This window comes from Zootermopsis nevadensis, unplaced genomic scaffold, assembly GCF_977971745.1.
Source record: "Zootermopsis nevadensis isolate Lab colony 2312 unplaced genomic scaffold, Znev_1.0 Znev_ptg000057l, whole genome shotgun sequence".
Classification (NCBI taxonomy): domain Eukaryota; kingdom Metazoa; phylum Arthropoda; class Insecta; order Blattodea; family Termopsidae; genus Zootermopsis; species Zootermopsis nevadensis.
In genome coordinates this window covers 1,398,126-1,537,058 of record NW_028259188.1, presented here as the reverse complement: position 1 = coordinate 1,537,058, position 138,933 = coordinate 1,398,126, and the positions used below count along the sequence as shown (strand labels likewise).

Here is a 138,933-nt window from a genome sequence, read left to right as displayed (position 1 = left end):
GTAACAGGTCCTTATGTTTGAGATGAGGATCTTCACTGTACAAATGACATGTCAACAAAATATATAAATGCACCAATAATATGAAATCTATCTTTTGATAAAATTATCAGCAACAGAGGTGTTAGTCAATATATAGGTTGTCCAAGAAAGAGTGCACACAATTATAACATTTTTATTGAGAAAATAAACAGAGCTAGGAGCATTCAGTCTTCACGGCATGAAACAGCAACTCACAACATTTCCTGCAAGATAGAATAGAAGAGGTGCATGACCTGCAAGTTCGCCGGAATTAACATCGATGGATTTCTTCCTTTAGGGGCATACAAATGACCAGGTGTACTGCACACAAATCACTTGTTTGCAAGATGTGAAAAACTGCATCATCCATTATGTTGAAATTTGTGCCAACACTTTCCAGTCTTTTGAATACCAGATTTATATTGTGCGAGTAACAAAGAGAGCTCAAAGTTGAAGTACAGTGAAGTGGAAAAAAACTTCCTAATTTGCTGTTTCATGTGGTGAGAACTGTACTCCCCTAGTTCTGTTTATTTTCTCAATAAAAATGTTTAAAATGAGACCACTCATTCTCAGATTTCCAGCAAAAATGGCTCCAAGCTTACACACTAATCCAATAAATTATCACAGTTCATTGTTTCTAGTTAAGGATGCTACCTGTATACTGTCAGAGAATACATTTGAAGACAACTGGTGAACTGCATGATGCAGAAAAAATTAACTCTTAATAACTAATTCTTCATTACCGCAGTGTTCCACATACCGTGAACAGTATGTTTAATGCAGGACACAAGGGTCAGCAAGATTATTTGCACAGATGCTGGCAGGAATAACCGTCTTCAATGTGTGTATAAATGAATGGAAATCTTCTGCATGCCAAATAAAGCCTGTTTTATGGTTAACAAAAACGGTGAAGAATCTAGTCACTGTATACACTAACAGGAATAAAAACAACAATTTGAAATTGGATGTTCCTTCAAAACTAGACACATAATGGTAAAAACGATGTTTTTCAAAGGTTTGTAGAACTGTCACCATACCCAACAAAGATAATTTGCTGCAGTTTTATGACCTGTATATGCTACACAACTAACATTAAATGGCTTTAATGTCTTTCAGATTTCACAGATGCAGCACACAGCAGTGGTATGTCAAATCACATCTTTGTATATGGTGACACACATAAAATGTTAATGACTTCACATTTTAAAGTGTCTGTATATTAACCAAGAATCTAAAGCTTAAAGTTACCTGCCTACATGATTTGGGTCCAGAACAATTAAACATTTTCTAGGATAATTCATGCTAAAAAACATCCTTCTCACCCCTAATATTTGAACGATTAGTTGCTTGATTGGCTGGTTTAAAGTTGGTTCATCCCCAGATAATGTTCGGAACAATCAAGACATCAAATTATATTTAAAAACAAAAATTAAAAAACTTTAACCTAATTTTTGTACCATAATAGCACATTTTCTGTTTCAGACCATTAGTTATGTCACTATGAATTACTCACCAGAGCATTGCCGCGGACCATGTAAAGATGTGTCCTTCTCTTTACAACTCATTAGCGCGGTTAAACAGCCTTGCCACGAATTTAAGGTCTTGTATGGGTAATGACCATAATTTTTTTCTTTCTTTGTCAAACATTGCTATTGAATTCCTAGCCCAAGATAACTTGTAAATATCATAAAGGGTATGAAAGAAATATCGGAAATATTCTTGCAGTTGATGAACACATTTACCTGTTGTTGTTTTTGGGGGTTTATTTACTTTTACTAAGCCTGTGAAACTATTTCAATTGAACTAACTCACCTAACCTGCCACGAAGTTGGATTTTTACTTGTATTTACTTACTAGTAACACACACCATTTGAACTTACCACATGCAATTAGTCACCAAAGTGTAAAGATTTGTCCAGATTCATTGAAAGCATCAGGAAGAAACAGACATGCTTGATGAATAGTAGGAAGTTTTAAGGTTAAGAATCCACAACTCCTAACTTTGTATATTTAAAAAAAAACATGTATTCAACAGGAAAGCCACCTTAAATGCAAATTAAATTAAAACACTGAAATTTCGTCATTATAATACAATTGCAGAACAGAAGGGTAGGTCATGACAAAGAGATCTATGTTCCAATGCAACATTGTCGTGAAGATGCTGTGATAAAGCTCCTTGAAAGCTACTGAATAATACAGTAAAGCAACTATATACACCGACCCCCATATCTCAAAGTAGGAGCCTGGATAAAATTACGCTGGGCAAGAAAGGTAACTGGGATTCCATTCATGAAAACAGCAGGAATTCTTTTCACAGTATAAATCAGCTGGAGCATGAAGCTGATCACTCACTTCCATCCACTGCTGAGATAGGGTGCATTGAGTGTTACATCCCTTCTTCTAGACACCTTCAAACCATGATTCTTATGCAAAGAGACAATTTTACATTTACCTTTACCTAATGGAATGGGTTACCAATGCCAATTGGGTAAAAAGAAAAATATCATTGTCTGATAGAAAGGTTGATTCATAAGTTATTACATAAAATTTTATTTATCTCGTAGGCCAAATTTCTCCCAAGAAACTAAAACAAGATGGATGAAAAAAATTAGTTATTTCTGTTGTTGGGGCACTATTACTTGCACCAAATACAGCAAAACTAATATGTTAGTTGCTTTTGGAAATAACTTATCAGATAATTCAGAAAAATACTGAAATACAAAAACTTTGTCGAGGTCCTTTATTACTCATTACCATTACCTCGTGTGTAACTGAATCTACATCTGAAGTCGACGTGTCCTTCTGGTTAGTTATTCCGGAAGAAGGCGGCAAGGAAAGTGACACCAGGAAACATTCCTTTGTATTTGCTTCTCCAGGTTAGAAAGAGCAATGATTTTGGCATGTTTCCTCTGTTATAAATAGCAATTAATCAAAATGGTTTTATTATTCAAACTCATCTTTAGGACATTTTGGATTCTTCGACAAATTTGTGCCTTCAGTACAAAAGTTGATCAAAATCAGTCCATTGATTTTCAAGTCATAAAATGACAGCATGAGTCAACCTTGTACTCCATTTATCTCTGCAATTTCTGCTAATAATATTCTTGCATCAATGAATGTCTACTTGGCAATTTGTGTTCAACTTGCTGCATGAAAAACACTTTTGATCCTGTAAAATATCCATTATATCCCATTGGCTCGGGGCAGGCTACACCATTCACATTCCGGCACCTATAAACCTAGCCCCACACACCCTATTGGCATATTCATCGCCCTGATGACGGAAGCAGCATAACCTCTGAAACGTTGGTTAACATCGACCAGACTATACAGTGCAACAACCCAGAAGACAGAAATCTTCATACTCACCGCTGTGAAAACCTCAAATCTTACATATCCATTATAGTTGCTTAAGATGTCTGTAATTCTTCAGAAAAGAAAAAAGTTTGGAAACAGGCATGTTTTTTATACTGTTTCCCATATTCTGATTCTTATAGTTTTAAAACTGTGTTATTCAAGAATGATAAATTGTCTTCAAAGCCATTTCAAATTCAGTGGATCTATTATTTGAAGTTTCTAATGTGGTGTGGGTTTAGCTTTTGCTTTTGTGGTGATAGATGCCAACATTATTTCACAAAATCTTTTACTTGAATTGCTATGCTATTATGCTATCACAGGAAAACAATTTTAAAAGTTAAGATAATTGAAAAGATATCATGAATATAAATTAGGTACTTATTTTCATGATTTTATTGACTATGGCCTATAATGAATTCTTCTAGGGCTACCAGCCGTGTAAGGTAGTTTACTGGAGTAAACACCGACATTTCGAGAGTACAGAGCACCCTGAGCAGGGGGAGGATGAACCTTAAAAGGAACAGCTTTTGTATAATAACTTAAATATCGACCTTAACCAAGAGTGCCACATAATTCACTGTTACATTTGTAGTCTGATTGATACACTACATGAACATTGGATGATGGAGAGCTGCTTCATTCACTTTTGTGAAAAGCACTAAATATTTTCATGTTTTTATGAATCATTCACTTACAGAGGCAATAATGTTGTAAAAAAAAGTTCTGCCACTCTCATGGTTCTCTTTTATAAATCCAAATACATCAATAAATAATTTACTTACATTTCTCCTTAAAATCTTCCTGGACTTCTCCATTAGGTACTTTTGGCAGCAACTTTGGACATGTCACATAGCCCTCCTCTTCCAAAAAGATGAGTCCTTCCTGAGAAGACAACATTTATCCAGTCACTCAAGAAATTCCAAACATTTTATAGAACCTTAAGGTTCATTACCATGTTCACAAGGGCCTGCCACTGGCCCCAATCTTGAGCCAGATGAATCCAGTACATGCCATTCCATTCTCGTCTAGATCTTCTGGTTGTCTCTTTCCAGTTGGTTTGCCTACCAAAACCCCGTGTGTCTTTTAAATGGGGGCTACATGCCCTGCCCATCTCTTCTCATTGTGTAACTTTCTCCAGCCTCCTAGCATTTCATCTCACTGTTCTCAAACACCCTCAGTCCACGTTCCTCCATAAAAAACTATGGGCAAAATCAGGGTTTTGTATATTCTTAATTGTACAATTTTATATAGAGAAAAGGTTCTGAACTGAAAGGAATCTACTTTTAGGTTATGTTATGGTCCAACCATCAGTCCGCACTACCTCGGCTGAAAACGGAACAATGATCCAAGATGGCTTCCTGCAAAGTGGCCAACTTCGCAATATCAAATCACCGAAAAACCGTGCAGGCTGTAAAATGGTTCAACAGATGGCGTATCTATTTAGCTTTCAGGTAGCTGTGGTGGTCGTAGTAGTACTTAAATTGATTGATAGGTGTGTCAGTGTGTTTCCGTAGAGTCTAGAATTAATTTTATGGAACTCCCAAACTCTGGTGGTTGCTATGAGGCCATTAATACATAAGGCACAACGTAGATAATCATTTACGGTTTTTCGGTGATTTGATATTGCGAAGTTGGCCATTCTGCAGGAAGCTATCTTGGATCATTGTTCCCTTTCCAGCCGAGGTAGTGCGGACTGACGGTTGGACCATAACATAACCTAAAAGTAGATTCCTTTCAGTTCAGAACCTTTTCTCTATCTAAAATTGTACAATTAAGAATATACAAAACCCTGATTTTGCCCATAGTTTTTTATGGAGGAACGTGGACTGAGGGTCGTGACCTGCGTGCCTCTGTTTCACTCTCTTGAGTTTCGTCCTGAAACTTTTAGTGCAGACAGACAAAAAAAACGTCAAGTAGCCTGACCGCCCACAAAGCTGGAAACTTCTAAATTATTGCCCCTGTGGGACGTCGACCCTACCTCTGCCATCCACCTGGAGTCAATCAACAGCCACTTGGACGAAATTCGAAATGGGGTACCATCGGACTAATGCAGTGACATTAACTTAACGGAGCTCGGGTTCGATCCGGGTGCTCTTGACTGCTTGGGCTCTGGACTGCCATAATATCAATCGTAGTAGAAAATTGAAATCTCTCAACCAAGAGTGTTCATTCCCAAAGCTTGTTATAGGCTGTTTGCTAGGACATGAGCTATGGCCTTGAGATGTGCAGTGCATTTCCACCCCGAACAGTGGATGGGGTGAACTCAGAGCTCAGTTCCAAGGCAGAAGCGGCCGAGTTCACTTCGTGTGGTAAATTCCATTTTAAAAACATTGACCCATTTTTAATAGGCATTTCATATTCATCGCTGTTTCTACTCAGCACGAACAGAATGCAAAGCGTGGGCAGAGGTGTAAAGAAAATAGGGGGACGTAAAGTAATACACAGCCAAAGTAGAGAAATGGTGATAAGTGTTTACAGTTTTATGAAGAAAGAAGCGGACAGCGGCAATGTGATTAACGTTAATCAAATACAAAATCGTGTTTCTGAAGCTACTGGTGTGTCTATAAGTACTCTGAAACGCATTCTGAAAGAGTACGAACATAATAAACGAGTGGGAAAAGAATTCAGCACACCTCACAAGAAACGGCCAAGAAGGAAAATTAAAACAGATGTAGATGATTTTGACAAGTGTGTAATTCGAAGAACGATTAACGAATTTCACACTACACAAGGCGAGCGTCCTACTTTAAAATCGTTGTTGGCAGTAATTAAGAAAAAGATTAACTTCAGTGGCGGGAAGTGGGCTCTTTGGAAAATAATTAGAAATTTAGGCTTCAGGTGGAGGAAATCGGAAAGTAATAGGAAAGTTCTCATCGAAAAGGATGATATTCGTGCAGCAAGACTGTCTTATTTGAGAAATATAAGTCGTTACAGAAATGAGGGGCGACCTATTATCTAAATGGACGAAACGTACATTCACTCCTCACACACGAAAGGACATGCCTGGGGTGATGGTACAAATGCAGGTCTACTTGCACCCGTCTCCAAAGGACAGCGAGTCATCATCGTACACGCTGGCAATGAAAATGGCTTCATTCCAAATGCTTTGTTAATGTTTAAATCGGGGACAAAATCTGGAGATTATCATCATGATATGAATTTTGACAACTATGAAAGATGGCTCAAAACGAAGTTAATTCCAAACCTTCCACCAAATTCGGTATTAGTAGTGGACAATGCAGCTTACCATAACGTACAACTTAATCCGGCTCCAACTTCTTCATCTCGAAAAAGTGCTATGATCGACTGGCTTTCAGATCGTAGCATTCCTTTCAGTGACGGAATGTGTAAGCCCGAATTATATTCTCTAATTAAACTGCGTAAGCCACGATTCAAAACATTCAAAATTGACGCTCTACTGTCTGAACATGGCCACTCTGCCCTTCGCTTGCCGCCATATCATCCAGATCTGAATCCGATTGAACTGATATGGGGATTGGTCAAAGAATATGTCGCCAGAAAGAATGTCAGTTTCCGTCTAGATGATGCTATGAAACTAGCTGAGGAAAAGTTTAGTAGCATCACAAAGGAAGAATGGACCTCGAGGTGCAACAAATCCCGTCAGTGCGAACAGAATTACTTGCGGTTGGAACCTGTTCTTGACGACATTTCGGAACAAATTACAGTTAATTTACAAGATGGCAGTGATACCAACAGTTGTAGCAGTAGTGAGGAAAACGAGAGGGAGGAAGAAGATGCAGAAGAAGATGATGGGGAATTAAGTGGAATAGAAGCTTTGTAAAATGTTCGTCAGCCGCTGTAAGTAATTCAATCTGCACTGATATTTTTGTGTTCAGTAGTACAGAGAAATCTGTTCCCCTACTCGCCCCACTATCACTAGCAGACAGCGTCAGTACCCTCCCTTACGCGCATATCCACAGCTCATGTCTGAGCGAACGACTAATAACCTGGTTAGAAGGATTCTTTGAAACTAAAGCCTCTTGAAATTAACTGCCAATCTAAAACGCGTCCGTCCCGCGAATTTATCTGCCTTCAATTTATTGGGTGTCATGTCGCCACGGCGACAGACGCTGCGTGTGAACTTGGTTAATGACGAGGAGAGAGAAATGCTACACGTTGGTCCTCAAGGTTACTTCGTTTCTTTGCTACTACGATGTGCGATCGGAAAGTTTCAAGACTGCGCGTATAAAAACCCGTACACTTATCTCAGGTATTAAATTCATCCATCACCCTCGAAGTAGTTCCCCTGGGAGTGAACACAACGATCCCAGCGCCGCTGCCAAGCCTGGAAGCATCCCTGGAAATCTTTCTTTGTCAGCCTGTCAAGCACCATCTGCGATTCTGCCTGAAACTCTTGCCAAAGACTCGCCAAAACGACTACGGAAACCTATGAAATGCTAAAGCAAGCATTTGGGGAGTCCGCAAACTTTTGTGTGGCATTCACGTTTTAAAAATGGCCGAACCTCTGTCGATGATGACGAGCGTTCTGGACGACCATCTTCGAGCACAACGCCCGAAAATGTTACGAAGATTCGGCAGGCCATTCACGAAGATCGACATCGTACCATCAACGACTTGTGCGACATTGTTGGGATAGGCTATGGGACCTGTCAGCTGATTCTAAAGGACGGAAGCGGCCGTGAAAGTGGCGCAACCACAACTGGCTGCTGCATCATGACAACGCGCCAGCGCACACTGCCCTCAAAGTTCCGCAGTTTTTGGCCTCAAACACCATGGCCGTCATCCCGCACCCTCCTTAGCTCCGTGTGACTTCTTCCTCTTCCCAAAGATGAAAATTCAGCTAAAGGGAAGGAGATTTGAGACGATAGAAGAGATTCAGGCAGAATCGCAGATGGTGCTTGACAGGCTGACAAAGAAAGATTTCCAGGGATGCTTCCAGGCTTGGCAGCGGCGCTGGGATCGTTGTGTTCACTCCCAGGGGAACTACTTCGAGGGTGATGGATGAATTTAATACCTGAGATAAGTGTACGGGTTTTTATACGCGCAGTCTAGAAACTTTCCGATCGCACCTCGTATCACCGTATATTAGCCGTTTCGCCTGCCTTAAAGAATGCAGCACAACAGCGTATGCCGTAATGAGCCCGGGTTAGTTTATATAAAACGAAATACGTTTAACACAACGCGCTCTTACAAATCTACTACAAGTGTAGAACGTTGTCGTCATCACCACGTGTTGATACGTACACAGAAAGCTACTATTAATATGACACACGTGTTTATATTTTATGTTATATCTGCAACGTTAAGAGCGCACGTATTTATTTAAATACGCATTTATTGGTCAGAATGTAGTGGCACACGCTGTAAGATCTACCGAAATGTATCTAGCCCAATAAGGTAGTCATATAAACATATATGTATTAATTAAGTAGTGAATTTTCTGTTTGTAACAAAACACTAACGCCATTATTAACAAGATTTTGTGCTAGACCGTACCTCCTGAGAATGGAGTCAGTATGTTCATCAAAACGTTGGTATCTGCCTACAAGTCCACACGGCGTTACAACCCAGAAGGCCAACTTCAAATACCTCGACATCTGCATATTATGTTGGATTCTACTCAACTCCCTAAACGTCGTTTATGCTCAGTTATACCTCAAACAATGTTAATAATGTCCACCATTATGTTCGAATAATGAGTCACCAATCTCCGCAAATATTGAATTGTTCACGAAGATTATTTTTCTTAAAAGTGTGTTACTTCATTCTATCGATCACGCTATTTTCACGTTAGACCCAATTTCTTCCAAATTACATCCTGGAGACCTAATTTGGCGTTCCTTGCAGAGACGTGAAAATAATTCGCTGTGATGCTCTTCAAAAACTCACATTGTGACGCCATTCCACTTTGTAAACCGATGGCTGAGTCTGTATGAGGCAGTCGAAATACACATCCGCATCCTCTCGAATAGTGTCGGGTTTGAGGGATGAACCCACTGCAGACTCCCTATCGGAATATCTGAAACATAATCACTGTGCGTTACTTTGCAACAAGCTGCTAAAGCCGAAAGCTGCACGCAAATCTCCTGTGACCGTCAAGTTACGTTTTTAAGAAGTAGCAAGGACCTCTGAAACGTCAGTAAACATCCACCAGACTTCACGTCGCTACAACTTCACCTTGTTACGTTCTACAATAGCTGATCTTAATAAGAGATGCATATTTTTCGAAAATCTATTACCAAACAAAATTTCAGGATCGATTTTTTAATAATCAATAGTGTCTTGAAATTTCCGAGATAAATAAATGAAATTACAGTACCAGGTGTAAAGAAACTCTCGAGTTGGCAAATGAAACACGCAAAAGTAGACTGCAATTTACAGTGGAAAACTATTTTTGCTAATCGCCTTATAAAATTCCATCATTCTCGTGCAAAGTCTGTATATTGATTTTATTTTCCAACTTTCTAAGCTTTCTTAGATAAACCTCGTGAATTACAGCAAGGTTACAGAACCTATCCGGGCCGACGATTTGAGAATGCTTAACCACAGTGAAATACAAGCAACCGAAGTGACTTAAAAAGCAACCACCCGTTGATTTCACATGAGAAGCATACGCCCAACTGGTATACATAACTATAACTATACTTTCTCACTCCCTGTCACCTTCTTTGTTCTTGCGGCAAGAGATAGTTATTTCCCGAACTAGAGTCAGTGGGGAACAAGGATCGCCTCAGGGTTGACGTGGTAATTTTTTTTTATATAAATAAACACAGGAACAACAAATTTAATAACACCGAATAATTTTACTTTTGAAATTAAGGATAATCTTATACACTATTTTCCATAACTGGTACAAAAGTTTTGTACACAGGCTGAACGCCCGCTGTCGACTGTGTCCACTCGAGTACTGCCATCTGTTTTGACCTGACTTCCCAGATCCCTTGCTGGCGTGGGAACCTCCACACATGAATTGCAAGCGTGGGAATCTTCACCCATGATCGGCTGGCCAGTTCAAGTTTCAAATCAAACAGTTACAGGGGTTTTGGACTGGTATACATAACTGATACACAGTTAAATTATTTAGGAAACTAAGACATTCAGAAGAATTAACATGTGTACAAATAAATAAATAGACTAATTAATCTTTCAAATAAAATTGAAATTTTGGCTGTACTATGTTCCATTATATCTCGAGGATTATGCTAATTTAACCGAAACTTTGCTTATTTATGCCAAGAAACTAGGAGGAGATTCCTGTTCTGAATAATTGAGAAATGTGACAAACTCTACTTAATAATCACAATATGGAATTTCTTAATGTTCCTATGAGTTAGTTTCACCTATTGTAATAGAAAAACTTATTAAGTTATGATTATGTGAACTTCATCAGAGTGACACATGCATGAGAAGAAAGTTATAAGGGCATACTTAATCTCACTGAAATATATTACTTGAAATTCACAATATGAATACACTAAACCCTTCTAATGTACAAATATTCCTGTAGACTTAAAGATACAGAAATTAAAAATAACACATTCTTCTCACAAAATAATTAGCTTTCTCGTCATGTAAATTCAGTGAGTGAGTTAGATTTTTTGAAGTTCTCACAGCAACGAGTACTTACACGGCTGTCTTCTGGGCTGTAGTGCCATCCAGTCTGAAAGAAGTTTACTAATGTTTCAAAGATACTTGCTGCCTATATCACCATTGCCCTGATAATGGGTGAAGCAAGTCCTACGAAATGTTAGTACACTTCTACCAGACTACACAGTGCTACAACACAGAAAACAGTTCAGTGAATAATTTGATCGATCACATTAATTTTCATACATAAACACTCACGAAGGTCTCCTTCAGAGATGGAAATATTTCAACTCTCTGCAGTATAATTTTTGGTACTCTTGTTAACCTGGAATATCTCTCCATGTTCTGAAAGGAAACATACTGATTACATGAGGTGTTTAAAGATACAAAGTTTAATGGTAAAATTGATTTATTTCTAATAGGCATTCACCCTTCATTCAGACATACTGCAACTTCAATAACTTGACCCTAGACCATCACTTATCAGACTTCTTTAATAATACAACAGAGACTGACATGTCTAATGGATCGGGAAAAAAAGACATAATTTAATATTTATAATAATAATTATCAGAAAGATCATGCCTGAAAAGGAATTCTTAAAAGTTTACAAAATCACAATGAGAAGTGACAGAAAATATGATCTAAGGCGACCAAACTGCATAATACTAAGATTAGTAACATCACACACTCTAAAGGCACTTGCTCCTTACATTTTTGGGTCAAAACGTGGATACAGCTAAGAGATATTTCAGTTATTTGAAGGCTGTGCTAATGCACGTGCAGAAGTGGAAAAGTAAGAATGAACAATATGACTTCTTATCATCTGAAAACTTGTCAATCTAGAGGGAACAGGAAAAACTAACTTCATTACAAAACAGTAACATCATTATAAGTATTAAAAGCCATTAACTTTTTCCACCTTCTAGAATAATGTCCATGATATCAAAACTGACATACCTTTATCACAAACATTCATTAATAAAGTAATGTCTTAATTTTCTGGATATTGCTGATCAAAAATACCCCACTAATAACACTTTTCACAGTTATATTAATCTGATGCATGGTTAACATTAGTCTGGGAGATAAGTAATCAAAGCAGCCACAACTAATGTGCCTACACACAGCACTCACTTTCACAACACCCATCCCAACACAACTTAAAGGACATATCTGTGACTAGTTTTGCTAATTCTCTCTTCCTTTCAAATTTTATAACTACAATATTCTGTGCATTTTTTTTCTCCCCTATCTGTGATACATGACCCTGAAATGTTTATCACAGTAACATTTGATGAATTGAATAAAATAAGGTGATAGACAATGAATAATATCCAAATAAAATATTAGAATAATATAAAGTTCTACATTATGCAATTTGCTCCACTCTCCTGTTACCATCTGACATGTGCCAATGTATTCCTCAGGACTTTGTCCTCAAACACTCTGAAACTATGTGACATTTGAGGTTTTTACAGCAGTGAAAATGTCATCAAGAACGTGTTTAATCACCTGTGCCACTACACAGCATCATAACCTAAAAGCCCAAGTCAATACTATGAATCCAATTTTTTTCCCTTAGGGTGATATTCAAAGACACATTCACATAAAACAAGACATATAACAGTATTTTTATACTTTAACCCTTATGATTTTACACACATATCAGTATTATTTAACAATCTTAACTATGGTGTAGAAAGCTAAAACTTAACACAAAAGTTTACAAGTTATTATGCACCAGCTCAATCAGATGACAAATTACAAATGATGCAGACGAAACACATATTTGCAAATTTATATAAAAACTCCATCACAAATGGCAACATACAAACAGTAACGTTACACCAAATCATAGTCATAACACAAGACAAACAGAATTTATTTATATCCCATAGATCCTTCATAGGCCTAAGCTGGGGATGTAGAACATGTTACAGCACAAATACAATATTTGTTTCTAATACATTTATAAATTACATAGTTATGACAATGATTTAGTCAACTACAGTTTTACAGCAAAAATACACATGCTTACATATATTTATAATAGCTGAGAATTTTTGGTAAATTATTCAATGGAGTACAAGTGATAGGAGAATCTTTTAGTGCTTGCTTGCTTAAACTTCTTTATATTGCAATCTGGACTTTTTATAATGGGAGGAAGATTTCTGCATAGTTTAATTACAGTACAGTAAACTTCTTGCTGATATTTACTGAGATTAGTGTTTGGCACATGAAGGTTATAATTCTATCTTGTACTTACATTGCATAGCATAAAGATGCGTGTCTCCTATCAAACTTAGGAAACGTAAAAAATGGAATCCAGGAGAACAAATACAGTAATTTGGGCATTCATATGCTGTAATTAATACATTCTATGGTATTAAGATTATCACAAAAAAGTCAGGTTACCGCAGTATTCTTATTGAATGTCTGTCGTACTTGAAATGAAAACTATCAAACATTTAGAAACAGTAGAATTAACTTGTTCAGTTTCGAACAACACACAGAAAACCAAATTAATTTATTCACATTATCCTGATATCTCCAACTGTAATTCACGAATACATTGTACAACTGTGGAGTTGTGGCAATCGCGTCGATTAGAAATGACTGCTTTCGTCTACAGTGCACAGTGTACGAGTCACAGAAAATATTTCTATTCTATTGTACCTTCATACAAGCTGATCTGGATGAAAGATGAGCAAGGAATACTTTTTTGTATTACTTTCAATCCAACACAGCGCTAATGGTAGCGCCACACTGAACGCGTTACGCTTGGCGGGAAAGCGATTGTGACCAACGGAAACCTTGGGTATAGTACGCGACTGTAATCTTCGACTTGCAAGGAATACAGGACGTCCGAAGCGTTAAAGGCTGACGCTATCTTTCCTCCTTCACCCCACTTCAATCCTCGCATGATTACAGTCTTACACTTGTAAACAATATTACCACAATACAAGAAAGACTAATAATATCGAGAAGGGCCATCAGAGAACTGGCAAGAAAATTTGGACTAAGGGTTGTGGCTACGAGAGCCGGCACCATGCTGTGGTCACGGTCACGTCATATATAATTACCCTCTGGGGAAATTTTTGTCCGTAAGGTTTCGCGGTTGGGGTACATTATACACCTTCGTCTTTCGACCCGGCTCTCACCGAAAGTTATACACCCTTTGGGAAAATCCAACAGACAGCATAGAGTGTTAGTATTTTCTGTGGCAAGGTTAAATTAAGATTCAAAAGAAAAGAATTTTAATAACTATTTAAGAAGTTTAATAAACTTCTCCTTGGAAGTAAATTTGTACTTGCATCACTGTCTTACGTTTTGAACATATGAAGAAGGCATTGTTATAGGTTTTATCGCTGCGTTGTCTGGTAGAAGTTTACCAACGTTTCTGAGGTCCCTGTTGCCTCCATCATCAGGGCGATGAGAATATATGGATAAGTTATAAACATAAGGCACACAGATGACTTTTATATGCCAAATGCAAAGCTGTTGTTACCAGAAGTGTGCTTATCTAAAATATATAAATTCATGAATACAATTTATTTTAGATAAATATTCAACACTGCAAGGATTTAAGAGGATTGTGCTTGTTAGGATTAAGTAACCATTACTCTTCCATTTGGCATTAAAAGTTAAATTAATGTAACATTAATTTCAGTGTTTAAGGCAGCACTGAAAGATTATCTTTTTTGTCACTCCTTGCACACTAGAATTTATTTCAATTGAAACTTATGATATATGTGTGTGTGTGTGTGTAGTAAATAGTTGCTACGACTAAACAGTCATATTTGTACAAAGTGTTGGTATTAATATTAAGATGTTTTCCACATCCTTGGCTTGTACTATGAAGGATCTATGGAATATAAACATTGTACCATACTGTTGTATTCATATAAAATAAGCAAACAAACTATTAACAATATAAAAATGACACTAGTGCTATACACGTTTCAACCTCAAGAGGTCATCATCAGCGGCAACAGGGAAATTAATTAATTTAATCAAAATGCAAAGTTTTAAGATTGTTGTATTCATATCTTAATGGTGAAAACAACGGACTGCCATTCAGGTAGTGACTGTCTTAGGTCAGTTTTCGATCATTGCGTTTTATCATTGTTTCTATGAGGTACAATCACCTGTATTTATGCACTTTTTATCCCAATCTTCTATGCCTCTGAAATTTCTTTCATTTTGCCAATATTAAGCAAATAGGTTTTTACTCCATCGAAACAAATTCCAAGATAGAACATTCAATCAGGCTATGACTGTTTTGTTCCATTTCCTTTGTAATTTATTATTAATTATCATATCACTTGACACTATATAACCTGAGTAATTGAGTGTTGTTTAATAAACCCTAAAAATCAAATGACTACGTAATAGAAAGTGACCTTAAAAGAGAGTTTTTTGATTAGTGAAATTGGAACAGGGCAACAAATGGTGAAATCTTACATTCTCAAAGCAGTTAATATGAAATTGACTGTCATCAGAGATGTAGCACCTTGTAGTCTGCGATAAACTGACTGAGATTTTAGAGGTACTTACTGACTTGATAATCCAGGTGACAAGTAAACAAATACCCTAACACCACAAATAAAAAAGCAACCATAGACTGACCTTGACTGCTAAATGATGAACATGTGAGGGTGAGATCATTGTTTTGATCCCTACATGTTCCCAGGTCTTTTCAAGAATGTGTTAATCTCATTGTTTATCTGCATAGTTTCTTTTAAGGTTTGGATGGCTATGTTGGATAATTATTTGGTTGAAGTTTCTAGAGGCCAGTTTAACTCTCATAGATTTTCTGGAAAAGAACTGTATTCCATCTCATCAGTTTTACAATAACTTATATACTGTAATGGCTACATATTCCAAAATTTTAAAAAGAAGTAAAATCTATAGTGTTATGTTACTGAACAAAGCAATCAAATAGCAAAATATAATTTTTGTTCCAACTATATGTCTTCACAGTCAAGAAATGAACGATCCTGGAACATACTCTTATGCACTGCACACATGCATGAGGTGACATTTATTCAGAATCTCAGAGCAGAAAAATATTGTGATGATGACGACTACTACTTTGGCTCTATGTCAAGTAGTCTACACATAGATAAATTGGACAAAACAGTTGCTAAGACTCTAACTCTTCAAGTACGAGACACAAACTCAGTTCTGTCCCTAAATACTGTCTGTTCCCCAAACTCTTCACGACACAGCCCTCGGCTCGCAGCACCACACTGGACTGCTCAATGGCTCCTCAGCCATTCCAGACCACAAACTCAGCGCTCTTCACACACAGCCTCCGGCTCTCAAATTAATTTATTCACATTATCCTGACGGGTTGTCTACCGGCTGGAACTGGACCTCAAGGTTGTCGGCCAGGGCTTCTGCCTTCTCAGAGATTGAGAGAGCCAGTCCTCCCGGCACTAGCAAGGGGGGCGACGGAGTGGGGACTCGCATCACCCGCTTGGTCATCTTCCAAAGCGACTGGTCCTCGCAGTCCAAGGATTCCAGCGTGTCGGTCCACTGTTCGTTCATCTGCTCGTTGAGCCGATAGGTCACCGACCTCTGGAGTCGGTTGACCTGGGCCTTGAGAGCGGGGTCCCTCGTGACCTGCCACCGTCTCCTCAGCCGGTTCTTCAGGCGAATTTCATCCTGAGTACTAGTGGGCAGAAGCGGTCGCCTGTCAATGGGGGGTCAAAGCTTGGGAGTGGACACCGCTGTGGCACTGGTCAGCTCCTCGACGCACTTGTCGATTGCCTCCTCGTCGTTTACCACGGGATTCCCCGGGAGTCTGCTTTAGAGGCAAGCCTGGAATGCATCCCAGTCCATTCTCGCGAAGTCCGAGCGGTCAGGTAGGTTTTGAAAGGATGATCGGCATGTGGTGTCAATGAGGACGGGCAGGTGATCTGAGCTGAGCGTGGGGCAGACAGTCGGATGCACCGTTAGGACGAAGTCCTTGATGAGGACAATGTCAAGGACATCGGGGGTTCCATTGTGTGTATAGGGAGCCGTGGTTGGGGAGTTCGGCCCGTAGATCAAACAGAAGTTTCTGTTGGCATAATCCCGCAGGAATGAACCCCTCGCGGAGATCAACCTAGAATTCCAGTCTGTGTGCTTTGCGTTGAGGTAACTGGCTAATAGGAACGGGACACCCCCGCTCAGGCACTCGGTCAGGTCCGACTCAATCCAGGGCCGCGTGGGCGAGAGGTATGCCGCCATGAGCTTCACTTTCCTGGTTGCCAGCACCAGGTGAATTGCAGTTGTCTCCAGTTGCTGCAGACCTGAGACCGGCACAGGTTAATAATCAATGCCCCTGCGGACAATGATTGCCGTGCCTCCCTCCTGCGTCGGGCGGTCCGTCCGGTGGCAAACATAGTTCGCGAACCTCAAGGCCCGACCCGACGTGAGGTGAGTCTCGTTCAGGAGGCAAACGTCGACTCCGTGGTCACCGAGGAACTGTTCCAGCTCCAGCTTCCTGGCGCGAACACCGTCGGCGTTCCAGTAAGCCAGTCGCAAGGCCTTACCACTGTGTCTCCTAGGCCGTGCAGTCATACTCGGCTACGAAGAGGATAACGGTTTTGAGGACGGCTCGCGGATGGGCCTCCCCAGATGGAAGGGAAGGGGCGACGGAGAGAAGACGGCGTGTCAACTCGACGCAGGCCTGTGTAGGGAGGTTCTCCAGGAGATCTGAGATGCCCTGGAGCAGAGACTGACCCTTGGGTGGGGTGGGGCCAGTCTTCTTGGGAGCAGGTGCGGTCTTCTTGGGAGTGGGTGTGGCCCTCTTGGGAGCGGGTGCGGTGGGATTCGCCACCGGCACTACAGGATGAGCGGGCTTGGTATTGCCGTCCTTAGGGACAGTCTGCCGCTCAGTCCGTGCAATAGCGCCGGACGGCGTTGGGGCGGGGTTCTTCGTGCCTCAGCCTTGACGACGCGGCCACCACGGACCACGTGGTTCCAGCCAGGGCCCAGGTTCTCCTGTTCCGGAGAAGGCTTAGCTGGCACCAATGAGGGCGCTGGCAGGCGCGTGGAGACACCGTCCTTTCGGCCGCGTTCCCCTCTCGCACGCTTTGCAGCGGCCGCCTTCGCTTCCTTCCACTTACTGCAACCTCTGTAGTTTGCAGTGTGGTTGCCCCCGCAGTGATTAAACCCTAAATAAACACTGATTAACAGTTATTGTAATAGTAATTTAAAAATACTAGTCAGATTAAAGAGGAGCAGTATTAAACTGAATGATAAATAAACAGTGTGTGACAGTATGGATCTGACTTGACTGTCTGAGGATGTGGTTCAGGTTCTAGAAGGTGGGGATTTACGTGACTATTTGAGTGATTATCAGCATCTGAAGAAGTACTCCACTCTGTGGGATTAGCTAATTACGTTTTACATGGCAATGCATATCAAATATTGAGTCTTGCAATCACAGTGTCATTCAGCACTGTGAAAGCAGCAGAATTTCAGTTCTATCACACACAGATAAAAAAAAACTGTTTTACCACGTTCATAGCTGTGAAACGATATTGCTCATTGTCGGTGCCATTCCAGGCTGCAAGAAGTTTTTGTCAGCCACAAGCAACACTTCTGCATACTTGGTGTCTTCTTCAACAGATTTCTTGTCATTAAAATCTGCTTGCATAGCATCTGAGGGTCAACTTCCAAATCAGATTCTCTTCTTTGGCTGTACTCAGATTTTTAAGGATCTGACCACACACTTTCCCAGTCTGCTGAAGAAGAAGAAAAAAATCAGGATGTTTATTTGTAATTTTTATTAAACCAATGACTATTCTTAAAATTTCACTCTCATTGTCACCATAATCATCATAAATCAACCCTTTAAATGCAATGTTCGTCTAAATAGTATTTAAGAATTCAGTCCATACCAGGAAGAAAAACAGCCTTGTAAGGCAGTACTCTGTTTATGTATATCCACCCCTTTCTTTAATTAGTCAACTGTAAAAATTTTTACCACTCACCATCTTTAATCTAAAACATTTAACAGTTCAAAATTGATGGCTATACAACTTTGAAGTATAAGTTATCTTAACAATTCAATATGCATTTCTAAATTGCGGAATGAACCTTCAAACAGCATTCAAGGTTAACTTGCAAATTCTTTTTTCAAGAATCGCAATTTTGATGGCTTCACTTCACAACACACTCAATTTTCTTATTTAAAATTTCAATATGAAGTAAATTTGAAGGGATCATTTTTGTTTTTTGTACAGAAACCTACTATCAGAGAAAGAGACCTCTATGTGTCAAAGTCCAGAGAACCACATAAAGTAAGCCTACTTACTTCCCCATTAAATGCTGAAATATCATACTCCGCATTTAAGAAATATTATGCAAATTTAAAGCAACTTTCTGTAGTATAAGGTAAAACTCAAAGCATTACCGATTCATCGATCTCATTGGAGCAAATTCGCGTTAACGAAACATACGTGATTGCAGAGATGACTGTATTTATAATTTTTATTCAAAATCAGTGATGTAAGAATTACGATTTAGTATAAGAAGCAGTACGAGAAACATTGTAAAACGTTATAAATAATAGTAAAATATTTTTTTTTCACTTTTTGACTTTCTGGTTTCAAAATAGGCGTTATTCTGAATCGACGCAAATCGAGGACTACCTGTATTTTGCAATTATGTTTAATAACTTATGAAGGCTTTGTGTCTAGAACAAAACCACATAAATCCATATTAATTTTAAATTTAAGTTAATGAAATTCTGCCATTCATTTCATCATTGCATAAAACCATATACTTATATCTAAGTTATAAACAACCCTTACTTTCGTGCCACAGAAAGTCCTGATTTGATGATGAGGTCTGTACAAAGGGAATTTACTTTTACTGTTACAACCTTTGCATTTCTGTCTGGAAGTTTTTCATCAAAGTCCTCTTCATCCTCTAAATCAGAATATTCCTGTAATTAAAACTACACATGAAATTAAACTCTTCAGCATCTATACATATCAAAGATTCTCAACACATTAATGGCCACAGTCCATTTCAAAGTAATTCAAATGATAAAAGTCTTTACATTGATATGATAAACAGTCAATAAAATGGAGTGTCTTGCCTCCTACCAGCTAGACAAAATAGTTAACAACATAAAAGAGGTAAAACCCCTAAAGAAAGAGATCAGCATTGAGATCCATTGGTAGGTTTTAATTCTAGACTGTGAAAAGCAAGAAGTTCTAATGTTTCTAATATTGGATACATTTTAGTAACAAAAAGTGTGAGCTTGCAATGGTTTTGATTTATAACGTCTACCAGGTAAATAACAGCCTTTCATAAATAATATTGTTTTCAATACAAAGTCTTCCTCAGAACTGACAGAACTGTGATTACTTAATTATTACAGTGTTACTGGCGATATTTCTGATTCTGCATTGGAGGAATAATTCAATTAAATTTCCTTGATGAATTTCTTGGACAATGTTTCGAAAGTACCGAGTCAAATCGTGTAGAAAACAAATTTTGATAAGAATGAATACATTCATACGGTTTGTTATATTTGATTTATTTGCCTCCATTGGCTGAGTTCATTTATTCCCTGTCTATTTATTTCTCATTTCTAGGTTGGGTTTGTACACTTTACACAAACTGTACCACGCCAAAGCTTTCAGAGCACATTTCAAAAATGTGTCTGCATTTAATAACTTTGAATGTAGAATACAAATATAGTTTTTCCTAAGTGTTCTACAGAAGAGAGAATTGATATTTTAACCTGTACCAACGTATACACATACGAAATCCATGGCGAACAACATGATTAACGTCAGTTCATCATCAGTTTGACCAACATACTTGTTAAGAAAATGACTGGTTCAAACTAAACATGCATTCCAGTGTTACTTTCATGTTTCAACATGATAATCTGAAGCCAGTTCATAATAAATGCATTTTCAAGTGTTCTTTATGCTTTCGCAGAAGCTAGAAACACTTTATGGGCCGTCCACACCAGAGTCTCTACAAAGAATGGGTAATTTGAAAAGTTGGACTGGGTTCCACAGCATGCGGATTTTCCTTCGATTCAGAAAACAACTTTTAATAAATATTTTCGTAATTTGCATCACTGTGCCTTAAGTAAACATGCAATACAATTCACTGTGTGAAATATGGCATGTACATATAAAATTGCTAATGATTTCGATTTTTAGAAGAGCGTCACATTTCCATAGCAAACACGCAGCTTCCTCAAATAAATGCTCACTTAAATATACAAGTACAAGAAACTGAGTTCACAAATCATAACTGTAGCAAATAGTGACGTCATGACTAACAAGGCGAGGGAAATGGCGAAAAGAGAATCCACTACAGAGTCTGAAGGCAGGCTTAAATCCTGCTGTAATATAGGTGTTTTAATGAACATTCTATGGAAAATGCCCATTACACATACCATAACATCCAAAATGTGCTAAAATGCTGTGTGTTCCCATGGCCTGACACCCAGGAAAAGAAGCATTAAGAATTCTGCCTTTAATAACATCATACAATTTAAAACTTACACTTAATTTTAAAATAAAATATAAATGTAATCAGGCTTGAATTAATGTCCTTGTGTATATTTTGCATGCAAAAGTACATGTAAATTGTAATTTATGTGCACTTATGGAGAAGTTGACAAGCAAAGCACTGCTTGTTCATGTAACAAATAACAAAAACTAACCCAGCAGGGCATGTGCTTCCACTCAGCACGCTTTGATGCCAATCGGGTTCAAATAAATAGGTTCCTCTAAGTAAAATTTTCTGAAATAAAATCCCTTAGAATATTTGGGTGTGCATTCCTGTTAATACCTCAAGTATGCATCAATGTCATTGAGCCTGCTTAGAACAACTTTCATCTCTGTATTGATGTTTCAAGATGATAAGCAGGACACATATGTGAAATTTTAGTAACAGTTTAATTGAAGAAAAAATCTACCCAAAACATTCTGGAATTTTTTTGTTAAAATACAAAATAGCTTTCATGCTTACCTCTGCATAAGAATCTGGTATTTTGTTTCACCTTACCACGGACCGACGGAATCACAAAAATAATCCATGCAATACTCCTGAAATGACAGAAAAAAATATATGACACAGTTTCATGAATTGCTAGAAATGCTGAGACATTACAGTTCGCACAGGTACCAGGAAAGGAATTGGACCATTACAAAACACATTAATAATTCTAATAAAAAATTATTATATAACATAATTACATGATACATTATATAATGAAGACTTCATACATCTTAAAATATGAAAAAGTTATATAAAGATATGAACATAAAGTGGCAACGAAAGAGAAAAGTCCTTAAATGTGAACAAAATTGTTTTGTACTTAATTATTTCAAAATTTCTCTTATTCAAGAGCTCACACTGTCCAGTCAGCATTTAAGCATCAACCTGTCTCAAGCAGGGAGGCTAAATTTTTTCTCTGCAGTTTCAACAAGAATGGTGAGACTGCTAAACAGCCACTCCTTGTGCACACTCTTACATGTGTGGCACAAATAAAAATCTTCTTGTACTCTAAGGTACCTGTTTTCACAATACACTGACATAACATTCCTCTTTAAAAAAAAAGTCTGTAATCCTTGAGTCTGGGATGAGAGTTTGGTGGATATCTTAAATATCAAATGGTAACCATATTTATAAAATATGATGAATAAGTTTTTCCTTCCTCTGCCAACAAATTTAAAAGTTTTTTAATTTTGAAATTTAAGCTTTCTTTAAATTTTCCCATATTCTGATTCACTAAAATAATTACACCAATGGTCCTAACTAAGAAAGATAGCTTATTCTTGTACCAATTAAAAGCATCAACCGTAAGAAATTGTGAAGTACAATTTTAGGGTAGTCGCCAATCGCATAACGTCCATACCAAATTCCATCCAAATGCATCAGATGTTCTCAACTTCAATCATAAGGGCAGACAGTCATGACCAGCCCTACATGTGCTTATTTCAGGCTTCAGTAGTTTGCTAGCAGTGGGTCAGTTTGGGAATAGGCAGTGGCAGCCCACAGCAGCATTAGAAATTTTGAAATTGACTTACAACACGTATTCATAGTTTGCTTTAACCAGTGTTCAAAGTTTGCTGGTCAAAGGTCAAAAGAGACACATTACAGCACAACTTACGATGATCAATTCCTCTTTAAATTCAGCAGTGCATAGCCCCGACCAAGAGTTCTGGAAGACTCCTCTTCCTCCACATCCTGCAGAGGAGGAACTGACACAGGTAACCTGTTTTGGGTGCGAAAACTTGCCAGTATAGATGCTCTGCCAGAACAACGACTCGCCGTTACTGCAGATGGGGGACCTGCAACCATTACAGCTGCAACTCCCGACTGTTACAAAGAGAATCAAGCTCATAAAATGATAAATTACAGTCTTCAGTCCTGACATCTACAAATTCATAAAAGGGCACAGATGGAAGCCCACATTTACAACACACAACTAGAGATACCCAAAGCTAAATACTGTACAACCAAAAACATTCACAATGTAAAAAAGACAAAAATTTTACCAGCCACACATAATAATTATTCAGGGCAATTACAAGAGACACGGACATAATAGGGCCAAAGAGTTAACATAGTTATCACTTAAATTCTATAACAAACCCACCAACCAAAAACAACAATTCACCGTATAGTCACAAATTAATGAGTACATTTACAGCATATACAGACGTAAAAGCAAACTCACCAACCAACAACTGACCACAGTCACTTCTATTTCCAAGTAAGCACAGCTGCCTCATGAAGCCAACAGGCATTCAGCTAGTCAATAAATTCCCTGGCCTTTATGAAACCCCAAAAGTTCATTACCATACGCACAACAACCTGCCATTGATACCTAGCTTGAGCGAAATTCCTTTCTCTTCATGACTGATTTTAATATTATTCTCCCAGCTATGCTCAAGTCTTCCTGACGGATCTCTCCTTCAGGTTTTCCGACTACAATTATGAATGCATTTATCATCTGTATCCTGTGTGCGCTAAATACCTTGTCCAATTCATCCTCCTTAACTTGATCATTCTAAAATATCTGGTGAAGTGTACTAACTACGCTCTTATTATGCAGTTTTCTGAAGCCTCCTACTACCTTAAAACATTTTCCTCTGCACACTGCTGTCAAACATTAACAATCTGTGCTCTTCTAGTAATATGGTGCATGATAAACCTTTCTTTACGCTATGAACTGGCCCAAAAATTTAGAAGCCAGGCACTTTTTTGCCCTCCAGGTTTCATATTTTAAAAACTTACAAAAAGTTTTCAATATGCTACTAATGAATGGAATAAACTGCCTTTTCAGAGGCACAAAGAGCACCTCAAAGTCAGTCTGACTAGTCATAGCTATGCATGAGAAACTCAAACACAAATAAACTGATTTTGATTAAATCTGATACTGAGACTTTTACAAAAATGTATCAATCATTTTTAAACTACAGTAACATTATATTAACATTATACATCGTGTCCCATTCAAAACAGTCTTAACTACTACGCATGAACTCCTACATGCACAAAATGATAAAACCAATGGCAATTATAAATTCATGCAGCCATATCACGTTGGTGCAGCCGATGCACTACTTGAAATTGGTAAAAAGTAAAGCAAAGTTTGTCCCGCTATGCGCCATGTAGGCGCTTGGGGTGAGAGGAGGTATAGCTCCTCTCTTCCTTGACCTCGGCACTAGATGGGGGTGAGTGGTCAGCATCACGCCCCGGCCGGCTTTACCCCCAGGAAAGGACCCCGGTACCCACTGTAGAGGAGGCTGGGTGGGACCCAGAGCCGGTCTGGACGCAGAGGCTACAGGAAAAATCCTCTGCCCCCGTTGGGGATCGAACCCCGGTCGACCAGTCCGTAGCTAGTCACTATACCGACTGAGCTATCCCGGCTCATACTTGAAATTGGTACAGCCATAATTTCAGCTGTTCTGTCATTCAATGAACATTTGTAACATGCAAACACTACCCGAGTCCTTAAACTCTTTTTACTAGCTGGCATATTGTTGTTTTATTCAGTACTTCCCTACAGCAAACAATACTGATGCAGAGTAATACTCAACAGTAAACATACAATCTGCTCTGAATAAGCCATGTTTGAACGTGCACACTTATTGCAAACTGGTGTAAGCAGTGACCTAGCAACCAAAATGATCTTGACTTGGACATAGACATTTTGGGAGAGTCTATTACATGAGGGTGAACCTGCTTCTGATTAACTAATAAACAGTATTCCACAACCAATGTGCCACGAGTTTTTAAAACAATTTGTATATTCACTTTATAGACAAAAAGGGGCAATGTGTTAAATGAAATTATTAAATCTTAAACAATTATTATTTCTTTCATCAACTCTTTTCTCTCATCAGAAAGCAGCCCACTCCCCTGCTCTACCAATCTGCACCATCAAATTCCACTGCCACCTCACATAACACTTCCAAAAATACCCTGTCACCACACATTCACCCAGGAGATGGCAGCTGCAGTGTTTGCCAAACTATAACTGGATAACTATCAACATTTGACGCAGCCTATTATACCCAAGAGCCAATGTCACATACTGAACTCCAGCTGTGAAAACTTAAAAATAAAAAGTAATGTTGTTCCACTGTATGCCATGTAGGTGCTTGCGGGGAGAAGAGGTACAGCTCCTACTCATTCTTGACTTCAGCACTAGATGGTGTGAGTGGTCAGTATCATGGCTTGGCCGTGCTTTACCCCCGGGAAAGGACACTGATACCCACTGGATAGGAGGCTGGGTCGGCCCCAGAACCAGTCTGGACACAGAGGCTAAAGGAAAAATTCCTCTGCCCGTCGGGGATGAAAACCCCGGTCGTCCAATCCGTAGCCAGTCACTATAATGACTGAGCTATGCCAGACTCATGATGTGAAAATTTAAGGACAAGAAATTCAAATAGTATCTCAAAGTGAAGCTTTGGGCTACTGGCTGCAGCCTAAGGCAATAACTAGAATATCTAATCCCAGAACACCGGTAAAAATAAGCACAAAGTATTTCTCAAGCAATAAAATCTACTGAACTGGACCTCAGAGAGTAAACACATTGCTGATGTACTTTCCCACCTGACTCTTATCAGCTGCAACTCCTGGTCACTGCTGAGCATGGAAAGCCTCCAATATTGCCCCATGACCTCCACGTCCTGCCATAATTTGAACTGAGTGGAGAAAGATTTGATTCTGAAACAATACCAGAGCTACAGATATGGAGGAGTGTAAAAAGCAGATGGGAACTCCCACTTTAACATCAGTCTCACTCTCATGTGTTATACCCAGTTATCATATACAAGGATCTTGCAAGCTACTCAAGGCAGGAAAGCCTCTTCAACCAGTATGGGAAAATGCTATTATACAGGAGGAGGCAGAGGAAACGCATGTTTTTAAAATAACAATAACTCAGTTGATTTTCAAGTTAAAAAAACTTTAATTACACAAAAGAAAGGTTTTAAAATGCAGTTTTTGTTGAACTTTTTGAATTACTTTTGAAAAATAACGTCCGTCAAGTGACGCCCTTCCTTCTGTACGCACTCTTGCAGCCTCCTCAAAATTCTGCAATGCTCTTCCCAACATTTCTTCCCCCACAGTAGCGATTTCCTGGCAAATGGAATCTTTCAGTTCCTGGATGTTGCGTGCTTTGTTTCTGTAGACCTTTGATTTGAGGTAACCCCACAAAAAATAGTCACATACAGACAGGTCAGGGGAGCGAGGCGGCCACGGATTCACCACGTTTTATATAATTTTCAACAACAAACACCCGGTGCTCGCTGGTCCACGGTGCCATGGCTAATGAAACTGCATCATCTAAGATGTCTACTAGCAAGGGGCGGAAATCCCCCACCCTCCTCCTTGCCGAGTACTAGCCATTCGAAAAACATGCGTTTCCTCTGCTGCACCCTTTACTATTACTAAGAACTAGGTTAAGTTTTGGTTAGCTGTTTTGTGTGCTGGTAGTCTTAAAATAACCACTGCAATTGTGTAGACTCCAAACTTTCAGTCACAGAATCAAAATAAACAGTCATGGTACATTTGTTAATACATTTAACAATGCTGGAAAAGGCTACATAGCCTAAAATAAGGAATTGCTGGAAAATAAAGACATGAAAGAAAGAGATCGGAACTAGCAAACATTCAACACAAGCAGGCAGAGCAAAGACAAAAGCATGACACAGATAAATCCAAGCATGTTTTCTGCTTAATTATTATTATTTATTTCACTGCAAATGGGTTTTTACCCGGTGGCAGTGGTCCTACAATAAGACACAAAACATAAGACAACAAAAAACAATAAGAAACAACAGAACAATGAGACAGAACAAAACAATAAGACACAAAAAACATAAGACAACAAAAACAATAAGAAACAACAGAACAATGAGACAGAACAAAACATAAGACACCAAAAAACAATAAGAAACAACAGAACAATGAGACAGAACAAAACAATAAGACACAAAAAACATAAGACAACAAAAACAATAAGAAACAACAGAACAATGAGACACAACAAAACAGTAAGACACAACAAAACAATGAGACACAACAAAACAACACACCACACTCAAAATAAAACAACTCATAATATTACAAAACCATATAACCTAAAGTACATAACTTAAAAATTAATACCAACTAGACATAAGACAGTAACAGTAATGAATCACACAGTTCATCAGGACCTTCTCTTCACTTCACTACACTTATGAAGCCTTCCCATCCTCACCCCAATTTACCCCCCTTCACTGCACCCACTCATGTATTCCCTTTACTTCACCTCATTTATCACTTTCCTAACCTTCTTCCTAAACGTACTTGGTTTACAGGAGAGAGTCCCTAAAACCTCAGCAGGTAGCTGGTTCCAGAGTTGGATGGTCCTATTTACAAAGGAATATTTCCCGATATCTGTTCTTTGCTTTCTGCTCCTAATTTTCCGAACATGATCGACCCTGCTCAGATAGTATGGCCTTTGCAATATGTCACCTAAGCCTTCCATGCCCATTCTCCCGTGTACGCTTTGAAGAGAGCACATATACGTGCTATCTTTCTACGCTGTGCCAGGGTTTCCCAGTTTGAGTCGCTCCTATGATATGCAAATTTACATGCTTTCTTTTGCACCCTTTCTAACGCATTTATCTGCCCCTCCCTGTATGGATCCCAGCACGCCGCCCCATATTCCAGAATCGGACGCACTAGTGATGTGTAGGCTAGACTTTTAGTGTTACTATTCCCCTTTTTGAGAACACGCATTGTAAAATGAAGTGCCTTCCAGGCTTTCTTCACCGTATAATTTACTTGATCAGCCCAGCTTAAATCGCTGCTTAAGAGTATTCACAAGTATTTACAACTGTTCATTTCCGGAATTATTTGGTCCCGTAACAAATAGTTTAGTGGTTCCTTCACCCGACTTCTTGTGAAACTAACTGCTTTACTTTTACTTGGGTTAATTTTCATAACATTTTCAGCCGCCCATTCCCCCAGACTGTTTAGATCCATCTGCATCTTTTCTATATCTTTACTATTTATAATTTTCCTATATATTATACAGTCATCTGCAAAAAGTCTAATAGTGGATTCAATGTTCCTCCAAATATCATTTACGTACGCGAGGAATAGAAGTGGACCCAATACACTCCCTTGCGGTACACCTGACGTTACTCTGACTTCCTCTGATAATTGCCCTCCTACTCTAACTCTCTGCATTCGGCCTAAAAGGAATTCCCTTACCCATACGACTATCCTCAAGTCCACGCCCGATGCCGCGATTTTCATAAGCATAATGTATTAAAATGCAAAGCAACTACTAATGGAGGAAGCAGATTGCATTCATCAGACCTAAGATATAAGGGGAAGTTGGTGTTGGACTCTTTTCCAGTATGTACTTTGTTGTCACTTCCAGTTCAGCCACACACCGAAGAATAAAATTTAAATACTGTGTTGTCAGAAAAGATTTATGGTTTCTACCTTCCATGACGTGACAGCTTTGCAATCTGGAACTAAGCCCTGACACAGCTCAACGTTGCCAGCTTATCACACAGAAGTATCGTAAGCTGACAACACTGAACAGTGAAGGCTGTAGAAATATGCCTCGTGTCACAGTGTTTGAAGTTATCACTATCACAGCAAAGAACAGTATGACCAATTGGTAATATATAAACCAACTGAGAAAAACAGTGTTTGTGGGTACAAGGAGAATAGAATATATTTTATTTACATTCCACAGATCCTTCAGAACGTAGGACAAGGATATGGAACATGTCATAAACATCAATAGTTAGCATAAATGCAATGTCAATATAAATACATAGATGTTGCAGCTATTTACACAAATACTTAATATATTTAAACGTTTGATGCTAGATGGAAGAATACTGAATATGTGTGATTTGAGGTTTTCACAGCAGTGAGTATGAATATTTCTGTCTTCTGGGTTGTTGCGCTGTGTAGTCTGGTCGATGTTTACCAACGTTTCAGAGGTGATACCACCTTCATCATCAGGGCGATGAATGTGCCAATTGGGTGAAGGGGGCAAGGTTCATAGCAAACGGACAGTGAATGGAGTAGCCTGCCCCTAGCCAATGGGAGCAGGTGTCAAGTCAGGCGTGGGTGCGGACTGAATACTGAATAATTTGATCTGTGCACAGTAAGCACCTTTCCATTACCCAAGGATCATACATCAGTCAGATACGTGACTTGTCACAAACTCAAATCACAAGTTCAAGCATCATATACACACTCCTCACCCACCTGTTCATATGATGCCTGTGATGTTATCACAGAAGGGCAACAAATACATCAGTGTGACCGCTATTTCTGGCAATGTTGTCCAAGTCCTTCTCAATTTGGTAATTTAGGTCCCTTTCAGGACAACTGATAGGTCTACAAACTAAAACTGTATAACCTTAATCAGCAAAATCTTTATTTAATGCTCTAATATCACTTATAACAGAACCAAGTGTAGCATTGTATTTGAATTCAATGGTAACAGCATATTCATCCCCAAGGGTGGAGTGAAGCTGTTCACACAATCCTCTACCCTGTCCAAAGGAAAAAAGTTCTCAAATTTCTTATTACAAAGTCCAGGTTTTGGACTTCTGAACTTACCCTAATACTGGAAATGGAAATTACCTACTTACAGAAAAAGAACTCTAACCCCTCCAAAACAATGACTCATCCAATTAAACACTGCTGTCAAAGATTATCCCTTAATTAAAACGGGCACCGAAGTTCATAACAGTTACTACAAATGAGCTGCTAAGACGTTAGAAAAAGCCAGGAAAGTATGTAGCTTCTCTGGCTGTATTCTAGAACTGTTCCATTGTTGCTATACATTTTTGCTACAAAGGAAATACATCGCACAACTCTGTCACTATGAAAACGGGTTTGAAACACGATTCTTCCACCACAAAACACATTTTGTACTACGTCACTACATTTCCACGTTATGTATTCAGCCTACTTGTTGATTTTAAAATTTATATGATATACAGTTAGACCCTTATACCTACATCTGAACTACTGCCAGCACTTCCTCGTATTACTATGTAAATGAGATATGGAGTACATCATGTGCTGCAGGCGACAAATAAATAAGACGCACTTACACTTGTCTCACACGTATTCACCAAACCCTGGCAGGCATATAAATAACAGGGCCATACACCGATGCATCGCAAGACTTGGGTTGCAGCAAGGCTTGGCAGCACATCCTGTCAGTTCTGCACCTTCTTCAGATGAAGGAATTATATTTTCTGAATCGTTTTTAAATTCTCCGTCCATTGTATAAAACAAACAAAACGAAACACAGTAAACCGAAGACCAACAACAGTTCTGTTCAGTATTCGTACTATCTTGCTCTATAAAATGCAACCACCTACCACAATAAAAACAACGAATGTGCTCCACATGACAAATCACAGACCATAAATCACCTGTAACAGATAATCTCTATGACAATCTACAGCAGAAAACCTGATCCACAGACGTGCTGGAAAAGGGAAACTTACCTTAACTGTGCTACCATCTTCTAGTGGAGCGGAACTATTTCGGCTTTGGTAGCTTTGTTGAATCGGTAATAAGAATTACTACTACTGCGCCCCACTTTTTGGGATATTTACCTTGTATTTTTGGGTAGACTGAGCACATGAAATACGGTATGCTATTGAAAAACAAACAATATGTGCTCTCCAAACACAAACAGAGGTGTACTTTGGATTTATTACGACTGTCACGTTTTGCAGCATGTAGAAAGAATGCGAATATAACTCACATGCCAAGATTAGCGTAGAGTGTGCGCCGTAGGCCTTTAATAGCGATCGTCACGTAGGAACCAAAATTTCTCCGTTATGCACTAATGTAGGTTGGTATGTTGGTGCTGCTGATTCCATTATCATCGTTGTGGGTATGCTTTCTGTGATTTACTGAGGGCATGTGTAGTTTTACGCGCCAAGTCCTAGTAATTTTTGATTGTGCAATTTGTGTATGATTTATGTGAAAGTTGTCAAAAATGTATGTAAAAGTTCGTACTATAGATGGTAAAACAAATGTAACTATAACTGTATCAAAACTGACTAGTGTTCCAGAGTTCAAAGCTGTCGTTGAACGGAAATTGGGTATTAGGAGAGACAAGCAGAGACTCTTCTACCGTGGTAAACAGCTTGAAGATGGCTATAAGATATTTGATTATGATATCAGACTGAATGATGTAATTCAGCTGATGGTTAAGCCCGATGATGAAATTCTGGCATTACCATCAACGACTACCGTCGAAACTGCAGCTCTCATAACAGCAGATAAGCGTTCTGGAGGTGGATTTCAGAAAACTGAGAAACTGAATTGTTCCAGCAAATTTTACAAAGTGGGGGATTTTGTTGATGTAAGAAAAGTGGGCTCTGGTGCTTGGTTTGAGGGGAAGATTGTTGGTATTGTGAAACGTGATGACAATGTAAAATTAGGTTCACCATTTGATGACATGTGTAGTGGGAATTTGGAGAATGTTAAGGTTTGTGGAAAGATAACTGCAAGTGTGGAAGAAGTTGCTGGATGTTCTGTTGATACAGAATCATCCAGTATTGTGAAACAAAGCAGTTGTGAAGCTGGCAAGGCACAAGTAGTTGGTAATAAAACTAGTGGAAAAGGGAAAGAGGAACTTTCTGGCAGTCATAAAGAGAGGACAGAAGATTACATACTGGGGAGACAAAATTCTGATGAGGAACGTGAGGTTTCACTAAATAAAATTTTAAATGACATGGAAAGTAAATCTACTGATGTCAGAGCTTTGCTGAAAGACATCAACAATATAAGTATGACAGAAAATGTGGAAGATGATGGGGTTTTGTATCAAGTTGTATTGGAAGAAAATGAACATGATCCTCCTGTAGAAGTGAACTTTGAACATGTACGGCCAAGAGCTAGGCAAAAATGTGACGTAAGTGATCTGAAAATAAATGATATTGTTATGGCAAACTATAATATTGAGAATCCAAGATTTCGAGGATACTGGTATGATGTTCGCATCATCACAGTTAATATAAGAAGAAGAGAGAAAGAAATTATTGGCTGTTTATATATAGGAAGAGATGCTGTACCATTAGATAACTGCAAGATCATATTTTGTGATGACATACTGAAGATTGAGAAGCCAATTCTAGTGGCAGCTAGGAGCAAAGAAGATGACAAATTGATGCAAACACAAATACCTTTACGCCAGAGCGCTCTAAATTGTCTGAGCTGCCATGACAATCCACATGTAAAGTGCAGGGAGTGCAGTTGTTATGTTTGTGGTGGAAAAGATGATCCTGCTACGCAAATTCTGTGTGATGAATGTAACATGGCTTACCACATCAGATGCCTTAATCCACCTTTGGAAGCTGTTCCAGACAGTGATGATTGGTACTGTCCAGACTGTAAGAATGATGAAAATGAGATTGTGAAAGTAGGTGAAAAGTTGAAGGAGAGTAAGAAGAAAGCAAAGTTACGATGTATGAATCCCAAAAGTTCGCGTGACTGGGGAAAAGGAATGGCATGTATGGGGCGCACTAAAGAATGTACATTGGTACGACCAAATCATTATGGCCCAATTCCTGGTATAGAAGTTGGAACATCCTGGTTATACAGAGTGCAGGTTTCTGAATCTGGTGTGCATCGACCTCATGTCGCCGGTATTCACGGACGTGAGTCTGACGGCGCATATAGTATTGTACTTAGCGGGGGTTACGAGGACGACGCGGACGACGGCGACGAGTTTCTCTACACAGGTTCAGGTGGACGTGACTTATCCGGAAACAAACGCACAGCAGATCAGAGCTGTGATCAGACACTCACACGCCTAAACAAAGCATTGGCACTCAATTGCAACACCAAACTTTGTGATAAAGGAGCTAAAGCTAACGACTGGAAAGGTGGGAAGCCTGTGAGAGTTGTCAGAAACTACAAATTGAGAAAGTATTCTGAATATGCTCCTGAAATTGGGAATAGATATGATGGTATATATAAGGTGGTGGAGTATTACCCAGAGAAGGGAAAGTCTGGTTTCATCGTGTGGCGATATCGTCTTCGACGTGATGATGATAGTCCAGCCCCCTGGACGCCAGAAGGTAAGAAGCTTATTAAGCTTCATGGTTTGGAAAAGGCAGAAGTACCTGAAGGCTACCTCGAGGCTAAGGAAGAGAAACTGAAAGCTGAAGCGCAACAATCCAAGGAAAAAAGAAGGGAGTCCAAAAAGAGGTCGTGTGAAGCCCTGGAAGATTCTAGCAGCACCATTAAGAGAACCAAGGTTGTGGAATTTAAGTTAGATAACATTTTAAAGAAGCTGATTGAGCGTGATATCAACACAAAGTTATGGAATTTTTGTAGTCAGTACCTCAAAGGTGGGAAACAGAAATACATTGCTAAAGTGGCTGAAACATTTATGTGCATATGTTGCCAGGAGTTGGTCCATAAGCCTGTCACCACTGTTTGCAAACATAACTTCTGCAAACGCTGTTTGCAAAGATCATTTTCAGCTGAGGTTTACACTTGTCCATGTTGCCGGCATGATCTTGGAGAAAAGTACAAGATCACTGTGAATGAAACTCTGTCTTCTATACTGTGCAAACTTTTCCCAGGTTATGATCATGGGCGATGATAGATTGTAGGAAGATGGTGATGAAATTCAAAACCAGTGTTCTTCATGTTTGTTGAATGTTGCATGCAACGTCAGAATACCACCAAAGTAGCCTTATTGTCTTTGTCTTATACAGGTTATTCTGATGTTGGAATTTTTTAGTGAACTCTTCATTGAAAAGGTGCATGAAGTTGGACAGACACTTTGATGCAGCTGCTTCACTTATTATTACACACTGTTCATCAACTGTTTTTATGTTTCCTCATAGGTGTTTGTTTTCCAATAACTGCAGTGGAACTGTAATTTTATATCAATGTTATTAGCTTGTTTCAGTCCCTTATGGTTATGTTGAGTTTTATTGTATAACGCACATACAGAATGATGCTGAAAACGTTTTTCTCCCAACACATACAAAATTGCCTTTGTACTGGTGTTTGATGGCAAGTCATGTCACAGCATGCTGGACCCCATAAAAGAGTATGTGATCGAACACACTGGTGCTTGGAGCCTCTGATACTTGTGGATCATGGTCATCTAGGTTGTGGCACTTTATTCTTGTTGGTAACCCCTACAAGTTTATGGCATCAACCCAGAAAACCACAAATCAAATCTTACTTGCCCCTACTGAAAGTAGAGCTTCAGGTGAGTTTGATAGAATCAAGACTAGATGATATATATCTCTGAGTGTTCCTCTTGCCTAATGTAGCTTTGAATTCTGTTAGCCTGCAAATTTGGTCCTAGGATGTTTATTATCTTCCATAATTTGGATGCTGCGGTAGATGGAGCACTGTTTTGATAAGCATTCAATATTCATATAAACATATCATTAAATATTGTGTTTACTTGACTGCAAAAGGAAGAAGGGATGCTTTGAATCCTGTACAAATGCTCTCATCTACTCATGTATGACACATGGAAAATTGTGGCCAAAAACTAAAAGAAATTGTATTTATGTATGATTTCTTTTATGTTGCAAAATGTAGAAGTGCCCAAGACATCTCACAAGTGGTCTCTTTCTGTCAGGTTTTCCAATCAAAATCCCGTGTGTACGCGTTCTTCCATGCCTTTACATGCCTCACCCATTTCATAATCCTTGATTTGATCACCATAATAATATTTGAGGAGCGGTGCAAATTATGAAGCTTCTCATTAGGGGACTTTTATCCTGTTACTGCTTCTGCCTTAAGTTTTTTGTGCCAATTTCCATAAAGTAAGAGACTACACAAAATTAACAGTTAAAATTGCAGTTAGTATATTTCATTTTTCATATATTTGAATACACATGAAGACAAAGATTCCATATGTAACCCACCCTTAATTTCTTTTGTGAATTTGATTCTGATCTGTCCATGTAATTTGTAATGTGTCACATTTTCCCAGGATTTATTTGCTACCTATATTATGATTCTGTTCTGGATTTTGGTGACAAGACATGACTTCTCTACTTTTAATTTTATATCAGCCTCCTTACCAAAATGTAATGGAGTACTGTTTTGTATCACTACTGAAAATAGAATTAAATACTATCATGTAAGTTTGTTTCAGTCTGACTCTTGTGAAATATTTGTACGTTCACAGAATTTCATGTTTTTATAAATTGTAAAAATTTGAAAAACTTGCCTCCAGAGAATGGAAAGAGGTCTTACTATGAACAATTAAAAAATGACAAGGTGGATATTAAAATGTTATATTCTAAAGTCTGGGAAATTAATTTTACTGCAAAAGCAATTTGTCAGGCTTGTAGCTCATCGTCTTCATAATATACAGAAGATAATGTAGAAACCTAGTGTCATCAGCACTTCCTTCAGTGATAATTTATTACATGTGTGCAAACAGTTGTAAAATTAATTAAATCTTCTCAGGCAACAGCCGCGTCAACTGGTTACCATAGTAAACCACGGTAACCAGTTAACGCAGCTGTTGCCTGAGAAAATTTTATTGATTGTACTCGCCACGAAAGTCTCAAATCCTGTATCAGTTCTAAAATTGTAATGATACTCAGGAATGAATTTTGTTATGTCTGATTGATCGACTCCCTGGCTAGTCTACTTGCTGAAGGCACTACAGTAGGTGGATTCATTGATAGGTTGAATTTTGTATGGATATTAAAACCTCTTCCATATGCACTCCAGTCTTATTAAAGCTTAAAGGATTGTTAAAAGAATTTGTTTAACCTTAAAATTTTAATATTATAATTTGTCAGCAATACTGTCTTATAAAATAAGTGGTTATACTTGATATGTTAATACCACCAGTTAGTAAAGTAAAGCGTCCCGCTACACGCCTATGTAGGCGCTTGGGGGGAGTGGCGGTATAGCTCCTACTCTTTCTTGACCTCGGCACCAGATGGGGGCGAGTGGTCAGCATCACGCCCCGGCCGCGATTTACACCTGGGAAAGGACCCCGGTACCCATTTGACAGGAGGCTGGGTGGGCCTCAGAGCCAGTTTGGACGCAGAGGCTAGAGGTAAAATCCTCTGCCCCGGTTGGGGATCAAATCCCGGTCATGCAGTCCACAGTTAGTCACTATACTGACTGAGGTATCCCGGCTCATAGTATCAGTTAGTATTATATCTAATGGATGATAGGGCATTTCACATTAATTTTTTTGCCCCTTTTGTGCAGATATCTGAGTTATAGCTTTGCTTTTTTTTTTGTTAAAAATGTCAGTGTTACCTGAATTATCAGCAGAGAGCTGTGAACTGCTTTCAGGATATTTACCACCAATTGTCTGTTTTTATTTCCTCATCAAAACTGTGCACAGCCTGAACATTATTTAAATGGCATAACCCTACTTGGGTAAAAGTATAAATAATTTTTTTAAAGTATTTTGTTTTCACATACCTTCAGTTTGTGTTCTTCCCTCAAAGTGATGTACTTGATATTCGGTGGTGTAACCGAACTCTTTCTAAACCACAAAAAGTCTAAATTAATGACTGTGTGAATATAAGCAACATTAAATGTGCTAAAATTAACTAATGCTTATATGGTTATAAATGCCAGTAAGGATCACTAAGAATCTTTTAAGCTGTTTGACTTAACTCTGGATATTGCATTCAATGTTTGGTAATAGTTTTGCAGTCTGAATATGTCAATGTTTGTTTGGTTTAATTGATTCAGGTGCATAGACCTTGTTTCTTTTTACCTCATACAATTTACCTTGTGTCATTTGTAATTGTAAGAAGAAATCATACGTCACACACCAGGCAGTAAAGTACTGTAGTTTTGTAGAAGCTTTCTTAGAAAGATGCAATGATATTGAAGCCATTAGAGAAAAGAACATTCCTTGTTTACTCCTGTCCTAATACCAAGGCAGTCATTTTTGTTAATTGTAATATTTATTACTATATTGATCATTTCAGGTCATCACTTAAACTTAATGCAATGCTTGGAAATTATGTCCCAGTCTAATTTTTGACTGGGTCCACTAATTAATATTTTATTGAATTTCTTGCTCTCAAATAGATGAACAATAAAAGGGATTTTCAATGAACATTTAAAAGGTAAATTACTACCTTCTCCAAAGCTAAATCAGGCAGTTTTGAAATTCAAATAAAATGAATTGGTCTTGGTGAGGTGTTGATGTCAAAATAAACATCAGAGGATAGAATTGTATGTGAAAAAATTCTTGTGTGCTCTCTAAACAAGTGATGCATTGTATGTAAATGTACAAGTAAACCTGTAAGCAGTAAAAGTAGAAGACTTCTAATACAGAATATAGATACATAGTGAGAGTCCTACAGCAGATAAATATAATGATGTTTTTGTTAGTGTTGATTTGTACCAAGTTCTTTTATTGTAGTGTTTGTGTTCAGCCCAACTGTTCTATTGTTTCAAGTATTGTATTGAGAAACAGTACAGAAATATGCAGTTTAAATTGTATGTTAATATTGGTTAAGATTGTGCAAGGAGTTCATACAGACAGAACTATGCTTTAATATTGTGTTTACAATTGAAAGACCAAGTTTATACTTATAATAAACATAATTTTATAAAACTGAATGCAACATTCGTAGAAACTGAATATGATACAGTACATTAAATTTACTATAATTTTATTGTGGATGTGGACAAGTGTTGTCTTTGACATAATGGCGGCAGCAGCAGTAGTATCATTAAATGTTTAGTTTCAACTGAAAAAACTAATTTGCTTGTGGAAGTGTGGATGAGGCCAAAGTACTTCCATGGTTATTATTTTACTTAGTTAAAAAAATTGTAGTTATGTTATATATATCTAGTTACATGGTTTGTATTTCTACCACTCAGAACTTGCTTCACCAGTTTACTGGCTGATCTTAGTGGGTGTGTGATATTATGGCTCTTGAACATACCAATACACTTTCTCTGCATTAGTCTGTTATTAGAGAGGTCATATGAAGGACTTCGTTCTGTTGATCGTTCGTATTATGTCAAAATTGCGTCTTTTACAAGTTGATTGTTATTGAAGCATTGCAATCTTGATTAAAAAGGTCATTGTTATTTACATTTTCAGAAAAATCCCTTACTTCAAGCCTTGTAATGACAGGCAGAAAATGACCTGTCATAGTGAATTTAAGTGAGAAGTGCCGTACTCCTAATATTTTTATGCCTGTACATGGCAGAGCAACAGGTTACAATAAAAAGTTGTTTTTTAAAATCCTGAATTCGTCTTGTATTTAAAACATTTGATAATTTTGAATGAAGGTTTCATTCCAGTGTATTTTATTTTTTCAAGAGCCAGCATTTAAGCATAACTTGGCTAAATGTACATTTCACTCTCAGGCTGATAAAAAAGCAAGACTCTCAGACTTTACTGCTGTAATTGTGAAAAGAAGATTTTTTGTAAGTATTGTCATGAGGTGCAAGTTGAACTAATTGTCTGTTAGATAATCAGGCTTCTGAATGTGAGTTAGTTTCAATCATGATACATGGAGGCTCCTCTTGAATTAAGTGAGGTGTAGGAATTCTGATTGTAAAATCTGCAGAATAATTTTCTTTAACGTTGTTACTGTGTGAACATTCTGTTTCAATCTGTCCCTATTCTTGAATTACTATAGCTGCAATGTCACCGTCTCTACCTCCTGTTTCATCAATAGATCCTTCAAAATCTGTGTCACTCACAATGGAATCTCGCAGTGAGTTCTCAAAGTTTTCATATATGGAGACTGAGGAAGAATCATCTGGTGATGCATGTTGACCTGTATTAGGGTCAGAATTAATTCTTTAAATGTCACACTTCAAGAATGGGGTAATTAATCATATAACTACACACAAGCCCCTTTGAGGCTAAGTTAAAATAAAGTATTTTGTAAGAGTGGTAGTTACTAAATGATAGTGTGGCATTATGTAATATTTAAGAAATTTTATTTCAGTTCATATCAGCAGTAAAACATATATGAAGAATAACTGCAACGGTACATGAGTGAGTCAAGCCCTCATACTCAACCACGACACTTGTTGGAAACAAAACACACTCACTGTCCACAGACCAGAAAAGCCCTGCGGGGGGGAGTCGTTTCTGGGGTGGTGCAGGGGGAATGTTTACTATAAGGTGGACTAGAGGGCTGCTGTTTGTGGGAAGTGTGACACGTCAGAGTTTAAGGCTACTACACACAGACTGAAAACATCAAGCAGTTAAAGAGTAGCATGTAGTGAGTGCACCTCTAATGTGTTCTGTGGGTGTTGTGATAATATTAAAGCTGAACCCATTAGAACAGATGAAAGCCTGTTGTTTGTTCAGTGGTTGTGGATGGGTCATCACTCACCACGATATCTTGCGCATGCGCGTATATCGAATTCCTAGCAGGGCTTATCTCCTGGTCTGTGGACTGTATGTACTTCACACATTCCTAACATGTATCACCTAAAGTTTCCTGGACAAGGTTAGTATATTATCCTTTGATAACAAATAGTGATTATAATAGCAGCAAATGTAATATACATGGGAAGAACAATAAATATTGCTGCCATTATGTAGGATTATCTTTGACAAAACACAAAAAAATTTTCTGCGTCACTTAGATCTAGTTGTGACATTTCCAAGTACAGCATTCTGAAGGTGATCTGTTTATAGCAAACCCATTACAACTTACACTCCTGTTTGACCTACAAGTAACGTGAAGGCTAGAATGATTATTTTGAACTATCAGTAAAATATGCAACTGAAAATAACAAAAATGACAAATGCTTAACACATCTTAAAATTATATAACATTCCTGATATCAATGAAACAGTTATAAAATATTTTGGAAGTAATGAACTGAATGAAATTGTTAAACTAAAAAGATGTCACTGTCACCGTTTTGCTTGTTTGAAGAATGAATTTTATACAAATAACACAACACGAGATGTGAGAAGATTTTATTGCATTTAGTCGCAGAGAAACTTCACGTCATATGTCATGAGATGCTCATCATTTTATTACACAAGAATGTGACTGCCCTTTGCCTCAAATGCACAATTACTATTCCCATCCTGGATAATATTCCTGTATAAAGCAAATGTGCACGAGTAGGTATTCATTTGCATTCTGACAGCAGAATAAGTCTTGCACGCATCACAGGAATATGGAAGGTCCCCATTGTGGATGTGTTGATGATTCTTCAGTGTAGTTCAAAGTGTGAATGATTTATTACACATCAGAGGAATGTGGCCTTTCTCCACTGTGCGTGCACTGATGTTTCTTCAGATTCCTCTGTTGAATGAATGATTTGTTACAGACATCACAGGAATATGGACACTCACTATGTATATGGTGATGTATCTTCAAACTACTTCTATGGCTGAAAGACTTATTACACACATCACAGGAATATGGAAGGTCCCCACTGTGTATGTGTTGATGATTCTTCAGTGTAGTTCAAAGTGTGAATGATTTATTACAGACATCACAGGAATATGACCTTTCTCCACTGTGCGTACGCTGATGTCTCTTCAGATTACTCTGTTCAATGAATGATTTGTTACACACATCACAGGAATATGGACGGTCCCCATTGTAAATTTATAAGTTCAAGGTCCAATAAGAGAAAATATTTATATTCCTCAATTCGAAGTGTCCCTGTGTGTGCACGCGCGCAAGTTAACACTCTTGTTCTTTTTGCAACAAAGGTTTAATCCCGTAATGATTTATTTTAAAATTTTATTGATTATATAATATATATTATAAATTAATTCGCTACACTACGTATCCTCCATACGCATTCCAAGATGGATAGGTGCATCGGAGACGCACAATAAATCAGCAATTCACGTCTTTTGCGACCTCTCAAAGAGAGTGTATATCGCCGTGTTACACATTCGATCAACCTCTGATAACAAATGCTCCGTTCATCTGGTGTGCAGCGAAAATAGGTTAGCACTTATAAAGAAAGAAACTCTCAAGGCCTGATTTGCTCGCGGCACTAATAGGCTCGCGTCTCCTTCACTAATTCTGCCAAGAAACTGGATCCGATATTATCAAAGCCATTGTATGGAGTGACTACGGTGGATAAGAAGTGATCCGAACCGTTGGAAAACTTTCATCTGCAATCGAGTTACAGAAATTTTGAGCTACACCACGCCTAGTCAAATGGGACATTGCCCAGGAATGAATAATCCTGCAGATTACCTTTCTCGAGGTCTTCAGCCAGACGGCTTGTGTTCATCAGACTCATGGCGGCATGGACCTGACTGGCTAGTTACTATTCCAGCCACATCACTACCCGAAGCAAGGAAGACAGCCCCCCAAGTTCTTATGGTCACTACACCAGAACCTCTTCTCCGAGTTTCACGTTTCATTTCATACCGGAAATTACTTCATATCACAGCTTGGGTTCTTTCGACATTTGAAAAAGTTGGTACTTCCCCAGGGACATGGCATAATTACCCGGTATATTAGGACATCTCAGTCAAATTTAATTTTGCAATTTTTTAAATATCACCCGTAGGTCAGAAATCAGTAAGAAAATTCTCAGTGTGCTGCCTTCATAATGAAGTTTTGTAAATGATGTTCATGAAGTAAGAACATTTAATCTTCCCGTGATACCGTAAAGACGGTTTCGGAACTCGAAACATGTCGCCACAAGTGGATTTATTTAATACAAGACGCAAGGTGAAACTGCTGTGTCTTGATGGATGGTAATATTTTAGATAAAATTAAACGTCTGTAAAATAATTAATTTCAATAAGACTTCTTGAGCAGAAAACGAAGAGAAATAATTTTTCCTTCTTTGCTGCAAAATGATTTCTTTTTTTTAATTTTCTTTTATAGATCCTACATCAATTCCCAGTTTTCTACATTATTTTCGTAAGGTACTTAATTAAAATTATGTGTTAGTCGTGGTTGTAATCAACTGCAAACTACAGGCAAATCTCGGTCTACGAACGTTAGCTATAACGAACGTCACAAATCATTCAAAATTCCTTAAAGCCGCCAATAGATAGAGTTCCTCATAAAACGAAATGCCAAACGTATAGTGAACATAATTGTAAAATGTAAATAAAGAAACTTTTAAAAATGTATTTATTACAATAATTATCAGAAAATTATTATATGATAATTAGTACATGCTTTTAATGCTTTAAAATGGCTGCTAACGTACGAGGTGCGATCGGAAAGTTTCAAGACTGAGTCAATAGCGGACGAACCGGATGTAGTACGAGCTTCTGCCGCTAGGGGGTGCGGCCTACATTCATAGTGAATCAGTGTGCCAGCCGGCATCATCGAATTAGCATTTGTTTCTTAGTTACGGGCGGTTTGGTAGTGCATTACACCGACCCTTCTGCGATTTCGGAATGGCGTGTGCATCAAATGTTGCCAAAGACTCGCCAAAACGGCTACGGAAACCTATGAAATGCTAAAGCAAGCATTTGGGGAGTCCGCAATGGGTCGTGCACAAACTTTTGTGTGGCATTCATGTTTTAAAAATGGCCGAACCTCTGTCGATGATGACGAGCGTTCTGGACGACCATCTTCGAGCACAACGCCCGAAAATGTTACGAAAATTCGGCAGGCCATTCACGAAGATCGACGTCGTACCATCAACGACTTGTGCGACATTGTTGGGATAGGCTATGGGACCTGTCAGCTGATTCTAAAGGAAGAACTCCACATGCGACGCATCATGACAACGCGCCAGCGCACACCGCCCTCAAAGTTCGGCAGTTTTTGGCCTCAAACACCATGGCCGTCATCCCGCACCCTCCTTATTCGCCGGATTTAGTTCCGTGTGACTTCTTCCTCTTCCCAAAGATGACAATTCAGCTAAAGGGAAGGAGATTTGAGACGATAGAAGAGATTCAGGCAGAATCGCAGATGGTGCTTGACAGGCTGACAAAGAAAGATTTCCAGGGATGCTTCCAGGCTTGGCAGCGGCGCTGGGATCGTTGTGTTCACTCCCAGGGGAACTACTTCGAGGGTGATGGATGAATTTAATACCTGAGATAAGTGTACGGGTTTTTATACGCGCAGTCTATAAACTTTCCGATCGCACCTCGTATACGATATGTATCGTAAAAGCTCAGGAATGCAAGATACATATAACGAACAACGTCTTGGAACGGAACTCGATCGTAAATAGAAAGTTGCCTGCTTTTTTACCCAAACCAACATTTTTTTACGTTACTCCGCCATCTTCTCATTGCATTTCTCCTCCATTAATTTGTCTCTGTGTTTGTAGGCGTAATCTCTTGCGTTCGGTAGGTTCTTGATGACACAAGTCGAAAACTCGATTCTATGAACATTCATGTCTGCCGCCTGGTACCTGCAATTTGAAATATTAAAAGTGAAATCAAACCCTTTTTCATCATCCATCGGTAATATCCACACTCAAGACAATTTTTATCACATTTCGCGGACACAGTTACAGAAAATATGTAGCTCCACATGCGATGATGAATCTCATGAAGGAATGCGTCTTCTACCATAAATAATTTATTTAATATAAATTTAATAGAAATGTAATTTGAATGTCGGTGCATTTATGTCAAGAAATTAACAATTTTCTTAAAACTAACTTTTTCAGTCGTTATAAATATTATGTCTGATGGGCTGGCTCTGTCTTTGAGTTGAATGGAAAACTGCTTGAAGCTAAGGGAACAGCTTCCACCGAAATGTCGTTGCTTATAATTTGTTTCCAAACAACCTTAACAAAAATTCCCCCAATCGGAATTTAATGCACGATTGCCACACCATATTTCAGAACAGTTCCCACGTGATCTTTCTTTCACTCATGCGCACAGAACACCGGACAACGTGCTATTATAACGTAATACATTTTATTACATCAAAGTGGAGGGAGAGGTTATGACAATTTTAAAACGCTGTCAAATGACTTGTGTTCCGCACTAGCTAACTTTCGTACACTTCATTAAGCCATTACCTTCGGTCAGAATAATAAATTTAATCACACACTTTCTTTGGCGAGATAAGCGTGTATTGTTAGAGATATGCGCCCATGACAATATTTCCCTCTTTTAGCAATACACTTTCAAAAAAAATTTGTCCCATCAAAAATATTTCTAGAGAGGTTCTGCTGGACGTAAAACAGACTCAGACAAAAATCAAACGAATTTCTGAGGGATTTCTGGCTCTTGCACAAACAAGTGTGAAGAAATTTGTCTTCTGGGAAGTTTTTGGAGCTGCTTACCAACTCCGTCAACAGATGGCAGGAGACTGCGTGGTCAAACACGGCAAGAGACAGCCATTTTGAAATAAACTTCGATCAAAAATGGGAACATGAGACTAGCCTAAGACTTTGATGAAAGCGGAAGATTATGGCGATGCTGATGTGCCGAAAGCCAGACACTTCCTGCCCAAGAGAGTGCCTCTGATCAAAGAAACTTAGTCAAAGAGCTTCTTATTAATGCAGTCACAGCTTACGTCTGATTAGCATTTCCAAGTCATTCGCCCTCTGCTTTAAAGATTCACCTTGACCGCAACATCGCCCTACCTGCGTTCATTCTACCCCCTTCCTCTCACCCAATTTGCGCGTTGTATTCAAGTCCCTGATTAGCAGTAAGAACCTCTGAAACGTTGGTCAGTTTCTACGTCACTACACGGCGCAGCATCAGCAAGATCGCGGTTACCTTGACCGGAAATGATTCACTTCCTAATGCTTTTCGAAAGTAACACATTGTGATTGTACAGTCCTGAACAATAAAAAAAAGAAACAAACCATCGATTTTCCATGTCATCGAAATATGCGACTTGGGATCCGAAGTGGCCCTTGTCAAAATATCTACTGATAACGAAGATCGTGTTGTCGAACACTTCTGCTTTTAAATAATCTGAATAGAAGTTCATGTCAGGGATTTCGGTCCACGTGTCTTCTGCAGGGACGTACTTTTCGGTACTGAGCTCGTCTGATGTCCTGTTGAGTCCTCCTGCACACACAAATTCCGTAATAGGCCACAGCATATAAAAAAGCTGCCAAAGGGAACTTATTCTAACCCCATTGAGCTGGGCCCCTCTTGATATTTGTAACTCTGTCACCTGGCCACGAAATGTGTGGCCTTTATGAAGCCACAAGTTTCATTACCTTATTCACAAAAGTCGATAGTTGACCTATTTTCACATACTCTAGATCCTTAAAAACATTTTAATATTATCCTTCCTTTTAAAACTATGTATCACAAGTGGTATTTTACCTTCAACATTAATAATTATAACTTTCTAGATGTTTGTATTTATCGTAAGTTCAATGCTTCACACTCCGCCCGTCTTACCCAACGGAAGTTAAGCTCTTAAAATTTGTAATTCCATAAACGGAACGAACGAATGAAATGCAACGAAGAAAAATTCATTTCCTTTTGCAGTGTTAATATTAATAGCAGGAACGAAATTAAATATTATTTTTGTAATTGTAGCATCAGGCAATTTCGCCTGACATCTGTTTTCTGCTTCATGAAACTACGTGCGAAAGTAGCCTTAAATATCAACAACACAAGAGCCACTGTTCAAAACGGCGTTACACAAACAAGTAACGAATATCAAAGACTGCGAAGGGACTGCTTTAAACCATCGGATTTTTGGGGATAACAGCGCGACGAAACTGAAATTTCCTTGCTACAAGAACAAAATATTTACCTGTAAAACTGGGGCATAAATTACTTGAAATACCACAAGAGATTATGCGTTGTTAGTTAGTTAGTTAAGTGTTCTTTGTGGAGAATTTAATCGAAATCACGAATCGGGTGTAAAATTACTGACATATTAACTCTATATACGAGGCGCGTCCCAAAAGTAAGTTTCCCACTCGTCCCACAGCTAGCAAACCTTATATTGCGCGAAGCGACTGTGCGTACATGATAGAGCAATGACGTAGCATGGCGCATGCACTAACGGCACTTCCCGCGTTCTCACAGTAGCATCGTTGCAGCTGTTGAAGATGGAGGTTCTTATTCCAGCTCCCGCCGACTGTGAAGTGTGGTCAGTGATAACGCTAGGCCGCACACGGCTCGACGGACAGCAAGTCTCCTGCAGGAGTTCAGCTGGGAGGTGTTTAATCATCCACCCTACAGCCCGGACCTCGCTCCCAGTGATTTCCATCTTTTCCTACACCTCAAGAAATTCCTGTCCAGTCAGCGTCAGCGTTTTGAGACTGACAGAGAGGCGGAGATGGTTGTCACACAGTAGTTCCAATCCCAGGCGGCAGACTTCTACGACACAGGTATTCAAAAGTTGGTCCCACGGTATGACCAATGTCTCAATTCCGGTGGCGAATATGTTGAAAAATAGCTGGACACTTGCTGTATCTGTTGCAATAAATATTTCCATGAAATTGTGTTTTGTTTCTGTAAACGGCCCCAGGGAAACTTACTTTTGGGACGCGCCTCGTAGACAGGAGAAAAATGCTGTTCATAAAATCTCAATCACTCAAAGAAAACCGGAAGACATTTCACAATAGAGATTTCTGGAAGAAGGATAGAGGAACATCACTCGGAATGTCCAGAGTTTTCACCTAGGGCGTACAGACAGCCGTGGAACGCGACGCAAGAAAAACTTTGACGTCCAGATAGCATTGGTGTAACGAACGTCCATCGGTTGGTGTCCGGGTCATAAACTTCCACCGAGTTTAGAGAATTCTTTTCGTCACATCCACCAGCGACGTATATTTTGTCTGTAAAAATTAGCTATAATTAAAGTGGTCCATGCAGAGCACAGACATGGGACAATCCGTACTTAAATTTGTAAATCTATTAAGTCCCCCTTCGTGTCACAGAAACTGCACAGACACGGCCGTCTCTGTTCATCTGTTTCTTTGTTTCGAATGCAGACAGTCAGCCTGTCAAAGGAAACGAGTTTAACTGATAAAATTTAATATAAACAGCATAAACTGCTGAAATTAATGCATAATGTAAATGATGGTAAGTTACATCTTCTGTGAAACGGGTTTTATCAAATTTGGTACCAAAGATGTACGGTACGAGCTGCTAAAAGGTGCTCTACATTTATAATACAATTTGCTATTTACATGAGATTATTAACCGTCTCAAAAACATATTAAATCTATATTATATGAGAGCCAGTTTGATAGTTTGATGGTTGTTTGCACTCACTCCGAGTGCACACTACAAAGGCAGAAGACCATGTCGAGGGACAGCTTACAAGAACAGAAGGAACCATCACGCACTCAGAACTTCCAGCCGTTGCAGTCCGTGAAATAACGTAGTAAGCAGCACGGATAAAAGAATTGGTTATTAAAGGATTTTGGGTTAATGGAGTGGGGGAAACTAAGATCAAGTTGAAGAGGAATGCCTTGATGATGAAGACGTAAACTTCTTCTGAAACGTCGGTAAAAGCCAAACGACAGCCAAATTCGTACTAGCAACGTGATAACCTCGAATCCTGAGATTCCTTCAACCGTTCTTGCGTTGTCACACGCGGACAGACAGACAGACGCCTCGCCTTCTGCACTAAGTCACACATTTCTGTTTCACAGCATTTACGTACCATTCAGTACAGCCGCACTTGCATTGCGTCGCCCTGTGTTCATGGGAGCGATCAAAGACCACTGGTTCGCCTTGCACTCGTATCTTTCAGCCGTTCTGCGATAATCATAATAATTGTAACCGCCCATGGCGTACACTGCGCCTCGCAGAACTGCCACACTTAAACTGAATCTGAAACGAAAAAAGTACACGATCTGCTACACTCATTTACTGCTGATTCAGATCCATTTCCTCTCGAAGAACGCAATTGTTAGCTTGTCATTGTTGAATCATAATTCAGGTTAACAAGCAAATCGCATTCTTAAAACCAACATTGTCGCAAAAGTCCTACCTATTTACACTTTGCACGATACTCCTGTGTGTGAGTGGTACAATTTTAAAGCCCCTGCCCAGATTTATAACTTGACTAACAGAGCGACTATCAGCTTTTGAAGAAGGACTCTGCTCCAAGGAGTTCCTTAGTTACCGATCTACATCTTACCTGCAGTCATGCATAGGCGCCACCTTGCGGCATGTCTTCGTAAGAGCGTTGAAGCAGCGACATGAGCTTAATGATTTCCTGTCATCACAACCACCGATGACGTAAATGTCGAAACCGACCACTGCCGTGCCATGGTTCATTCGAGGACCGATCGAGTCGAACCCCTCCACCTGCAGGAACGACAGGTAATGGTTTTACGTTTCTTTGGGTCATTCGGTCTACTGATGTGAAGTCCGTACATTAGAGGCCAAGCGACCAACCACCAGAGCAGAGGTGCAACCGAAATGGCTACACCGAGGAGGGAGGCACTCGACAAAGACCGTGAGAAATTAACTTGGAGCAATCGTGGAATTATAAGAGAGACGGAGGAAACAGGAATACCCGAAGAGAAGCTCAAACATTACCAGTGCCCTCGTCAAATACGACAGACAAATGTAGAATTAATTTCTGGTCAACAGCTGACATTTCAGGTTCGTACGATGGCAAAGACAGATTTTGGTGTTTTGGGGTATTCGACGCAAATCTGGAGGCAGTACGTCCCCCACTCCACCCCAAACAGCATGTCAGCCTTCTAATTCACGAGGCGTTACTACGCAGATGGCCAATATCCCCACTGAGCAGTGCTTCTTTTATTACGTTGAAATCCACTGACGATCAACGATGACTAAAATCAGCAGACAGTTTGCCATGACAGTTGATGTAGGACGCTTATTGTAAATGGTATTTAAGGCAAACTTCACATCCTTGGTCGATTCCTATTAGAACTTACATTTTACACGAGACTCAGCATTTGAGTAATTTATTTATTTATTCTTTTTAATTCATGTCTTTGGAGCTCCTCTTAAAAAAGTATTTAGTGCAATTTAAATAAGCGAACACGAAATAAAGAGGCGAGGAGGTGCTTGTGATTAAGCTTAAATAAACACTTACCTAGTAAAAGTAAGCAAAAAAGAGGAAAAGTAGTTTTTCTCGGAGGCGTCATTTAACAAGGTACGTTAAGAGTAGAAATGCGTGCAACTCACCACACTCCACCGGTCTGCTCGTGCGTCGTACGCTTCGATCACATCTGTCGGCCTTCTATCACGACACCCACCAATAGCAAACAGAAAATCCTGAGGGATTCGCGGGCGGGCAATCCTTGGTGTCACGAATTCCTCGTCTTCCTTCGTCAACCTTTCCACGTCGTCCAGGAATTTGAGCGTCTCCGAGATCAAGGGTCTGCACGCCTCGTTTTCAGTCACGTAAGGGTGATTTGACACCTGTTGAACAGTACAATGTCGACCTTGTGAACTCTTAGGAAGGGATGGCATGTTCCAATGCTGATGAGATAAGAAATTCACACATAATTTGGTTGGGAACTCACCGAAATCTACTATGGTATATAAAGAAAACTATGTTTTTGGTTTATGTAACGACGCTCTTAATAAATACACAGGTTGTTGAGAGAAGCGAAGTCAAGTTTAAATCAATCTTAGAGAAAACTATTGAAATGTGTTTCAACCGAAAGTTAAATACTTCAGTAAGGGTTGCATTTTGAGTTACATTCAAAAATTGTAATTCATTTTTCGTCTCTCCCGTGCGAGATGCGCGCTGCGATCACCACATTCTTTTTGATTCGATAACTTTAATTAGTCGTCAAAATTACGTAACATCAAAAGGAATTTATGTCAGTTAGTTGCTTCGAGTTTCAAGGGAGGCAACCTGCTGAATGTAGATGTTTGGGTGGAAGGCCCGTCAACACAACAGCGTGTGGTTATGGGCTCGATGTCTGTTAAGAGCCATTGCATGTTTCGACCTTAATTGGTCATCATCAAGTAATTCTCTTTAAGTTTTCGAAACTAGTAGATACGAATGATAAGATGTAAAGACATTTGAAGAAGATAACATTTTCATGAATCCGTGCGATTGTTTGACAAATATTAGTAAGGGATGAGTGGCTGAAAACACAGGGCATTTGACCCAGAATGGACACATTTTTCCTCTGGGGTTAAAGAGAATGCCGAAATGGAAGTAATAATCTCATAAGTTGTAAGGTTGGTTTGTGAGAGTACGTTTAACATATTAGAATGTTAAAGCTGTCTGTGAATTTGAAGCCCCTTGGGTATTTTCCTCTTGGATATATTAGAAAGCTATCTTGCTGCACTTTTCGGATATCTGTTGTCCCTATGTGGTCAATCAGTTGACGATTATCACTCTGAAGTGATCTCGGGTTGATTATATATATCGTCAGAGATATGCTTCTTATGGCAGTAGGATATTTGGGTAAGTAGAACGCTTCGCTAGAAGACGTGATTTATCTGTTAGAGGATTTTAATATTCAAGCTATGTGGGCGTTTCAATGTAGTTAACGGTGGAATGCTGTAGTTGAACTGAAACATGTAATCGATCTTAATAAACGCTGAGACTGTAATAAAAAATTGTAGCGCCGACGGACTGTCAAACTTACAGACGATGAATAAAAGGCGATTATTAACTCCACTCCCATATCTGCATGAAAGGACTAATCGAATATTTGTTTTGCACATACACACATACGAAGTGCGATCGAAAAGTTTATAGACTGCGCGTATAAAAACCCGTACACTTATCTCAGGTATTAAATTCATCCATCACCCTCGAAGTAGTTCCCCTGGGAGTGAACACAACGATCCCAGCGCCGCTGCCAAGCCTGGAAACATCCCTGGAAATCTTTCTTTGTCAGCCTGGCAAACACCATCTGCGATTCTGCCTGAATCTCTTCTATCGTCTCAAATCTCCTTCCCTTTAGCTGAATTTTCATCTTTGGGAAGAGGAAAAAGTCACACGGAGCTAAATCCGGCGAATAAGGAGGGTGCGGGATGACGGCCATGGTGTTTGAGGCCAAAACTGCCGAACTTTGAGGGCGGTGTGCGCTGGCACGTTGTCATGATGCGTCGCATGTGGAGTTCTTCCTTTAGAATCAGCTGATAGGTCTCATAGCCTAACCCAACAATGTCGCACAAGTCGTTGATGGTACGACGTCGATCTTCGTGAATGGCCTGCCGAATTTTCGTAACATTTTCGGGCGTTGTGCTCGAAGATGGTCGTCCAGAACGCTCGTCATCATCGACAGAGGTTCGGCCATTTTTAAAACATGAATGCCACACAAAAGTTTGTGCACGACCCATTGCAGACTCCCCAAATGCTTGCTTTAGCATTTCATAGGTTTCCGTAGCCGTTTTGGCGAGTCTTTGGCAAAATTTGATTCACACGCCATTCCGAAATCGGAGGAGGGTCGGTATAATGCACTACAAAAACGCCCGTAACTAAGAAACAAATGCTAATTCGATGATGCCGGCTGGCACACTGATTCACTATGAATGTAGGCCGCACCCCCTAGCGGCAGAAGCTCGTACTACATCCGGTTCGCCCTCTATTGACACAGTATTGAAACTTTCCGATCGCACCTCGTATATGCGAGCGTATTACCAGCGGCATTCGACAGGTAGTTACTGTAACTATGGTAACTAAGGGAATCTGGTGATTTCTTACGTAGCAAATTTTGCGCGGAATAAGGCATTCAAAACATTGTAAAATTTTCACGATATTATTGTAACATTTTAACCAGAATTGGAATATATCAACAGATTCTGTTAAAGCTCATCAGCATTATATCTAATGAACATCTGTTCGGACGATCTCGAGCTGAAACACACGACAGACGAACGGGATTCCACGTGACGAAGAAAAAGGCTCCCAATTTGCATTAATCAGTTACGAACACGTGTGAATATGGAATTGAAAATGCGGGCATCACTTTCCATAGACATCCACGATTTCAGGGGCAATACTGACCTCCTTGAAAACTTTTGTGTCCAGACGTTCCAGTCTGACGCCCTTCAAAAGGTCCGCGATGTGGCCTTTCCTGTTGTCCGGGTCCTGGTTGATCCACCGGAGAATGCACTCCCACACAACTCTCTCGTCCTTCACGTTCAGTTCCTCGGCCTCGATTACCGCTTGCAGCTCATCTACAGGCAGTTCCAGCAGTTCTTCGCTCTGCTGAGACACTTCCACGAAGTTAAGCAGAACGAGGCTACGAGCGTAAGTGTCAAGGTCGACGCAGAAGTGTAACCTGCGACAGCGAGGGTAAGAGCCAACTCAGAATCGATCTCCTTCGGACTCTGACACATTGAAACACTGCAGCAATAACTGAATTCTCAAGTATTTGCACACCACAGTATTTCGCCTGAAGTTTATACCTTAACCATTTGGAGCCCAAATGAACGAGACTGAGAGCAGACACGTGGAGAGGCAACGATGAGAGACGCTTCGTTTAACCGGGGCAAAATAGAAAGTTTTCGGCTCTGAATGTTCCCAGGCAATGCCATCGTCCTCGTGAAAAGGTTACAATTTTAAACAAGGGCATGGCGTACGCAAGCGAAGAAGGCAGTAAGATGAGGAGTGTAGAATTTTTAATTCTGTTATTAACCTTGGCGAAACGACATTTTGTTAACTGTGTGTGTTAATCCAGTGAAACCTCGTGTAACCGGACTATGTGGGGGAACCACGGGTCGGATGAGCGAGGGAAAAGGGAACGTGGCCATGGCTATGAACAAATACCTAGAGATTCAATATAAATTTTCCTCGGCAGCAGATGATGCGGGCGTTTCGCTCGCACAAGCCGATGGTAAAAGTCACTCGTGAGCGCAGTTCGAAGGAGTCCCTGTATTAAAATAGTGAATTTATCTGTCATTCTGTCCATCGCATGAATTGGAGGTTCTGGTGTGATTCTGCCGATGTCAGTTGATTTGCTTGCTGTGTTGTCCTGAACAAGAAGGAGTAAGGGTTGAGCACCTACGGGAACCAGCGGGTTGTTTTTCGTCTTTGCCCGATAATAACCAGTTCTCTAAATGCCCTGAAGTGTACATAATACTCAGCAGAATTTGGATGTGAGATTAGATCAATGAACTGTACCTCGTGGACATCGCTTTAACACATCTGGCCGGTGGAAACCAATCGCAACCGATCTGGTTGGAATTCGGTCGCTTAATGCGGGAATCAGATAATCGAGGCTCGGTCGACAGAGGTTTTGCTGTATGCAGAAATATGTGGGGCTGAATGTTGATTTTGGTATTTGGAGAATTATGTAAGAAGCAAGGAATTCCGCAGAGAAAGAAAGAAAGAAGAAAAGGAATTCGAGAGGAAGACAAATTTAATTGTGACCATGAAATAGGTCATGATTTACGTTCTACATGGTGAAATTAGTCATCTGCTCGTCGTAATAACGATCGAAATATATGTATTTAAAACAGAACATTTAAATTACAGGCACATTAATTGCAACCTGCCAAACTTTATAATTTGCCGTCCTCAGTCAGAGGCTTTAATCTCCGGCCCGGCACTCGGCTGCTGTCTTGAGTAAAGCTGATTCGCTCCAGCGACGAAGGCTGGCGTCACAGCAAATGACAAATGAACATCAATTACCTTGCGAACTGCATGATGCTGATACAATTGTCGACGTCCATCGCGTCCTTGAGGAAGTCGCAGCAGAGTTTAGGCACGTCCGGATTACACAAGTATTCAGCCACCACAAGCAGCTGACGAGCGTTGTCGGAGCGGATGTCCACCTCGCGAAAATAAACATAATCCAGTATCTGGGTCATCACATCTGAGCTGACCCCGTGGAGAAGAATCTCAGTCTCCTCACTGTGGTGCTGTGTTGTGAAGAGGTTCCTGAAACGTCACGAAGCATTCGTTAATTTAAACTGATTTCGAGAAAAGGCGAGCAGAAAATTACAAGACTAGCGCATAAAGTTTAAGTTTTATAACTCACGTAGCTAAATAAAAGTATCCTTCTGTCAATGTGGTAGATGAATTATTGTTATCTGAAAATTCGAAAACTCCCAGAACGTGTTCTAATGGGGCCAAATTAACTGCGAGGGGTTCAAGAGCTTGCGTAGGCTTAACTGAATATAACTTACAAATCGGATGCTGACAGAAAACCGTTTAGGTCAGTACCAGAAAATAACCTGTGAAGAAAACGGGTAAAATGGCAAGCAGTGAACATTTGTACTATAGAATATTCACCTCGTTTCTTACATACCCTCGAATCTTCCAAGAGATATCTGAGGTTATAACAACTACTACAGAAATTTTAAAGTCAACCAGCAAATTAACACAAATATTTCAACATAAATCGCAGGTTGTTCATTCCACTGATTGAACAGTTCGTAATAACTTACTACCTAAATAACTAGATGGCTTACTGAACCCGAATGTTCATCACCGAATTAACCAAAGCCCTCCATCGGACCCTGTCCTGGGCCAACAAAATCCAGTCTCCTTCAACTCCTATCTCCCATAGATCCCGCCTGAGATTATCCTCCCATCTACGTCTAGGTCTCCCCAGCGGTCATTTTCCCTCAGGCTATACAACCAACACCCAGTGCACATCTCTTGTCCCATCAATGCGCGCTACATGCCCCGCCCATCTCATACTTCTCGACTAAATCACCCTTACAATACTGGGGGAGGAATACAGATTTTTAAGCTCATCAATATGCAGTTTTCTCCATGCCCCATCGTCTTCCCTCTTAAGCCCCAATATACTCCTCAACACCCGATTCTCAAACACCTGCAATCTGTGTTACTCCCTCTGAGTGAGAGACCATGTTTCGCACCCATAAACAAACAGGGAAGATTATTGTTTTGCGTACTTTAATTTTCAGGTTCTTAGAAATCAGACGGGAAGACAAAATATTTTGAACTGAGAAGTAGCAAGCATTTCCAGAATTTAATCTCCTCCTAACTTCCTCATGAGTGTCATTTTGATTTGTTATTGTTCCCAGATATTTGATCTTTGTAACAGTTTCAAAGGATTTATTAGCCACCCTAAGATAATTTTGCCCGCCTGTCTGCTGATGACGAGATACTAACATGTACTTAGATTTTTCTAAATTTACTTCTAGCCTCACCTGTCTAACTAGCCTCCAGTAAAACTTCTGCGTTCCTCTTTATTGTATTTATATCGTCCCCCAATAAATTAACATCATCAGCATATGCCAATAGCTGATGTGTCCCATTCAATTGCAAACCCTCCTGTCTATCTTGGACTTTCCTGATGGCATATTCTAGCGCAAAGTTAAAGAGCAAGGGAGACAAAGCATCTCCTTGTTTTAGACCGTTCTTGATGAAGAATGTCTCAGATACATATTTACCTACTCGAATTTTGCTACATTTAAGCATATTTTTATTAGACTAACTAGCTTCGTTGGTAGAACAGTTCGTAATATGAAATCCATTTGTTCTGCCAAAACATTTTCACTTCTCATTTCAAGAACGCACCAAATCATTATTTAAAACTCAAGCAAATTAACGTATGCACAAATTCTCGAACGATTCTCGCCTAACAATGAAACATTTTTTACGAGGTACTTTGATACAGTTTATTATATTTCAGACAGAGCAACTCACAGCAGCATTCAATGTTCCGGACAATGGCGTGACGAAGGTGCATTACCAACTTGCTTCTGGACTGAGTCGGTCGTCTTTATGTGTTAAAAACAAAACGTTTTGGAAATGGATTCTATTTCTCCCTCCAGATCGATTGACTGTCAGATTGGTACAATCGCACTTAAAAATTAGTACAAAAAACCACGTACGTCTTCTGGGATGTTGTCTCGTAGAAATTATCGAACGTTTCAGAGGTGCTTACTGCCTCCATCATCAAGGAAAGAAGGCAGTAAGTACGTCTGAAATGCCACTCGTTTCTACGGCGCAACGTCCAGAAGATATTCTTCTTCTTCTTCCTCATCGCCGTGAAATTTCATGACAATGAACAAATAACAAAAGACAAATAGCAAAGGGGATAAAACATTTCACATACGAATTGAGGTCTATTAAGTCCTTATTTCACGTGTTAATCAAACACGTCATTAAATAAACAAACCTGAAATATTCGCTACGCATCGACAGAATCACTCTGTGGACTGGGAAGACGCCGTCGTCGTCCAACCTCAACACCGCGTCACACAAGAGTTTATTCTCTCTCAGCTCTTTCACCTGTTTCAGGAGGACCAATGCTTCCGTGTACGTGCAACTGTCGCCATCTTGAGAACGGCAGAGACTTTGGTTTGACTCCATCTCCTGAAAAACAGTCGATCGCTGTTACAGGTTTTTCTTCATACTGACGCGTGTGCACATCAACTGAGAGTGAATGAGATTGAACACAATACTGGGAAGAATATCTGGCCCTGCTAGAGAGCTACTGACAAGGGAATGGTGAAAAATGCGTAACATGGAGCTTTATAGATCTCTTCACTTATTAATAAGTTGTAGGCTGTCAGATCGAGGGTGATGAGATGGACGGGACATGTAGAACGCATGGCAGAGACAAGAAATGCAACTCTTTAATCGGAAGACCTGAAAAGAAAAGGTCACTTGAGAGTCCTCTGCATTACTGGGATAATATTAAAATGGACCTTAGAGAGGTGGGGAATGAAGATGTGGCTTGTGGATATGGCTTAGAGGCTGGATCTTGGAAACACGAACATGAAACTTCATGTTTCATAAAAGGCGAGATATTTGATCACCTGGGCTACTGTTAGATTCTCAAGTACGACTTCGGCTCCATGGAATCAGTTTGTTTCTTCGTTACTGGAACGCCAGTTGAGATCCAACACAAAGTGACAAAGCTGTAAATGTGACATAATTACATAAACGGCTTGCGGAACATGAAGTTTCAACACCGAACTAACGAAGCCCTCCATCAGACCCTGCCCTGGGCCTACAAAATCCAGTCTCCTTCAACTCCTATCCCGCCTGAGATTATTCTCCCATCTACGTCTAGGTCTCCCCAGCTGTCTCTTCCCCTCAGGCTTCCCGACCAATACCCGGTGCAGAACTCTTGTCCCATCCATGCACTCCACATGCCCGGCTCATCTCACTCTTCTTGGCTTAATCACCCTGAAGATGTGACTGATTTAGGCAATATTAAGTCATGCCGCGTGTTTGTCATTACCTGCATAAAGTTAAATCTTCTTTTATGTAAACTACTTAGACATTTCGAATAAAATATCAAGTAATCCATAAAGTCTTAGATGCTTCTACTCTCGTGAACAGATTTTGAACAATTACGACAAAAATATGCCATTGAAATTGCGTGACCTTTGATGCAGAACCAGACAGTTAAGAAATAAATGTTGGAAAAAGAAAGTTACGACTTTTCATAGAAATAAAATTTTCGAGTTCTTCTCTCTCTATAGAACTAAAAGTGCTTAAGAGCTTACGTTATTAAGGACTTTCCTGCCTAAATTGCACGTTTATATAAACCAAGAGCACAAAATATATTTTAAATTTATCAAACGAACGCGAGAATTATAGTTGGGAACAGTCACAAAAGCTCTAAGTTGTTCTACCGCATTCGTAGATCAGGCCTACATCAAGCTACTCACACACTGCAATGTGCAGGATATTCTATGAAAAGACGTTTGGAGCTCGGTTCGTCAAAGAATAGCCCACCTCCTTTACTGAACCAGAAGGTTCATCATCGTGTTCAGAAAGACCGCCACCAGGGTCTATCCTGAGCCAGTTCGCTACATCGAGTCCCATCTTCCTAAGATCCATCTTAATGTTATCCTCCCACTGACGCCGAAGTCTTCCCAGAGGTCTCCTCCCTTCAGGCCTTATAAACACTCAACTCACCCTAACAACATCGGGTGTGGAGCTCGTCAAGCATTTTTCTCTTTTATCTGTCCCACTCCCGTTTTGGGTCCAAACATCTTCCTCAACACTCTATTCTCAGAGACCCTCAGTCTATGTTCCTCCCTCAAAGAGAAAGACCACGTTTTGCACCCATGAATTCTTTGCACTGAATAATAGCAATCATTCCCCGGATTTAATCTGCTGTTGCAGGGAGATAATGAGAGGGAGATTCGTCGATATTTATTCTTCTAAATCCGAAATAAAAATTCTTCACGGTTCTCCAAAACGCTTTAAAATGTCGATGTATCAGGAATTGTAAAGTTTTAGAATTATTGTTCAGAATACAAATCCCACTTCTTAAGATCCACATATTTTTATTAAGATTCTGAGCTACGAAACACATTTTATTCCTTTAAAAAGTTAATTGCCTCCTGGAATATTCTTTTACTATCAATGATGCCGTGAACAAACAGAAGTCAATCTAATGCCACTTGAAATTGTGTTAAAGAAGACAAGTTAAATTCTCTTACACGAGTTCACAAATGCAGATGAAAACATTAAATGTGATGAAAAATAATAATAAATAGGAATCCCTTACCTCAAACTTTGTTCAATTGTAAGAGACCACGACGTCCACCGACAATGATCGATCTAATCTAAAATATAATGGAGAGAGTGGAGGGCAGTTTCACAGATTTCTCAATAATTCTTATATAAGAAAAGAACTTGTAATATTCTAAAAGGTTTTTAACAGCACAAAATTATCTACTCTACGACGCACTTCTTCCACCAGCGATTCACAGCTCAGCTCTTTCCGCAATGACGAAAGCGGATTGTTGACGGCGATAATGAAACACAACAATGCCGAGTAAACAGCTGACGTAACAATTAGTTTCTTAGGTAAAGGAATGGAGTGCAATACGGTTCATTCAGGCTATTATACTGCATGCATAAGAAAAGAGAAAAGAGCCTTACGGCATGCTCAGCCAAGATTGTTGAAGGCGTGGGTTAGAAATTCCAATTCTTTTTCTTGCATTGTTATGCGCACAGGTGTTCACGTAAAGGCTGACCATTGTCGGTCCATATTTACACATTGTTGGTCTCTTCTGCTTATAAAAATTAGTGATTAGTCGTTGTCGTCAATAAATTACGTCATCAACAATGTCAACTATAAACAAAATCGGCATTGTTGTGGAACACAACAATGCCGAGGAAACAAATAACGCTTCACAACAAAGAAATCAAAAACTATCAAGCCAGTCGCATTATCACTGCTCCAGAAGCAGCACATCGCCTCCGAACAGCGACATAAAACTATTTAAGAAATGAAGGAAAGTGAAAGAAGACGTTGCCAACACCAAAAAGGTAATCTGATACTAATAATAATATTCAACCAAAAAGAAACTAAACTACCCCCCCGAAGGGGGTTACTTTAGTGCCTTACTCAAGATTTTAAAACGCAACCAACCCTCCCCAAAACGTGGGTTGTTCAAGTGTTTGACCCACATTCGGGGGACTTAGTTTAGAGTCTTACTCAAGATTTTAAAACGTCTGACTGACCTAGAAAAGTTGTCCTCTGTATTACTACGTAAAAACTAAAACATCAGACATGTTTAAGAAATAAAGAGAAGCGAAGGAAGTCTTACATCGATAAACGTAGAAAAACGTATTCAATAAGAACAGAAGGGGAAAAAAGCAGACGAAGATTTGTAAGGGTGGGGTTGGACGTAGAAAGTTGAGTGACCAAGAACAGTTGGCCTCTGAACAGCGACGTAAAGAACTACAACATCTGACATATTTAAGAAATAAAGAAAAGCGAAGGAAGTCTTACATCGATAAACGTAGAAAAACGTATTCAATAAGAACAGAAGGGGAAAAAAGCAGACGAAGATTTGTAAGGGTGGGGTTGGACGTAGAAAGTTGAGTGACCAAGATCAATTGGCCTCGGAACAGCGACGTAAAGTACTAATCCATCAGACCTATTTAACAAATAAAGAAAAACGAAGGGAGAGTTACATTGATAAACATAGAAAAACGTATACAACAAGAACAGAAGAGAGAAAAAAGAAAAAGTAAAAACAGACGAAGATTAGCAATGGTGATGCTGGACGTAGAAAGTTGACTGATCAAGAACAGTTGGCCTCAGAACAGCGACGTAAACAACTAAAACATCAGAACTATTCAACAAAAAACAGAAGAGGAAAAAAGAAGACTTGCAAGGGTGGTGTTGGACGTAGATAGTTGACCAACCAAGAACTGTTGACCTCTGATCAGCGACGTAAAGAAGTAAAATATCAGATTACAAGAAGCGCTCCGAAAGGATTAGCCATCGTTATCGTCAAAAAATGACGTCATCAACAATATCACCTTATACGAGGCGCGTCCCAAAAGTAAGTTCCCCACTCGTCCCACAGCTAGCAAACCTTATATTGCGCGAAGCGACTGTGCCTACGTAATAGAGCAATGACGTAGCATGGCGCATGCACTAACGGTACTTCCCGCGTTCTCCCAGTAGCATCGTTGCAGCTGTTGAAGATGGAGGTTCTTATTCCAGCTCCCGCCGATTGTGAAGTGCGGTCAGTGATAACGCTAGGCCGCAAACGGCTCGACGGACAGCAAGTCTCCTGCAGGAGTTCAGGTGGGAGGTGTTTAATCATTCACCCTACAGCCCGGACCTCGCTCCCAGTGATTTCCATCTTTTCCTACACCTCAAGAAATTCCTGTCCAGTCAGCGTCAGCTTTTGAGAATGACAGAGAGGCGGAGATGGTTGTCACACAGTGGTTCCAATCCCAGGCGGCAGACTTCTACGACACAGGTATTCAAAAGTTGGTCCCACGGTATGACAAATGTCTCAATTCCGGTGGCGAATATGTTGAAAAGTAGCTGGACACTTGCTGTATCTGTTGCAATAAATATTTCCATGAAATTATGTTTTGTTTCTGTAAACGGCTCCAGGGAAACTTACTTTGTAGACCAGCCTCGTATTTGTTTATACACGGGGATTAGTTTAGTGTCTTACTCAAGATTTTAAAACGCAACCAACCCCCTTCGGGGGGATGGTCAAGTGTTTAAACCCCCCATTCGGGGGGGGGGGGGGTTAATTGAGTTTCTTACTCAGGGGTTTAAACACTTGGATGAGACACTAAACTAACTCCCCTTTGGGACAAACCAAGGTTGGTTGCGTTTTACAAACTTGACTATTCCCCCCTAGGAGCTCCGAAAGGAGCGCCCTGCTCTAGTAATTAATATTAAATGTGTTCCTTATCAGAAGGAAATAAATTTAAAAATAATGGAAAGGTACATAAGGAGGAATTGCAATTTAATTGCCCTTATTGAAAAATAACGTCGGGTTTTATTTTACTTGATTAATTTTAAAAATAATTTTTCAAGGGCCCGTCAACTCTGCGCCAGGTGAAATGTTTCAGGTGGCCACTTGCATTTTGCGGGACACATGTTTCGCAGTTCTGGCGTTGACAATGGAAGTGTAATCGCCTCTTAAGTTGGCAGATCCCTCTTTTCAAGGAGCCTGAGATGGAAATCATAATTGTTATCTCTTTCTGGGTCTAATCCATGTCACAATGGAGACTTATATCGCTCATCAACTGAACACGTGATTTCGTTCTGACTTGTTAGGTTCCTGTTTGATTCACCTACATTTCCATAAGACACACATTTTTAATATACAAGAAAATGTTTCAAAATTTTGAAATTAAACTGAATAATTGTGAGCAGTGTAACTTTTTATTTTACTGATAAATAATGCAGTAACTTAAAATGGATCTGGATCTCTGGAGTCCAGCGCGCAGACGTGGAGACATGGCGGGCCGTCGGATCTCCGCGTTGGCACTGGAGATGTTCTGCATGTGTAACAGCCTCGCGTGTGCAACAAAGTTTTCTGAAGGGAAATGTTTTAGCATTTATCCGGAACAAGAAATATTAAGTGGCGTTTCTTGGAATTCCGTAGGCCAAACTTCCTGTCGGCGACCTCAAGTTCAAGGTAATGAGAAGTAATGAGAGTAACAACGCAAGTTTTACATTGCGGTCTGCATTTTGTGAAAAGTGCATAAGTCATTCGGTGCGTCGTAGTCGCAAAATATCGCGGTGTCCAGAGGAAAGGTGCCACCAAAATACGAAAAAACCATAGAACCTAAAATATCACATCATACATAAAGTAACTAACATTGCGTGGGAGACGAATTGAATGATAAATATAAATGATACTTTTTACAAAACCTTAAAAAATTTGTTAAAGCCGGTCAAAACGGGAAATGTACCCGCGGTAAATTACGTAAATTGAATCCAACGTCTCTTGCTCAAAGAGTGCGAGGATGGGGAATCCATTTGTACGGGTTCAGATGACCACGGGCGATTTACTTCAAGCAGGATAGAATTCAAAAACAGACATTTATTAAGCTTTTATTTCTGATACCCTTTTAAGGGTCATTGCATGAATTCGAACGAGGTTATTAATTGGTGTCGCATGAACTGTGAAAGACGAATACACACGCCGTAATCTTAATAACCGTATCTTCAGCCTCTACGGTACAAAAACTCCAGCAGATCATCATGAAATTATGGTCTTTAACTTCGAATGTTGTATTTACGGCTTGTTTAACGACGATATTTGTAATCTGAAGTGCATAATTCCTATTCAGTTTTAATTTGAAATTTGCTCGCTGCAGGCGCCTCAAGCATCAGGAACTCGTGATGCGACTTCGGAAGGGTACACGTGCACTCAGAGGAGCGACTTGACGAGATTAATGCGTCTGCGCTGCTTACAGAAAACGGAAAATGCATTTAATAGGCGCAGTAACCATCTTTCAGGAATTTTCCTCTTCTCTAGTTTTTCCGGTGCGCGTTCTCTGACGATTTTCAATTCAGAAGCAAGTGCGAATCCTTGAAGCCACTCGGCAGGACTCCTTTGACAAGGGACAGATGTCCACTTGCACGAGACAGGATTGAAAAACGCGAGTGGGATGCGAACCCACAATCCCAGTGCTCAAGACGCCCAAAACCGGCTGTGGTCGTCATCTTGTATAAACTTTGTTTTAATTTATTCTGACTAAACTACGCAGAATGATTGAAGAAATTTGGATCGAGTATTTGAAATATGAAACTAAATAGCGCACAACACAAATTTTTCCCTTAAAGTTTATTAGACAGAAATTACTGCGTTAAATTATATCTTAATTGCGTCATGTTTGTGTTTTATTGATACAATATTTTATTTTCCGTCTATACACAAACTTAAAATAATGTTGTTTAAAATTACTTAAAATTATAACATTCTCAGTAGATACTGTATCTTGTTACATTTTGTATTGACGACATGTTTCGATGTGTATTACATCATCATCATGATGTAACTGGAACAATGTTATCCTTTCAAAATTACATACAAAATTAAAAATACAAACAGTATTTTGTGGACACAGCTCACAAAGCAAAATTCAATTCAATATTTCACCCGAATATTCAAAATCGTCCAAACATTGTCAGAAATGGAGTTTCATAATGTTGACGGGAAATGTTTCCAATTCTTAATAACATATACATTAAGGTTAGAAATACATTTATTTAAGGTAGCACATTTGTCCATTTAATATTATTTAAGTTACATACAATTTGCTGTATTGTCATTCTACTCGTTTTCAGCTCTGAAAAATTCTAAATTCTGTAACATCGGCGTGCAGCTACCACAGAGTTTGTCGGGTCAATACCCGACGAACTCGCAGAAATAAAGATGTGTGTGAATATTTACGATGCAATAATATCTACAGACTTACTAGAGTGTTGATGGTTTTTTGAAGACGTCTTATCATATAAGTGATTTTGTATTTTGAACTTGCTTTTGTTGTGTAGCTACTTTCTGATTGTAAAACTTGGTTGTTTGCAAAACTCCGGGCTGAACAAAACCAAACGTTTTTTTAAAACTACTATTTGAGATTTTCGAGCATTATGTTTCTCGAAGCGTGTTATCATACCAATATTAGTTAGACACGTTAAATTACAAACAGCATTTAGTGGCACACGGCTCAGATCGCAGAAATCAAAGTATTAATCCACACATACATTACAGGTCGTACAAAGACTGTTAGAAATGATGATCCATAAAGTTGAAGAGAAATGATTCCAAATATTATAAACATGTACATTAGGAATAAATATTCATTTCTTTAAATTAGCACTTTGGTCGGATTAATAGTATTTAAGTTACATGCATAAGTAATGTACTGTCATAAAACGAGTTTTTAGCTCTGAATAGCAGACAATTCTGTTCCAAATACCATCGGCGTTAAGCGAACACGGAGTTCGTCGAGAATCATCGCAACATCAAAACTGTGTGTGAATATATACAATGCAAAGTTATTTACAGAGAGACTTGAGGTTTGATGGTTGTTTTTAGACGTCTAATCTTACATATGTTTTATATTAAAAAAAATTCTATTTAGAGATTTTCGAGCATGATGTTTGTCGAACCTCGTTATCATTCCTAAATTAGTTAGACACGTTAAAATACAAGCAGCATTTAGTGGCACACGGCTCAGAACGCAGAATTCAAAGTATTAAACCACACATACATTGACGGTCGTACAAAGTCTGTTAGAAATGATGATACATAAAGTTGAAGGGAAATGTTTCCAATTATTATAAAAATGTACATTAGGGTGAGATATTCATTTCTTTAAGTAGCACTTTTGTCCGGGTAATAGTATTTAAGTTACAGACATAAGTATTGTATTGTCATATACGAGTTTTCAGCTGTGAATAGCAGACAATATTGTATCTAATAAAATCGGCGTGCTTCGACCACAGAGTTAATCGGGAATCATCGCAACATTAAAGCTGTGTGTGAATATATACAATGCAAAGTTTTTTACAGAGAGACTAGAGTTTTGATGATAGTTTGAAGAAGTCTAATGTTATATAAATTTTATTTTAAAAAAACTACTCTATTGGGATTTTACGAGCATGATGTACCTTGACCCATTTATCATACCAATATATGTATAGACACGTTAAAATGCAAACAGCATTTAGTGGTACACGGCTCAGATCGCAGAAATCAAAGTATTAATCCACACAAACATTACAGGTCGTACAAAGTCTGTTAGATATGATGATCCATAAATTTGAAAGGAAATGTTTACAATTATTATAAACATGAACATTAGGGTTAGATATTCATAAATTTAAAGTAGCAATTTTGTCCGATTAATAGTATTTAAGTTACAGGCAAAAGTATTGTATCATCATAATACGAGTTTTCAGCTCTGAATAGCTGTCAATTCTGTATCAAATAATATCGGCGTGCAGCGACCACAGAGTTCGTCGAGATTCATAGCAACATCAAAGATGTTTGTGAAAATATACATTTCAAAGTTATTTACAGAATGACTTGAGTTTTGATGGTTGTTGGAAGACGTCTTATCTTATATATGTTTTGTATTAAAAAAAACTACTTTTGTGGGAATTTACGAGCATGATGTACCTAGACCCTTTTATCATTCCAATATTAGTTAGACACCTTAAAATACAAACATTTTTTAGTGGCACACGGCTCAGATCGCAGAAATAAAAGTATTAAACCACACATACATTACTGGTCGTACAAAGACTATTAAGTCTGATGATCCATCAAGTTGAAGGGAAATGTTTCCAATTATAATAAACATGTACATTAGGGTTAGGTATTCATTTCTTTAAAGTAGTACTTTTGTTCCGAGTAATAGTATATGGTTGTTTGAAGACGTCTAATTCTTTATGTTTTATATTAAAAAAACTATTAATTTGAGTTTTTCGAGCATGATGTACCTCGAATCTTTTATCATACTAATATTAGTTAGACACGTTAAAATACAAACAGCAATTAGTGGCACACGGCTCAGAACGCAGAAATCAAAATGTCAATTCCGACCACACATTTACATGTCGTACAAAGAATGTCAGAAATGATGATCCATAAAGTTGAAGGGAAATGTTTCTAATTTTTATAAACAATTACATTAGGTTTAGATATTCAATTCTTTAAAGTAGCACTTTTGACCGATTAATAGTATTTAAGTTACACGCATAAGTTTAGTATTGTCATAATACGAGTTTTCAGCACTGAATAGCAGATAATTCTGTATCAAATAACATCGGCGTGCATCGACCACATTATTAGTCGGGATCTTCGCAACATCAAAGCTGTGAGTGAAAATATACAGTGCAAAGTCATTTACAGAGATACTAGAGTTTTGATGGTTGATGAAAACGTCTTATCATATATATGATTTATATTAAAAAACTACTCTTTTGAGATTTTCGAGCATGATGAACCTCGAACCTTTTATCATACCAATATACGTTAGACAAGTTAAAATACAAACAGCATTTAGTGGCACACGGCTCAGAACGCAGAAATAAAAGTATTAATCCAACCATACATTACATGTCGTACAAAGACTGATAGAAATGATGATCCATAAAGTTGAAGGGAAATGTTTCCAATTATTATAAACATGTACATTAGGGTTTGATATTCATTTCTTTAAAGTAGCACATTTGTCCGATTAATAGTATTTCAGTTACAGACTTAAGTATTCAATTGTCATAATACGCGTTTTCAGCTCAGATAAGCTGACAATTCTGTATCTACGAAAATCGCCATGCAACGACCACGGAGTTCGTCGGGAATCATCGCAGCAACAAAGCTGTGTGTGATTATATACAATGCAAAGTTATTTATAGACAGACTTGAGTTTTGATGATTGTTTGAAGACGTATTATCTAATATATGTTTTATATTAAAAAAAACTATTTGAGATTTACGAGCATGATATATCTCGAACCTTTCATCATACCAATATTAGTTAGACTCGTTAAAATACAAACAGTATTTAGTGGCACACGGCTCAGAACGCAGAAATCAAAGTATTAATCCAACCACACATTTACTCGTCGTACAAAGACAGTCAGAAAAGATGATCCATAAAGTAGTAGGGAAATGTTTCCAGTTATTATAAACATGTACATTAGGGTTAGATGTTCATTTCTTTAAAGTAGCACTTTTTCCGATTAATTGTATTTAAGTTACAGACTTAAGTATTCAATTGTCATAATACGAGTTTTCAGCTCTGAATAGCAGACATTTCTGTATCCACGAACATTGCCTTGCATCGACCATGGAGTTCTTCGGAAATCATCGCTGCAACTAAGCTGTGTGTGATGCAAAATTATTTACAGAGAGACATGAGTTTTGATGGTTGTTTGAAATCATTGTATCATATACATGTTTTATATTAAAAAACTACTCTTTTGAGATTTTCGAGTATGATGAACCTCGACCCTTTTATAATACCAATATTAGTTAGTCACGTTAAAATAGATATAGCATTTAGTGGCACACGGCTTAGTTCGCAGAAATCAAAGTATTAATCCACACATACATTACAGGTCGTACAAAGACTATTAGAAGTGAACATCCATAAAGTTGAAGTTTAATGTTTCCAATTATTATAAACATATACATTAGGGTTAAATATTAATTTCTTTAAAGTAGCACTTTTGTCCAATGAATAGTATTTAAGTTACAGGCATAAGTAATGTATTCTCATAATACACGTTTTCACCTCTGAATAGCTGACAATTCTATATCAACAAACATCGGCATGCATCGACCACGGAGTTCGTCGGTATTCATCGCAGCAACAAAGCTGTGTGTGAATATATATAATGCAAAGTTATTTATAGACAAACTTGAGTTTTGATGGTAGTTTGAAGACGTCTTATCTTATATATGTTTTATATTAAAAAAACTACTATTTGAGATTTAGGAGCATGATGTTTCTCGAACGTTTTATCATACCAATATTAGTTACACACGTTAGAATACAAATAGCGTTTAGTGGCACACGGCTCAGTTCGAAGTATTCAAACTATTAATCCACACCTACATTACAGGTTGTACAAAGACTATTAGAAATGATCATCCATAAAGTTGAAGGGTAATGTTTCCAAATTATAAACATATACATTAGGGATAGATATTCATTTCTTATAAAGTAGCACTTATGTCCGATTATTAGTATATATGTTACAGGCATAAGTAATGTATTCTCATAATTCTCGTTTTCACCTCTGAATAGCTGACAATTCAGTATTAACGAACATCGGCATGCATCGACCACGGAGTTCGTCGGTACTCATGGCAACATCAAAGCTGTGTGTGAATATATACAATGCAAAGTTATTTACAAACAGACTTGAGTTTTGATGGTTGTTTGAAGACGTCTTAACTTTTATATGTTTTACATTAAAAAAATTACTCTTTTGAGACTTTCGAACATGATGTACCTCGAACCTTTTATCATACCAATATTAGTTAGACACGTTTAAATACAAACAGCATTTGGTGGCTCACGGCTCAGATCGCAGAAATCAAAGTATTAATCCACACATACATTACAGGTCGTACAAAGACTGATAGAAATGATCAGCCATCAAGTTAAAGGGAAATGTTTCCAATTATTATAAACATTTACATTAGGGTTAGATATTCAAATCTTTAAAGTAGCACTTTTGTCCAATTAATAGTATTTAAGTTAAACGTATAAGTATTGTATTGTCATAATTCGAGTTTTCAGCTCTGAATAGCAGACAATTCTGTATTAAAATTACAACGGCATGCATCGACCACAGAGTTCGTCGGGATTCATGGCTGCATTAAAGCGGTGTGTGAATATATGCAAAGCAAAGTTATTTACAGTGAGACTCGAGTTTAGATGGTTGTTTGAAGACGTCTATTCTTATATATGTTTTATATTAAAAAAACTATTCCTTTGAGATTTTCGGGCATGATGAACCTCGAACCTTTTATCGAACCTATATATGTACATTAGCATTATATATTCATTCCTTTAATGTAGCACTTTTGGCCGATTAATAGTATTTAAGTTACAAGAAATAGTACTGAATTGTCATAAAACGAGTTATCATCTCTGAATAGCAAACACTTCTGTATCCACGAACATCGCCATGCATCGACCACGGAGTTCGTCGGAAATTATCGCTGCAACTAAACTGTGTGCGATGCAAAGTTAATTACAGAGAGACATGAGTTTTGATGGTTATTTGTATACGTCGTATCATATACATTCTTTATGTTAAAAAAAAAACTCTTTTGAGATTTTCGAGCATGATGAACCTCGAACCCTTTATAATACCAATATTAGATAAACACGTAAAAATACAAACTGCATTTAGTGGCACACTGATCAGTTCATAGAAATCAAAGTATTAATTCACACATACATTAAAAATCGTACAAAGCCTATTTGAAATTAACATCCATAAAGTTGAAGGGTAATGTTTCCAAATATTATAAACATATACATTAGGGTTAGATATTCATTTCTTTAAAGTAGCACTTTTGTCCGATTAATAGTATTTAAGTTACAGGCAAAAGTAACGTATTGTCAATTACGCGTTTTCAGTTCAGATAAGCTGACAATTCTGTTTCTACGATCATCGCCATGCATCGACCATGGAGTTCGTCGGGAATCATCGCAGCAAAAAAGCTGTGTGTAAATATATACAATACAAAGTTATTTATAGACAGACTTGAGTTTTGATGGTAGTTTAAAGACGTCATATCTTATATTTGATTTATATTAAAAAAAACTACTATTTGAGATTTACGAACATGATGTTTCTCGAACCTTTTATCATACCAATATTAGTTAGACACGTTAAAATACAAACAGCGTTTAGTGGCACACGGCTCAGTTCGCAGAAATCAAAGTATTAATCCACACCTGCAATACAGGTCGTACAAAGACTATTAAAAATGATCATCCATAAAGTTGAATTGTAATGTTTACAATTTTTATAAACATATACATTAGGGTTAGATATTCATTTCTTTAAAGTAGCACTTTTGTCCGAATAATTGTATTTAAATTACAAGCAAAAGTAACGTATGGTCAAATACGCGTTTTCAGCTCAGATAAGCTGACAATTCTGTATCTACGAACATCGCCATGCATCGACCACTGAGTTCGTCGTTTATCATCGCAACTTCAAAGTTATTATAAAAGGTTCGAGGTATATCATGCTCGAAATCCCAAAGAGTATTTTTTTTAATATAAAACATATATAAGATAAGACGACTTCAAACAACCATCAAAACTCAAATCTGTATGTAAATTCCTTTTCATTGTATATATACACACACACCTTTGTTGCCGAAGAACTCTGTGGTCGATTCATGCCGATGTATGTTAATACAGAAATGTCTGCAATTGAGAGCTGAAAACGCGTATTATAACAATACATTACTTAAGCCTATAACTTAAATACTATTACTCGGAACAAAAGTACTACTTTAAAGAAATGAATACCTAACCCTAATGTACATGTTTATAATAATTGGAAACATTTCCCTTCAACTTGATGGATCATCATTCTTAATAGTCTTTGTACGACCAGTAATGTATGTGTGGTTTAATACTTTGATTTCTGCGATCTGAGCCGTGTGCCACTAAAAAATGTTTGTATTTTAAGGTGTCTAACTAATATTGGAATGATAAAAGGGTCTAGGTACATCATGCTCGTAAATTCCCACAAAAGTAGTTTTTTTTAATACAAAACATATATAAGATAAGACGTCTTCCAACAACCATCAAAACTCAAGTCATTCTGTAAATAACTTTGAAATGTATATTTTCACAAACATCTTTGATGTTGCTATGAATCCCGACGAACTCTGTGGTCGCTGCACGCCGATATTATTTGATACAGACTTGACAGCTATTCAGAGCTGAAAACTCGTATTATGATGATACAATACTTTTGCCTGTAACTTAAATACTATTAATCGGACAAAATTGCTACTTTAAATTTATGAATATCTAACCCTAATGTTCATGTTTATAATAATTGTAAACATTTCCTTTCAAATTTATGGATCATCATATCTAACAGACTTTGTACGACCTGTAATGTTTGTGTGGATTAATACTTTGATTTCTGCGATCTGTACCACTAAATGCTGTTTGTATTTTAACGTGTCTATACATATATTGGTATGATAAATGGGTCAAGGTACATCATGCTCGTAAAATCCCAATAGAGTAGTTTTCTTAATATAAAATTTATATAACATTAGACTTCTTCAAACTATCATCAAAACTCTAGTCTCTCTGTAAAAAACTTTGCATTGTATATATTCACACACAGCTTTAATGTTGCGATGATTCCCGATTAACTCTGTGGTCGAAGCACGCCGATTTTATTAGATACAATATTGTCTGCTATTCACAGCTGAAAACTCGTATATGACAATACAATACTTATGTCTGTAACTTAAATACTATTACCCGGACAAAAGTGCTACTTAAAGAAATGAATATCTCACCCTAATGTACATTTTTATAATAATTGGAAACATTTCCCTTCAACTTTATGTATCATCATTTCTAACAGACTTTGTACGACCGTCAATGTATGTGTGGATTAATACTTTGATTTCTGCGTTCTGAGCCGTGTGCCACTAAATGCTGCTTGTATTTTATCGTGTCTAACTAATTTAGGAATGATAACGAGGTTCGACAAACATCATGCTCGAAAATCTCTAAATAGAATTTTTTTTAATATAAAACATATGTAAGATTAGACGTCTAAAAACAACCATCAAACCTCAAGTCTCTCTGTAAATAACTTTGCATTGTATATATTCACACACAGTTTTGATGTTGCGATGATTCCCGACGAACTCTGTGTTCGCTTAACGCCGATGGTATTTGGAACAGAATTGTCTGCTATTCAGAGCTAAAAACTCGTTTTATGACAGTACATTACTTATGCATGTAACTTAAATACTATTAATCCGACCAAAGTGCTAATTTAAAGAAATGAATATTTATTCCTAATGTACATGTTTATAATAATTGGAATCATTTCTCTTCAACTTTATGGATCATCATTTCTAACAGTATGTGTGGATTAATACTTTGATTTCTGCGATCTGAGCCGTGTGCCACTAAATGCTGTTTGTATTTTAACGTGTCTAACTAATATTGGTATGATAACACGCTTCGAGAAACATAATGCTCGAAAATCTCAAATAGTAGTTTTAAAAAAACGTTTGGTTTTGTTCAGCCCGGAGTTTTGCAAACAACCAAGTTTTACAATCAGAAAGTAGCTACACAACAAAAGCAAGTTCAAAATACAAAATCACTTATATGATAAGACGTCTTCAAAAAACCATCAACACTCTAGTAAGTCTGTAGATATTATTGCATCGTAAATATTCACACACATCTTTATTTCTGCGAGTTCGTCGGGTATTGACCCGACAAACTCTGTGGTAGCTGCACGCCGATGTTACAGAATTTAGAATTTTTCAGAGCTGAAAACGAGTAGAATGACAATACAGCAAATTGTATGTAACTTAAATAATATTAAATGGACAAATGTGCTACCTTAAATAAATGTATTTCTAACCTTAATGTATATGTTATTAAGAATTGGAAACATTTCCCGTCAACATTATGAAACTCCATTTCTGACAATGTTTGGACGATTTTGAATATTCGGGTGAAATATTGAATTGAATTTTGCTTTGTGAGCTGTGTCCACAAAATACTGTTTGTATTTTTAATTTTGTATGTAATTTTGAAAGGATAACATTGTTCCAGTTACATCATGATGATGATGTAATACACATCGAAACATGTCGTCAATACAAAATGTAACAAGATACAGTATCTACTGAGAATGTTATAATTTTAAGTAATTTTAAACAACATTATTTTAAGTTTGTGTATAGACGGAAAATAAAATATTGTATCAATAAAACACAAACATGACGCAATTAAGATATAATTTAACGCAGTAATTTCTGTCTAATAAACTTTAAGGGAAAAATTTGTGTTGTGCGCTATTTAGTTTCATATTTCAAATACTCGATCCAAATTTCTTCAATCATTCTGCGTAGTTTAGTCAGAATAAATTAAAACAAAGTTTATACAAGATGACGACCACAGCCGGTTTTGGGCGTCTTGAGCACTGGGATTGTGGGTTCGCATCCCACTCGCGTTTTTCAATCCTGTCTCGTGCAAGTGGACATCTGTCCCTTGTCAAAGGAGTCCTGCCGAGTGGCTTCAAAGATTCGCACTTGCTTCTGAATTGAAAATCGTCAGAGAACGCGCACCGGAAAAACTAGAGAAGAGGAAAATTCCTGAAAGATGGTTACTGCGCCTATTAAATGCATTTTCCGTTTTCTGTAAGCAGCGCAGACGCATTAATCTCGTCAAGTCGCTCCTCTGAGTGCACGTGTACCCTTCCGAAGTCGCATCACGAGTTCCTTATGCTTGAGGCGCCTGCAGCGAGCAAATTTCAAATTAAAACTGAATAGGAATTATGCACTTCAGATTACAAATATCGTCGTTAAACAAGCCGTAAATACAACATTCGAAGTTAAAGACCATAATTTCATGATCTGCTGGAGTTTTCGTACCGTAGAGGCTGAAGATACGGTTATTAAGATTACGGCGTGTGTATTCGTCTTTCACAGTTCATGCGACACCAATTAATAACCTCGTTCGAATTCATGCAATGACCCTTAAAAGGGTATCAGAAATAAAAGCTTAATAAATGTCTGTTTTTGAATTCTATCCTTCTTGAAGTAAATCGCCCGTGGTCATCTGAACCCGTACAAATGGATTCCCCATCCTCGCACTCTTTGAGCAAGAGACGTTGGATTCAATTTACGTAATTTACCGCGGGTACATTTCCCGTTTTGACCGGCTTTAACAAATTTATTAAAGTTTTGTAAAAAGTATCATTTATATTTATCATTCAATTCGTCTCCCACGCAATGTTAGTTACTTTATGTATGATGTGATATTTTAGGTTCTATGGTTTTTTCGTATTTTGGTGGCACCTTTCCTCTGGACACCGCGATATTTTGCGACTACGACGCACCGAATGACTTATGCACTTTTCACAAAATGCAGACCGCAATGTAAAACTTGCGTTGTTACTCTCATTACTTCTCATTACCTTGAACTTGAGGTCGCCGACAGGAAGTTTGGCCTACGGAATTCCAAGAAACGCCACTTAATATTTCTTGTTCCGGATAAATGCTAAAACATTTCCCTTCAGAAAACTTTGTTGCACACGCGAGGCTGTTACACATGCAGAACATCTCCAGTGCCAACGCGGAGATCCGACGGCCCGCCATGTCTCCACGTCTGCGCGCTGGACTCCAGAGATCCAGATCCATTTTAAGTTACTGCATTATTTATCAGTAAAATAAAAAGTTACACTGCTCACAATTATTCAGTTTAATTTCAAAATTTTGAAACATTTTCTTGTATATTAAAAATGTGTGTCTTATGGAAATGTAGGTGAATCAAACAGGAACCTAACAAGTCAGAACGAAATCACGTGTTCAGTTGATGAGCGATATAAGTCTCCATTGTGACATGGATTAGACCCAGAAAGAGATAACAATTATGATTTCCATCTCAGGCTCCTTGAAAAGAGGGATCTGCCAACTTAAGAGGCGATTACACTTCCATTGTCAACGCCAGAACTGCGAAACATGGGTCCCGCAAAATGCAAGTGGCCACCTGAAACATTTCACCTGGCGCAGAGTTGACGGGCCCTTGAAAAATTATTTTTAAAATTAATCAAGTAAAATAAAACCCGACGTTATTTTTCAATAAGGGCAATTAAATTGCAATTCCTCCTTATGTACCTTTCCATTATTTTTAAATTTATTTCCTTCTGATAAGGAACACATTTAATATTAATTACTAGAGCAGGGCGCTCCTTTCGGAGCTCCTAGGGGGGAATCCCAAAGGGGAGTTAGTTTAGTGTCTCATCCAAGTGTTTAAACCCCTGAGTAAGAAACTCAATTAACCCCCCCCCCCCCGAATGGGGGGTTTAAACACTTGATCATCCCCCCGAAGGGGGTTGGTTGCGTTTTAAAATCTTGAGTAAGACACTAAACTAATCCCCGTGTATAAACAAATACGAGGCTGGTCTACAAAGTAAGTTTCCCTGGAGCCGTTTACAGAAACAAAACACAATTTCATGGAAATATTTATTGCAACAGATACAGCAAGTGTCCAGCTACTTTTCAACATATTCGCCACCGGAATTGAGACATTTGTCATACCGTGGGACCAACTTTTGAATACCTGTGTCGTAGAAGTCTACCGCCTGGGATTGGAACCACTGTGTGACAACCATCTCCGCCTCTCTGTCATTCTCAAAAGCTGACGCTGACTGGACAGGAATTTCTTGAGGTGTAGGAAAAGATGGAAATCACTGGGAGCGAGGTCCGGGCTGTAGGGTGAATGATTAAACACCTCCCACCTGAACTCCTGCAGGAGACTTGCTGTCCGTCGAGCCGTTTGCGGCCTAGCGTTATCACTGACCGCACTTCACAATCGGCGGGAGCTGGAATAAGAACCTCCATCTTCAACAGCTGCAACGATGCTACTGTGAGAACGCGGGAAGTACCGTTAGTGCATGCGCCATGCTACGTCATTGCTCTATCACGTAGGCACAGTCGCTTCGCGCAATATAAGGTTTGCTAGCTGTGGGACGAGTGGGGAACTTACTTTTGGGACGCGCCTCGTATAAGGTGATATTGTTGATGACGTCATTTTTTGACGATAACGATGGCTAATCCTTTCGGAGCGCTTCTTGTAATCTGAAAAGAAACACAGGATTGTCGTTAGTGGTGTTCAGTTCATGCAGCCTGTTGCGAATATTTGCAATAGCACAAACAATAAAACTGCAACAGTCTCACACAACAATATTAAAAAAGTATTTATAACTTTTATGTTACAAGATAAAACTGTTCATGTTGTCATGTAGGACTGTAACAGGTTTTTTTACTTGAACTTTCTTGCATAGTAGGCAGGTGTGTCGTCCGTGAACGAACGAGTTGTTCCGCATGAAGTTTAACAATAGACTCGTTGTTTCTCTCCAAACCCGACCTCAACACCCACTAGGCGTATTGGTCTGACGAGTTGGTTGGCCACGTGTCATTCCGATTGTCTCTGATCCAGACAAACCGTACCTTTTCTCCAATAATATTCAGTTACAGACTAATCGCCATATCATCTGCATTGCTTTACCTTGCTGTCAAGAGGATTTGGTGATATGGGACATTTTCGCTTTAGATATTAACTATTACACCCGTGTGTGAAAGACCGGAACATATTTCGTTCAAAATGGCACCGTTTCAGCTTTTCTTTAAACACAAAGTTTTCATTTCAGTTCTCAAGTAAGTCAATAACATAAACTTACTCCTTCAATCGTCCTGATGATAGAGGGAGCAAGGACCACTAAAACTTTGGTAGACATCTATCAGACTACACAGCGCTACAAACCTATAAACAGCTGTCTTCGAAACAATTCTTCAGATCCTACTCATTTATTGTTACTTTCTAAATCCACAAATTAATATACGTAACAAAACCATTTCTCCTAATTTTCAAAAAAGGCATATTGATAATTTGAGCTAGTTCTTCATTCAAATTATTTTACAAACTAGAGCTACGCCCTCCTTTCGGAGCGCTTTCTCTCATCTGATATTTTACTTCTTTACGTCGCTGTTCAGAGGCCAACTGTTTTCGTCAGTCAACTTTCCACCCTTGCAAATTTTCGTCTCTTTTCTTTCCCTTCTGTTTTTGTTGAATAAGTTTTTCTACGTTTACCAATGTAAGTCCTACTTCGCTTTTCTTCATTTGTTAAATTGTTCTGATGTTTTAGTTCTTTATGTCGCTGCTCAGAGGCCAACTGTCCTTGGTCAGCCAATTTTCTGCGTCTAACCCAATCCTTACATAGCTTCGTTTTTTCTCTTCTGTTCTTGGTGAATAAGGTTTTCTGCGTTTATCAATGCTAGTCTCCCTTCGCTTTTCTTTACTTGTTAAGTAGGTCTGCTGTTTTAGTTCTTTACGTCGCTGTTCAGAGGCCAACTATTCTTGGTTACTCAACTATCTACGTCCAACCCCACCCTTGCAAATATTAGTCTGTTTTTTTTTTGCTCTTCTGTTTTTGTTAAATAGATCTGATGTTTTAGTTCTTTACGTCGCTGTTCAGTGGAAAATTGTTCTTTGTCAGTCAACTATCTAGGTCCAACCACACCCTTGCAAATCTTCGTTTGTTTCTTCTCCTGTTCTGTTCTTGTTGAAGAGTTCTGATGTTTTAGTTCTTTACGTCGCTGTTCAGTGGAAAACTGTTCTTGGTCAGTCAACTATCTACGTCCAACCACACCCTTGCAAATCTTCGTTTGTTTGTTTTTTGCTCTTCTGTTCTTGTTAAATAAGTTTTTCTGCTTTTATTACACTTATCTCAGGTATTAAATTCATCCATCACCCTCGAAGTAGTTCCCATGGGAGTGAACACAACGATCCCAGCACCGCTGCCAAGCCTGGAAGCATCCCTGGAAATCTTTCTTTGTCAGCCTGTCAAGCAATATCTGCGATTCTGCCTGAATCTCTTCTATCGTCTCAAATCTCCTTCCCTTTAGCTGAATTTTCATCTTTGGGAAGAGGAACAAGTCACACGGAGCTAAATCCGGCGAATAAGGAGGATGCAGAATGACGGCCATGATGTTTGAGGCCAAAAACTGCCGAACTTTGAGGGCGGTGTGCCCTGGCGCGTTGTCATGATGCGTCGCATGTGGAGTTCTTCCTTTAGAATCAGCTGACAGGTCCCATAGCCTATTCCAACAATGTCGCACAAGTCGTTGATGGTACGACGTTGATCTTCGTGAATGGCCTGCCGAATCTTCGTATCATTTTCGGGCGTTGTGCTCGAAGATGGTCGTCCAGAACGCTCGTCATCATCGACAGAAGTTCGGCCATTTTTAAAACGTGAATGCCATACAAACGTTTGTGCACGACCCATTGCGGACTCCCCATATGCTTGCTTTAGCATTTCATAGGTTTCCGTAGCCGTTTTGGCAAAATTGGATTTGTTCATGAAAATCCGCCATTCCGAAATCGCAGGAAGGTCGGTGTAATGCACTACCAAAACGCCCGTAACTAAGAAACAAATTCTAATTCGATGATGCCGGCTGGCACACTGATTCACTATGAATGTAGGCCGCACCCCCTAGCGGCAGAAGCTCGTAGTACATCCTGTTCGCCCTCTATTGACACAGTCTTGAAACTTTCAGATCGCACCTCGTATATGCGTCCAACCCTACCCTTACAAATCTTCGTTTATTTGTTTTTTGCTCTTCTGTTCTTGTTGAATAAGTATTCTGCGTTTATCAATGTAAGTCTCCCTTCGCTTTTCTTTATTTGTTAGATAGGCCTGATGTTTAATTTTTTACGTCGCTTTTCAGAGGCCAACTGTTCTTGGTCAGTCAACTTTCTACGTCCAACCCCCACCCTTGCAAATCTTCGTCTTAAAATCGATCATAATAGTTTTCGTAATCGTAATATATCGTGTATATATGAGTAGTATTATTAGTATCACTTTGCCTTGTTGCAGTTGTTGGATTTGGTACTTCAAATAGTTGATAATTTTTGTTTTCACTTTTCTGATGATTTTGGCCAACTGTCAGTCAATTTTTGATAATGCGACGTGCTGCTTGTAAAGCAGTGATAATGCGACTGGCTTGGTAGTGAAGCGTTATTTGTTTACTCGGCATTGTTGTGGAACACAACAATGCCGAGTAAACAAATATCTGTTGACATTGTTGATGATGTCATTTCTTGGCTACGACGACGACTAATCACAATTTTTTATAGTAAGATAATAAGATATTTCAACAAAAGCTTCAGCAAGTATCTTGAAGGAAAGAATTTCCATATTTATTGAAAACTTTAAAGATCTTTGGACACCTATTCCAAGGGTAATCTGATCCGAAAGAAACCGAATCGTGGAAACAGTAAATACTGTCCATCTACACTGCGGCCGATACTTCTTAACACAAATCTAAGCAGTTACCATTCTATGTAACCTCCACCTGGAGACTGCGCGACTTGAAAGGCAATTAATTCTCTTCCATTCTCAATGAAATAAATTAAATTAAAAGTCATATTAATGATTGCACCTACTACGGTGTGCGAGATTTTCAGTCAGAGAATGTGGCTGACTATAGGCTAGACCAGGGGTCGGCAAACATTTTTTCTAAAGGGCCAAATTGTAAATATTTTAGGCTCTGCGGGCCAAGAGGCAAACTCCAGGATATTTATATAGGTAAGGCTACTTATGTAACAAGAAAAAATCAAGCTTTAACAAATTTATTGAACAAAATTTAACGTAATAAAGTTAAGTAGACAACAATTGTTTGAAATACAGCTCTACTATTGAGAAGAATGGAATTGCCTGTTATGAGATAACATTTCACCAAACTGAGGTTTAAATCCAGTACTCCCTATCATCAAAATTGACTGTAAATGCTGACCTGTATTGAGATTTTACATATTTCATCTTTGAAAATGTATTTTCACACAGGTAGGTGCTGCCAAATACAGATATAAATACCCGAGCATATGATCTTGATTGACCGTATTCATCGCTTGGAAGACACTTGTAGAATTCTATTAGATTCTTCTCTTGAAATTTTCTTTTTAGCATGTCATCACACTGCAGAGTAATCACTTCTAATTGAAGGTTGGATGGAAGCTTCTCAATTGTACAGTTAAATGGATTTTGAAATATGGAAATGTCTTCTGCACTTGCATCAAGATACGAAACACGCTGCTGGAACTGTAGTTTGAGTTCAGAAAATATATCCGCTGCACATTTGTGCGGGAATGGAGATTTCACTTCTTTTAATTTTTGACAGCATGGGAAATGCACAAAGCAGTTTGAAATTTCAAAGAATTTAAATATGTAAAATACGTTCTTACCTTGCGGGCCGTACAAAAAGAGGCGGCGGGTCGGATTTGGCCACGGCCGTAGTTTTCCGACCTCTGGGCTAGACAACCATGGCTCGTATCTTTGCTGGAGTCCAGACCGTCTCCGAGACCCAATCAGTTTCCCACCTAATGGGTACCAAAACTCTTTCTCCGAGTAAGACGTTGGAGCATGAAGCTGATACCCCATTTCCATTTAGTGTCTACATTAAGGACACATTGAGCTTTATCTTTATTGCCCAACACGTCATCAAGATGTAATGCTTAAATACAAGAAAATTTTTCCATTTGCATTTTATCGTACAAGTTCAGGAATTAAACCCTGTGACTTCTTGTTTAACGTCGATCTGAAATTTAACTGATGTTTCTGTCCACAGTTTCGACTTCGACAAACAAAATATCACGGCAGAAGTCCTAGTCCCAGAGGCACATTTCACTGGCAATTATGAACTGGATGGCAGGCTTTTGGCTCTCCCGATAACTGGCAAGGGACCCCTCGACGCCACGCTTTGTAAGTCACTACGACACTGTTTTTATGTGAGCTGGAATACATTTTCTGGAAGACGTATACGTTGCAAGCAAATTTATTTTTTTATTTTATTTGTAGTGTTCTGTCTGACGACAGGTCCATATATTATGAACAGGATCCTTCCAAACTCTTCAGGTTGTCAGGGACCTGCTCATACATATATACATTCTTGGCAGAGATGATCAGAAGTGGTTTGCCATTGCCTTCTTCTGTGTGTGAATGGAGTAATTGTTGGGATGCCACGGAGAAACCGGGGAAACCCCCGGAGGAAAACTCCGTGATGCCTATACCACGGCCTTGCCCAACACAAGTTATAAATTTGAGCACCACCGGGAATTGAACCCGGAACCCAAGGCTTACAAGGCTAGTGTTCTGACCGCTAGACCACCGTGGCGGTGCAAATTTATTACGGAAAACAATTTCACCCATAAAGAGGATCAGGCAGCATCATAAACAAGCCAAAATTAAATATTAATTTAATATCAAAAGCTTTACTTAATTGAAACACATATATATAATTTTGTTTCTTGTTTTGCGTGGATATGAAAATTGATCTCTTGCCCCTCGTTAATCAACAAAGATTGAGGGTGTTCAAGAAAATACCCTGATGAGAATATCTCGATAAAGGAAAGACAGGTCCATAGCTCAGGCGATAATCGCCTGTTTCTAATATCAGACAATAGGGTTTTCTTCCAGGGCAATCCATACGGGAATTGTGGTGGAAGAAGTGGTAATTTGATAGATTTTTATTCGAGTACTTCCGTTTCCGCCTCTCAAAATCATTCCTCCACATTCACTCACGCATCATCTTTCGAACAGACACTTGATCCTTTAGCGGTCCAGTCCCACACAGATACTTTTACCTAATTGGCTGTCTTCTGGATTGTAACGCATCATAAACTTCGACCAGACTATACTGTGCTACAATCCTGAAGCTCGCGGTGGGAGGTGGTGAAAATATGACAACAGAATGTGTGGCGGTCATAGATTCCGGTTGGAGCATATTACAATTTATCTTATAGAATTGAATTCCAAAGGTGAAACTGCATTAAACGTGCTCATAGCAAAACAATTTTGTGATGGTACTGGATAATTTTAGATTTCGTAACAAATTATTTGTTTTTAAACACAAAGCTCTCGATCACAGTGGCATCGAGGCCTCATGAATAAAGGCTGATAAAGTTATAAATATGAACGTTTGGCGATACGGTGTTTGCTGAAGTCACTTCTATAGTAAATAACCCAGTCTGTTGTCTTCCAGATGACCTCTACGTCAAGTATACAACTGGTTATAACCTTTCGAAGATGGATGACGGCGAAGTGTACCTTGTTCCTACTGACTATTATATACAGTTCCAACCCAACAATTTGAAAGCTAAATTGGGAAATCTGTTTAACGGAAACAAATTACTAGGTAAGCTCATAACCACCGCAGTTCCAAACCTGGCCGCACAGACGCGCAGGCTGATAACATGTCTGTTTCAGGAGACAGCATGAACGCGTTTATCAACGAAAACTGGCAAGCCGTGCTGAAAGAAGTTGGGCAGCCTACCTACGACGCCCTAGGTCTCATCGTGCACACCATACTCAGTGCAGCCGCAAAAACGGTGCCCTACAAGGATATATTCGACGACACAGAATGAAGACATCCACGTCTGGTTAAAAAGAAGTGATATAGTGTACGGCAGCAAGACGAAACGGGCGAAGTACCCTTCGACGTAAATTAAGATAACACAAAGATATTTAACTCGATTTACAGCAGCTGCACTTTAGCCATTATATACTATCGATAGGGACTTTATAGTTAGGACGTAGGGTTATCCTACTGGGCGTGCCACTAACATAAACGCAGTAAAAATGTAAAATAAAACAAAATATAACAAATAAACATAAGATTAATAACAACTTTGTAAAAAATCGAAATTTAAAAAAATAATCATCACTCGCACGTGGATTCAAACGCAAAAGATCCGCCTCACTAACATTCCTTCAGGCAACACGAAGAACATTTTTCGATTTACAAATTTTTACTGCGCGACTATGCTTGCATTACTGAATCTCCAAGAAGCACGTGTTACATCTCTACAAAGAAATTCAGTAATTGCTGACCCATAATTGACGTTAAAAGATCAAGTGTCGTAAGGAATATTTTTGTTTCGGGTTTTACATTTTCCACAACTAAATATCACCAGAGTTTTGTAACATTAAATTATATCACAGAACACTTTCACGGCTTCCATTACCAAATAATTAACATCAAATAAGAACCGATCGGTCATGACTATTAGCCTGTGGCTTGCTAGACGCATCAAGGGCTCTTGTCAAGCTTCGAACGTTCAGTTTAAGAAAACAACTTTATCTTCCCCGTTTGTCTTCTGCGAAGTACCACTGAGTATATGTCACAAGTTAGTAGAGTTAAGCGGCAATAGTTTTCAGCAAACCACCAAGAATTCAGAACGGACATGATATGGAAGTTGGCGTATTATAACCGGCGCAATTATTTCTCTCCAATTAATTTCTATCCACATTGATGAACTAGTTACTCTAAGGCTTCATATTATGTTTTGTATTTTACCAACATGAAAAATTATACCGCACTCTGAACAAGTTAAATTAAAGATGAATATCTGAAACAACGATTAAAAAAGAATAATTCTAAGACAGGGTGTACACCAAGGTAACTGGAGACAGCACCTTCATTTCCTATTCATCTCCACCGCAAGTGAACAAAACACGTGTAGTCATACGGCGCAGTGTATACTTAGGAAATTCTACCGCAGTTGCAACGAATTAGAGGGAAATTCGGTATCTCAACCGACAAGCTACTCGGAGTGTCACGTTCCTCTGAGTTGAGTTCCCGTCCAATTGTGCAACTGATTATGGAAAATAAATATCCAGAATAAAGATAATTTAATTCGTTCACTTAAGAGAACTGGAACCTTGCTAATAAGACATGACTTGAAGAGGCTTGGATCTTAAATAGCTGTCTTTTGAGTTGTAGTGTCGTAAAAATTGCCATCGTTTAAGAGGTCTTTGCTGTCTCCGTCATCAGGCGACTGCACGACGCAACAAACTATAAGACAGCCATCTTAGTACTCTTAACCGTGAGAACCTGAGATTCCACTTAGGCTTGGAACTTAACTTATTTCCTTCGTAACAATGCAGTGAATTCCATACAGTCTGTTTTACCTGGGTGAGGGGGTGAAACGTTTAACATGAGTATCAGTTAGAGGTTGCCTTTGCGTGCACTCGGTATAAGAACTAGTGAAAGACAATTGAATAATAATTTCCTTGGATATTATCCATCGTCTAGTAAATATAAAACGTAAGACGACGTTTCGGAGATGGGACTCTATCTCCGTCTTCAGGTTCCTACACAGTTGGGCCCACTAAATAGAGGTAATCCCTATCTCCGGACAAAGTAAAAAAGTGAAAGTCCCGGAATAAAAAGACATCACCACACCATCCATCCGTGGGACGTAAAAGAATAGACAGTAGAAATCAAGATTCATTAAATACGATAAAGCCAAAAAAACAAAAAACTCACAAAAGGTGGGAATAAATACACATGTATGGAATCCCGTGTGATTGCGGTAGATGGTATATCGGCCAAACCAGCAGACCTCTGGAGGTACGCATAAAGGAACACAAATATAATTTCAGACAGGGCCTGCTGGAGAAATCCAGATTGGCCCAACATGCGTACGAAGATCATCATGTCTGTTGGGATGGAGCCAGGGTGTTATTAACAGAACCCAATAATGTCTACAAAAAATACAAGGAGGCGACACACATGGCACTACTTGCCAAACCTATCAGCCAACCTAGTTTGGATTTATCTCGTATTTGGATTCCGGTTATCTCTGAAGAAGTCCAAGTTGTGCATCGAGTTTCGAGCTGATATTCATATGTATTTTTTCCCCACCTTTTGTGAGTCTTTGTTTTATTTGGCTTTTTCGTTTTTAACTAATTTGTTTCTACTATTTCTGTTTTTTACGTCCCACGGATGGATGGTGTGGTGGTGTTATTGTATTCCGGCCGTTCACTTTTTACTTTGTCCGGACTGCGAGGACCAGTCGCTTTGGAAGATGACCAAGCGGGTGATGCGAGTCCCCACTCCGTCGCCCCCCTTGATAGTGCCGGGAGGACTGGCTCTCTCGAACCCCGAGAAGGCAGAAGCCCTGGCCGACAGCCTTGAGGTCCAGTTCCAGCCGGTAGACAACCCGTCGGACCCGGCTGCAATTAACATGTTTAACGAGGCGATGCGAGCATAGGAGTATGCCCCCGCAAATGAAACGAAATTAACCAGTCCCTCGGAGTCGCCCAGGCCATCAAGGGACTCAAGGTTGGCAAGGCTCCGGGCCCCAACGGTATACCGAACAGGGTCCTGAGACATCTCCCACGACGCGCGGTAATCTTTCTCACGAAAGTGTTCAACGCGGTCCTCCGCAGGCAACACTTTCCCTCGGCATGGAAACACGCTCGCGTGGTGTCCATACTGAAACCGGGGAAGGATCCCACGCTACCTTCTTCCTATAGACCCATCAGTCTTCTCGACACGGTCGGCAAGCTCTGCGAGAAGATCCTCCTAACGAGGGTCCTATATGAGGTCAGCGAACGTGGGCTGCTGCGAGACGAGCAGTTTGGGTTTCGACCCAGACACAGCACGTCGTTGCAGCTGGCTCGCCTCGTCGAAAGGGTCAACAGAAACCTTGATGAGAAGCGGCTAACCGGCGCGGTTTTCCTGGACGTGGCCAAAGCCTTCGACACAGTCTGGGTCCAAGGCCTCCTATACAAACTGACCGTCCTCAACTTCCCGTCGTACTTGGTGAAAACCATCTCTTCCTACCTCGCTGACCGGACATTCCAGACGTCCTTCCAGTCGGCCACGTCCACACGTCGTGCCATGAGGGCTGGAGTTGTGCAGGGCGGACTTCTCTCCCCTGTGCTCTTCAGTCTGTATGTCAACGACTTACCCACACCGTCCCGCCACGTCGAGTTAGCACAATACGCGGACGACACGGCTCTAGTAGTCACGTCCCGTAGCCCAACGCTTCTCGTCAGGTATCTGGAGACCTACCTCAGTAGACTTGAGCTCTGGCTCAGGGCCTGGAGGATTGCTATCAACGTCTCGAAGAGCACCGCGGTTCTCTTCGTTTCGGCGAGAAGACGCATCCAACAGCCCAGAGCAGTGCAGTTTCTCGGACAGCCGATCGAATGGGTCAAAACAGCTCGGTATCTGGGGGTCATCCTTGACGCCGGGCTTACATGGTCGGCGCACGTCAACCAAGTGGGAAAGAAGGCGGCGCAACGATTAGGTGTGCTAGGCCCGCTTATCAATAGGAGAAGTGGCCTGTCAATCAGGAACGGTGTACTACTCTATAAGCAGCTCATCCGTCCCATAATGGATTAAGCATGCCCGATCTGGAGGTCAGCTGCCCGCAACCACGTCCGGAAGCTGCAAGTTCTGCAATCCAAGTGTCTTCGCATTGTTACTAACGCGCCCTGGTACGTTAGTAACAGGCAAATACATGAGGATCTGGGGGTCCCTTTCTTTGCCGACCACATCAGAGGTTTGACTCGAGTTTAACTGGTATGGGGAACCCCTTAGTTCAGCAACTCGGAAGGCACTCGTGCCGAATGAGGGCTGCCAGAGGTCGCCCAAAGGCAACCGAGGGCGACTGATGTTCAGCAGGCCAGCCGAGGCCATCCCCAAACGACGGCCAAGTCAGCACAACGAGTGGTTAGACTACTCGGCTACCCTGACTGAGGTTTTCCGTGCTTTCCTCAGTTGTAAGGCGAATGCCAGGGTATAACTTAATAGGGGCACGGCCCGCCACCCTTCCCCCCGATCATGGAGGCCATCAGCTGAAGTGATCTTCCCCCCATGCCGCAGAGGCCTTCAGCCGAAACGGCCCCTCCCTCTCTGGGTTCATACCCCACAGACCCAACCAACCAAATTCCTTCGAAAACTTGCCTGACGGGATAACCTCCCATCAGCAGTAACAGATCCCAGTTTGAATGGTCGAGGCTCCCGCCACGACGAAACCCCGTTAGCGTTAGCAAAATTTCCGTTCTTATATTACGACCGTTTACCATTTCCAGCAATGCGTCTTGTGCGCAGGAATGGTTTCACCTAGGTAGGGACGATGCTTGCGCTTGCGCAGGCCTCTGCCCTCAGTTAGCTACTTTGGTTGGTTGCCAACTGCAGTGAGAAATGGGACGAGGGCTGCATTGAGGACTGGTACAAACACTGCAGTAGGGTCTGGGACGAGGACTGGTACAAACACTGCAGTGGGGTCTGGGCGAGGACTGCAGTGAGAAATGGGACGAGGACTGCATTGAGATCTGGGACGAGGACTGCAGTGAGAACTGGGACGAGCACTGCAGTGAGGACTGGTACAAACACTGCAGTGGGGTCTGGGTGAGGACTGCAGTGAGAACTGGGACGAGGACTGCAGTGAGAAATGGGACGAGGACTGCAGTGAGTACTGGTACAAACACTGCAGTGGGGTCTGGGACGAGGACTGCAGTGAGAACTGGGACGAGCACTGCAGTGAGGTCTGGGACGATGACTGCAGTGAGTACTGGTACAAACACTGCAGCGGGGTCTGGGACGAGGACTGCAGTGAGGACTGGGACGAGGACTAGAGTGAGTACTGGTACAAACACTGCAGTGGGGTCTGGGACGAGGACTGTTGTGAGAACTGGGACGAGCACTGCAGTGAGGTCTGGGACGAGGACTGCAGTGAGTACTGGTACAAACACTGCAGTGGGGTCTGGGACGAGGACTGCAGTGAGAACTGGGACGAGCACTGCAGTGAGGTCTGGGACAAGGACTGCTGTGAGAACTGGGACGAGGACTGCAGTGAGAAATGGGACGAGCACTGCAGTGAGGTCTGGGACGAGGACTGCAGTGATACTGGTACAAACACTGCAGTGGGGTCTGGGACGAGGACTGCAGTGAGGACTGGGACGAGGACTGCAGTGAGTACTGGTACAAACACTGCAGTGGGGTCTGGGACGAGGACTGCAGTGAGAACTGGGACGAGCACTGCAGTGAGGTCTGGGACGAGGACTGCAGTGAGTACTGGTACAAACACTGCAGTGGGGTCTGGGACGAGGACTGCAGTGAGGACTGGGACGAGGATTGCAGTGAGTACTGGTACAAACACTGCAGTGGGGTCTGGGACGAGGACTGCAGTGAGAACTGGGACGAGCACTGCAGTGAGGTCTGGGACGAGGACTTCAGAGAGTACTGGTACAAACACTGCAGTGGGGTCTGGGACGAGGACTGCAGTGAGAACTGGGACGAGCACTGCAGTGAGGTCTGGGACGAGGACTGCTGTGAGGACTGGGACGAGGACTGCTGTGAGGACTGGTACAAACACTGCAGTGGGGTCTGGGCGAGGACTGCAGTGAGAAATGGGACGTGGACTGCATTGAGGTAGGGACGAGGACTGCAGTGAGAAATTGGACGAGAACTGCAGTGAAAACTGGGACGAGCACTGCAATGAGGACTAATACAAACACTGCAGTGGGGTCTGGGACGAGCACTGCAGTGAGAACTGAAACAAGGACTGCAGTGAGAAATGTTACGAGGACTGCAGTGAGAAATGGGACGAGGACTGCAGTGAGGACTGGGACGAAGACTACAGTGAGAACTGGGACGAGCACTGCAGTGAGGACTGGTACAAACACTGCAGTGGGGTCGGGGACGAGGACTGCAGTGAGAACTGGAATGAGGACTGCAGTGAGAAATGGGACGAGGACTGCAGTGAGAAATGGGACGAGGACTGCAGTGAGGACTGGGACGAGGATTGCAGTGAGTACTGGTACAAACACTGCAGTGGGGTCTGGGCGAGGACTGCAGTGAGAAATGGGACGAGGACTGCAGTGAGGACTGGGACGAGGACTGCAGAGAGGACTGGTACAAACACTGCAGTGGGATCTGGGACGAGGACTGCAGTGAGAACTGGGACGAGCACTGCAGTGAGGACTGGTACAAACACTGCAGTGAGGTCTGGGACGAGGACTGCAGTCAGGACTGGTACAAACACTGCAGTGGGGTCTGGGCGAGGACTGCAGTGAGAAATGGGACGAGGACTGCATTGAGGTCTGGGACGAGGACTGCAGTGAGAACTGGGATGAGCACTGCAGTGAGAACTGTGTTATTATTATATTGTAGTATACAAAGTGTTATTTTATATAGAATTTATTGGAAAGTGTTGTTATTAATGTTTTCTAAAGTACACAACACTGTAACAACTGTGGTACATAATGACATCAGTACTGCAGTATAAGGCAGACATCAGAAAAAGAATATGAGTCCAGCTAGAACATTATCAGAAATGTACTTACATAGGAAAAGTTAATAAAAGTTGTTTCTGATAAATTCTATATAAAAACACTTAAAGTACAACATACAGTTAACAATAAAGAGGTTTCACCTGTTTGAAATAAATTAAACAGTGATGTATTACAGATTTTAATAGTTTTAATGGCTATAAAAATTAATACTAAGAATAGATAGATGTCACATGTTGCAATTATATTTTAATTTCTAACAAATGGGCATACAGAAAAGAACACATTCCATTATATGTGTGAAAATAAATATAGACAATTATTGGTTGAACATGGAAAATTTGATTATACATAGTTTGCCAAACATGTAATATCATACAAAAAATTCCACTGCTGTTTAAAATACAAAACATGGTTTAGCTTTTGTTTATGTGTTGGAGGCTGGAACTGTAAGGACTGCTACCCAGTTGGACAGTAAGTGTAAAAGTTTCTGTATAATAGTGGTTTTATTTAATAATAAAGAACTTTCAGTTTTAAACATCTTCATGTTGATAGCCTCTAATCCCCTTTTCCAACATATTCTATCCTATATAGTTCTCTGAGGAATTGTGTTAGTCATCCCTCAGTTCGCTGCATATACCTATTTTCTACTACTGAATTGTAATTTCAAACAGATGTTGCAAGAAAACAAAGAAGTCTCCTCACAGACTTGTCTCTTTTATAAAATTTCACACTCAGTGAGAAGGTGCAGCATGTAGCATGACCACACAGTGATGTCATGACACTGGAAAACATGCACTGAGATAGAAGGTGACAGTGCTAACAAATTATAAGAGTTACCTGCACAGTAAAGCAGTGCAAACATTTTGTAGATAACCAGATGTCTTCATTTGAATTTCCTGACTCCATACTGAAATGTGCAAGGACTTACTCTAATATACAGGTCTGGCCATTACATTATTATAATCACTATCTATGCTAAATCTTGGACGAATATTCTCATTAATTGATTTCTTATTATAGTGGCGACTGAAGTCTGCAACTGGTACAAAATCTTCACTCATTGGATAACGTTCTGCCCCAAGCTCCAGTACATTCATGCGCTGGTATTTATGAAAATTCAGTTTGCCTTCTTCATAGTGTCCCATCTTATGCACCAGCTCAAGTTCCTTCACAATCTATATGAAGCTCAGGACACAGAACCACTGGTAGAAGAGAAATACTGCAAACAAATGAAGTAACATGTACTGTGGGCACATTATTTCCCAATTGGACAATGCATTGTCACTTCGGCTCTGAATATGGAGACAGTATGCTTCTCCGAAACACTGGTATCTATCAGCCAGTCTACATGGCACCAGAACCAAAAAGAACATCATCCTCGCCACAATGTGAAAACTTCAAATCTCACTTAGAAAACACTGTCTGTGAGTCTGGACACTGTTACATCATAATAACTAGGCATCTGCTTGAACATGAAAATGTTACTGTCTAAATTAGCTACTTCTTATAGTTACTTTCTGCCAAAATAATTCAAATTAGAAGGGGGTAGAAGGACAAGAGATTAATTTAATTTTAGTGTTCATTTTGTGAATATATCTTAAATTAGAGAAGGAAAGGAGAACATGATTGAATTAAACAAAACAGAAGATTTCCACCTTAAGATTGCATCGAAGTTTGGGGGAAGATAAGACGAAGGAAATTCTTTCTTTATGCCCTTTTCATTCCTATGTTGAGCATAGGGGTCTCCTTTCAGATGTTTTTTGATCTATTTAGACATTTGATAGAACTCCTTGGATGAGTGATCAGTCCACCTGTACACAGAACAGAACATCACAGAAAGACATGGACAAACATCTACGCCTTGAGTGGGATTCGAACCCATGGTCCCAGTGTCTGAGAGCACGAAGCCCACGCCCCAGACTGTGTGGCCACTGTAACCGGCAAGAAGGAAATTAGTAGATAATTAACATTTTATTTAATTCCATATTTTTATTGCCAGGAAACCTTAAGTCCCAAAAAATGTAATATTCCTAATTTCAAGGCTTTGAAAGGAGTAATGTCTTTCTGTACATAGCAGACTGACCTGAATATCTGAAAACAAGATATTAGGCAAGATCTGCAGGTAAAAACTTAGTAACATTGTGAAAAGAATTAGTGAAGTGAAATGGAGTATAATGTGGTGCAGATGTACATTATGCACAGATGACAGCAGCATTCTTTGAGAGCACAAAAAATTAAGACTGTGAATACATGACTGGTGTGAAAACAAACTGATGAAATTATACAGTAAGAGAAATGAAAGCGTTTTTATGAAAGAACATGGAAGAATGGAGAATACTTTATCATACGATAATTGAACCACGTGGAAATGTCAATGAATGATGATAATTTGACAATACCTCCACATATAGGTTTCACTTCTAACTGTTTTCAGTATGCCAAAGTGGCTTATTTAGATCTGGACTGAGTGCAAGTTTTAATGCAAGAATAATAAAGATTGTAGGATTTGAGGTTTTCGCTGCAGTAAGTCTGAAGATGATTGTTAACCATTTTCTTGGTATACTGGGTATTTACATCATAGCTTTGAGTGAGAGGCATATCAAAAATTATAAGATAGATTTTTTTATAAATAGAAATGAAATGTAGATAAAATATTTTAAAGGACTCTGATACCTATTTATTTTTGATTTAAACTTTTTGTAATTAAAACACTGAACTAAAAATTATGAGCAATATCAACATCATAAGGAGCACATCACATTAACCTGTTATAAAAAACTGTACAACCACACTATATTGCATGAAATTCTTGTACGATGGATTTCTAGAACTTACATAAGACAAAGCCTCCTAGTAAACCAAGGTCTGCAATGTTCTCCTTTACCAGTAACATGGCAATAACAAAGCTGGTGGTCAAGAAGACTAGCCGAGCAATTTCCAGCACAAGAAATGGGTACACACACCACAGGGACACCTGAGAGTTAGAATAAGGACATTTTTTATAATTTTTATATACACACAGTAACATATGTATACTGATACAAGCACACACACATGAGGCAAAGTATCTACCATTCTGCGCTCTAGTTTCATTGAATAAAAAATTGTTTGTTTCAATATAAAATAAAATGCTCTCACTTGTGGGCATATAATTTGACAGTCTGTTTATCATTTAATTCTCTATTTAAAATTGTCACCCCATTATTATGAAACTTTATAATAATGTCATATCACATGATTCATGACCATATCTTTTAACCTATATGTATGTGCCAGACCACTCACATGCTGTTATTTTACATTCCTGCTACCGCTGGATGTATAACTACTTCTGAGCAGTATCTTGCTTTTGTCTAGTAGACAAGGCACTGGTACTCAGGTAAGGGAGCTTTAAGTTTTTCACCAATATATGCTATTATTATGTATTCTTCTGTTTTATGGGAAAGGAGGTATGAGTATGGTATACTGTTGCATACCATACTGACAGGAAAAGAACCCTGCCTCTAAATAATGTTTGAAAACAAAAAATGAACAGTAATTTGACTCAGCATTTGACTCCAGTCAGTTAACTTACACAGTTCTCTGACAGTGCCAGCCCATCTCTGAGGACCATGTCCCACAGAAATTTTATGCATTGCTGTAAAAAAATGAGTTTGATTCATTTCTAATTTGTCTGCAATTAGTATAGCAGGAAAAGGTTTTTCAGATTTGGTGGTTAAGTTTCAAAATGTTCATGAACAAATTGTAGCTTTAATGCAGTTTTGCACTTATTATGGTATTCAGTAAATGTGCTTTGTAGTCTGTTCTGTTCTTGGATCTAACAAGATGCCTGTTCCTCCCTGATTTGTTTGAATCCTCCTTCCCAATTAGTATAAATTGTTCAGCTTCTGAATTCATAAAGAATGGCTGTATGACAGTTTCCATAAGTTGATGTGACTGTTGCAGTTATATTTGTGTTATGGTTGAAAGTTCATTAAGAACCTTGATTTTGCATATTAGGCAATCAAAAAAAGTTACACTTTAGAAACCCAATACTTTTCATCATTAAGCCATCAAGACAAGAATTAACATTTTTTAAACAGTAGTGTGAAAAACATGTCATTGATAATGCATGAAGAAACAAGTATACTTTTGTTTCTTTCCTTGTGTATTTTCTGGTAGTGAATTTGTATGAACTAAAATTAATGTACAGGCTTTAAAATTATCAGAACAACAAAGAACATGCTTGTTGCACAACAAGATTACTGTGAACTTAAAAATAATTCACACAAAAACGAACAGTGTATACAGCCTCCGTCTAGGAACACTCACGCGACTTACATTTACGCAAACGAATCTGCAGAAACAATAAATATTTTAGACGTCAGTTACAAGAGTTACTCCATTCTGACATTTGCTAATATGAACAAGTATTGTAGGATCATAATCTCTTTAAACCCAGAGCGAAGTCTTGATTAATAATGTTCCATAAAGTTTACCAGAGAACGTTTGTTTCTTCAAGATGTTTGCAAATAGTTCGGAATTTTGTTCTGACGAGCCTAAGGAAATCAAAATTTTCTGTGAATGATACCTTTCTCTTTCTGATGACCGATGATTGACATTGTTCTTGAATGTTATCTGCGAAATGTTGTTAGTGGAAATCGAGCCCCTACTAAAGGTAAAGGGCCAGTGGAGGGCGATAAAAATAAGATGGAACCCATATTCAGAACTGACCTGCTTCTTCCTTTGATGTAAATGGGGAAAGAAAGAAAAAAAAAAGAAGGGGAATACTCATGAAGAACAAAAATTAAGACAGAATCAGAAATCATTAAAACCAAACAAAGAACATAAGCCAGAAACATTGATGATTTGAACACTCAAATTGGCATGATTAGATAATACCTGCTTGTCATTAGTACCCACCCACAGAACATACAGAACCTTAAATAACCTATCATGGCCTGTTGGACTGCCCTGTAACTTGCAAATCTTTTTTGCTGATTGATTGATCTCATAACTAGGTTGGCTGATCGAATTGGTCATACACACCATGTGAGCCAATGTCTTGTGTTTCATTTTCCTGCTGTTAGTTTTGATCTACAAAATCCTAGCTTTATCCTAACCTGTCCACTGATCTTCATAAATATGTTGGACCAGTTTTGATTATTTGAGATAGTGTGCATGTTTCGAGAATTATACTGCTGTCACCAACTTATCATCTTTCATATTCATAAGGAATGTTGCAAGTGTAATGTGGCATCTGTCACTTGAGGATGGAAGCAGATCCACCATCTGAAACATTCTCTTTGGAATACTAGACCATGGAAAAAGTCTGGAAACCCAGTACTAATAGTAACATACCACTACCAGAACTCTTTAGAATTAATTATACTTAAAGTTATAATTTAAAAGTAAGTTACTTCAATACTAGATATTTATACAGACAATAAAGTAAAGATCAAAATTAATTCCAAGTTATCTGTATCTTCACCAATCAATCGTGGGTGTCCACTATCCCCAACTTTGTTCAGTGTATACTTGAATGAAATACAACATGTTTGGGAAACAGAAAAAATAAAAGGATTTGCAATCTCAAGAATATAAGCTTAAAAACAATCCTTTTTGCTATTGACCAAGTACTAATCTCAACTTCAGGAAAAGATTTACAAATATCAATTTATAAGATGAATAAGTTAATAAATAAATACAGGATGACGATTTCAACAGAAAAGACAAAGACAATGGCATTCTGTGGCTGAGAACCAGCAAGAAGTAAAATAGTAATAGACAACAAAATTATTGTACAAATAAACACTTTTAATTACCTTGGTTGTTCCCTATCATATGAAGCAGAAAAAGACATAGATATCAAACTTTCAGAATTCCTGAAAGTTACTGGCCTTATCAGCATGATTTTTAAACCATGAGAAGTCCAAAAACGAACTAGAATAAAAATATATAATACTTTGGCACTACCAACAATTTTATATGGCATTGAAAACTGAACAATGAAAAAGAGGACAAAAACAGAATTACAGCTGCTGACATGAAATTTATGAGATGCACTGCAAAGTACACTTGGATGGCCTATAAAAGAAATAAAGACACACTTAAAGACCATTCTGTACCACTTTGTATGTGTGGCTCTTTCCTAGACTTGCTTGATCCTCACATAAAAATGAAATAATGTTATAGTAGCTATGGGCTTCATTATCTACACTTTGTGGCAAGGAAACTGTGATAATATTATAACTTATCTCACGTTGAAGGCTGAGCCTGTCGCAGAAGCTGCCTGCAGAAGTATTGACTGTCTTTCTTCTCTTTCAGTGCTTGGAGTTATTGGGGTAATGCATATATTTGGCAGAAGAGGGAACCTCTATTACACTGGTGGCATAATTGCGAGGTGGATCTGTGAAATAACTGTTGATTGTGTAAGGAAATAAATAATTTTGTACATTCAGTGTTCATTTGAAACAAGTAAATTGTGTATTGTGTTGGACACTGTTATTTCTGAAAAAGCTTATTCAGGTTGTTGATATGTAAGCTCCTGTCTGTAAATCTAATTTTAAGAACTGGCTGTATTATTTGAAGGATACATGTAAATAAGCAGTGCTTTGTTTGAATGATGTCATGTACTGGTATGTTTCAGTATTACCATCGTATGCTTGTTGTGTTGTGTTGTGTTTCTCTTTGCTCTAATTGTACATAATCTATTATAAGAAAAATAGTACTTTCAGTTGTTTAGTACTTCAAAATTTTGTTCCTACTCTGCTTGCATCATCAATACATTTGCCAATCTTAAAAAAATGATTACTTTTATTCTGGGAGTCCTAATTTTCTATTTTTTTTATTTATTTATTTAGAAGTTCCAAGAATCCAGTAGTGGATATAGAACACGTCACAAACTCAAGTATAAAAACATAAAATACATACATTAAAAAATTACATCTAGACAAGCAGCGTACTAAATTCAAGACAATATAATTATTATTTTTATTACAATAGTTATCCAATTAAGTACTCATCCACAGTGTAAAACGAGTGAGTAATTAAGAAATGCCTTAATGCAACCTTGAACTTTTTAAAATTATTTGAGGTATTCTTAACCTCTGTGGGTAATTTATTAAATATCTTTATACCCGCATAGTGAACTCCTTTCTGATAAATAGTTAAATTGGCTTGGGGTAGATACAAATGTTGTCTCTGTCTAGTATCAATAGTATGAGAGTCAATGTTTGATGGAAAAAGAGTTTTGTTTTGTAATACAAACAATAATAAAGAAAATATATATTTTGATGACAACGGTAAGATATCTAATTCTTTGAATATATTTCTACACGATACTCTATTGCCACATCCCATCATTGTTCTAATTGCCTTTTTCTGAAGGAGAAAAATAGTGTAACTACTAGATGAATTTCCCCAGAAAATGATGCCATAGCTCATTAAGGAATGAAAGAAAGCATAATAAATTGTCTTTAGTACTGAAATAGACATATATGGTTTCATATTTCTAATTACATAGCAAGCCTTGCTCAATTTTTTAATAAGTAGATCAATATGATTCTTCCAAGTTAATGCACCATCAATCATAATTCCCAAGAATTTAGTACAGAAGATATCATTAATGAATTTATTATTATAACTTATTGTGACAGTATCTGACATTTTTCTCTTAATTTTAAAATTAATATAATGTGTCTTATTAAAGTTTAGTGATAATCTGTTCATTCTAAACCATCTATTTATATTTTCAAATGTTGCATGAATGTGTTTATTAAAGTCGTTTGTATTAGAATGAGAAAATAGGATGCTAGTATCATCAGCAAAAATTATAGGTGTAGCAAGTTTAGTTATTATACTGGGTAAATCATTTATGTATAAAAGAAACAACAAAGGTCCCAATATAGACCCTTGTGGAACTCCATATCTAACTTTAAGCCAATCCGAGGCTGTATTGTTATTGTCATTAGTATGTAATACTATTCTAATGTATCTGTTATTTAAGTAAGATTCATAGAGTGCGTGATCTTTCCCATTGATACCATAAAATTTAAGCTTAAATAACAAAATTTCATGATCAACACAATCAAAAGCTTTTTCCAAATCACAGAAGATGCCTCCCACTATTTGTTTGTTATTCATGGCATTTAAAATCTCTGTAGTCAATTTATAGATTGCATTATCTGTTTTTAATCCTTTCCTAAATCCATATTGTTCAGTACTTAAAATATTGTATTTATTGAGATGATCCAAAATTCTTGAGTACATTATAGTTTCAAATATTTTTGAAAAAGATGTTAAAAGTGATATAGGTCTATAATTAGACACATCATATATATCACCATTCTTATATAATGGTTTTATTAATGAATATTTTAATCTATCCGGAAATACTCCTCTCCTTAACATTTTATTGCATATATAATTTATAGGTGAACTTATAAATGACGAGCTTATTTTTAAAATCATAGGTGGTATCTCATCATATCCATGCGATTTTTTTAGTTTAAGGGATTTTATTATTTTTTTTATTTCTTTGTTCGTACAGCATTTGGAATTCATATTTGGGTATGGATTAGAAAAAGCTTGGTTCATGAAATGAATATAATTTTCATCATCATTAATATCATTTGCAATTACGGGATTATTAATATCTTGTAGTTTTATTTTCTCTGCAATGTTAACAAAATAATTATTAAATTTTTCAGCAATAGTTTGTTTGTTATTGAACTTCTTACCATCAATTTTTAGTGTTTTTATTTCAACTCTATTTGTATTTCTACCTGCTTCTTTATTTATAATACCCCAAGTAGTTTTAATTTATTATCAGAATTTAGAATGCATTTATCATACTCCATTCTTTTTGCCTCTTTTATAACTGTGGTCAATATTTAATAGTAATTTCTGTAATAAGTTTTAAGAGTAGGATCCTTATTATTCCTTAATTTATTACAAAGTTCTCGTTTATGTTTACAGGACATTAATATTCCTGGTTTAATCCAAGAATTATTTTTCTGTTTACATTTTATCTGTGTCAAAGGGAAGCTGGAATAGTAAATTTTTAAGAAAATATTTAAAAATGTGTTAAAACTATGATTAATATCATTTTCATCAAAAACTAATTCCCATGTTTCCTGACTTAGTTTTAATTGAAAATCTGTTATAGTATCGTTATTTATTAACCGTTTTATATAAGTATGATATCCTTTTCCCTGTTCCTGTGCCTTATGAAGTATTAATACTTGGGCATCATGATCTGATAGACCATTTATAGAGGGGTATATCACATATTTTCCAATACTGTTTATATCAATGAAAAAATTATCAATTACAGTGCATGAGGAGATGCCAACTCTAGTGGGGAATGTTACAATACTAGTAAGATTATATGATTGTAGGACAGCATCAAGTTGCTTCTTTCTGTTATCATCATTTAAATAATTTACATTTATATCACCACATATAATTATATTGTATCTCTCATGATATAATTTCTGTAGAATCATATCTAATCTTTCCAGGAAATTTGTAAAATTACCCATAGGAGATCTGTAAATAGTTAGTATACAATTTTTGTTTGTTCCTGGTAAGTTCTTAGTCAGCTGAATTGCACACGCTTCGATGTCCTTGTCTACAGTAAATTCTTCTAAATTTATGGTCTTAAATTTTAAATTTCTATATACAAATATACTTACACCTCCTTTTTGAAAAAAATTTCCTACAATATTTAGCACCTAATGAGTAGTCATTTAAATGTATCAGTTGAAGTTAATCCTCCATTAGCATATGAATGCCCAAGTACTGAATCAATTGCACTCAAGCCGTGAGAACCTTACATTTCATCAGGCATGATGTATATACTACCAAAGGTAATAGCATTTTACAGTCCGTGAAATGTTGTCTATCATCCCAAGGTTGGTAGGTCTCTGTGGTTGGTATTAGTAATTGCATCATAACGGAAAAACAGTTGAATTCGAGTTTTATAAAGCTTCTGCTTTGATTTAACGTCTTCCTACCGTGACTCCTTTGAAGTTCTTGTTTTAAGAAGGGTTTTATGAAAGTTATGTGTACAGTAGATTTTTATATTTAAACGCAACGTTTTATATGTGAAGGACGCGGCAATTTCGAAACAAAAATTTTGTGATACTGCTAATTCTGAAGAAATGTATTACGGTGTAAATATACCTAGTGACACTGTCTTGGAATCTGATGGTAAGTAGTAAAATATAAACATAAATGAATATGCATTCGAAAGTTAGTTTTAAGATTTTGAATTGTAGATATAGTTTATTTACATTCCACGGATAATAATATAGGTACAGAACTTATATATGAACTTATGAATTTTAAATACAAGAACTAAACTACATAGCACAACAACCCAGAAGACAGAAATCTTCATTCTCACCGCTGTGAAACCTCAAATCTTGCAACGAAACCTTATTTACATATAGATATACCTAAAGGTTAAGAATTGTCAACAGAGGTAAAATCATCTACAGAGTAGGAGTGAGTTAAGAGGTAATGCAGACTTGATTACTTTTATATTATGATTTAAACTCTTAATTGTATGTGGAAGATTATTGAATGACTTGATACCTGTATAATATACTCCTTCTTGATATGTAGTGAGGTTATGATTTGGCATTTGAAGGTCATATTTACATATTATGTTTAAATTGTGTGCATATTTATTTCTTTGAAATTTGTCCAAGTTTTTCACCATAAATGATAGTAAGGAGAGTATTTATTCACTTGCAAATGAAAGTGTAGAAAATTTTCTAACTAATTTTCTACAAGAGCCTCTGCTTTTAAAACCTGTCATTATTTTAATTATTTTCTTTTGGATGTAAAATAGGTAATTACTGTCTGTTGAATTTCCATTGACAGATTTATGCAGCATTTGTATATATAAACATTTTTGCTTCATTTTTCAGACACACTGCATGTCTATAATGACAAATCACAAGCACTGAAAATTGTGAAAAAATACAAGGAAGCAAGGTTTAATTCCTTTAAGACAAGACAGGAGGCTGTGGAATTTGCAGTTCAAGCTCCTGAAATTGTAGTTCCCATATGTGTGTTATCAGAAAATTTAGAAACCAGCAGTCCTGTAATAGGTGAAAAACCAAGTCCTTTCAAAGCACCTAAATCACAGGATTTGGTTTGGCTGAGGAAAGTGATAGAATGTGGTGACACTCATACATTCACAAATACCATCTGGTATAATCCTCGTTACCTAGTGAGTAGTGGAGATACTCCAGCCATTCTTCAGGTATGCAGGTTGCTTTCTTATAAGTAGTTTTGAAATGTATGTGTTAGTATTCTACATAGAATTCCTAACTCGGTCATCACTGATTTTAATGCTCTTTTCATACACAAAAAATAAATCAGACTGCCCTACCAAAACATTCTGTGCAATAAAATGGTTTCACAACATTAAGAGTGAGCATCAGAAGCAGGGATTTTGAAGTTAGGTGTTTCTTTTATTTTTATATGTGTAGTTGGGAGCCATCTATGAATGACTAAATGAAATCCAGGCTGTTGTATGGGCGATTATATACAGAAACCATGCTTGTTAAAAAAAATTTAAGTCCATGGGTTAAGATAGGGTTATGAAAACTGGCATGAGTAATGTTTTTGTTTTTTTTCCCTCTGTTATTTGTGTGTTCAAGATACAGGCTTGTTATTTTGTATTTTTTATAATTATGTAAAAAACCAATTTAGCTTATGTATATATCACAGAGAACTTAAACAAAAATTATCTGGTGTTGATATTTCCCCAAGGTTTCGTTAATACATTCAAAGGAATGTGTTAGAATTGCATAAGAAAATAAAGAGAAGAGAAACTTGATTATACTATTGCAAGATTAGAGCATTTGTCAAGAAATCACTGGTATATCTAGTCTAGCAATATGATGTTTCAGTCTTCTTGGCAAGAACTGCTATAAAGTTAATGAAACTTCACCTTTTTCTGTAACAACCACGAGACCCAGCTATAATAATACATTTTTGCAACTGGTTTATCCAGACAATGAATGAAGATTCACTGACCCACAAGTATTGTTTTTTACTGACAAAGCCTGGTTTTTTTTAATTGGACATATGAACACACAAAATAACTGATTCTGGTGCTCAAAATACCCTGGAGTCCTTCATTATATTCTGCTTCAAAATCGAGAAGTTGGTGTTAGGTGTGGAATCAGTGTATGGTGAATAATTGTCTCAGTTTTTCTTTTATGGATAGTCTTCACTCAGGAAGTTATGTTAATTAGATTTTGAAAAGGATTTTCCTTAAGTTAACAGAAAAAAGAAAGTGATGGTTACTTTCAGCAGGATTCAGTAAAGGTGAACACAACCGATAACTCTGTGGCCACAGTAACTGACATGATTGTTGAAAAATGTATTAATGAAAGTTTATGACCAACTTGTTTCCCAGACCTCACACTGTGTGATTTTTATTTATGGGGTAGCTTGAAAGACAAAGTGCATAAAATAAATCAAAGAGAATATTGAGGAAGCAATATTCAAGATTTTCCCAGCAAGCAGCAGTGTGTGAACTGGAGTGTGCTTTGCTGTGCATTTTTATTAAAATAAAAGTCAATGTTGTTCTTTGACATTTATCTTGAGATCCAAATGTAAAACAGAGAAGAACATCCATGTTCTTCTTTGATTTCAACTCTTATGGGGATTTACCATTTTTTCTGGGTACTTTCAACCTTAATTCCACTGGGAACTACAGTAAGATGTGTCACAGTCTTTAATTTATATGTTATTTATTTATTTTACGTTAGCTGTAATTTACTCTATAAACTTATAAATCATTATGCTTTGTTCTGCCTGACGGTAAAAGTGAATAATCTATTCATTATCAATAATGACCTGCAACTATAGAACATCGCTAGCAGAGAATTGTACATAATTGTCAGTTATTATTCATAAGTGATATTTAATCACTATTACTGCACATTTACATGACCGATGATCAAATTTAAATAATTTATTTACTGTTTCTTTGTCTTTTCCGGGTTTAGGAAGGCTCACGGTATAACGCAATGCATGTAGCAGCCAAGGCTTGTGACGCACAAATATGTGATCTAATTCTACAGACAGTGAGCAATGTTGCATTTATTCAGTTGCTGTATGGAGATGATGATGCTGCCAACTGTGAGGACCGAGCTCGTATCTTGTTGGATCTTTACCTGAATACTCCTGATAAGGCCCTCAATGAGACTCCGATACATTTTGCAGTTAAATTGGGAGCTCTTTCAGTTGTAGATGTATTGGTGTCTTATCCACAATGTGATAGACATGCGAGGAATAAATATGGACAAACACCAAGAGATGCAAGTAACATGTATTTTCATTATCAAATATACATCACAGTATTCTTCAGGAGTGAGTACTTGGTATAAAATATTTATGTTATTCTCTGTGCTTCAACTAAGAAGAATGTGATTGGTTGGTAATGTAGTACGATGGGAGAATCAAGAAATATGTACAAAGTTTTGTTTGGGAAACCGTAAGACAAGAGGTCAAGGCATAGTTGGAAGTTGGTCAAAAGCATTATTTGAAAAAGTGATGGCGCATCAAATTCCATGAAATGAGGGAATTTTTTTGACTATTTGAATGACAGAAATTTTTAAGGAAAATTCCTCTACCTTGGAGTTAGTTGGTCCAAAATATTTCTCAGTTTGTTAAAAAAGTGATAATATAACCCAGAAATTTATTTCACACCCAGTGTTATTGATTTTCATAAAAAATTAAATTAAGTATATCATAAAGTATTTAGCACATTGACATTTTAAAATATTGTTTGTAAGAATTTGTGAAGGCCTTTCTTTTAGAGTTTTACCAAGGATCTCATTTACGTACTTATAAACCTTTTTTTCTCTCTACACTTTGCATAAAGTGTTTAGAGATGTCAGTGATAATGAAATTATTATATATGTATATACAGTATATGATTCCATTTTAAAGTTTAGAAATTTGATATAATTGAATGTGATGTGACGATAATTATGAATTGTGAATAGATAAGAGTCTGTCATGGCTTATGTCAGTTCCATGAAATTGCCTGGAGAGACTCACAAACAGAAAAATGACAATCCAGATAGTCATTAGACTGGTCAAGATTCAAACTAGCTAACCTCCCTAATACAAATGTGGAGTGCTGCCAGAGGACCAGTCTGCTTGCTGAGATGTAGGATTTTACATAGCTGAAACAATTAAAATAGTGTGGCTACTTCCTGTAACCCGTTATATGTACATAACGTTATTTCTATCTTACTTACCATACTCATGATTTCTCCTTCTTTTTTTTTTCCAGGTTATCTGCAGTCGTGTTTCCTCTCCAGATGAAAGTCTAAGGCAAAAACTGTTAAATTTACTGGATGACATGTTTTATGTTCCTGTACTTAGATCAGAGGATAATTCTGTACAGCCTACTGTTGGTGATCCATTCTCTCCTGCTTGCCCTCTGGTTGGTAATAAATTGTTTTTACACATGTATTCACTATGCAGGGTCCTGTCGAGAAATTTAAATTAGTCAGAGAATTCTCTCATATCAGAGCACGTAGTTTTCAAAGTGAAGCTGAGACAATTCAGGGTGTTCACAGGATGTCTGGAGATTCATTTCTAGCAGGAATGTTGACAGTTACTTCTGTTACCATGTTTAGACCCCACACACTGCTTATTTGATGGATGCAAGGAGGTTTATATGTTCTGTCTCATGTATTGTGTGTGTACTTCATATGTAACCAAAACTATCAAATATAACAGTTTGTAAAATCTTTTACTTAACGTGAAATGTTTGGTCACAATTTTTTTTTCGTCATCATATTGCCTCGCATTGAAGAGTACAGATTAAATGTGTTCCTCTCATAACACCTTGAATTTTTTTGTAGATGTTCTGTTTTTATGTGCTTAATAGCTGTTTTCCATTATTTAATTGTATCTTGACTTTATTATATTTTGAATGCCTTCTGAATTTATTTGTCTTTGTGTTTCAGTTTTCAGTTCTATAGGAAATAATCTAGGGACTGTGTCCTTTTAGGTAGGGTGATCGCCATACACCACCTACTGTTGTCCCCTTGGTCCATTCTTGATCAAGGAGACTGGGCTCCATGAGCTGACAGTGCATATATATCTATACTACACCCACCCAATCACCAATGAAATCAACCTGTCAGTCTCTGGTGTTGGAGGCAGACACAGTCTGTGAAATGCAGAAAATTAACTTCTTACAAACATGGCTCATCATCAGAGGAGACGTCATTCTATTAATTTACTGTTTGTTCTAAAATGTTTCTAAAATGTTTATTCATCAGGTATTAAAAGCTGATCCACTTAATGGAAGGATGGAAATCCGGGCTTATGCAGGACCAATGAATCATGAAAAAGCAATCGTGTTCCGGAAGAAGTGGAAGACTCCTCCTCGGATGCCTCGGACTCCAAAGCAGAATGCCTGCAGACAGGCATATACAGGAAGTCTGAGTTGTCATGCATTTAGACTGCTGGATGTTGAGAAAGGATTAGAGAGAGTTGGCAGGTGGGAGATACGGACGACTTCAAGCTTATGTTTCTTTCACTTTGCTTTAGTGAGACACTGTTTGCCCAAATCTAAGTGGTTCTTGAAGTCAGAGCTTCAAATATAGAAATTATTTCACTCAACAAACAGTTATTTTCTTATGTATTATAAGATAAATGCACCATGACCTGAGAAAGGGCAAGAGTATTTGGTGCCCCATATGAACCTTTAGCCTTGCACGTCCCAGTTAACCTCTAAAACCGAATATTGTGCATATGTAATTTCAAATGACGTTTAGATTATGAAGCAAAATGATATGTTACTGTTACTGAATGCATAGATTTTAAAATTTAGAACCTCATGTGGCAGTCTGTTTGACAGGAAAATGCTGACTCCACTACTCACACATCAGCCAATCATAAGTAATATCAAGCATTGTTGATGGTAAATTACAAAGCCATTTATTCTTTCCTTCCATTTTATCTTTCTGTATTTAGATGCGTGTCTTATTCTACTTGATGCTGTTTCTCTGCCTCTTATTATTCATTCAGTTTTGTTGACAGTGTTCCTCAGTTTTTCCATATAAAAATAATGGGATGCAAGAAAATGTTTTTACTATTTTCACATGAAATAATATTAGTATATTTGATTTAGTAGTAGAATGGTGTCCTGCTCAAACAGTTTCAGTTAGTAGCTTGATGTTATTGGCCAAAGAAAATGTTGACCATGAAGCATAATGCAAAGGAAGAAAATATCTGCTTTACTTTGCCCGAAAGTATAATATATTTTGTGCCTGTGATTTCTTACAGGGACCTGGCTGAGGAATTCAGGGTTGGTTGGAATGAATATTGGCCATTTCTTGATACATTTACAAATTTGGCCTCTGAGGATGGGCTTGAGAAACTTGAGGCTTATCTGAAGAACAGATTTGAGGAGGCTGCACAGAAACCATATTCAACGAAGGAGTGTTATGATAGTTCAGAATGTGTAGTGAATGGTTGTGTATCATCTTTAACAGAGTATAGTGAAAATCAGTCAGTTGATGATGAGATTAGTCCAGTGTCAAATCTGTGCCTTGCTTTTAAAGCGTGCAGTCTGTCTGACACCAGTCCAGTTAAACCACTAGTAGAGAATGCGTTTAAGACCAAATCAAATGTGTACAGTCATCGAAAAGTGGATGCAAATGCTGGCATGGAAGATGAAACTCTGTTGAATCCAGGTCTTAGCCCATTCTTATGTGTAGAAAAATCTTGTTGTGTGTTCGCTAAACGAATGTTTGATGGACTCGCGGTTGTTGGTCGTAGTGTACGGGTTAGTGATTCAGTGCCTGACATGCTTGATCCAGAAATTCGGCATCTCCAAGATCTTGTCAGCAGTTTTAAAGATGACGCCAGATTCGCATCTGTCGATTTTAATCTCGTTCACTCTCGAATCGCCGTGATCGTAGCAGCAAAGCTTATTGAGCTTACTAGTGATGAACTGGAATTTGTCATGTCTGGTCTTCAATCTACAGTTTCCCCATTGTCATGTTCTTATTCAGATGAAGAGGATGATGTGAGCATATGTTACCGTGATGCACATGCATATGCTGAACACCAAAGAAAAACCAATTGTGAACGTAATCAGGTAAAATGTATTGCCGAGTATATTCTTTGCGCCTTAGAAATACAAGAAAATGGTAAAGACACAGACAAAACCAGTGGTGCTAAGAAAGATATTCATGTCCGAACAGAAGAAGAATGTATGAGGATTTGGTCTGATGCTTCACAGTGCTTATGCTTCAGACAAAATCATAATTTTATGAGAAATGCTAGGAAAGGTTGGTCCTTCAAGAGAAATCATGTGCGGTATACATCTGACAAAGCTAACACACAATCTTCATCAGATGGAATTACAAGACGACTTACATTTGTAGAAGATAATGGTGAGTGCATATTTGTTACGTTGTTTGCATAAAATAAATGTCATGGTGTGTTGGTCTGTAGAATTTAATTTTATTTATTATTTGTAGAAATTATATTAGTTTATTTAAGGTACCTTTATTCCACCTTAAAAATGTAGTGATACTCGGGGATTAACAAAGCACTGAAAATAAATATATATCCATCACCATTTCAGTTCCATCTAGTGATAATTCTTCATTATTTGAACCCCTGAACTAAAGTAAGTAAATGCTGAATGTGACTAAAAATTGTTTATGTATGTATTTATTTATTTGTGGTTTATTTAATGCTACTGTCAGTAGTTGAGATTACTTAGCATCAAATGATGAGATGAGTAATGAATAATGAATTTGAAAGGATATGGAAGAAGGTGGACATGGTCTGATCCCAGAATTTGCAGGGAAGTCCTGAGTAAAACCATGAAAAACCTTAGGATAACTAGTCTCCAGGCTAAGATTTAAATCATATGCCCCAAATATGAAGCAGGAGAATTACAGATTTTTTGTTGGAATCAGTTCGTGTGATGTAGGTTGAAGTCTTTGACACTCCCAAATGTAACTGAGCGACCTTTGTAACAAATCAAATTTTTATCCATTCACGCCTATACTCATTGCATATACTGGTCTCTTTCTTGAAAACATAAGTCCTCCAAGTGTTAGGGTTTCCAGTGAGTGGAGTTTGTAGAATCTATTTGTTCTTGAAAAATCATACAAGTTTAGAATGTCTAAAAAGAGATTTTTAGCAGTACCAATATTTTACTTCTGTAGATGGTGCTGTGAATGCTGTAAATACCATTGCATTCTATTCTTCTTCTGTGACACTCAGGGGATTTTAGACAATATAGTTACTGTTACAATTGATCTCCTTCCTCATATTCATTATTGTTGATCCTATTAGCATATTGTACATTATAATAAATAATGAAGCTAATTAATTATGTACTTTCCACTAGATTCTGACCAGCAGTGTGATAGTACAAGAATTAGTGAGATGGAAGGTTCCATTCATGAAACACACTGTAATCTGAAAGTGAGCAGCTTTAAAAAGAGACAGACATATAATTCAGAAACTAATAAGTTACATAAAATGACATACATATCATCAGGTGGTGAGTTTTCAGAAGGTAAGATTTCTGATGCGTGTTTTTATGTACATGTCTTTTTAAAATGTGAATTTATGCTAATATAAGTGCTGGAGACTAAATATTGTATGGTGCAGCGTTTCTCACGTACACGTACCACTGGTGGTATGCGAACTAAATAAGAAAAGCAGAAGATAATATTAACATAAATAATATTTCCCTGAACGAATTTGGTTAGTGGTACTTTTAGTGTGTTAAATTAGAATTAGTGGTATGGCGGCGAAAAAGGGTAAGAACCCCTGGTTTAGTGGAATACAGGGCTAGTCTAAGTGATGTTCACGATATGAAAGAAATAATACGTTCAATGAAATTCAGATGAACAAAATTGGTACCAATGGAAAGAGAAACTCTCCAAGTTTTGTTTCAGTACATCACAGGTGTTCAATGCGAGCCCCCTTGGTAACTCGGCACACATCCAGCCTGTAGTCGAGTTCCTCCCAGACACGTTGCAGCATATCATGATCGATTGCTGTAATGGCTTCTGGCAAGGTCTGTGGTGAGGGTGGCACGAAGAATATCTTTGATGAACTCCTACAGAAAAAAATCACAGGGCGTCAGGTCCGGTGAATGTGGAAATCCAGGACACAAAAGGCTCCTCTGCCTTCGTTGGCAGTAATTTTCTGTCATATCGCCCCTGGCAGCGAACAGTGTTACTATGCGGCCGCGAAGTATACCAACATAAACTTGGAGAGTTTCTCTTTCCATCGGTACCAATTTTGTGCATCTGAATTTCATTAAACGTGAGTAACGTGTTTCAAATCGGGAACATCATTTAGTTTAGCCCTGTATAAAGACCTGAAGGGACTAGTTGTAATTTACAGAATGTAGGGGTTCTGACCATATAATTTTATGAAATGTATAGATGGTAGCCTCTAACAGATCATGTCTTATGCATGTGAGTTTTATTTGTATTCCAGATGATGATGATGATGAATATTTCACACCACCATCAACACCTGAAAAACTCAGCAGAAATGAAGTACATTCATACTGCGATGATGATGATGGCGATGACGCTGAAATGTTAACACCAGTCGAATGGCCAGATGTTTTTATACAAGGGTAAATACTGAATGTCACATAAAGCAAAGAGTAGAATAATTTGTCTACCCACTACTGCTGCTACATTTATTTAACCAAAATGTTGGGGAAAGTTTTTTTGCCCGCTGCATAGAAATCATATTTGCCTGGTCAGCAGTTCGTCAATCATGAAATCTTTATCTGACAGTGAAGTACCCAAACACACTAATTGTTACCTAATTTTTGTAGACAGTAAAATTTTAATCACTTAAAGTGCTAGAAGCTGTGTTTTGTTGTTTCCTCATCTTGTAATTTTCAAACGCCTGTGCTGCCATGTAGTCTTATATGTGGTTAGCAACATTTAGATCTAATGATGAAAAATCTGTAACCACCTTAAAGAGTGCCCAGAATACTAAGTATATGAGCACAAAATAGTCTTATTGAAATATAATTTTGTTTTCTAGTGACTCACCTACCAAGTTGGATGCCACTGTAATGCAGGCATTGGATGGCTTAAATATAGACCCTATAGAATATCTTAACATTTATAGATGGCGACATTTGGTTTTGCTGTACTCTGAAAGTGTGAGAGCCATGTAAGTAATGTGTCTAATGTAAATAAAATTAGTCAGTAATAAATCAAAATGACATTTACAATAATTCCAACTTTTATGGTTCCCAGAAAATTTTACATTCAATTTTTGTATGTACTGCATTTTCCATGGACAATCCATAGTACTCTATGTTGTATGAAGTGTACAAGTTCAATTTGTTGTCCATTGTTTGTATTTGTATTATCTTTGTACACAATATTAATTAAATTAAAAAAGAATTATGAACATGTTCCTAGCCATCCATAGTATTTCATCTGTTTTCACTTTCAAACTAAATAGTAAATATCTTGTTTGGAATGTTCATGTGGAAATGGATTGTTAAATTGTGTAATTATGCTTACAAGATCATGGTTTCAGCTTTAATAATATTTCTGTTATGTTCCACTTTGAAGTTTCTGATTGTTAAATTGATTTAATATTTTTCTTGTATTTCGATAAACACAGAAAGTTTTGTAAAACTCCTTTTTGCCAGAGTAGAGTTTCTCGTATGTGCATATGGATAATAACAAGAAGACATGTATAAAGTGAAGCTTTCATGATAGACTCTCAGGTTACAAGCCATGTCAGGTGGCTGAATGGCGAATGAACCATATTTTCTGCCAACATTGTGAGAGAAATCTGTGTTCTCATCCTCAGGGCTCAGATTTGTTACGCAGCAGCCTTGAGGATGAGAGCAGGGGTTGTTTTCGAAACGTTGGCAGAAGATATGGTCTATTCACCATTCAGCCACCTGACGCGGCTTGTAACCCGAGTCTTTCATCAACAAGAAGACATGTTTTTCAAATTTTAAATAAATGTCTATGGAAAATAAAGTTGAATTACAAAGAAGTGGAAATGGTGGACAGAATTTGTCAATGGACATTAAGAAGGTAAAACATTTTAATTATATGTCTTGTAACTTTCAGATGGTCCAGTCCTCTTCCTTCGAGGCCTAAAGAAAGAACTAGAATGCTTCAGACACCTGTCGCAGATTCTTCACAATACCAAAAAGGTATGCAGTCTTCCACTCCTCCACAGGCATGACACAAAATTACAGGATCATATTCACCATTAAGTCATCAGGGGTTGAAAAGAAAAATACTTATGAAATTCTAATAGCCTATATTTTATAATTAGAAATATGTTTATCTATATCTAGATGTAGTAAATTCTGATGTTTGTACTTATAAAGAATGGGATTGTTAAATTTGTATTATCAGATATTAGAACATTTTAATGCAATGGATAGTTTATTATGTAGGAAGCACATGTGGGATATTTTCACATGATGTTAAAATTTTATGCAGGTAAGGAATAAAAGATTCTTAAAAGAATAAGAAGAAGAAGAATTGATCAGTAAAGGAAGTCAGCAATAAGAGTATTTCTTAAAAAAAATTTCTCAAATAGAGATAATTCCATATGTTCACAAATTAAACTTTAGGCTTCTTGGACGTAGGACCCAGTGATTCATTCACCTTTTTTGTCTCAGTTTACTGTATAATTTTTCTTGTCATTATATTATTATCAATAATGACCTGCAATTATAGAATATCGCTAGCAGAGAATTGTACATGATTGTCAGTTATTATTCATAAGTGATATTTAATCACTATTACTGCACATTTACATGACAAATGATCAAATTTAAATAATTTATTTACTCATTTACGTGCATATAAACCTTTTTTTCTCTACACTTTGCATAAAGTGTTTAGAGAGGTCAGTGATAATGAAATTATAAATACTGTACAGTATATGGTTCCATTTTAAAGTTTAGAAATTTTATATAATTAGGCATACGTGGAAGTTGGTCAAAAGTATTATATGAAAAAGTGATGGCCCATGAAATGAGGGAATTTTTTGACTACCAGAATCAGTTATTTTGTGTGTTCATATGTCCAATTAAGTAAAACCAGGCTTTGTCAGAAAAGAACAATACTTGTGGGTCAGTGAATCTTCATTCATTGTCTGGATAAACCAGTTGCATAAATGTTTTATTATAGCTGGGTCTCGTGGTGAAGTTTCATTAATTTTATAGCAGTTCTTGCCAAGAAGACTGAAACATCTTATTGCTAGACTAGATAGAATGCTAAATTTAATTAGGTACTACTTCTACTTTAGATAGCTTATTGGTTTTTATACAATAGTCTTGTTTGGTCTAAATTGGAGTATGGATCTGTTACTTGGAATTCTATTACTTCCACTGATTCTACCAAAGTTGAAAGAATTCAAAGGAAATTTGCTGCTTTATGTCACGCCAGATTTTTTAATGGCCTAAGTGACTATAATTATGAAGACGTTTCAGTGAGGATAAATTTTCTTTGACTGCACCTGCTGAGGAGCCATCTTGATGCTCTCTTTCTCATTAATATATTTAAAGGTAAAATTTGCTGCCCATCCGTTTTGGATTCAGTTTCTTTGTGCGTACCCTCCGATCCATTAGGGACTACTTCTCGTTTCTTTGTTTATCGTAGTCTTAAAGCTAGTTCCTTGTTTAGGTGTGCTTCTGCTGCGAATGCAGTCTGTCAGCGCATCAACATTTTTAACAAGGAGAATATTTTTCTTGGGCATTTTATTTAGCCAATTTCCTTTTCTTTTCTTTTTTTTTCTTTTACTAAAGTTTTATTTTGTATGTATTATTTATATTTAACTGTTTTTAATTTAATTATTATATACCTAGGCATATTATTCAGCTCATTTGCTTGTTGATTATTTTGTAACAAATTAATGAATTGATATATTATCATTATTATATTGTACATCTATATATTTAGTTTATTGTTTGTTTGTTTTTGTATTGTTATGTTTATGTTTATTGTTAGTGCTTGGCTGTTATTGGCCTCTTTTGGATGTTGCCAAGCACTCTAATAAATGAAATGAATTGAATTATTATTATTATTATTATTACATTACTCCTACTTTGCACACTTTCGTAAATTAGTTAAGGCTACCATTAAGTCTGATAGGCGGCGGTGGTTAAAGTCTGTTGATGACAGTCTTAAAACTCACCCTCAGCATTTTTGGAAACACGTTTCAAATTTCAAAAGAAAAGATAACTCCTTGATTCAGCTAAAAATTGGTGATCAGTTTGTCAGTGACCCGAAACACATTGCTGATGAATTTGCTACGCATTTTGAATCAATTTTTAACACTTCTTGCCAGTCCGTCACTCCTACCGATACTTTTACTTCTGATTTTTTGCCCGCCGCTCCTATCTCTCCTGCTGAAGTTAGCGCCTCAGACCCTCAAAGTGTGTGGGGTTAGATGGAATTCCTTCGTTAGTAATTAAGGGTTGTTCTGATATTTTCACTCCCTTATTAACCTATATTTTTAATTTAAGTGTTAACTAGTGCCACCTTTCCGTCCCTGTGGAAAGAAACAGCTGTTGTTCCTGTGTTTAAAAAAGGCAACAGTTCCATTGTTAGTAATTATAGACCCATCTCTATTCTTAATAACTTTTCAAAAATATTTGAATCCCGCACAGCATGGTTTTCGTAAATTTAATTCCACAGCAACAAATTTGGTTACTTACCTTAATTCCGTTTTACCTTCAGTTAGTACTCAAGGACAAACAGATTCGGTATACTTTGATCTTACTAAAGCATTTGACTTAGTCCCTCATAATATTCTTCTTGGGAAACTTAGAAACTTTGGACTATCACCCAGTTATGTTGATTGGTTCCATTGTTATCTTTCTGACAGGCAATCTTTTGTTCGTGTATCTGGAACTCTTTCGTATCCTTATCGTGTTAAGTGTGGAGTGCCTCAGGGTTCCACCCTAGGCCCCTTACTTTTTAATATATTCATTAATGACATCTGCGACTCCATACATAATTCACAGTGCCTTTTATTTGCTGATGACTTAAAGATGTATCGGAGTATCAGCGATGTTGATGACTGCAAACTGTTGCAGGACGACATCCATTCAGTGCAAAATTGGTGTCTTGTGAATGGGATGCAACTTAATTTAAGTAAAACGACTGTTATATCATTCACCCGGAAGACAAACAGTATTTATTTTAATTACAAATCGTGTAACAACCTGGTGGCACGCTCCCATTGTGTTAAAGATCTCGGTGTTCTACTGGACTGTAAGCTCTATTTTCACCAGCATATCAACTATATATTATCACAGAGCTTGAAAATGCTAGGTTTGATTCGGTACATTACTTCTTCCTTCTCCACTGTTGATAGCCTTTTGGTCTTGTACAGTACCTTAGTCCGTTCCAAAATTGAGTATGCTTCCGTTGTTTGGAACTCTATTACTAATACTGATTCCTTTAAATTGGAAAGGATTCAAAGGAAATTTGTAGCTCTATGTTACGCTAGATTCTTTAATGGCGTTTGTGCCTATAATTATGATGAAATATTAGTTAGATTAAATTTCTTATCGTTACATTTAAGGAGGAGGCTTTTGGATGCTCTATTCCTCGTGAATATTTTTAAAGGCAAAATTAGTTGCTCATCTGTTGTTGATACAGTTAGTCTCTGCATACCTACTAGGTCTATCAGAGACTTTTCTACCTTTACTGTACAACGTAATTTCAAGGCCAGTCCCTCTGCCAGATGTGTTTCTGCTGCCAATGCAGTCTGTAGGATCATCAACATCGTGTTTTGCTTGCTGAGGTCAGTCAGCTTTTTAAACAATAATCATGGTTTTTTATTGTTTACTTAGTATGACATTTTATTGTGTATGTTGTTTGTCCAATATTAAACTGTTTTTAGTATAATTATTACTTTACTTATCTATAACATTTAGTTTTTTACTTATGAGTTATTTTGCAATAAATCAATATTGTACATTTATGTTTTCAGTTCATTGTTTGTTTGCTTTTGTATTGTAATGTCTGTATTGTTGTTAGTGCTTGGCTGTTGTCAAGCACTTTAATAAATGAATTGAAATATACAATATGTGAATTTTAACTGTTTAAATAAAACAAAGTAACTACTTAACTAAAGGAATGTATCTATTTAAGTAAACCTATTTAACCTTTTAATTACAAACTACATAACTAAAGGGGCAGATTCATTATTTCTTCAATGAAGGACGCAAATTCAATGTCGGCCATTTCTGGATTCTGCAAAGGAAATAAACATTTGGATCAGAATAGGAACTGGAATTATGAGTAACAAGTATGGAAACACGTACAGCGAATATCTCGTGGTAGGCGATCTCTAAGGATGCAGGTTTTGAAGGAATTTGTAACGAAGCTCATGGTGAAAGACACTGAACTTATTCTAGTTACGTGGACTTCTATGTAAATTACAGGCTTCAACCTGATTCAGCATTTTTTGGGGTGACTTCTGTTTGACCCACTGTTTCATCTACCTGTCATAACCTGACCTGGTGTTGTAACTTTTATGCCGTGTGATTTTCATCTGCACGGAATTTACAAGTCGGAGGGAGGGCTGGAAATAGGTCAAATGCAAGAATATAAAAATTACAAAGAGAACTTCAGGCTCATAGTATGCCTTCGTGGCCTATATATCATGTGTTCAGTTCATAATAAGGTAAATATAGATTTATGTAATCAATCAATTAATCATTATCCGTTAATTTCAACCGCCTGTGTAACCACTTACAGTTATGCCGACAAGCACAGTTGCAATACTTACGGTTTCAACAGTCTCAGATCATATTTTTGTTCTCGTCTGAGTATCGGTTACTGAATTTAGTGACTCAAAACACAAGGATTGTGCCGTCATGCACCATTCGCTGGAATGACAGAGAAGAATGGACTGTTTATTTCTCAGTGCTCTGAGTTTTTACCCAGCAATGATATTTTGTGTGATGTCTGCTTAATTTGTTGGTTTGTCCCGTTCAGTGGTATGGCTTATTTTCAACAACATCAGTAGCTCGGACTACTGTTAGTGTCAAGGTTTTCATGAAGAATAGAATGTAAAAAATACACGGGCAGTTTTTGTGTATGCTGTTCAGGAAAGGCAGCCTTAAACTTATGTATGTAAAATTTCTCACTTATGTAGTAGCAGTAATTTTGTAGAAAAGTTTTCTGTACTTCTCTTCTGCAGAATTTTCTGTGTCAGGATTTGCCTTCTTCATTTCCCTGGTTTTTGTTAGAAAATTGAGAAGTGTGTCATGTTCATTTTGCACGTGACTTTGAATTTCTCTTATTTTGTGAATAAAATCAATACCCAGACCTGTCTGTAATGTATGAACCAAAATGTAAGAATTTGCGAACACAGAAAGAAAGGGTTTGAGCAGAAAGACCTGTTACTATCACGAATGTACCTCATGACAAAATGAAAATCAGAAGTTTCATCCAATATTAGGTGGTTCTTGAATTTGTCTTCAAATGTCAACTAGCAACACTGCATGGAGGGCTTTTAACAAATTATTTTCAATGGCCAGAGATGTGCCTTAGCAAAAGGTCATTCAGCAGAGGTTCATAATGTTCAAATATTCTTTACAAATACTTCTGTCAAGGGGCAACTCAGATAATTCATGACCTCTAAATGGTAGTTCTTGAACTGGCAGCAGACAAGTCATGTCACCCATTTCAATATTTCTTAATTTTTATAAACTCCTTTATTATATTCTGAACTACTAAATGTAAGTTGGATCTCCAGAAGCTCATAATTTCTTTGGAGACATAAATAAAGAATGACCTGCGTGTACTGTACATGTTTTGCGTAAGATTCGTGTTTTTCTTTTCTTTTCGTGAAGCATGTAAGTCATAAGTTTGTTAAAGGCCCCCGAAATCCAAAACATTTCAACATTTTTGGAAGATCAATTATGGCCAGCAAATCAGTTTCTCTCAGATTGTTGCAAGCTGTTAACCATGGGTAAAAATGATATTGCAAAACAAAAGTTCCCAGTGTACATATTTTGTTCCTTATATTCATTCGCTCTCAGGGTTTTATATAGGTTGGTAATGTCTCCCATGTTTTAATGTTTTTAGTTTCTCCATGAATTTTCTTCTTGACAATAGTTTTTCTAAAAAACATTGACTAACATTTTTATCTAGTTTCCACAAACTTCAAATGGTCTTCCACCGTCACTGCAGTTGTGTTTATGAAAATTGCAGTTTGTGGGTGATTTTGGTACAATTCACTTCTTCTTCAGTTCATGTTGAGGTCAACCATCTTTTTATTTAAAAGAATGGTAAAGACCTTTCTTTTTCTTATACGTTTCTTATATTCACAATTTTTTAATATTTTTATTTGCATTTTTCTCGTGCGATTGTTTTGTAGCCACATCAGCATCAATAAGATACTCAATTTTTATAGCTTAAAGTCGCCTAAATAATATTTGAACATTCAGTGGTAAATCAAAGAAGACAACTCAGCCATTACAAGGGTTAATGTTTTTGAAGTAAATAATCGCTGTTTACACTGTAGAACTCTGAATTGTTTCTTTTTAAAGCAGATTGTGTTTGTGGGTGTCACTAGGTCTGTTCTGTTTATGTGTTAGAGAGTTGCGTAATGATACTTCAATTAACAAAGTTAACGTGCTTTGTGTGTGTTACCTACTCAGCTATGAGTATATGTTCTTCGATACTGGGAGTGCCGTGAATAAAACACGTTAAAGAGACCTCTATCTAACATTGGACGAGCCTTTTAAATGAGGTGACTATTATGCAGTGACAGTGCGAGTTAATTTGATTTTGCGTATTCAAATAACTTGTGTCTTTGATGTCAGCATGGAATAATTAGTCTGTAGTACCATGATGATACTGTATGTGTAAGTGAAATATTTATTAGTGTTGTGAGTTTAGATCTTGTGATTCAAAGTGGCAAGCCAGATAATCATTATTTTATTACGGTCATTAATTAGGACTAATTGTTTATATTTATAAACATGCAAGCCGACTCCAGTGAGAAGTTAGCAGAACAGAGCTAGGTTTTCGTACCTGTATGATAAAATAAAAAGTAAAAATTGCTTGCATCGTCACAACCTCAAATCCTACATAGAACGAAAGTTGACTGGTAATAAGACAAATGCGGAGGGGTGCGTTGTTAAACTGTGGGCCAAATTAAGCATGTCTTACATAAGCGAAAAGTGATTAAAATTTTGAGCCTTTTGGGTTGTTTTGGATCTCCAACAAGAGCATGTATTCAGAGTTTCAGTCATGTAGTGCAAGTAGCAGCAATCATCTATTATCTTGAGAATGTTGAAATAAAAAATGTTCCCCCACACCAGAATATTATTGCTAAATATTTCAGTACACACACTCGTGTATTTGCGATACCAAGTTAAAGTATTCTGTCTTTTTTTATTTACATTTATTCAGCATGCCCCATTACAAGATTGCAATATTACATGCATTAATATATAGCACGTTAACAGATTACACAACTCTAATATCATGATCCATTGCCACCGTTTGCACCTATGTTCCTATGCAAAACTGTATTATAATCAATGGATTTAATGAATTTATTAAAATGACCTAAACATATCTGAACAATTACTTCATGCAACACTGGCCACGTGCCACCATTCTTGACTATTGCATCTATTAAGTTCCGCCTTGGTTGTTGTAGTTTTTCGCAGTCATAGATGAGGTGATCCTCTGTTTGTGCTGCTTTCAGGCATGAGCATGTTGGATCGTCAATGATTCCAAACCTGTGTAGATATGATTTGTTTTTGCCATGTCCAGTCGTCATTGCTGCCAGTTCAGGAATTATTTCAATATTTAGCTTCATTGTTTGTCACACTGACGGGAATAATTTCTTGCACGCTGCTCCTTTATTGGTGGCGCTCCACTCATTTTGCCATTTTATAACCCCTTCTTCCTTTGTTTCTTTAATAATTGTACTTTTAGGCTTCTTTGCATATACTACATTTCCACCATCTTCTGCTGCTGCCTTCGCTAATCTGTCTGCTTTTTCATTACCGAAAATTCTGATGTGTGCTTTGATCCACCCAAAATGAATAGTCCAATTTTGATCTTTGAGATTCCTTAATCTATTTCTTATCTCAGATATTACAAAGCCATGTTTGAAGTTGTTTTTTAGTAGATCGAGAGAAACTGGACTATCTGTGTACACCGCTACTATTCTTTCCTCAATGCTGATTTCCCTTAAAGTTGTTACTGCATCCAAGGCCTTTAGAATTCCGATCTGCTCAGCTTGATTGTTTGAGCAATGATTGGGTAACTTGGTTTTTAAGCTATAAATTAGTTCTCCATTTTTGAAGATAACAGCGGCAGCACTCACCTTTCCCTGGTGTTTACTTCCATCTATATAGATTTCCACAGTGTATTTATTGAAGTCTTTCACTTCATCAAGAGTTATTCTTTCCGCTGGATGAGACCATTCCTTCTTGTTTAATGGTGCTTCGTACTCGGTAGAGTCATCTTTCAGTCGGTGTATAGTTTTATATATCTGCACTGCTTCTTTGATAGTAATGCAGATAGGATATTCTGTCTTCCTGGTCTTTGCGAAGTGTGCATTTGTCAGTAGTGAGCGACCAGCCCACTGCCTCTGCACAATTTCTACTCAATCCTTATCTTTGTCTGCTATAGCCATCTAATAGGAATCAGGAGAGACTTGTGTGAGAAATGGCCAGGGAGTTTTGCTTAGGAAACATCTCGTTCATTGTTTTTTGTGCCATAAATCTACGGCATGGGACCGCCGGCTTTAGTTCCCTCCCGAAGGAAGTTGTTCTATGGATTTTTATCACCCCTTAAAATTCCATCAACCTCAGCAGTGTTTGAACTCGCGTACCTTGGGTCCAGTGGCGACGACATTAACCACTAGTGCAATGAGGGCGACAAGTTCGTTGAAATATTACTTTGCTAAAATAATAACAGGAAAGTTTATGAACATGTTTTTTATTTAATATTCTTAAATATATTAATTAGAAACAATTCAGAAAACATTAAATAATTTAACTATTTAACAAAAAATAAACAATTGAACTATTTTACAAAGAACTAAACTATTTCACTATTTAAATACTGAAGTATTTAACAAAAAAACTAAATAATTTATTTATTTAACAAATGTGAACAATTCAGATATTTAACAAAAAAAAATGAACAGTCTAACTATTTAAATACTAAACTATTTAACAAAAAATAAACAATTGAACTATTTTACAAAGAACTAAACTATTTCACTATTTAAATACTGAAGTATTTAACAAAAAAACTAAATAATTTATTTATTTAACAAATGTGAACAATTCAGATATATAACAAAAAAAAATGAACAGTCTAACTATTTAAATACTAAACTATTTAACAAAAAATAAACAATTGAACTATTTTACAAAGAACTAAACTATTTCACTATTTAAATACTGAAGTATTTAACAAAAAAACTAAATAATTTATTTATTTAACAAATGTGAATAATTCAGATATTTAACAAAAAACTGAACAGTGTAACTATTTAAATAGTAAACTATTTAACAAAAAATAAACAATTTCAAGATTTAAACAATTGAACTATTTTACAAAGAACTAAACTATTTCACTATTTAAATACCGAAGTATTTAACAAAAAACTAAATAATTTATTTATTTAACAAATGTGAACAATTAAGATATTTAACAAAGAACTAAACTATTTTACTATTTAAATACTGAAGTATTTAACAAAAAAACTAAATAATTTATTTATTTAACAAATGTGAACAATTCAGATATTTAACAAAGAACTAAACTATTTCACTATTTAAATACGGAAGTATTTAACAAAAAAACTAAATTATTTATTTGTTTAACAAATGTGAACAATTCAGATATTTAACAAAGAACTAAACTATTTTACTATTTAAATACTGAAGTATTTAACAAAAAAACTAAATAATTTATTTATTTAAAAAATCTCATCTAACGTCCATTCCTTGGAGCCCAGTTGCTTTGCTTCAGGTCGATGACGTAGTCGATCTTAAACTTTATTCTGCTAGAGAGCATCGCCTTCTTATTTGTTAGTTCCTTCATTGTATGAAGGAACTCAGACAGATCCTGCAAGAAAACAAAAATTTAAAGTCACATTTCATGGGCATAATTAACTTCTTACGCTTATAAGCCTACACATAAAACTAGAAAATTCTGCCACTACTCATGTAGTTCACATAGAACTTGCTGTGTGGGAAGGCGCGTGTAAATTTAAATTGAGAGCTGAAGGTTGCTGTCTCGAACAAAACGTAAGTATGTGTCTCATCTAAACAAATTCATAAATCGAGATTTTTGGTGGCTGAGCCTAGACATGACCCTTCGATCAGATTCCTGCTTTGTCCTGTCAGGACTGAGTGAATTCTGACATGATTCAGCAGAGGTGATGAGAGGAAACGTAAAAGTGTAACAAAATACTGAGCAAGATTCCCGTCGCACTAGACGGGGACAAGTTGAAGTCACGGCATGAGGCGTCTTTATATGAAACATGTTAGAGTGTAGAAGAGTATGAAGAATTTCAGAAGAACATGTCACGGTGATCATTTATCACACAGAAACACTATTCAGAACATTGTCAGCGAGCTCAGAAAGGTATTTCATATCAGAATAGATGCAACATCCTCACGCGTTCTTTACAATGTGCACTTTCAACCATCGAATCCACCTTCTGTGACAGTTCCCAATTTGGCCACCAGATTGCAGCACCTGACTTTCTACCTAGGAGGATATTCAAAATATGATTATGCGAGGTCGTGCAGAATACCACAAACTCCATATCAAATTTCATCCTAGTCTGTCCATTGGTTCTCGAATTGAATGGACTGGAAAGACAGATGGACGAGAAGGTGCGACCAGCCCATAATGCCTTCTCGCTATGATTTTGTGCAAAGAATGTATAACAATTAAGAAGACTTGCATGTTACAAAATGGAAGCCAGAAAGTCAGTGAGATCAAAGGGACACACTTACTGCTTTTTGCATTGTACTTTCCGTATAAACCTGTGGTCATCATAGAGCCCAAAGGAAGGCAATAAATTACACGGTAGGAGAACTGCAAATTAAAACTAAAAGTATTAAAAAATGAAAACAAACATACTTGGCTCTTGCTCTCGAAATCCTTGCCGACCGTCATCAGAAGAGTGCAGAGGCACTCCAAGGAATGTTCGTCTTCTTTGGTAAGGAGACGTTTAATGCAATGCTGCATGGTGCTTGTGGCGAGCATATCTGCTTTATGCAGCTCGCCAATAAACCTGTAACATAGTGAAGAAAGTGGCTGCTACATGCATTGCGTTATACCGTGAGCCTTCCTAAACCCGGAAAAGACAAAGAAACAGTAAATAAATTATTTAAATTTGATCATTTGTCACGTAAATGTGCAGTAACAGTGATTAAATATCACTTATGAATAATAACTGACAATTATGTACAATTCTCTGCTAGCGATATTCTACAGTTGCAGGTCATTATTGATAATGAATAGATTATTCACTTTTACCGTCAGGCAGAACAAAGCATAATGATTTATAAGTTTATAGAGTAAATTACAGCTAACGTAAAATAAATAAATAATATATAAATTAAAGACTGTGACACATCTTACTGTAGTTCCCAGTGGAATTAAGGTTGAAAGTACCCAGAAAAAATGGTAAATCCCCATAAGAGTTGAAATCAAAGAAGAACATGGATGTTCTTCTCTGTTTTACATTTGGATCTCAAGATAAATGTCAAAGAACAACATTGACTTTTATTTTAATAAAAATGCACAGCAAAGCACACTCCAGTTCACACACTGCTGCTTGCTGGGAAAATCTTGAATATTGCTTCCTCAATATTCTCTTTGATTTATTTTATGCACTTTGTCTTTCAAGCTACCCCATAAATAAAAATCACACAGTGTGAGGTCTGGGAAACAAGTTGGTCATAAACTTTCATTAATACATTTTTCAACAAACATGTCAGTTACTGCGGCCACAGAGTTATCGGTTGTGTTCACCTTTACTGAATCCTGCTGAAAGTCTAATTAACATAACTTCCTGAGTGAAGACTATCCATAAAAGAAAAACTGAGACAATTATTCACCATACACTGATTCCACACCTAACACCAACTTCTCGATTTTTAAGCAGAATATAATGAAGGACTCCAGGGTATTTTGAGCACCAGAATCAGTTATTTTGTGTGTTCATATGTCCAATTAAGAAAAACCAGGCTTTGTCAGTAAAAAACAATACTTGTGGGTCAGTGAATCTTCATTCATTGTCTGGATAAACCAGTTGCAAAAATGTATTATTATAGCTGGGTCTCGTGGTTGTTACAGAAAAAGGTGAAGTTTCATTAACTTTATAGCAGTTCTTGCCAAGAAGACTGAAACATCATATTGCTAGACTAGATATACCAGTGATTTCTTGACAAATGCTCTAATCTTGCAATAGTATAATCAAGTTTCTCTTCTCTTTATTTTCTTATGCAATTCTAACACATTCCTTTGAATGTATTAACGAAACCTTGGGGAAATATCAACACCAGATAATTTTTGTTTAAGTTCTCTGTGATATATACATAAGCTAAATTGTTTTTTTACATAATTATAAAAAATACAAAATAACAAGCCTGTATCTTGAACACACAAATAACAGAGGGAAAAAAAACAAAAACATTACTCATGCCAGTTTTCATAACCCTATCTTAACCCATGGACTTAAAATTTTTTAACAAGCATGGTTTCTGTATATAATCGCCCATACAAGAGCCTGGATTTCATTTAGTCATTCATAGATGGCTCCCAACTACACATATAAAAATAAAAGAAACACCTAACTTCAAAATCCCTGCTTCTGATGCTCACTCTTAATGTTGTGAAACCATTTTATTGCACAGAATGTTTTGGTAGGGCAGTCTGATTTATTTTTTGTGTATGAAAAGAGCATTAAAATCAGTGATGACCGAGTTAGGAATTCTATGTAGAATACTAACACATACATTTCAAAACTACTTATAAGAAAGCAACCTGCATACCTGAAGAATGGCTGGAGTATCTCCACTACTCACTAGGTAACGAGGATTATACCAGATGGTATTTGTGAATGTATGAGTGTCACCACATTCTATCACTTTCCTCAGCCAAACCAAATCCTGTGATTTAGGTGCTCTGAAAGGACTTGGTTTTTCACCTATTACAGGACTGCTGGTTTCTAAATTTTCTGACAACACACATATGGGAACTACAATTTCAGGAGCTTTAACTGCAAATTCCACAGCCTCCTGTCTTGTCTTAAAGGAATTAAACCTCGCTTCCTTGTATTTTTTCACAATTTTCAGTGCTTCTGATTTGTCATTATAGACATGCAGAGTGTCTGAAAAATGAAGCAAAAATGTTTATATATACAAATGCTGCAGAAATCTGTCAATGGAAATTCAACAGACAGTAATTACCTATTTTACATCCAAAAGAAAATAATTAAAATAATGACAGGTTTTAAAAGCAGAGGCTCTTGTAGAAAATTAGTTAGAAAATTTTCTACACTTTCATTTGCAAGTGAATAAATACTCTCCTTACTATTATTTACTTACCATCAGATTCCAAGACAGTGTCACTAGGTATATTTACACCGTAATACATTTCTTCACAATTAGCAGTATCACAAAATTTCTGTTTAGAAATTGCCGCGTCCTTCACATATAAAACGTTGCGTTTAAATATAAAAATCTACTGTACACATAACTTTCATAAAACCCTTCTTAAAACAAGAACTTCAAAGGAGTCAAGGTACGAAGACGTTAAATCAAAGCAGAAGCTTTATAAAACTCGAATTCAACTGTTTTTCCGTTATGATGCAATTACTAATACCAACCACAGAGACGTACCAACCTCGGGATGATAGACACCATTTCACGGACTGTAAGATGCTATTTTCTTTGGTAGTATATACATCATGCCTGATGAAATCTAAGGTTCTCACGGATTGAGTGCAATTGATTCAGTACTTGGGCATTCATATGCTAATGGAGGATTAAGTACAGGAGCTTATAAAAGTGTGAAGGAGTGAATTAATTGCATATATGAGGTTCTCACAGCAGTGAGCAGACATTACAATACAAAAGCAAACAAACAAAGAACTGAAAACATAACTGTACAATATTGATTTATTGCAAAATAAGTCATAACTAAATGTTATAGATAAATAAAATAATAATTATACTAGAAACAGTTTAATATTGAACAAAAAACATACACAATAAAATGTCATACTAAGTAAACAATAAAATACCATGATTATTGTTCAAAAAGCTGACTGACCTCAGCAAGCAAAATGCAATCTTTGTTAAAGATGTCAATGCTCCTACAGACTGCATTGGCAGCAGAAACACATCTGGCAGAGAGACTGGCCTTGAAATTATGTTGTACAGTAAAGGTAGAATAAGAAGATATCCTTCTTCTGGGTTATTGCGCTGTGTAGTCTGGTCGATGTTAACCAACGTTTCAGAGGTCATACTGCCTCTGTCATATGACCTCTGAAACGTTGGTTAACATCGACCAGACTACACAGCGCAATAACCCAGAAGATGGATATCTTCATACTCACCGCTGTGAGAACCTCAAGTCTTACAAAGGTAGAATAGTCTCTGATAGACCTAGTAGGTATGCAGAGACTAACTGTATCAACAACAGATGAGCAACTAATTTTGCCTTTAAAAATATTCACGAGGAATAGAGTATCCAAAAGCCTCCTCCTTAAATGTAAGGATAAGAAATTTAATCTAACTAATATATCGTCATAATTATAGGCACAAACGCCATTAAAGAATCTAGCGTAACATAGAGCTACAAATTTCCTTTGAATCCTTTCCAATTTAAAGGAATCAGTATTAGTAATAGAGTTCCAAACAACAGAAACATACTCAATTTTGGAACGGACTAAGGTACTGTACAAGACCAAAAGGCTATCAACAGTGGAGAAGGAAGAAGTAATGTACCGAATCAAACATAGCATTTTCAAGCTCTGTGATAATATATAGTTGATATGCTGGTGAAAATAGAGCTTACAGTCCAGTAGAACACTGAGATCTTTAACACAATGGGAGCGTGCCACCAGGTTGTTACACAATTTGTAATTAAAATAAATACTGTTTGTCTTCCGGGTGAATGATATAACAGTCGTTTTACTTAAATTAAGTTGCATCCCATTCACAAGACACCAATTTTGCACTGAATGGATGTCGTCCTGCAACAGTTTGCAGTCATCAACATCGCTGATACTCCGATACATCTTTAAGTCATCAGCAAATAAAAGGCACTGTGAATTATGTATGGAGTCGCAGATGTCATTAATGAATATATTAAAAAGTAAGGGGCCTAGGGTGGAACCCTGAGGCACTCCACACTTAACACGATAAGGATACGAAAGAGTTCCAGATACACAAACAAAAGATGGCTTAACCTTAAGTTATTTACTCTTTCAAATTCATTATCTGGGCCATTTTTAAATATAAAATTGCCAAACAAACGATGATTGAAAGATGAACTGTCAGACAGCACACAGCATGCTTATTTCAACAAATGTGGCCCTTACATGACATTTATGTTTACATTTTTAGAAATACTGAGAACGTTATCATTATTATTGATCATTATGCCACTGACAAGGAATCTAGCTGAAATAAGGTTGTAAATACTTCATTTCTGACATACACAATACATTATGCAACCCTACGGGCAAATGTTCAGATTTGAAACACTAAACATACACCTGTGACAAAGTTGGTGGAAGTTCAGCTGAACACAGCTTACAGATAGCAGATGTTAAAGAGATGGATCACTACACAGAAGTTGAGTGAACATAAATGTGGAATATGCTCAGATCAAAATATCACAATGTCCTGTTATGTGATTTACTGATAATACCAAGTAATTGGTCCTTGAAATATTTGCACCACCCATATAGGTCCTGCTTGGAAGCTGTAGCAGCAATGTATCCTAGCTGCATATATATAGCAGTTGGTGAGGCAGTCTGAGGGCCTTATTTAAATTTTGTGGTGCTTTGAAATCAAGTTCTCTATAAGTCTGTACTGGAATTCCAACCTAGTAATTTTGCCTTGCTTTTTCTTTTCTTTTTTACAGGAAGTAAGAAATGGTGCAATAGATGTCAATAAAATGATGAAAGTGTTTCTGACAGAACTTCTTCAGCCTGTTCATAGTGCTGCAGGAGCTTATCAGGTAAGCATTACTCATATTCATTCCTCCTATCACTGAATTATATTAAATAACTACTTTAGGCTTCTTGACATCTCAGTCTCAAACCCTAACATGGATCAATTTTTCTTCATGAGTGATACTCTTGACCTTCCCCTTCATGATCACCAATCTGTCCTTGCATACTGCCACATTATCTCCTTTCCTTAATTTTGCCTTCCTTGTTTTTTCTCATGGTGTCACTCTGTTTACTAGCAAACAAAAATTTCACAACCATATCACTTCACAGTCACTATCACTCAATTCACTCTCTGAATAAACACTAAATTAATCTCTGTTCACCACATATTTCATCATCTAATCACAACCTTTTTATTAGGTTTCACCATGACTTTGGCCAGGTAGGGCTTGAAGTCAGGACTACACAAAACACTTTATAATATTAAAAACTAAAACAAATGGCCAATGAACATGGCATGTGTGTTTACACAGCTGAAAATCATTATATTTGTTGAATCTACAAACATCATACTATGGTAATTGTAGTGGACACACCACACCCACTGGACAGGGTAAAAGCATTGTGGTGTGAATTAAAATATAAAATAAACTTAATAATTTACCGACTGGTTCTGTGGGGAGTTTTTACCTTTCCAGAAGAATAACTGGTGATAGTGAACATTGCCATGATAATGGACTTAAACATATTTCACTATTACACTAACAATAATTTTGAAGAAATTTGTTGTCCTACTTCTTTTCCATGAGCACAATACAACATTTTGTAGGAGAATGGTTTTTATGAAAGCACACATTAGCAGTGCATACTATAATAACTAAACTTGCTACACCTATAATTTTTGCTGATGATACTAGCATCCTATTTTCTCATTCTAATACAAATGACTTTAATAAACACATTCATGCAACATTTGAAAATTTAAATAGATGGTTTAGAATGAACAGATTATCACTAAAGTTTAATAAGACACATTATATTAATTTTAAAATTAAGAGAAAAATGTCAGATACTGTCACAATAAGTTATAATAATAAATTCATTAATAATATCTTCTGTACTAAATTCTTGGTAATTATGATTGATGGTGCATTGACTTGGAAGAATCATATTGATCTACTTATTAAAAAATTGAGCAAGGCTTGCTATGTACTTAGAAATATGAAACCATATATGTCTATTTCAGTACTAAAGACAATTTATTATGCTTTTTTTCATTCCTTAATGAGCTATGGCATCATCTTCTGGGGAAATTCATCTCATAGTTACACTATTTTTCTCCTTCAGAAAAAGGCAATTAGAACAATGATGGGATGTGGCAATAGAGTATCGTGTAGAAATATATTCAAAGAATTAGATATCTTACCGTTGGCATCACAATATATATTTTCTTTATTATTGTTTGTATTACAAAACAAAACTCTTTTTCCATCAAACATTGACTCTCATACTATTGATACTAGACAGAGACAAAATTTGTATCTACCCCAAGCCAATTTAACTATCTATCAGAAAGGAGTTCACTATGTGGGTATAAAGATATTTAATAAATTACCCACAGAGGTTAAGAATACCTCAAATAATTTTAAAAAGTTCAAGGTTGCATTAAGGCATTTCTTAATTACTCACTCGTTTTACACTGTGGATGAGTACTTAATTCGATAACTATTGTAATAAAAATACTAATTATATTGTCTTGAATTTAGTACGCTGCTTGTCTAGATGTAATTTTTTAATGTATGTATTTTATGTTTTTATACTTGAGTTTGTGACGTGTTCTATATCCACTATTGGATTCTTGGAACTTGTAAATAAATAAATAAAAAAAATAGAAAATTAGGACTCCCAGAATAAAAGTAATCATTTTTTTAAGATTGGCAAATTTATTGATGATGCAAGCAGAGTAGGAACAAAATTTTGAAGTACTAAACAACTGAAAGTACTATTTTTCTTATAATAGATTATGTACAATTAGAGCAAAGAGAAACACAACACAACACAACAAGCATACGATGGTAATACTGAAACATACCAGTACATGACATCATTCAAACAAAGCACTGCTTATTTACATGTATCCTTCAAATAATACAGCCAGTTCTTAAAATTAGATTTACAGACAGGAGCTTACATATCAACAACCTGAATAAGCTATTTCAGAAATAACAGCGTCCAACACAATACACAATTTACTTGTTTCAAATGAACACTGAATGTACAAAATTATTTATTTCCCTACACAATCAACAGTTATTTCACAGATCCACCTCGCAATTTATGCCACCAGTGTAATAGAGGTTCCCTCTTCTGCCAAATATATGCATTACCCCAATAACTCCAAGTACTGAAAGAGAAGAAAGACAGTCAATACTTCTGCAGGCAGCTTCTGCGACAGGCTCAGCCTTCAACGTGAGATAAGTTATAATATTATCACAGTTTCCTTGCCACAAAGTGTAGATAATGAAGCCCATAGCTACTATAACATTATTTCATTTTTATGTGAGGATCAAGCAAGTCTAGGAAAGAGCCACACATACAAAGTGGTACAGAATGGTCATAAAACTAGCTTAAAATCACAATTTTAATAATTCTGTAATATTTATTTTTATTTTAAGCATAAGTAACCTATTTCATCATCATCAAACAGTCAAGGAGTTTGGTCTTATTGACCTGTTCTGGTCTCATAGTCTAAAAGCCTCTTTTGTGGTCTTCCAGGGTTTCTTTGTCCACAGTGTGTGTAGTTTTTAATAATTTGGGAAGTCTGTCTCTCTGCATTCTGTTAACATGTTGAAGCCGGTTGTTTTTATATTTCAAAATCTTGTCTAAAATGGGTTTTGTTTTCAACTCTTTAAGTGTGTCTTCATTTCTTTTATAGGCCATCCAAGTGTACTTTGCAGTGCATCTCATAAATTTCATGTCAGCAGCTGTAATTCTGTTTTTGTCCTCTTTTTCATTGTCCTGTTTTCAATGCCATATAAAATTGTTGGTAGTGCCAAAGTATTATATATTTTTATTCTAGTTCGTTTTTGGACTTCTGATGGTTTAAAAATCATGCTGATAAGGCCAGTAACTTTCAGGAATTCTGAAAGTTTGATATCTATGTCTTTTTCTGCTTCATATGATAGGGAACAACCAAGGTAATTAAAAGTGTTTATTTGTACAATAATTTTGTTGTCTATTACTATTTTACTTCTTGCTGGTTCTCAGCCACAGAATGCCATTGCCTTTGTCTTTTCTGTTGAGATCGTCACCCTGTATTTATTTATTAACTTATTCATCTTATAAATTGATATTTGTAAATCTTTTCCTGAAGTTGAGATTAGTACTTGGTCAATAGCAAAAAGGATTGTTTTTAAGCTTGTATTCTTGAGATTGGAAATCCTTTTATTTTTTCTGTTTCCCAAACATGTTGTATTTCATTCAAGTATACACTGAACAAAGTTGGGGATAGTGGACGCCCACGATTGATTGGTGAAGATACAGATAACTTGGAATTAAATTTGATCTTTATTTTATTGTCTGTATAAATATCTAGTATTGAAGTAACTTACTTTTAAATTATAACTTTAAGTATAATTAATTCTAAAGAGTTCTGGTAGTGGTATGTTACTATTAGTACTGGGTTTCCAGACTTTTTCCATGGTCTAGAATTCCAAAGAGAATGTTTCAGATGGTGGATCTGCTTCCATCCTCAAGTGACAGATGCCACATTACACTTGCAACATTCCTTATGAATATGAAAGATGATATGTTGGTAAATCAGGTAGACAGCAGTATAATTCTCGAAACATGCTCACTATCTCAAATAATCAAAACTGGTCCAACATATTTATGAAGATCAGTGGACAGGTTAGGATAAAGCTAGGATTTTGCAGATCAAAACTAACAGCAGGAAAATGAAACACAAGACATTGGCTCACATGATGTGTATGACCAATTCGATCAGCCAACCTAGTTATGAGATCAATCAATCAGCAAAAAAGATTTGCAAGTTACAGGGCAGTCCAACAGGCCATGATAGGTTATTTAAGGTTCTGTATGTTCTGTGGGTGGGTACTAATGACAAGCAGGTATTATCTAATCATGCCAATTTGAGTGTTCAAATCATCAATGTTTCTGGCTTATGTTCTTTGTTTGGTTTTAATGATTTCTGATTCTGTCTTAATTTTTGTTCTTCATGAGTATTCCTATTTTTTTTTGTTAATTTTTCTTATTACTTCCTGCTGAAAAAATCTGATCATAGTGACATATAACGTTTCAGTTGACTTATTATGTCCCAACAGGAGAAACTACATGAATTCAAGCTGATGTGATGGAGAACTTGACCATTCTCCACCCATGCTCAAACCATGTTGTTAGAGTTTAGTCTTTTTTGTTCAATGCTTGTGTTCCTTGCAATCATGACAGAGTGTAATGTATAAGTACAAGTATAAGCATGTATATAATCAGAATTATTTTTGTTAAACACATACTCCTATAATGTTTATGCTTTGAATCTCCTTTGGAGGGTCACTGACCCAGTCACACCAATTCCATGCAACAATCTGATTAATTTGCAACTTGAAAACACAAGTTAATTCTCGCAGTCCTTCAATGAATGCTGTTTAATCAATAATCAACCATAAAGAAATGTTGTTCAAGAGCGTACGGTCTACAGCATTTTTAGTAATTTCTAATTTTCAGCTTGATAATGTAAAAGAAAAAGGTACAATAAGTATCGCCATGTTTTAGTCATTTATCAACGGTGATCGTGAAATATTTTAGTAGAGCGTTATCACAACAGAAAATTAAAATATCATTTACATCAAAGGAAGAAGCAGGTCAGTTCTGAATATGGGTTCCCTCCTCTGGCCCTTTACCTTTAGTAGGGGCTCGATTTCCACTAACAAAATTTCGCAGATAACATTCAAGAACAATGTCAATCATCGGTCATCAGAAAGAGAAAGGTATCATTCACAGAAAATTTTGATTTCCTTCGGCTCGTCAGAACAAAATTCCGAGCTATTTGCAAACATCTTGAAGAAAAAACATTCTCTGGTAAACTTTATGGAACATTATTAATCAAGACTTCGATCTGGGTTTAAAGAGATTATGATCCTACAACACTTGTTCATATTAGCAAATGTCAGAATGGAGTAACTCTTGTAACTGACGTCTAAAATATTGATTGTTTCTGCAGATTCGTTTGCGTAAATGTAAGTCGCGTGAGTGTTCCTAGACGGAGGCTGTATACACTGTTCGTTTTTGTGTGAATTATTTTTAAGTTCACAGTAATCTTGTTGTGGAAAAGCATGTTCTTTGTTGTTCTGATAATTTTAAAGCCTGTACATTAATTTTAGTTCATACAAATTCACTACCAGAAAATACACAAGGAAAGAAACAAAAGTATACTTGTTTCTTCATGCATTATCAATGACAGGTTTTTCATACTACTGTTTAAAAAATGTTAATTCTTGTCTTGTTGGCTTAAGGATGAAAAGTATTGGGTTCCTAAAGTGTAACTTTTTTTGATTGCCTAATATGCAAAATCAAGGTTCTTAATGAACTTTCAACCATAACACAAATATAACTGCAACAGTCACATCAACTTATGGAAACTGTCATACAGCCATTCTTTATGAATTCAAAAGCTGAACAATTTATACTAATTGGGAAGGAGGATTCAAACAAATCAGGGAGGAACAGGCATCTTGTTAGATCCAAGAACAGAACAGACTACAAAGCACATTTACTGAATACCATAATAAGTGCAGAACTGCATTAAAGCTACAATTCATTCATGAACATTTTGAAACTTAACCACCAAATCTGAAAAACCTTTTCCTGCTATACTAATTGCAGACAAATTATAAATGAGTCAAACTCATTTTTTTACAGCAATGCATGAAATTTCTGTGGGACATGGTCCTCAGAGATGGGCTGGCACTGTCAGAGAACTGTGTAAGTTAACTGACTGGAGTCAAATGCTGAGTCAAATTACTGTTCATTTTTTGTTTTCAAACATTATTTAGAGGCAGGGTTCTTTTCCTGTCAGTATGGTATGCAACAGTATACCATACTCATACCTCCTTTCCCATAAAACAGAAGAATACATAATAATAGCATATATTGATGAAAAACTTGAAGCTCCCTTACCTGAGTACCAGTGCAGGAATGTAAAATAACAGCATGTGAGTGGTCTGGCACATACATATAGGTTAAAAGATATGGTCATGAATCATGTGATATGACATTATTATAAAGTTACCTAATAATGGGGTGACAATTTTAAATAGAGAATTAAATGATAAACAGACTGTCAAATTATATGCCCACAAGTGAGAGCATTTTATTTTATATTGAAACAAACAATTTTTTATTCAATGAAACTAGAGCGCTGAATGGTAGATACTTTGCCTCATGTGTGTGTGCTTGTATCAGTATACATGTGTTATAAAAAATGTCCTTATTCTAACACTCAGGTGTCCCTGTGATGTGTGTACCCATTTCTTGTGCTGGAAATTGCTCGGCTAGTCATCTTGACCACCAGCTTTGTTATTGCCATGTTACTGGTAAAGGAGAACATTGCATACCTTGATTTACTTATTGGCGGCTGCTGTTTAGGAGGCTTTGTCTTATGTAAGTTCTAGAAATCTATCGTACAAGAATTTCATGCAATATAGTGTGGTTGTACAGTTTTTTATAATAGGTTAATGTGATGTGCTCCTTATGATGTTGATATTGCTCATAATTTTTAGTTCAGTGTTTTAATTACAAAAAGTTTAAATCAAAAATAAATAGGTATCAGAGTCCTTTAAATATTTTATCTACATTTCATTTCTATTTATAAAAAAATCTATCTTATATTCTTTGATATGCCTCTCACTTAAAGCTATGATGTAAAGACCCAGTATACCAAGAAAATGGTTAACAATCATCTTCAGACTTACTGCAGCGAAAACCTCAAATCCTACAATCTTTATTATTCTTGCATTAAAACTTGCACTCAGTCCAGATCTAAATAAGCCACTTTGGCATACTGAAAACAGTTGGAAGTGAAACCTATATGTGGAGGTATTGTCAAATTATCATCATTCATTGACATTTCCACGTGGTTCAATTATCGTATGATAAAGTATTCTCCATTCTTCCATGTTCTTTCATAAAAACGTTTTCATTTCTCTTACTGTATAATTTCATCAGTTTGTTTTCACACCAGTCATGTATTCACAGTCTTAATTTTTTGTGCTCTCAAAGAATGCTGCTGTCATCTGTGCATAATGTACATTTCCACCACATTATACTCCATTTCACTTCACTAATTCTTTTCACAATGTTACTAAGTTTTTACCTGCAGATCTTGCCTAATATCTTGTTTTCAGATATTCAGGTCAGTCTGCTATGTACAGAAAGACATTACTCCTTTCAAAGCCTTGAAATTAGGAATATTACATTTTTTGGGACTTACGGTTTCCTGGCAATAAAAATATGGAATTAAATAAAATGTTAATTATCTACTAATTTCCTTCTTGCCGGTTACAGTGGCCACACAGTCTGGGGCGTGGGCTTCGTGCTCTCAGACACTGGGACCATGGGTTCGAATCCCACTCAAGGCGTAGATGTTTGTCCATGTCTTTCTGTGATGTTCTGTTCTGTGTACAGGTGGACTGATCACTCATCCAAGGAGTTCTATCAAATGTCTAAATAAATCAAAAAACATCTGAAAGGAGGCCCCTATGCTCAACATAGGAATGAAAAGGGCATAAAGAAAGAATTTCCTTCGTCTTATCTTCCCCCAAACTTCGATGCAATCTTAAGGTGGAAATCTTCTGTTTTGTTTAATTCAATCCTGTTCTCCTTTCCTTCTCTAATTTAAGATATATTCACAAAATGAACACTAAAATTAAATTAATCTCTTGTCCTTCTACCCCCTTCTAATTTGAATTATTTTGGCAGAAAGTAACTATAAGAAGTAGCTAATTTAGACAGTAACATTTTCATGTTCAAGCAGATGCCTAGTTATTATGATGTAACAGTGTCCAGACTCACAGACAGTTTTTTCTAAGTGAGATTTGAAGTTTTCACATTGTGGCGAGGATGATGTTCTTTTTGGTTCTGGTGCCATGTGGACTGGCTGATAGATACCAGTGTTTCGGAGAAGCATACTGTCTCCATATTCAGAGCCGAAGTGACAATGCATTGTCCAATTGGGAAATAATGTGCCCACAGTACATGTTACTTCATTTGTTTGCAGTATTTCTCTTCTACCAGTGGTTCTGTGTCCTGAGCTTCATACAGACTGTGAAGGAACTTGAGCTGGTGCATAAGATGGGTCACTATGAAGAAGGCAAACTGAATTTTCATAAATACCAGCGCATGAATGTACTGGAGCTTGGGGCAGAACGTTATCCAATGAGTGAAGATTTTGTACCAGTTGCAGACTTCAGTCGCCACTATAATAAGAAATCAATTAATGAGAATATTCGTCCAAGATTTAGCATAGATAGTGATTATAATAATGTAATGGCCAGACCTGAATATTAGAGTAAGTCCTTGCACATTTCAGTATGGAGTCAGGAAATTCAAATGAAGACATCTGGTTCTCTACAAAATGTTTGCACTGCTTTACTGTGCAGGTAACTCTTATAATTTGTTAGCACTGTCACCTTCTATCTCAGTGCATGTTTTCCAATGTCATGACGTCACTGTGTGGTCATGCTACATGCTGCACCTTCTCACTGAGTGTGAAATTTTATAAAAGAGACAAGTCTGTGAGGAGACTTCTTTGTTTTCTTGCAACATCTGTTTGAAATTACAATTCGGTAGTAGAAAATAGGTATATGCAGCGAACTGAGGGATGACTAACACAATTCCTCAGAGAACTATATAGGACAGAATATGTTGGAAAAGGGGATTAGAGGCTATCAACATGAAGATGTTTAAAACTGAAAGTTCTTTATTATTAAATAAAACCACTATTATACAGAAACTTTTACACTTACTGTCCAACTGGGTAGCAGTCCTTACAGTTCCAGCCTCCAACACATAAACAAAAGCTAAACCATGTTTTGTATTTTAAACAGCAGTGGAATTTTTTGTATGATATTACATGTTTGGCAAACCATGTATAATCAAATTTTCCATGTTCAACCAATAATTGTACATATTTATTTTCACACATATAATGGAATGTGTTCTTTTCTGTATGCCCATTTGTTAGAAATTAAAATATAATTGCAACATGTGACATCTTTCTATTCTTAGTATTAATTTTTATAGCCATTAAAACTATTAAAATCTGTAATACGTCACTGTTTAATTTATTTCAAACAGGTGAAACCTCTTTATTGTTAACAGTATGTTGTACTTTAAGTGTTTTTATATAGAATTTATCAGAAACTACTTTTATTAACTTTTCCTATGTAAGTACATTTCTGATAATGTTCTAGCTGGACTCATATTCTTTTTCTGATGTCTGCCTTATACTGCAGTACTGATGTCATATTATGTACCACACTTGTTACAGTGTTGTGTACTTTAGAAAACATTAATAACAACACTTTCCAATAAATTCTATATAAAATAACACTTTGTATACTACAATATAATAATAACACAGTTCTCACTGCAGTGCTCGTCCCATTTCTCACTGCAGTCCTCGTCCCAGACCCCACTGCAGTGTTTGTACCAGTACTCACTGCAGTCCTCGTCCCAGTCCTCACTGCAGTCCTCGTCCCATTTCTCACTGCAGTCCTCGTCCCAGTTCTCACTGCAGTCCTCGCCCAGACCCCACTGCAGTGTTTGTACCAGTACTCACTGCAGTCCTCGTCCCATTTCTCACTGCAGTCCTCGTCCCATTTCTCACTGCAGTCCTCGTCCCATTTCTCACTGCAGTCCTCGTCCCATTTCTCACTGCAGTCCTCGTCCCATTTCTCACTGCAGTGCTCGTCCCAGTTCTCACTGCAGTCCTCGTTCCAGTTCTCACTGCAGTCCTCGTCCCATTTCTCACTGCAGTCCTCGTCCCAGTCCTCGTCCCATTTCTCACTGCAGTCCTCGTCCCAGTCCTCACTGCAGTCCTCGTCCCATTTCTCACTGCAGTCCTCGTCCCATTTCTCACTGCAGTCCTCGTTCCAGTTCTCACTGCAGTCCTCGTCCCATTTCTCACTGCAGTCCTCGTCCCAGTCCTGTCCCATTTCTCACTGCAGTCCTCACCCAGACCCCACTGCAGTGTTTGTACCAGTACTCACTGCAGTCCTCATCCCAGTTCTCACTGCAGTGCTCGTCCCATTTCTCACTGCAGTCCTCATCCCAGTCCTCACTGCAGTCCTCGTCCCAGTCCTCACTGCAGTCCTCATCCCAGTCCTCACTGCAGTCCTCGTCCCATTTCTCACTGCAGTCCTCATCCCAGTCCTCACTGCAGTCCTCATCCCAGTCCTCACTGCAGTCCTCGTCCCATTTCTCACTGCAGTCCTCGTCCCATTTCTCACTGCAGTCCTCGTCCCATTTCTCACTGCAGTCCTCGTCCCATTTCTCACTGCAGTGCTCGTCCCAGTTCTCACTGCAGTCCTCGCCCAGACCCCACTGCAGTGTTTGTACCAGTACTCACTGCAGTCCTCATCCCAGTTCTCACTGCAGTGCTCGTCCCATTTCTCACTGCAGTCCTCATCCCAGTCGTCACTGCAGTCCTCGTCCCAGTCCTCACTGCAGTCCTCATCCCAGTCCTCACTGCAGTCCTCGTCCCATTTCTCACTGCAGTCCTCGTCCCAGTCCTCGTCCCATTTCTCACTGCAGTCCTCGTCCCATTTCTCACTGCAGTGCTCGTCCCAGTTCTCACTGCAGTCCTCGCCCAGACCCCACTGCAGTGTTTGTACCAGTACTCACTGCAGTCCTCGTCCCATTTCTCACTGCAGTCCTCGCCCAGACCCCACTGCAGTGTTTGTACCAGTCCTCACTGCAGTCCTCGTCCCATTTCTCACTGCAGTCCTCGTTCCAGTTCTCACTGCAGTCCTCGTCCCAGACCCCACTGCAGTGCTCGTCCCATTTCTCACTGCAGTCCTCGTCCCATTTCTCACTGCAGTGCTCGTCCCAGTTCTCACTGCAGTCCTCGCCCAGACCCCACTGCAGTGTTTGTACCAGTACTCACTGCAGTCCTCGCCCAGACCCCACTGCAGTGTTTGTACCAGTCCTCACTGCAGTCCTCGTCCCATTTCTCACTGCAGTCCTCGTTCCAGTTCTCACTGCAGTCCTCGTCCCATTTTTCACTGCAGTCCTCGTTCCAGTTCTCACTGCAGTCCTCGTTCCAGTTCTCACTGCAGTCCTCGTTCCAGTTCTCACTGCAGTCTTCGTCCCATTTCTCACTGCAGTCCTCGTCCCAGTTCTCACTGCAGTCCTCGCCCAGACCCCACTGCAGTGTTTGTACCAGTCCTCACTGCAGTCCTCGTCCCATTTCTCACTGCAGTCCTCGTTCCAGTTCTCACTGCAGTCCTCGTTCCAGTTCTCACTGCAGTCCTCGTCCCAGTTCTCACTGCAGTTGGCGGTTGGCAACTGCTATTTATACCCATACAACGCGTGACGTCACGTATTGCGCAACAGTGAGAAAAGGCGCTCAATTCGGTTCATTCCGGCGTGCATAAGAAATGAAAAATGAACCTTATGGCCTGCCAATCGAGACTGTTGCACGTCTGTGTCACAGGTGTGCTTTACGAATTCCAATCTTTCTCGCGCAGGTTTTCGTATTTTATAAGAACGACTGCGTTTCGTATTTACACATTATTTGTAGTTAAAGAAATTCAAATTTCAATTACTCAAAGTTATAATTTGGTTACATTCCATCCTAAATATACAAAGTCAATAATTAATATTAAATACTTTCTGTGTAAAAGGAAATAAATTTAAAGGTGATGAAAAGAGGCTTGAAGTAAATTTTGTAATTTAATTTGCCCTTGTTTAAAATTATCGTCGTATTTTATTATACTCGTACTTGTTTAATTTTAAAGACGATTTTTGAGGGGCCCGGGCGCTGTTGAACCCATCGCCCCTGCGACAGGGAAAATGTTTCCTTGCTTCGAATCCCGATTATTCATTTTGACCAATGAGAGATCACAGGAAGGTCAGAACTCTGGGGAAAAGTGTCCTGGGTTCGATTTCCTTCAAGGGCGGTTCCTGTAGCTCGGAAACTAAGCGAGACAGAAGAAGGGCGCCAGGATCAGAGTTTTTTGCTTCGAAGAGGAGATTTCGGAAAGGAAGGCCTCGACACTGAGTTCGAGTCCCGACAGGATGGTTTCTGTTCACTGGAACGCAACCGCGATAAAAGAATGACGTCAATGAAAAGTTCTTTAGTTTCGGAGAGGAAATTTCGGGGTCTAAGGTCACAGACACGGATACACAGTCCTCGGTTCGAGTCTCTATTAGGTCGTTGGTTTCCATGATTTTTTATTTTTACCCCCAAGGCTTCCTTCACTGTTTTGAGGTGTTGGCGGACATTAGCCACGAGGGCTGAGATACACGTAGTTTGATGGGTAAATATGAGCTGCCAATACACTATACAAGGGTGCACAAAATGTGTCCAAAATTGGAATGTGCAGTTCAAATTCACACACATGACACCAGCACTGCAGTATTTCCAAAGAAGTCTGTGGGCCAGGTGCTGGTAAGAATGTGAAAGACTTCAGAAATGTCTGACGCACACACACAAGCTCATAAATATATCAGAAATCAAACAGCTCACAAAACGCATCTGATAAAACTATCTACAAATCTGTGCACGATAACTGTCACAGAAATTAGAAACATCAATACCAAGCTTGTCTTGTTACGTTG

At 37.8% G+C, this 138,933-nt stretch overlaps 5 protein-coding genes, 2 long non-coding RNA genes and 1 pseudogene across 22 annotated transcripts; 4 read left to right on the top strand and 4 right to left on the bottom strand.

Annotated features, from left to right (window-relative positions):
* Window positions 1-15,759: 15,759 nt before the first annotated feature.
* On the bottom strand, window positions 15,760-31,237 carry LOC147871387 (uncharacterized). 3 transcript variants are annotated; one of them, XR_015538827.1, is made up of 5 exons: window positions 30,981-31,237; window positions 26,047-26,160; window positions 21,949-22,025; window positions 19,758-19,903; window positions 15,760-18,686 (listed from the first exon to the last, which is right to left on the bottom strand). It is a non-coding gene; the product is annotated as an uncharacterized LOC147871387 (long non-coding RNA). The 3 variants fall into 3 exon arrangements; XR_015538828.1 differs by having other exon boundaries at window positions 15,760-18,683; XR_015538829.1 differs by having other exon boundaries at window positions 19,758-19,891.
* A 127-nt stretch (window positions 31,238-31,364) lies between these two features.
* On the top strand, window positions 31,365-38,713 carry LOC147871386 (E3 ubiquitin-protein ligase UHRF1 pseudogene; annotated as a pseudogene).
* Window positions 38,714-42,248: 3,535 nt separating this feature from the next.
* Window positions 42,249-59,015, bottom strand: LOC147871385 (kelch-like protein 10). 3 transcript variants are annotated; one of them, XM_087361350.1, is made up of 10 exons: window positions 58,729-59,005; window positions 56,377-56,573; window positions 53,913-54,161; window positions 52,284-52,560; window positions 49,493-49,729; window positions 48,471-48,640; window positions 47,991-48,160; window positions 46,999-47,157; window positions 45,214-45,421; window positions 42,249-43,800 (listed from the first exon to the last, which is right to left on the bottom strand). In XM_087361350.1, exons 2-10 carry the CDS (start codon window positions 56,568-56,570, stop codon window positions 43,659-43,661), a joined length of 1,806 nt encoding a protein of 601 aa, XP_087217476.1. In that variant the 5' UTR covers window positions 56,571-56,573; window positions 58,729-59,005; the 3' UTR covers window positions 42,249-43,658. The 3 variants fall into 3 exon arrangements, with proteins under 3 accessions (XP_087217476.1, XP_087217477.1, XP_087217478.1); XM_087361351.1 differs by lacking the exon at window positions 46,999-47,157 and having other exon boundaries at window positions 58,729-59,006; XM_087361352.1 differs by lacking the exons at window positions 45,214-45,421; window positions 46,999-47,157 and having other exon boundaries at window positions 43,692-43,800; window positions 58,729-59,015.
* A 21,348-nt stretch (window positions 59,016-80,363) lies between these two features.
* On the top strand, window positions 80,364-83,177 carry LOC147871384 (protein takeout-like; the record flags this gene model as incomplete). Its single annotated transcript, XM_087361263.1, has 3 exons — window positions 80,364-80,523; window positions 81,803-81,955; window positions 82,027-83,177. Coding segments are annotated over 3 exons (471 nt in total), but the record flags the coding sequence as incomplete, so codon positions are not given.
* A 5,836-nt stretch (window positions 83,178-89,013) lies between these two features.
* On the bottom strand, window positions 89,014-98,680 carry LOC147871383 (uncharacterized). The gene is made up of 3 exons (XR_015538800.1): window positions 98,529-98,680; window positions 91,687-91,825; window positions 89,014-90,070 (listed from the first exon to the last, which is right to left on the bottom strand). It is a non-coding gene; the product is annotated as an uncharacterized LOC147871383 (long non-coding RNA).
* Window positions 98,681-98,783: 103 nt separating this feature from the next.
* Window positions 98,784-111,945, top strand: LOC147871382 (ankyrin repeat and LEM domain-containing protein 2 homolog). The gene is made up of 10 exons (XM_087361226.1): window positions 98,784-99,045; window positions 99,771-100,108; window positions 101,868-102,179; window positions 103,163-103,315; window positions 104,163-104,383; window positions 105,172-106,286; window positions 107,258-107,428; window positions 108,364-108,508; window positions 108,931-109,062; window positions 109,986-111,945. The coding sequence occupies exons 1-10, from the start codon at window positions 98,997-98,999 to the stop codon at window positions 110,101-110,103; spliced, it is 2,754 nt and encodes a 917-aa protein (XP_087217352.1). The 5' UTR covers window positions 98,784-98,996; the 3' UTR covers window positions 110,104-111,945.
* A 7,797-nt stretch (window positions 111,946-119,742) lies between these two features.
* Window positions 119,743-123,805, bottom strand: LOC147871381 (ankyrin repeat and LEM domain-containing protein 2-like). 2 transcript variants are annotated; one of them, XM_087361229.1, is made up of 3 exons: window positions 123,497-123,805; window positions 122,942-123,279; window positions 119,743-121,233 (listed from the first exon to the last, which is right to left on the bottom strand). In XM_087361229.1, exons 1-3 carry the CDS (start codon window positions 123,543-123,545, stop codon window positions 121,156-121,158), a joined length of 465 nt encoding a protein of 154 aa, XP_087217355.1. In that variant the 5' UTR covers window positions 123,546-123,805; the 3' UTR covers window positions 119,743-121,155. The 2 variants fall into 2 exon arrangements, with proteins under 2 accessions (XP_087217355.1, XP_087217356.1); XM_087361230.1 differs by having other exon boundaries at window positions 119,743-121,176.
* LOC147871380 (uncharacterized) lies at window positions 123,796-135,420 on the top strand. Of its 11 annotated transcripts, none has more exons than XM_087361232.1 (4): window positions 123,878-123,958; window positions 126,045-126,140; window positions 132,597-132,753; window positions 134,369-135,420. In XM_087361232.1, exons 3-4 carry the CDS (start codon window positions 132,678-132,680, stop codon window positions 134,656-134,658), a joined length of 366 nt encoding a protein of 121 aa, XP_087217358.1. In that variant the 5' UTR covers window positions 123,878-123,958; window positions 126,045-126,140; window positions 132,597-132,677; the 3' UTR covers window positions 134,659-135,420. The 11 variants fall into 11 exon arrangements, 8 of the variants coding, with proteins under 8 accessions (XP_087217361.1, XP_087217358.1, XP_087217357.1 ...); XR_015538796.1 differs by lacking the exons at window positions 132,597-132,753; window positions 134,369-135,420 and adding exons at window positions 124,538-124,664; window positions 133,777-134,357 and having other exon boundaries at window positions 123,898-124,338; XM_087361231.1 differs by lacking the exon at window positions 123,878-123,958 and adding an exon at window positions 124,439-124,537.
* Window positions 135,421-138,933: the final 3,513 nt, after the last annotated feature.

Bases quoted from the DNA above. Each gene is read 5' to 3' on its own strand.
- LOC147871385 (XM_087361350.1), bottom strand. From the start codon at position 56,570: ATGGAGTCAAACCAAAGTCTCTGCCGTTCTCAAGATGGCGACAGTTGC. The intron at 48,161-48,470 runs GTAAGATGTAGA...TTTTCGTTTCAG, and splicing joins GCGCCTATGCATGACTGCAG to ATTCAGTTTAAGTGTGGCAG. The intron at 45,422-46,998 runs GTGAAAACTCTG...TTGTGTGTGCAG, and splicing joins CGGCTGTCTGTACGCCCTAG to GAGGACTCAACAGGACATCA.
- LOC147871382 (XM_087361226.1), top strand. From the start codon at position 98,997: ATGTATTACGGTGTAAATATACCTAGTGACACTGTCTTGGAATCTGAT. The intron at 103,316-104,162 runs GTTGGTAATAAA...TTTATTCATCAG, and splicing joins TCTCTCCTGCTTGCCCTCTG to GTATTAAAAGCTGATCCACT. The intron at 104,384-105,171 runs GTGGGAGATACG...GATTTCTTACAG, and splicing joins GGATTAGAGAGAGTTGGCAG to GGACCTGGCTGAGGAATTCA.
- LOC147871381 (XM_087361229.1), bottom strand. From the start codon at position 123,545: ATGTATTACGGTGTAAATATACCTAGTGACACTGTCTTGGAATCTGAT. The intron at 123,280-123,496 runs GTAAGTAAATAA...TTCATTTTTCAG, and splicing joins CACTGTCTTGGAATCTGATG to ACACTCTGCATGTCTATAAT. The intron at 121,234-122,941 runs GTATGCAGGTTG...TTCCGGGTTTAG, and splicing joins ATACTCCAGCCATTCTTCAG to GAAGGCTCACGGTATAACGC.
- LOC147871380 (XM_087361232.1), top strand. From the start codon at position 132,678: ATGTTACTGGTAAAGGAGAACATTGCATACCTTGATTTACTTATTGGC. The intron at 132,754-134,368 runs GTAAGTTCTAGA...ATTTGTTTGCAG, and splicing joins TTTAGGAGGCTTTGTCTTAT to TATTTCTCTTCTACCAGTGG.